The following is a 144,179-nucleotide window of genomic DNA, read 5'->3' as shown; positions in this document are numbered from 1 at the left end:
CACAGAGTTACATCTGTATTTCGTGGATCTCTTTGCTAGCCTTATTTCTGTGGAATCTGAGAACAGATATTTCGGATCCCTTTGAAGACTATAGGGCCAAAGGAAATATCCTCCGATAACAAACAGAAAGAAGCTTTCTGAGAAACTTCTTTGTGTTCTGTGAAATCATCTCACAGAGTTACAGCTTTCCCCTCAAGAAGCCTTTCGCTAAGACAGTTCTTTTGGAATTGGGAAAGTGATATTTGGAAGCCCATAGAGGGCTATGGTGAAAAAGGAAATATCCTCAGATGAAATCTGGAAAGAAGCTTTCTGAGAAACTGGTTAGTGTACTGTTAATTCATCTCACAGAGTTACATCTGTATTTCGTGCATCTCTTTGCTAGCCTTATTTCTGTGGAATCTGAGAACAGATATTTCGGATCCCTTTGAAGACTATAGGGCCAAAGGAAATATCCTCCGATAACAAAGAGAAAGAAGCTTTCTGAGAAACTTCTTTGTGTTCCGTGAAATCATCTCACAGAGTTACACCTTTCCACTAAAGAAGCCTTTCGCTAAGACAGTTCTTTTGGAATTGGCAAAGTGATATTTGGAAGCCCATAGAGGGCTATGGTGAAAAAGGAAATATCCTCAGATGAAATCTGGAAAGAAGCTTTCTGAGAAACTGCTTAGTGTTCTGTTAATTCATCTCACGGAGTAACATCTGTATTTCGTGGATCTCTTTGCTAGCCTTATTTCTGTGGAATCTGAGAACAGATATTTCGGATCCCTTTGTAGACTATAGGGCCAAAGGAAATATCCTCCGATAACAAACAGAAAGAAGCTTTCTGAGAAACTTCTTTGTGTTCTGTGAAATCATCTCACAGAGTTACAGCTTTCCCCTCAAGAAGCCTTTCGCTAAGACAGTTCTTGTGGAATTGGCAAAGTGATATTTGGAAGCCCATAGAGGGCTATGGTGAAAAAGGAAATATCCTCAGATGAAATCTGGAAAGAAGCCCTCTGAGAAACTGCTTAGTGTTCTGTTAATTCATCTCACAGAGTTACATCTGTATTTCGTGCATCTCTTTGCTAAATTTATTTCTGTGGAATCTGAGAACAGATATTTCGGAACCCTTTGAAGATTATAGGGCCAAAGGAAATATCCTCCTTTAACAATGAGAAAGAGGCTTTCTGAGAAACTTCTTTGTGACCTGTGAAATCATCTCACAGAGTTACAGCTTTCCCGTCAGGAAGCCTTTCGCTAAGGCAGTTCTTGTGGAATTGGCAAAGTGATATTTGGAAGCCCTTAGTGGGCTATGGTGAAAAAGGAAATATCCTCAGATGAAATCTGGAAAGAAGCTTTCTGAGAAACTGCTTCGTGTTCTCTTAATTCATCTCACAGAGTTACAAGTGTATTTCGTGCATCTCTTTGCTAGCCTTATTTCTGTGGAATCTGAGAACAGATATTTCGGATCCCTTTAAAGACTATAGGGCCAAAGGAAATATCCTCCGATAACAAAGAGAAAGAAGCTTACTGAGAAACTTCTTTGTGTTCTGTGAAATCATCTCACAGAGTTACAGCTTTCCCCTCAAGAAGACTTTCGTTAAGACAGTTCTTGTGGAATTGGCAAAGTGATATTTGGAAGCCCATAGAGGGCTATGGTGAAAAAGGAAATATCCTCAGATGAAATCTGGAAAGAAGCTTTCTGAGAAACTGCTCTGTGATGTGTGACTTCGACTCACAGAGTTACATCTGTATTTCGTGGATCTCTTTGCTAGCCTTATTTCTGTGGAATCTGAGAACAGATATTTCGGATCCTTTTGAAGACTATAGGGCCAAAGGAAATATCCTCCGATAACAAACAGAAAGAAGCTTTCTGAGAAACTTCTTTGTGTTCTGTGAAATCATCTCACAGAGTTACAGCTTTCCCCTCAAGAAGCCTTTCGCTGAGACAGTTCTTGTGGAATTGGCAAAGTGATATTTGGAAGCCCATAGAGGGGTATGGTGAAAAAGGAAATATCCTCAGATGAAATCTGGAAAGAATCTTTCTGAGAAACTACTTAGTGTTCTGTTAATTCATCTCACAGAGTTACATCTGTATTTCGTGGATCTCTTTGGTAGCCTTATTTCTGTGGAATCTGAGAACAGATATTTCGGATCCCTTTGAAGACTATAGGGCCAAAGGAAATATCCTCCGATAACAAAGAGAAAGAAGCTTTCTGAGAAACTTCTTTGTGATGTGTGAAATCATCTCACAGAGTTACAGCTTTCCCCTCAAGAAGTCTTTCGCTAAGACAGTTCTTGTGGAATTGGCAAAGTGATATTTGGAAGCCCATACAGGGCTATGGTGAAAAAGGAAATATCCTCAGATGAAATCTGGAAAGAAGCTTTCTGAGAAACTGCTCTGTGATGTGTGACTTCGACTCACAGAGTTACATCTGTATTTCGTGGATCTCTTTGCTAGCCTTATTTCTGTGGAATCTGAGAACAGATATTTCGGATCCCTTTGAAGACTATAGGGCCAAAGGAAATATCCTCCAATAACAAACAGAAAGAAGCTTTCTGAGAAACTTCTTTGTGTTCTGTGAAATCATCTCACAGAGTTACAGCTTTCACCTCAAGAAGCCTTTCGCTAAGACAGTTCTTGTGGAATTGGCAAAGTGATATTTGGAAGCCCATAGAGGGCTATGGTGTAAAAGGAAATATCCTCAGATGAAATCTGGAAAGAAGCTTTCTGAGAAACTGCTTAGTGTTCTGTTAATTCATCTCACAGAGTTACATCTGTATTTCGTGCATCTCTTTGCTAGCCTTATTTCCGTGGAATCTGAAAACAGATATTTCGGATCCCTTTGAAGACTATAGGGCCAAAGGAAATATCCTCCGATAACAAAGAGAAAGAAGCTTACTGAGAAACTTCTTTGTGTTCTGTGAAATCATCTCACAGAGTTACAGCTTTCCCCTCAAGAAGCCTTTCGCTAAGACAGTTCTTGTGGAATTGGCAAAGTGATATTTGGAAGCCCATAGAGGGCTATGGTGAAAAAGGAAATATCCTCAGATGAAATCTGGAAAGAAGCTTTCTGAGAAACTGCTTAGTGTTCTGTTAATTCATCTCACAGAGTTACATCTGCATTTCGTGCATCTCTTTGCTACTCTTATTTCCGTGGAATCTGAGAACAGATATTTCGGATCCCTTTGAAGACTATAGTTCCAAAGGAAATATCCTCCGATAACAAACAGAAAGAATCTTTCTGAGAAACTTCTTTGTGTTCTGTGAAATCATCTCACAGAGTTACAGCTTTCCCCTCAAGAAGCCTTTCGCTAAGACAGTTCTTGTGGAATTGGCAAAGTGATAATTGGAAGCCCTTAGAGGGCTATGGTGAAAAAGGAAATATCCTCAGATGAAATCTGGAAAGAAGCTTTCTGAGAAAGTGCTTAGTGTTCTGTTAATTCATCTCACAGAGTTACATCTGTATTTCGAGCATCTCTTTGCTAGCCTTATTTCTGTGGAATCTGAGAACAGATATTTCGGATCCCTTTGAAGACTATAGGGCCAAAGGAAATATCCTCCGATAACAATGAGAAAGAAGCTTTCTGAGAAACTTCTTTGTGTTCTGTGAAATCATCTCACAGAGTTACAGCTTTCCCCTCAAGAAGCCTTTCGCTAAGACAGTTCTTGTGGAAATGGCAAAGTGATATTTGGAAGCACATAGAGGGCTATGGCGAAAAAGGAAATATCCTCAGATGAAATGTGGAAAGAAGCTTTCTGAGAAACTGCTCTGTGATGTGTGACTTCGACTCACAGAGTTACATCTGTAATTCGTGGATCTCTTTGCTAGTCTTATTTCTGTGGAATCTGAGAACAGATATTTCGGATCCCTTTGAAGACTATAGGGCCAAAGGAAATATCCTCCGATAACAAACAGAAAGAAGCTTTCTGAGAAACTTCTTTGTGTTCCGTGAAATCAACTCACAGAGTTAACCTTTCCACTAAGGAAGCCTTTCGCTAAGACAGTTCTTGTGGAATTGGCAAAGTGATATTTGGAAGCCCATAGAGGGCTATGGTGAAAAAGGAAATATCCTCAGATGAAATCTGGAAAGAAGCTTTCTCAGAAACTGCTTAGTGTTCTGTTAATTCATCTCACGGAGTTACATCTGTATTTCGTGGATCTCTTTGCCGGCCTTATTTCTGTGGAATCTGAGAACAGATATTTCGGATCCCTTTGAAGACTATAGGGCCAAAGGAAATATCCTCCGATAACAAACAGAAAGAAGCTTTCTGAGAAACTTCTTTGTGATCTGTGAAATCATCTCACAGAGTTACAGCTTTCCCCTCAAGAAGCCTTTCGCTAAGACAGTTCTTGTGGAATTGGCAATGTGATATTTGAAAGCCCATAGAGGGCTATGGTGAAAAAGGAAATATCCTCAGATGAAATCTGGAAAGAAGCTTTCTGAGAAACTGCTTAGTGTTCTGTTAATTCATCTCACGGAGTTACATCTTTATTTCGTGGATCTCTTTGCTAGCCTTATTTCTGTGGAATGTGGGAACAGATATTTCGGATACCTTTGAAGACTATAGGGCCAAAGGAAATATCCTCCGATAACAAAGAGAAAGAATCTTTCTGAGAAACTTCTTTGTGATCTGTGAAATCATCTCACAGAGTTACAGCTTTCCCCTCAAGAAGCCTTTCGCTAAGACAGTTCTTGTGGAATTGGCAAAGTGATATTTGGAAGCCCATAGAGGGCTATGGTGAAAAAGGAAATATCCTCAGATGAAATCTGGAAAGAAGCTTTCTGAGAAACTGCTTAGTGTTCTGTTAATTCATCTCACAGAGTTACATCTGTATTTCGTGCATCTCTTTGCTAGCCTTATTTCTTTGGAATCTGAGAACAGATATTTCGGATCCCTTTGAATACTATAGGGCCAAAGGAAATATCCTCCGATTACAATGAGAAAGAAGCTTTCTGAGAAACTTCTTTGTGTTCTGTGAATTCATCTCAAAGAGTTACAGCTTTCTCCTCAAGAAGCCTTTCGCTAAGACAGTTCTTGTGGAATTGGCAAAGTGATATTTGGAAGCCCATAGAGGGCTATGGTAAAAAAGAAAATATCCTCAGATGAAATGTGGAAAGAAGCTTTCTGAGAAACTGCTCTGTGATGTGTGACTTCGACTCACAGAGTTACATCTCTATTTCGTGGATCTCTATGCTAGCCTTATTTCTGTGGAATCTGAGAACAGATATTTCGGATCCCTTTGAAGACTATAGGGCCAAAGGAAATATCCTCCAATAACAAACAGAAAGAAGCTTTCTGAGAAACTTCTTTGTGTTCTGTGAAATCATCTCACAGAGTTACAGCTTTCACCTCAAGAAGCCTTTCGCTAAGACAGTTCTTGTGGAATTGGCAAAGTGATATTTGGAAGCCCATAGAGGGCTATGGTGTAAAAGGAAATATCCTCAGATGAAATCTGGAAAGAAGCTTTCTGAGAAACTGCTTAGTGTTCTGTTAATTCATCTCACAGAGTTACATCTGTATTTCGTGCATCTCTTTGCTAGCCTTATTTCTGTGGAATCTGAGAACAGATATTTCGGATCCCTTTGTAGACTATAGGGCCAAAGGAAATATCCTCCGATAACAAACAGAAAGAAGCTTTCTGAGAAACTTCTATGTGTTCTGTGAAATCATCTCACAGAGTTACAGCTTTCCTCTCAAGAAGCCTTTTGCTAAGACAGTTCTTGTGGAATTGGCAAAGTGATATTTGGAAGCCCATATAGGGCTATGGTGAAAAAGGAAATATCCTCAGATGAAATCTGGAAAGAAGCTTTCTGAGAAACTGCTTAGTGTTCTGTTAATTCATCTCACGAAGTTACATCTGTCTTTCTTGGATCTCTTTGCTAGCCTTATTTCTTTGGAATCTGAGAACAGATATTTCGGATCCCTTTGAAGACTATAGGGCCAAAGGAAATATCCTCCGATAACAAAGAGAAAGAAGCTTTCTGAGAAGCTTCTTATGTTCTGTGAAATCATCTCACAGAGTTACAGCTTTCCCCTCAAGAAGCCTTTCGCTAAGACAGTTCTTGTGGAATTGGCAAAGTGATATTTGGAAGCCCATAGAGGGCTATGGTGAAAAAGGAAATATCCTCAGATGAAATCTGGAAAGAAGCTTTCTGAGATACTGCTTAGTGTTGTGTTAATTCATCTCACAGAGTTACATCTGTATTTCGTGCATCTCTTTGCTAGCCTTATTTCTGTGGAATCTGAGAACAGATATTTCGGATCCCTTTGAAGACTATAGGGCCAAAGGAAAAATCCTCCGATAACAAAGAGAAAGAAGCTTTCTGAGAAACTTCTTTGTGATCTGTGAAATCATCTCACAGAGTTACAGCTTTCCCCTCAAGAAGCCTTTCGCTAAGACAGTTCCTGTGGAATTGGCAAAGTGATATTTGGAAGCCCATAGAGGGCTATGGTGAAAAAGGAAATATCCTCAGGTGAAATCTGGAAAGAAGCTCTCTGAGAAACTGCTCTGTGATGTGTGACTTCCACTCAGAGAGTTACATCTGTATTTCGTGGATCTCTTTGCTAACGTTATTTCTGTGGAATCTGAGAACAGATATTTCGGATCCCTTTGAAGACTATAGGGCCAAAGGAAATATCCTCCGATAACAAAGAGAAACAAGCTTTCTGCGAAACTTCTTTGTGTTCTGTGAAATCATCTCACAGAGTTACAGCTTTCCCCTCAAGAAGCCTTTCGCTAAGACAGTTCTTGTGGAATTGGCAAAGTGATATTTGGAAGCCCATAGAGGGCTATGGTGAAAAAGGAAGTATCCTCAGATGAAATCTGCAAAGAAGCTTTCTGAGATACTGCTTAGTGTGCTGTTAATTCATCTCACAGAGTTACATCTGTATTTCGTGCATCTCTTTGCTAGCCTTATTTCTGTGGAATCTGAGAACAGATATTTCGGATCCCTTTGAAGACTATAGGGCCAAAGGAAATATCCTCCGATAACAAAGAGAAAGAAGCTTACTGAGAAACTTCTTTGTGTTCTGTGAAATCATCTCACAGAGTTACAGCTTTCCCCTCAAGAAGACTTTCACTAAAACCGTTCTTCTGGAATTCGCAAAGTGATATTTGGAAGCCCATAGAGGGCTATGGTGAAAAAGGAAATATCCTCAGATGAAATCTGGAAAGAAGCTTTCTGAGAAACTGCTTAGTGTTCTGTTAATTCATCTCACAGAGTTACATCTGTATTTCGTGCATCTCTTTGCTAGCCTTATTTCTTTGGAATCTGAGAACAGATATTTCCGATCCCTTTGAAAACTATAGGGCCAAAGGAAATATCCTCCGATAACAAAGAGAAAGAAGCTTTCTGAGAAACTTCTTTGTGGTCTGTGAAATCATCTCACAGTGTTACAGCTTTCCCCTCAAGAAGCCTTTCTCTAAGACAGTTCTTGTGGAATTGGCAAAGTGATATTTGGAAGCCCATAGAGGGCTATGGTGAAAAAGGAAATAGCCTCAGATGAAATCTGGAAAGAAGCTTTCTAGAAACTGCTCTGTGATGTGTGACTTCCACTCACAAGGTTACATCTGTATTTCGTGCATCTCTTTGCTAGCCTTATTTCTGTGGAATCTGAGAACAGATATTTCGGATCCCTTTGAAGACTATAGGGCCAAAGGAAATATCCTCCGATAACAAAGAGAAAGAAGCTTTCTGAGAAACTTCTTTGTGATCTGTGAAATCATCTCACAGAGTTACAGCTTTCCCCTCAAGAAGCCTTTCGCTAAGAAAGTTCTTGTGGAATTGGCAAAGTGATATTTGGAAGCCCATAGAGGGCTATGGTGAAAAAGGAAATATCCTCAGATGAAATCTGGAAAGAAGCTTTCTGAGATACTGCTTAGTGTTCTGTTAATTCATCACACAGAGTTACATCTGTATTTCGTGCAACTCTTTGCTAGCCTTATTTCTGTGGAATCTGAGAACAGATATTTCGGATCCCTTTGAAGACTATAGGGCCAAAGGAAATATCCTCCGATAACAAACAGAAAGAAGCTTTCTGAGAAACTTCTTTGTGATCTGTGAAATCATCTCACAGAGTTACAGCTTTCCTCTCAAGAAGCCTTTCGCTAAGACAGTTCCTGTGGAATTGACAAAGTGATATTTGGAAGCCCATAGAGGGCTATGGTGAAAAAGGAAATATCCTCAGATGAAATCTGGAAAGAAGCTTTCTGAGAAACTGCTCTGTGATGTGTGACTTCCACTCAGAGAGTTACATCTGTATTTCGTGGATCTCTTTGCTAACCTTATTTCTGTGGAATCTGAGAACAGATATTTCGGATCCCTTTGAAGACTATAGGGCCAAAGGAAATATCCTCCGATAAAAAAGAGAAAGAAGCTTTCTGCGAAACTCCTTTGTGTTCTGTGAAATCATCTCACAGAGTTACAGCTTTCCCCTCAAGAAGCCTTTCGCTAAGACAGTTCTTGTGGAATTGGCAAAGTGATATTTGGAAGCCCATAGAGTGCTATGGTGAAAAAGGAAATATCCTCAGATGAAATCTGGAAAGAAGCTTTCTGAGAAACTGCTCTGTGATGTGTGACTTCCACTCACAGAGTTACATCTGTATTTCTTGGATCTCTTTGCTAGCCTTATTTCTGTGGAATCTGAGAACAGATATTTCGGATCCCTTTGAAGACTATAGGGCCAAAGGAAATATCCTCCGATAACAAATAGAAAGAAGCTTACTGAGAAACTTCTTTGTGATCTGTGAAATCATCTCACAGAGTTACAGCTTTCCCCTCAAGAAGACTTTCACTAAAACCGTTCTACTGGAATTCGCAAAGTGATATTTGGAAGCCCATAGAGGGCTATGGTGAAAAAGGAAATATCCTCAGATGAAATCTGGAAAGAAGCTTTCTGAGAAACTGCTTAGTGTTCTGTTAATTCATCTCACGAAGTTACATCTGTATTTCGTGGATCTCTTTGCTAGCCTTATTTCTGTGGAATCTGAGAACAGATATTTCGGATCCTTTTGAAGACTACAGGGCCAAAGGAAATATCCTCCGATAACAAACAGAAAGAAGCTTTCTGAGAAACTTCTTTGTGTTCTGTGAAATCATCTCACAGAGTTACAGCTTTTCCCTCAAGAAGCCTTTCGCTAAGACAGTTCTTGTGGAATTGGCAAAATGATATTTGGAAGCCCATAGAGGGCTATGGTGAAAAAGGAAATATCCTCAGATGAAATCTGGAAAGAAGCTTTCTGAGAAACTGCTTAGTGTTCTGTTAATTCATCTCACAGAGTTACATCTGTATTTCGTGCATCTCTTTGCTAGCCTTATTTCTTTGGAATCTGAGAACAGATATTTCCGATCCCTTTGAAAACTATAGGGCCAAAGGAAATATCCTCCGATAACAAAGAGAAAGAAGCTTTCTGAGAAACTTCTTTGTGGTCTGTGAAATCATCTCACAGAGTTACAGCTTTCCCCTCAAGAAGCCTTTCTCTAAGACAGTTCTTGTGGAATTGGCAAAGTGATATTTGGAAGCCCATAGAGGGCTATGGTGAAAAAGGAAATATCCTCAGATGAAATCTGGAAAGAAGCTTTCTGAGAAACTGCTCTCTGATGTGTGACTTCCACTCACAGAGTTACATCTGTATTTCGTGGATCTCTCTGCTAGCCTTATTTCTGTGAAATCTGAGAAGAGATATTTCGGATCCCTTTGAAGAACATAGGGCCAAAGGAAATATCCTCCGATAAGAAACAGAAAGAAGCTTTCTGAGAAACTTCTTTGTGATCTGTGAAATCATCTCACAGAGTTACAGCTTTCCCCTCAAGAAGCCTTTCGCTAAGACAGTTCTTGTGGAATTGGCAAAGTGATATTTGGAAGCCCATAGAGGGCTATGGTGAAAAAGGAAATATCCTCAGATGAAATCTGGAAAGAAGCTTTCTGAGATACTGCTTAGTGTTCTGTTAATTCATCTCACAGAGTTACATCTGTATTTCGTGCATCTCTTTGCTAGCCTTATTTCTGTGGAATCTGAGAACAGATATTTCGGATCCCTTTGAAGACTATAGGGCCAAAGGAAATATCCTCCGATAACAAACAGAAAGAAGCTTTCTGAGAAACTTCTTTGTGATCTGTGAAATCATCTCACAGAGTTACAGCATTCCTCTCAAGAAGCCTTTCGCTAAGACAGTTCCTGTGGAATTGGCAAAGTGATATTTGGAAGCCCATAGAGGGCTATGGTGAAAAAGGAAATATCCTCAGATGAAATCTGGAAAGAAGCTTTCTGAGAAACTGCTCTGTGATGTGTGACTTCCACTCAGAGAGTTACATCTGTATTTCGTGGATCTCTTTGCTAACCTTATTTCTGTGGAATCTGAGAACAGATATTTCGGATCCCTTTGAAGACTATAGGGCCAAAGGAAATATCCTCCGATAAAAAAGAGAAAGAAGCTTTCTGCGAAACTCCTTTGTGTTCTGTGAAATCATCTCACAGAGTTACAGCTTTCCCCTCAAGAAGCCTTTCGCTAAGACAGTTCTTGTGGAATTGGCAAAGTGATATTTGGAAGCCCAAAGAGTGCTATGGTGAAAAAGGAAATATCCTCAGATGAAATCTGGAAAGAAGCTTTCTGAGAAACTGCTCTGTGATGTGTGACTTCCACTCACAGAGTTACATCTGTATTTCTTGGATCTCTTTGCTAGCCTTATTTCTGTGGAATCTGAGAACAGATATTTCGGATCCCTTTGAAGACTATAGGGCCAAAGGAAATATCCTCCGATAACAAATAGAAAGAAGCTTACTGAGAAACTTCTTTGTGTTCTGTGAAATCATCTCACAGAGTTACAGCTTTCCCCTCAAGAAGACTTTCACTAAAACCGTTCTTCTGGAATTCGCAAAGTGATATTTGGAAGCCCATAGAGGGCTATGGTGAAAAAGGAAATATCCTCAGATGAAATCTGGAAAGAAGCTTTCTGAGAAACTGCTTAGTGTTCTGTTAATTCATCTCACGAAGTTACATCTGTATTTCGTGGATCTCTTTGCTAGCCTTATTTCTGTGGAATCTGAGAACAGATATTTCGGATCCTTTTGAAAACTACAGGGCCAAAGGAAATATCCTCCGATAACAAACAGAAAGAAGCTTTCTGAGAAACTTCTTTGTGTTCTGTGAAATCATCTCACAGAGTTACAGCTTTTCCTTCAAGAAGCCTTTCGCTAAGACAGTTCTTGTGGAATTGGCAAAGTGATATTTGGAAGCCCATAGAGGGCTATGGTGAAAAAGGAAATATCCTCAGATGAAATCTGGAAAGAAGCTTTCTGAGAAACTGCTTAGTGTTCTGTTAATTCATCTCACAGAGTTACATCTGTATTTCGTGCATCTCTTTGCTAGCCTTATTTCTTTGGAATCTGAGAACAGATATTTCCGATCCCTTTGAAAACTATAGGGCCAAAGGAAATATCCTCCGATAACAAAGAGAAAGAAGCTTTCTGAGAAACTTCTTTGTGGTCTGTGAAATCATCTCACAGAGTTACAGCTTTCCCCTAAAGAAGCCTTTCTCTAAGACAGTTCTTGTGGAATTGGCAAAGTGATATTTGGAAGCCCATAGAGGGCTATGGTGAAAAAGGAAATATCCTCAGATGAAATCTGGAAAGAAGCTTTCTGAGAAACTGCTCTGTGATGTGTGACTTCCACTCACAGAGTTACATCTGTATTTCGTGGATCTCTCTGCTAGCCTTATTTCTGTGAAATCTGAGAAGAGATATTTCGGATCCCTTTGAAGAACATAGGGCCAAAGGAAATATCCTCCGATAACAAACAGAAAGAAGCTTTCTGAGAAACTTCTTTGTGATCTGTGAAATCATCTCACAGAGTTACAGCTTTCCCCTCAAGAAGCCTTTCGCTAACACAGTTCTTGTGGAATTGGCAAAGTGATATTTGGAAGCCCATAGAGGGCTATGGTGAAAAAGGAAATATCCTCAGATTAAATCTGGAAAGAAGCTTTCTGAGAAACTGCTTAGTGTTCTGTTAATTCATCTCACGAAGTTACATCTGTATTTCGTGGATCTCTTTGCTAGCCTTATTTCTTTGGAATCTGAGAACAGATATTTCGGATCCCTTTGAAGACTATAGGGCCAAAGGAAATATCCTCCGATAACAAAGAGAAAGAAGCTTTCTGAGAAACTTCTTTGTGGTCTGTGAAATCATCTCACAGAGTTACAGCTTTCCCCTCAAGAAGCCTTTCGCTAAGACAGTTCTTGTGGAATTGGCAAAGTGATATTTGGAAGCCCATAGAGGGCTATGGTGAAAAAGGAAATATCCTCAGATGAAATCTGGAAAGAAGCTTTCTGAGAAACTGCTCTGTGATGTGTGACTTCCACTCACAGAGTTACATCTGTATTTCGTGGATCTCTTTGCTAGCCTTATTTCTGTGGAATCTGAGAACAGATATTTCGGATCCCTTTGAAGACTATAGGGCCAAAGGAAATATCCTCCGATAACAAAGAGAAAGAAGCTTACTGAGAAACTTCTTTGTGTTCTGTGAAATCATCTCACAGAGTTACAGCTTTCCTCTCAAGAAGCCTTTCGCTAAAACCGTTCTTGTGGAATTGGCAAAGTGATATTTGTAAGCCCATAGAGGGCTATGGTGAAAAAGGAAATATCCTCAGATTAAATCTGGAAAGAAGCTTTCTGAAAAACTGCTTAGTGTTCTGTTAATTCATCTCACGAAGTTACATCTGTATTTCGTGGATCTCTTTGCTAGCCTTATTTCTTTGGAACCTGAGAACAGATATTTCGGATCCCTTTGAAGACTATAGGGCCAAAGGAAATATCCTCCGATGACAAAGAGAAAGAAGCTTTCTGAGAAACTTCTTTGTGTTCTGTGAAATCATCTCACAGAGTTACAACTTTCCCCTCAAGAAGCCTTTCGCTAAGACAGTTCTTGTGGAATTGGCAAAGTGATAATAGGAAGCCCATAGAGGGCTATGGTGAAAAAGGAAATATCCTCAGATGAAATCTGGAAAGAAGCTTTCTGAGAAACTGCTTAGTGTTCTGTTAATTCATCTCACAGAGTTACATCTGTATTTCGTGCATCTCTTTGCTAGCCTTATTTCTGTGGAATCTGAGAACAGATATTTCGGATCCCTTTGAAGACTATAGGGCCAAAGGAAATATCCTCCAATAACAAAGAGAAAGAAGCTTACTGAGAAACTTCTTTGTGTTCTGTGAAATCATCTCACAGAGTTACAGCTTTCCCCTCAAGAAGCCTTTCGCTAAGACAGTTCTTGTGGAATTGGCAAAGTGATATTAGGAAGCCCATAGAGGGCTATGGTGAAAAAGGAAATATCCTCAGATGAAATCTGGAAAGAAGCTTTCTGAGAAACTGCTTAGTGTTCTGTTAATTCATCTCACAGAGTTACATCTGTATTTCGTGCATCTCTTTGCTAGCCTTATTTCTGTGGAATCTGAGAACAGATATTTCGGATCCCTTTGAAGACTATAGGGCCAAAGGAAATATCCTCCGATAACAAAGAGAAAGAAGCTTTCAGAGAAACTTCTTTGTGTTCTGTGAAATCATCTCACAGAGTTACAGCTTTCCCCTCAAGAAGCCTTTCGCTAAGACAGTTCTTGTGGAATTGGCAAAGTGATATTTGGAAGCCCATAGAGGGCTAGGGTGAAAAAGGAAATATCCTCAGATGAAATCTGGAAAGAAGCTTTCTGAGAAACTGCTCTGTGATGTGTGACTTCCACTCACAGAGTTACATCTGTATTTCGTGGATCTCTCTGCTAGCCTTATTTCTGTGAAATCTGAGAAGAGATATTTCGGATCCCTTTGAAGAACATAGGGCCAAAGGAAATATCCTCCGATAACAAACAGAAAGAAGCTTTCTGAGAAACTTCTTTGTGTTCTGTGAAATCATCTCACAGAGTTACAGCTTTCCCCTCAAGAAGCCTTTCGCTAACACAGGTCTTGTGGAATTGGCAAAGTGATATTTGGAAGCCCATTGAGGGCTATGGTGAAAAAGGAAATATCCTCAGATGAAATCTGGAAAGAAGCTTTCTGAGAAACTGCTTAGTGTTCTGTGAATTCATCTCACAGAGTTACATCTGTATTTCGTGCATCTCTTTGCTAGCCTGATTTCTGTGGAATCTGAGAACAGATATTTCGGATCCCTTTGAAGACTATAGGGCCAAAGGAAATATCCTCCGATAACAAAGAGAATGAAGCTTTCAGAGAAACTTCTTTGTGTTCTGTGAAATCATCTCACAGAGTTACAGCTTTCCCCTCAAGAAGGCTTTCGCTAAGACAGTTCTTGTGGAATTGGCAAAGTGATATTTGGAAGCCCATAGAGGGCTATGGTGAAAAAGGAAATATCCTCAGATGAAATCTGGAAAGAAGCTTTCTGAGAAACTGCTCTGTGATGTGTGAATTCCACTCACAGATTACATCTGTATTTCGTGGATCTCTTTGCTAGCCTTATTTCTTTGGAATCTGAGAACAGATATTTCGGATCCCTTTGAAGACTATAGGGCCAAAGGAAATATCCTCCGATAACAAAGAGAAAGAAGCTTTCTGAGAAACTTCTTTGTGTTCTGTGAAATCATCTCACAGAGTTACAGCTTTCTCCTCAAGAAGCCTTTCGCTAAGACAGTTCTTGTGGAATTGGCAAAGTGTTATTTGGAAGCCCATAGAGGGCTATGGTGAAAAAGGAAATATCCTCAGATGAAATCTGGAAAGAAGCTTTCTGAGAAACTGCTTAGTGTTCTGTTAATTCATCTCACAGAGTTACATCTGTATTTCGTGCATCTCTTTGCTAGCCTTATTTCTGTGGAATCTGAGAACAGATATTTCGGATCCCTTTGAAGACTAAAGGGCCAATGGAAATATCCTCCGATAACAAAGAGAAAGAAGGTTACTGAGAAACTTCTTTGTGTTTTGTGAAATCATCTCACAGAGTTACAGCTTTCCCCTCAAGAAGCCTTTCGCTAAGACAGTTCTTGTGGAATTGGCAAAGTGATATTTGGAAGCCCATAGAGGGCTATGGTGAAAAAGGAAATATCCTCAGATGAAATCTGGTAAGAAGCTTTCTGAGAAACTGCTTAGTGTTCTGTTAATTCATCTCACAGAGTTACATCTGTATTTCGTGGATCTCTTTGCTAGCCTTATTTCTGTGGAATCTGAGAACAGATATTTCGGATCCCTTTGAAGTCTATAGGGCCAAAGGAAATATCCTCCGATAACAAAGAGAAAGAAGCTTTCTGAGAAACTTCTTTGTGTTCCGTGAAATCATCTCACAGAGTTACACCTTTCCACTAAAGAAGCCTTTCGCTAAGACAGTTCTTGTGGAATTGGCAAAGTGATATTTGCAAGCCCATAGAGGGCTATGGTGAAAAAGGAAATATCATCCGATGAAATCTGGAAAGAAGCTTTCTGAGAAACTGCTTAGTGTTCTGTTAATTCATCTCACGGAGTTACATCTGTATTTCGTGGATCTCTTTGCTAGCCTTATTTCTGTGGAATCTGAGAACAGATATTTCGGATCCCTTTGAAGACTATAGGGCCAAAGGAAATATCCTCCGATAACAAACAGAAAGAAGCTTTCTGAGAAACTTCTTTGTGTTCTGTGAAATCAACTCACAGAGTTACAGCTTTCCCCTCAAGAAGCCTTTCGCTAAGACAGTTCTTGTAGAATTGGCAAAGTGATATTTGGAAGCCCATAGAGGGCTATGGTGAAAAAGGAAATATCCTCAGATGAAATCTGGAAAGAAGCTTTCTGAGAAACTGCTCTGTGATGTGTGGCTTCCACTCACAGAGTTACATCTGTATTTCGTGGATCTCTTTGCTAGCCTTATTTCTTTGGAATCTGAGAACAGATATTTCGGATCCCTTTGAAGACTATAGGGCCAAAGGAAATATCCTCCGATAACAAAGAGAAAGAAGCTTTCTGAGAAACTTCTTTGTGTTCTGTGAAATCATCTCACAGAGTTACAGCTTTCCCCTCAAGAAGCCTTTCTCTAAGACAGTTCTTGTGGAATTGGCAAAGTGATATTTGGAAGCCCATAGAGGGCTATGGTGAAAAAGGAAATATCCTCAGATGAAATCTGGAAAGAAGCTTTCTGAGAAACTGCTTAGTGTTCTGTTAATTCATCTCACAGAGTTACATCTGTATTTCGTGCATCTCTTTGCTAGCCTTATTTCTGTGGAATCTGAGAACAGATATTTCGGATCCCTTTAAAGACTAAAGGGCCAAAGGAAATATCCTCCGATAACAAAGAGAAAGAAGCTTACTGAGAAACTACTTTGTGTTTTGTGAAATCATCTCACAGAGTTACAGCTTTCCCCTCAAGAAGCCTTTCACTAAGACAGTTCTTGTGGAATTGGAAAAGTGATATTTGGAAGCCCATAGAGGGCTATGGTGAAAAAGGAAATATCCTCAGATGAAATCTGGAAAGAAGCTTTCTGAGAAACTGCTTAGTGTTCTGTTAATTCATATCACAGAGTTACATCTGTATTTCGTGCATCTCTTTGCTAGCCTTATTTCTGTGGAATCTGAGAACAGATATTTCGGATCCCTTTGAAGACTATAGGGCCAAAGGAAATATCCTCCGATAACAAACAGAAAGAAGCTTTCTGAGAAACTTCTTTGTGTTCTGTGAAATCATCTCACAGAGTTACAGCTTTCCCCTCAAGAAGCCTTTCGCTAAGACAGTTCTTGTAGAATTGGCAAAGTGATATTTGGAAGCCCATAGAGGGCTATGGTGAAAAAGGAAATATCCTCAGATGAAATCTGGAAAGAAGCTTTCTGAGAAACTGCTCTGTGATGTGTGAATTCCACTCACAGAGTTACATCTGTATTTCGTGGATCTCTTTGCTAGCCTTATTTCTTTGGAATCTGAGAACAGATATTTCGGATCCCTTTGAAGACTATAGGGCCAAAGGAAATATCCTCCGATAACAAAAAGAAAGAAGCTTTCTGAGAAACTTCTTTGTGTTCTGTGAAATCATCTCACAGAGTTACAGCTTTCCCCTCAAGACGCCTTTCGCTAAGACAGTTCTTGTGGAATTGGCAAAGTGATATTTGGAAGCCCATAGAGGGCTATGGTGAAAAAGGAAATATCCTCAGATGAAATCTGGTAAGAAGCTTTCTGAGAAACTGCTTAGTGTTCTGTTAATTCATCTCACAGAGTTACATCTGTATTTCGTGGATCTCTTTGCTAGCCTTATTTCTGTGGAATCTGAGAACAGATATTTCGGATCCCTTTGAAGTCTATAGGGCCAAAGGAAATATCCTCCGATAACAAAGAGAAAGAAGCTTTCTGAGAAACTTCTTTGTGTTCCGTGAAATCATCTCACAGAGTTACACCTTTCCACTAAAGAAGCCTTTCGCTAAGACAGTTCTTGTGGAATTGGCAAAGTGATATTTGGAAGCCCATAGAGGGCTATGGTGAAAAAGGAAATATCATCCGATGAAATCTGGAAAGAAGCTTTCTGAGAAACTGCTTAGTGTTCTGTTAATTCATCTCACGGAGTTACATCTGTATTTCGTGGATCTCTTTGCTAGCCTTATTTCTGTGGAATCTGAGAACAGATATTTCGGATCCCTTTGAAGACTATAGGGCCAAAGGAAATATCCTCCGATAACAAACAGAAAGAAGCTTTCTGAGAAACTTCTTTGTGTTCTGTGAAATCAACTCACAGAGTTACAGCTTTCCCCTCAAGAAGCCTTTCGCTAAGACAGTTCTTGTAGAATTGGCAAAGTGATATTTGGAAGCCCATAGAGGGCTATGGTGAAAAAGGAAATATCCTCAGATGAAATCTGGAAAGAAGCTTACTGAGAAACTGCTCTGTGATGTGTGGCTTCCACTCACAGAGTTACATCTGTATTTCGTGGATCTCTTTGCTAGCCTTATTTCTTTGGAATCTGAGAACAGATATTTCGGATCCCTTTGAAGACTATAGGGCCAAAGGAAATATCCTCCGATAACAAAGAGAAAGAAGCTTTCTGAGAAACTGCTTAGTGTTCTGTTAATTCATCTCACAGAGTTACATCTGTATTTCTTGCATCTCTTTGCTAGCCTTATTTCTGTGGAATCTGAGAACAGATATTTCGGATCCCTTTGAAGACTAAAGGGCCAAAGGAAATATCCTCCGATAACAAAGAGAAAGAAGCTTAGTGAGAAACTTCTTTGTGTTTTGTGAAATCATCTCACAGAGTTACAGCTTTCCCCTCAAGAAGCCTTTCGCTAACACAGTTCTTGTGGAATAGGCAAAGTGATATTTGGAAGCCCATAGAGGGCTATGGTGAAAAAGGAAATATCCTCAGATGAAATCTGGAAAGAAGCTTTCTGAGAAACTGCTTAGTGTTCTGTTAATTCATCTCACAGAGTTACATCTGTATTTCGTGCATCTCTTTGCTAGCCTTATTTCTGTGGAATCTGAGAACAGATATTTCGGATCCCTTTGAAGACTATAGGGCCAAAGGAAATATCCTCCGATAAGAATGAGAAAGAAGCTTTCTGAGAAACTTCTTTGTGTTCTGTGAAATCATCTCACAGAGTTACAGCTTTCCCCTCAAGACGCCTTTCGCTAAGACAGTTCTTGTGGAATTGGCAAAGTGATATTTGGAAGCCCATAGAGGGCTATGGTGAAAAAGGAAATATCCTCAGATGAAATCTGGAAAGAAGCTTTCTGAGAAACTGCTCTGTGATGTGTGACTTCGACTCACAGAGTTACATCTGTATTTCGTGGATCTCTTTGCTAGCCTTATTTCTGTGGAATCTGAGAACAGATATTTCGGATCCCTTTGAAGACTATAGGGCCAAAGGAAATATCCTCCGATAACAAAGAGAAAGAAGCTTTCTGAGAAACTTCTTTGTGTTCCGTGAAATCATCTCACAGAGTTACACCTTTCCACTAAAGAAGCCTTTCGGTAAGACAGTTCTTGTGGAATTGGAAAAGTGATATTTGGAAGCCCATAGAGGGCTATGGTGAAAAAGGAAATATCCTCAGATGAAATCTGGAAAGAAGCTTTCTGAGAAACTGCTTAGTGTTCTGTTAATTCATCTCACGGATTTACATCTGTATTTCGTGGATCTCTTTGCTAGCCTTTTTTCTGTGGAATCTGAGAACAGATATTTCGGATCCCTTTGAAGACTTTAGGGCCAAAGGAAATATCCTCCGATAACAAACAGAAAGAAGCTTTCTGAGAAACTTCTTTCTGTTCTGTGAAATCATCTCACAGAGTTACAGCTTTCCCCTCAAGAAGCCTTTCGCTAAGACAGTTCTTGTGGAATTGGCAAAGTGATATTTGGAAGCCCATAGAGGGCTATGGTGAAAAAGGAAATATCCTCAGATGAAATCTGGAAAGAAGCTTTCTGAGAAACTGCTTAGTGTTCTGTTTATTCATCTCACAGAGTTACATCTGTATTTCGTGGATCTCTTTGCTAGCCTTATTTCTGTGGAATCTGAGAACAGATATTTCGGATCCCTTTGAAGACTATAGGGCCAAAGGAAATATCCTCCGATAACAAAGAGAAAGAAGCTTTCTGAGAAACTTCTTTGTGTTCTGTGAAATCATCTCAGAGTTACAGCTTTCCCGTCAAGAAGCCTTTCGCTAAGACAGTTCTTGTGGAATTGGCAAAGTGATATTTGGAAGCCCATAGAGGGCTATGGTGAAAAAGGAAATATCCTCAGATGAAATCTGGAAAGAAGCTTTCTGAGAAACTGCTCTGTGATGTGTGACTTCGACTCACAGAGTTACATCTGTATTTCGTGGATCTCTTTGCTAGCCTTATTTCTGTGGAATCTGAGAACAGATATTTCGGATCCCTTTGAAGACTATAGGGCCAAAGGAAATACCCTCCGATAACAAAGAGAAAGAAGCTTTCTGAGAAACTTCTTTGTGTTCCGTGAAATCATCTCACAGAGTTACACCTTTCCACTAAAGAAGCCTTTCGCTAAGACAGTTCTTGTGGAATTGGAAAAGTGATATTTGGAAGCCCATAGAGGGCTATGGTGAAAAAGGAAATATCCTCAGATGAAATCTGGAAAGAAGCTTTCTGAGAAACTGCTTAGTGTTCTGTTAATTCATCTCACGGATTTACATCTGTATTTCGTGGATCTCTTTGCTAGCCTTTTTTCTGTGGAATCTGAGAACAGATATTTCGGATCCCTTTGAAGACTTTAGGGCCAAAGGAAATATCCTCCGATAACAAACAGAAAGAAGCTTTCTGAGAAACTTCTTTCTGTTCTGTGAAATCATCTCACAGAGTTACAGCTTTCCCCTCAAGAAGCCTTTCGCTAAGACAGTTCTTGTGGAATTGGCAAAGTGATATTTGGAAGCCCATAGAGGGCTATGGTGAAAAAGGAAATATCCTCAGATGAAATCTGGAAAGAAGCTTTCTGAGAAACTGCTTAGTGTTCTGTTTATTCATCTCACAGAGTTACATCTGTATTTCGTGGATCTCTTTGCTAGCCTTATTTCTGTGGAATCTGAGAACAGATATTTCGGATCCCTTTGAAGACTATAGGGCCAAAGGAAATATCCTCCGATAACAAAGAGAAAGAAGCTTTCTGAGAAACTTCTTTGTGTTCTGTGAAATCATCTCAGAGTTACAGCTTTCCCGTCAAGAAGCCTTTCGCTAAGACAGTTCTTGTGGAATTGGCAAAGTGATATTTGGAAGCCCATAGAGGGCTATGGTGAAAAAGGAAATATCCTCAGATGAAATCTGGAAAGAAGCTTTCTGAGAAACTGCTTAGTGTTCTGTTAATTCATCTCACAGAGTTACATCTGTATTTCGTGCATCTCTTTGCTAGCCTTATTTCTGTGGAATCTGAGAACAGATATTTCGGAACCCTTTGAAGACTAAAGGGCCAAAGGAAATATCCTCCGATAACAAAGAGAAAGAAGCTTAGTGAGAAACTTCTTTGTGTTTTGTGAAATCATCTCACAGAGTTACAGCTTTCCCCTCAAGAAGCCTTTCGCTAACACAGTTCTTGTGGAATAGGCAAAGTGATATTTGGAAGCCCATAGAGGGCTATGGTGAAAAAGGAAATATCCTCAGATGAAATCTGGAAAGAAGCTTTCTGAGAAACTGCTTAGTGTTCTGTTAATTCATCTCACAGAGTTACATCTGTATTTCGTGCATCTCTTTGCTAGCCTTATTTCTGTGGAATCTGAGAACAGATATTTCGGATCCCTTTGAAGACTATAGGGCCAAAGGAAATATCCTCCGATAAGAATGAGAAAGAAGCTGTCTGAGAAACTTCTTTGTGTTCTGTGAAATCATCTCACAGAGTTACAGCTTTCCCCTCAAGACGCCTTTCGCTAAGACAGTTCTTGTGGAATTGGCAAAGTGATATTTGGAAGCCCATAGAGGGCTATGGTGAAAAAGGAAATATCCTCAGATGAAATCTGGAAAGAAGCTTTCTGAGAAACTGCTCTGTGATGTGTGACTTCGACTCACAGAGTTACATCTGTATTTCGTGGATCTCTTTGCTAGCCTTATTTCTGTGGAATCTGAGAACAGATATTTCGGATCCCTTTGAAGACTATAGGGCCAAAGGAAATATCCTCCGATAACAAAGAGAAAGAAGCTTTCTGAGAAACTTCTTTGTGTTCTGTGAAATCATCTCACAGAGTTACACCTTTCCACTAAAGAAGCCTTTCGCTAAGACAGTTCTTGTGGAATTGGCAATGTGATATTAGGAAGCCCATAGAGGGCTATGGTGAAAAAGGAAATATCCTCAGATGAAATCTGGAAAGAAGCTTTCTGAGAAACTGCTTAGTGTTCTGTTAATTCATCTCACGGAGTTACATCTGTATTTCGTGGATCTCTTTGCTAGCCTTTTTTCTGTGGAATCTGAGAACAGATATTTCGGATCCCTTTGAAGACTTTAGGGCCAAAGGAAATATCCTCCGATAACAAACAGAAAGAAGCTTTCTGAGAAACTTCTTTCTGTTCTGTGAAATCATCTCACAGAGTTACAGCTTTCCCCTCAAGAAGCCTTTCGCTAAGACAGTTCTTGTGGAATTGGCAAAGTGATATTTGGAAGCCCATAGAGGGCTATGGTGAAAAAGGAAATATCCTCAGATGAAATCTGGAAAGAAGCTTTCTGAGAAACTGCTTAGTGTTCTGTTAATTCATCTCACAGAGTTACATCTGTATTTCGTGGATCTCTTTGCTAGCCTTATTTCTGTGGAATCTGAGAACAGATATTTCGGATCCCTTTGAAGACTATAGGGCCAAAGGAAATATCCTCCGATAACAAAGAGAAAGAAGCTTTCTGAGAAACTTCTTTGTGTTCTGTGAAATCATCTCAGAGTTACAGCTTTCCCGTCAAGAAGCCTTTCGCTAAGACAGTTCTTGTGGAATTGGCAAAGTGATATTTGGAAGCCCATAGAGGGCTATGGTGAAAAAGGAAATATCCTCAGATGAAATCTGGAAAGAAGCTTTCTGAGAAACTGCTTAGTGTTCTGTTAATTCATCTCACAGAGTTACATCTGTATTTCGTGCATCTCTTTGCTAGCCTTATTTCTGTGGAATCTGAGAAGAGATATTTCGGATCCCTTTGAAGACTAAAGGGCCAAAGGAAATATCCTCCGATAACAAAGAGAAAGAAGCTTACTAAGCAAATTCTTTGTGTTTTGTGAAATCATCTCACTGAGTTACAGCTTTCCCCTCAAGAAGCCTTTCGCTAAGACAGTTCTTGTGGAATTGGCAAAGTGGTATTTGGAAGCCCATAGAGGGCTATGGTGAAAAAGGAAATATCCTCAGATGAAATCTGGAAAGAAGCTTTCTGAGAAACTGCTCTGTGATGTGTGACTTCCACTCACAGAGTTACATCTGTATTTCGTGGATCTCTTTGCTAGCCTTATTTCTTTGGAATCTGAGAACAGATATTTCGGATCCCTTTGAAGACTATTGGGCCAAAGGAAATATCCTCCGATAACAAAGAGAAAGAAGCTTTCTGAGAAACTTCTTTGTGTTCTGTGAAATCATCTCACAGAGTTACAGCTTTCCCCTCAAGAAGCCTTTCGCTAAGACAGTTCTTGTGGAATTGGCAAAGTGATATTTGGAAGCCCATAGAGGGCTATGGTGAAAAAGGAAATATCCTCAGATGAAATCTGGAAAGAAGCTTTCTGAGAAACTGCTTAGTGTTCTGTTAATTCATCTCACAGAGTTACATCTGTATTTCGTGCATCTCTTTGCTAGCCTTATTTCTGTGGAATCTGAGAACAGATATTTCGGTTCCCTTTGAAGACTAAAGGGCCAATGGAAATATCCTCCGATAACAAAGAGAAAGAAGCTTACTGAGAAACTTCTTTGTGTTTTGTGAAATCATCTCACAGAGTTACAGCTTTCCCCTCAAGAAGCCTTTCGCTAAGACAGTTCTTGTGGAATTGGCAAAGTGATATTTGGAAGCCCATAGAGGGCTATGGTGAAAAAGGAAATATCCTCAGATGAAATCTGGTAAGAAGCTTTCTGAGAAACTGCTTAGTGTTCTGTTAATTCATCTCACAGAGTTACATCTGTATTTCGTGGATCTCTTTGCTAGCCTTATTTCTGTGGAATCTGAGAACAGATATTTCGGATCCCTTTGAAGTCTATAGGGCCAAAGGAAATATCCTCCGATAACAAAGAGAAAGAAGCTTTCTGAGAAACTTCTTTGTGTTCCGTGAAATCATCTCACAGAGTTACACCTTTCCACTAAAGAAGCCTTTCGCTAAGACAGTTCTTGTGGTATTGGCAAAGTGATATTTGGAAGCCCATAGAGGGCTATGGTGAAAAAGGAAATATCATCCGATGAAATCTGGAAAGAAGCTTTCTGAGAAACTGCTTAGTGTTCTGTTAATTCATCTCACGGAGTTACATCTGTATTTCGTGGATCTCTTTGCTAGCCTTATTTCTGTGGAATCTGAGAACAGATATTTCGGATCCCTTTGAAGACTATAGGGCCAAAGGAAATATACTCCGATAACAAACAGAAAGAAGCTTTCTGAGAAACTTCTTTGTGTTCTGTGAAATCAACTCACAGAGTTACAGCTTTCCCCTCAAGAAGCCTTTCGCTAAGACAGTTCTTGTAGAATTGGCAAAGTGATATTTGGAAGCCCATAGAGGGCTATGGTGAAAAAGGAAATATCCTCAGATGAAATCTGGAAAGAAGCTTTCTGAGAAACTGCTCTGTGATGTGTGGCTTCCACTCACAGAGTTACGTCTGTATTTCGTGGATCTCTTTGCTAGCCTTATTTCTTTGGAATCTGAGAACAGATATTTCGGATCCCTTTGAAGACTATAGGGCCAAAGGAAATATCCTCCGATAACAAAGAGAAAGAAGCTTTCTGAGAAACTTCTTTGTGTTCTGTGAAATCATCTCACAGAGTTACAGCTTTCCCCTCAAGAAGCCTTTCGCTAAGACAGTTCTTGTGGAATTGGCAAAGTGATATTTGGAAGCCCATAGAGGGCTATGGTGAAAAAGGAAATATCATCCGATGAAATCTGGAAAGAAGCTTTCTGAGAAACTGCTTAGTGTTATGTTAATTCATCTCACGGAGTTACATCTGTATTTCGTGGATCTCTTTGCTAGCCTTATTTCTGTGGAATCTGAGAACAGATATTTCGGATCCCTTTGAAGACTATAGGGTCAAAGGAAATATACTCCGATAACAAACAGAAAGAAGCTTTCTGAGAAACTTCTTTGTGTTCTGTGAAATCAACTCACAGAGTTACAGCTTTCCCCTCAAGAAGCCTTTCGCTAAGACAGTTCTTGTGGAATTGGCAAAGTGATATTTGGAAGCCCATAGAGGGCTATGGTGAAAAAGGAAATATCCTCAGATGAAATCTGGAAAGAAGCTTTCTGAGAAACTGCTTAGTGTTCCGTTAATTCATCTCACAGAGTTACATCTGTATTTCGTGGATCTCTTTGCTAGCCTTATTTCTGTGGAATCTGAGAACAGATATTTCGGATCCCTTTGAAGACTGTAGAGCCAAAGGAAATATCCTCCGATAACAAACAAAAAGAAGCTTTCTGAGAAACTTCTTTGTGTTCTGTGAAATCATCTCACAGTGTTACAGCTTTCCCCTCAAGAAGCCTTTCGCTAAGACATTTCTTGTGGAATTGGCAAAGTGATATTTGGAAGCCCAAAGAGGGCTATGGTGAAAAAGGAAATATCCTCAGATGAAATCTGGAAAGAAGCTTTCTGAGAAACTGCTCTGTGATGTGTTACTTCAACTCACAGAGTTACGTCTGTATTTCGTGGATCTCTTTGCTAGCCTTATTTCTGTGGAATCTGAGAACAGATATTTCGGATCCCTTTGAAGACTGTAGAGCCAAAGGAAACATCCTCCGATAACAAACAGAAAGAAGCTTTCTGAGAAACTTCTTTGTGTTCTGTGAAATCATCTCACAGTGTTACAGCTTTCCCCTGAAGAAGCCTTTCGCTAAGACAGTTCTTGTGGAATTGGCAAAGTGATATTTGGAAGCCATAGAGGGCTATGGTTAAAAAGGAAATATCCTCAGATGAAATCTGGAAAGAAGCTTTCTGAGAAACTGCTTAGTGTTCTGTTAATTCATCTCACAGAGTTACATCTGTATTTCGTGCATCTCTTTGCTAGCCTTATTTCTTTGGAATCTGAGAACAGATATTTCGAATCCCTTTGAAGACTATAGGGCCAAAGGAAATATCCTCCGATAACAATGAGAAAGAAGCTTTCTGAGAAACTTCTTTGGGTTCTGTGAAATCATCTCACAGAGTTACAGCTTTCCCCTCAAGAAGACTTTCGCTAAGACAGTTCTTGTGGAATTTGCAAAGTGATATTTGGAAGCCCATAGAGGGCTATGGTGAAAAAGGAAATATCCTCAGATGAAATCTGGAAAGAAGCTTTCTTAGAAACTGCTCTGTGATGTGTGACTTCAACTCACAGAGTTACGTCTGTATTTCGTGGATCTCTTTGCTAGCCTTATTTCTTTGGAATCTGAGAACAGATATTTCGGATCCCTTTGAAGACTATAAGGCCAAAGGAAATATCCTCCGATAAGAATGAGAAAGAAGCTTTCTGAGAAACTTCTTTGTGTTCTGTGAAATCATCTCACAGAGTTACAGCTTTCCCCTCAAGAAGACTTTCGCTAAGACAGTTCTTTTGGAATTCGCAAAGTGATATTTGGAAGCCCATAGAGGGCTATGGTGAAAGAGGAAATATCCTCAGATGAAATCTGGAAAGAAGCTTTCTGAGAAACTGCTTAGTGTTCTGTTAATTCATCTCACAGAGTTACATCTGTATTTCGTGCATCTCTTTGCTAGCCTTATTTCTGTGGAATCTGAGAACAGATATTTCGGATCCCTTTGAAGACTATAGGGCCAAAGGAAATATCCTCCGATAACAAAGAGAAAGAAGGTCTCTGAGAAACTTCTTTGTGATCTGTGAAATCATCTCACAGAGTTACAGCTTTCCCCTGTATAAGCCTTTCGCTAAGACAGTTCTTGGGGAATTGACAAAGTGATATTTGGAAGCCCATAGAGGGCTATGGTGAAAAAGGAAATATCCTCAGATGAAATCTGGAAAGAAGCTTTCTGAGAAACTGCTCTGTGATGTGTGACTTCAACTCACAGAGTTACGTCTGTATTTCGTGGATCGCTTTGCTAGCCTTATTTCTGTGGAATCTGAGAACAGATATTTCGGATCCCTTTGAAGACTGTAGAGCCAAAGGAAACATCCTCCGATAACAAACAGAAAGAAGCTTTCTGAGAAACTTTTTTGTGTTCTGTGAAATCATCTCACAGTGTTACAGCTTTCCCCTCAAGAAGCCTTTCGCTAAGACAGTTCTTGTGGAATTGGCAAAGTGATATTTGGAAGCCATAGAGGGCTATGGTGAAAAAGGAAATATCCTCAGATGAAATCTGGAAAGAAGCTTTCTGAGAAACTGCTTAGTGTTCTGTTAATTCATCTCACAGAGTTACATCTGTATTTCGTGCATCTCTTTGCTAGCCTTATTTCTTTGGAATCTGAGAACAGATACTTCGGATCCCTTTGAAGACTATAGGGCCAAAGGAAATATCCTCCGATAACAATGAGAAAGAAGCTTTCTGAGAAACTTCTTTGGGTTCTGTGAAATCATCTCACAGAGTTACAGCTTTCCCCTCAAGAAGACTTTCGCTAAGACAGTTCTTGTGGAATTGGCAAAGTGATATTTGGAAGCCCATAGAGGGCTATGGTGAAAAAGGAAATATCCTCAGATGAAATCTGGAAAGAAGCTTTCTGAGAAACTGCTCTGTGATGTGTGACTTCAACTCACAGAGTTACGTCTGTATTTCGTGGATCTCTTTGCTAGCCTTATTTCTGTGGAATCTGAGAACAGATATTTCGGATCCCTTTGAAGACTAAAGGGCCAATGGAAATATCCTCCGATAACAAAGAGAAAGAAGCTTACTGAGAAACTTCTTTGTGTTTTGTGAAATCATCTCACAGAGTTACAGCTTTCCCCTCAAGAAGGCTTTCGCTAAGACAGTTCTTGTGGAATTGGCAAAGTGATATTTGGAAGCCCATAGAGGGCTATGGTGAAAAAGGAAATATCCTCAGATGAAATCTGGAAAGAAGCTTTCTGAGAAACTGCTTAGTGTTCTGTTAATTCATCTCACAGAGTTACATCTGTATTTCGTGGATCTCTTTGCTAGCCTTATTTCTGTGGAATCTGAGAACAGATATTTCGGATCCCTTTGAAGTCTATAGGGCCAAAGGAAATATCCTCCGATAACAAAGAGAAAGAAGCTTTCTGAGAAACTTCTTTGTGTTCCGTGAAATCATCTCACAGAGTTACACCTTTCCACTAAAGAAGCCTTTCGCTAAGACAGTTCTTGTGGAATTGGCAAAGTGATATTTGGAAGCCCATAGAGGGCTATGGTGAAAAAGGAAATATCATCCGATGAAATCTGGAAAGAAGCTTTCTGAGAAACTGCTTAGTGTTCTGTTAATTCATCTCACGGAGTTACATCTGTATTTCGTGGATCTCTTTGCTAGCCTTATTTCTGTGGAATCTGAGAACAGATATTTCGGATCCCTTTGAAGACTATAGGGCCAAAGGAAATATCCTCCGATAACAAACAGAAAGAAGCTTTCTGAGAAACTTCTTTGTGTTCTGTGAAATCAACTCACAGAGTTACAGCTTTCCCCTCAAGAAGCCTTTCGCTAAGACAGTTCTTGTAGAATTGGCAAAGTGATATTTGGAAGCCCATAGAGGGCTATGGTGAAAAAGGAAATATCCTCAGATGAAATCTGGAAAGACGCTTACTGAGAAACTGCTCTGTGATGTGTGGCTTCCACTCACAGAGTTACATCTGTATTTCGTGGATCTCTTTGCTAGCCTTATTTCTTTGGAATCTGAGAACAGATATTTCGGATCCCTTTGAAGACTATAGGGCCAAAGGAAATATCCTCCGATAACAAAGAGAAAGAAGCTTTCTGAGAAACTGCTTAGTGTTCTGTTAATTCATCTCACAGAGTTACATCTGTATTTCTTGCATCTCTTTGCTAGCCTTATTTCTGTGGAATCTGAGAACAGATATTTCGGAACCCTTTGAAGACTAAAGGGCCAAAGGAAATATCCTCCGATAACAAAGAGAAAGAAGCTTAGTGAGAAACTTCTTTGTGTTTTGTGAAATCATCTCACAGAGTTACAGCTTTCCCCTCAAGAAGCCTTTCGCTAACACAGTTCTTGTGGAATAGGCAAAGTGATATTTGGAAGCCCATAGAGGGCTATGGTGAAAAAGGAAATATCCTCAGATGAAATCTGGAAAGAAGCTTTCTGAGAAACTGCTTAGTGTTCTGTTAATTCATCTCACAGAGTTACATCTGTATTTCGTGCATCTCTTTGCTAGCCTTATTTCTGTGGAATCTGAGAACAGATATTTCGGATCCCTTTGAAGACTATAGGGCCAAAGGAAATATCCTCCGATAAGAATGAGAAAGAAGCTTTCTGAGAAACTTCTTTGTGTTCTGTGAAATCATCTCACAGAGTTACAGCTTTCCCCTCAAGACGCCTTTCGCTAAGACAGTTCTTGTGGAATTGGCAAAGTGATATTTGGAAGCCCATAGAGGGCTATGGTGAAAAAGGAAATATCCTCAGATGAAATCTGGAAAGAAGCTTTCTGAGAAACTGCTCTGTGATGTGTGACTTCGACTCACAGAGTTACATCTGTATTTCGTGGATCTCTTTGCTAGCCTTATTTCTGTGGAATCTGAGAACAGATATTTCGGATCCCTTTGAAGACTATAGGGCCAAAGGAAATATCCTCCGATAACAAAGAGAAAGAAGCTTTCTGAGAAACTTCTTTGTGTTCCGTGAAATCATCTCACAGAGTTACACCTTTCCACTAAAGAAGCCTTTCGCTAAGACAGTTCTTGTGGAATTGGCAAAGTGATATTAGGAAGCCCATAGAGGGCTATGGTGAAAAAGGAAATATCCTCAGATGAAATCTGGAAAGAAGCTTTCTGAGAAACTGCTTAGTGTTCTGTTAATTCATCTCACGGAGTTACATCTGTATTTCGTGGATGTCTTTGCTAGCCTTTTTTCTGTGGAATCTGAGAACAGATATTTCGGATCCCTTTGAAGACTTTAGGGCCAAAGGAAATATCCTCCGATAACAAACAGAAAGAAGCTTTCTGAGAAACTTCTTTCTGTTCTGTGAAATCATCTCACAGAGTTACAGCTTTCCCCTCAAGAAGCCTTTCGCTAAGACAGTTCTTGTGGAATTGGCAAAGTGATATTTGGAAGCCCATAGAGGGCTATGGTGAAAAAGGAAATATCCTCAGATGAAATCTGGAAAGAAGCTTTCTGAGAAACTGCTTAGTGTTCTGTTAATTCATCTCACAGAGTAACATCTGTATTTCGTGGATCTCTTTGCTAGCCTTATTTCTGTGGAATCTGAGAACAGATATTTCGGATCCCTTTGAAGACTATAGGGCCAAAGGAAATATCCTCCGATAACAAAGAGAAAGAAGCTTTCTGAGAAACTTCTTTGTGTTCTGTGAAATCATCTCAGAGTTACAGCTTTCCCGTCAAGAAGCCTTTCGCTAAGACAGTTCTTGTGGAATTGGCAAAGTGATATTTGGAAGCCCATAGAGGGCTATGGTGAAAAAGGAAATATCCTCAGATGAAATCTGGAAAGAAGCTTTCTGAGAAACTGCTTAGTGTTCTGTTAATTCATCTCACAGAGTTACATCTGTATTTCGTGCATCTCTTTGCTAGCCTTATTTCTGTGGAATCTGAGAAGAGATATTTCGGATCCCTTTGAAGACTAAAGGGCCAAAGGAAATATCCTCCGATAACAAAGAGAAAGAAGCTTACTGAGCAAATTCTTTGTGTTTTGTGAAATCATCTCACTGAGTTACAGCTTTCCCCTCAAGAAGCCTTTCGCTAAGACAGTTCTTGTGGAATTGGCAAAGTGGTATTTGGAAGCCCATAGAGGGCTATGGTGAAAAAGGAAATATCCTCAGATGAAATCTGGAAAGAAGCTTTCTGAGAAACTGCTCTGTGATGTGTGACTTCCACTCACAGAGTTACATCTGTATTTCGTGGATCTCTTTGCTAGCCTTATTTCTTTGGAATCTGAGAACAGATATTTCGGATCCCTTTGAAGACTATTGGGCCAAAGGAAATATCCTCCGATAACAAAGAGAAAGAAGCTTTCTGAGAAACTTCTTTGTGTTCTGTGAAATCATCTCACAGAGTTACAGCTTTCCCCTCAAGAAGCCTTTCGCTAAGACAGTTCTTGTGGAATTGGCAAAGTGATATTTGGAAGCCCATAGAGGGCTATGGTGAAAAAGGAAATATCCTCAGATGAAATCTGGAAAGAAGCTTTCTGAGAAACTGCTTAGTGTTCTGTTAATTCATCTCACAGAGTTACATCTGTATTTCGTGCATCTCTTTGCTAGCCTTATTTCTGTGGAATCTGAGAACAGATATTTCGGTTCCCTTTGAAGACTAAAGGGCCAATGGAAATATCCTCCGATAACAAAGAGAAAGAAGCTTACTGAGAAACTTCTTTGTGTTTTGTGAAATCATCTCACAGAGTTACAGCTTTCCCCTCAAGAAGCCTTTCGCTAAGACAGTTCTTGTGGAATTGGCAAAGTGATATTTGGAAGCCCATAGAGGGCTATGGTGAAAAAGGAAATATCCTCAGATGAAATCTGGTAAGAAGCTTTCTGAGAAACTGCTTAGTGTTCTGTTAATTCATCTCACAGAGTTACATCTGTATTTCGTGGATCTCTTTGCTAGCCTTATTTCTGTGGAATCTGAGAACAGATATTTCGGATCCCTTTGAAGTCTATAGGGCCAAAGGAAATATCCTCCGATAACAAAGAGAAAGAAGCTTTCTGAGAAACTTCTTTGTGTTCCGTGAAATCATCTCACAGAGTTACACCTTTCCACTAAAGAAGCCTTTCGCTAAGACAGTTCTTGTGGAATTGGCAAAGTGATATTTGGAAGCCCATAGAGGGCTATGGTGAAAAAGGAAATATCATCCGATGAAATCTGGAAAGAAGCTTTCTGAGAAACTGCTTAGTGTTCTGTTAATTCATCTCACGGAGTTACATCTGTATTTCGTGGATCTCTTTGCTAGCCTTATTTCTGTGGAATCTGAGAACAGATATTTCGGATCCCTTTGAAGACTATAGGGCCAAAGGAAATATACTCCGATAACAAACAGAAAGAAGCTTTCTGAGAAACTTCTTTGTGTTCTGTGAAATCAACTCACAGAGTTACAGCTTTCCCCTCAAGAAGCCTTTCGCTAAGACAGTTCTTGTAGAATTGGCAAAGTGATATTTGTAAGCCCATAGAGGGCTATGGTGAAAAAGGAAATATCCTCAGATGAAATCTGGAAAGAAGCTTTCTGAGAAACTGCTCTGTGATGTGTGGCTTCCACTCACAGAGTTACATCTGTATTTCGTGGATCTCTTTGCTAGCCTTATTTCTTTGGAATCTGAGAACAGATATTTCGGATCCCTTTGAAGACTATAGGGCCAAAGGAAATATCCTCCGATAACAAAGAGAAAGAAGCTTTCTGAGAAACTTCTTTGTGTTCTGTGAAATCATCTCACAGAGTTACAGCTTTCCCCTCAAGAAGCCTTTCGCTAAGACAGTTCTTGTGGAATTGGGAAAGTGATATTTGGAAGCCCATAGAGGGCTATGGTGAAAAAGGAAATATCATCCGATGAAATCTGGAAAGAAGCTTTCTGAGAAACTGCTTAGTGTTATGTTAATTCATCTCACGGAGTTACATCTGTATTTCGTGGATCTCTTTGCTAGCCTTATTTCTGTGGAATCTGAGAACAGATATTTCGGATCCCTTTGAAGACTATAGGGCCAAAGGAAATATACTCCGATAACAAACAGAAAGAAGCTTTCTGAGAAACTTCTTTGTGTTCTGTGAAATCAACTCACAGAGTTACAGCTTTCCCCTCAAGAAGCCTTTCGCTAAGACAGTTCTTGTAGAATTGGCAAAGTGATATTTGGAAGCCCATAGAGGGCTATGGTGAAAAAGGAAATATCCTCAGATGAAATCTGGAAAGAAGCTTTCTGAGAAACTGCTTAGTGTTCCGTTAATTCATCTCACAGAGTTACATCTGTATTTCGTGGATCTCTTTGCTAGCCTTATTTCTGTGGAATCTGAGAACAGATATTTCGGATCCCTTTGAAGACTGTAGAGCCAAAGGAAATATCCTCCGATAACAAACAAAAAGAAGCTTTCTGAGAAACTTCTTTGTGTTCTGTGAAATCATCTCACAGTGTTACAGCTTTCCCCTCAAGAAGCCTTTCGCTAAGACATTTCTTGTGGAATTGGCAAAGTGATATTTGGAAGCCCAAAGAGGGCTATGGTGAAAAAGGAAATATCCTCAGATGAAATCTGGAAAGAAGCTTTCTGAGAAACTGCTCTGTGATGTGTTACTTCAACTCACAGAGTTACGTCTGTATTTCGTGGATCTCTTTGCTAGCCTTATTTCTGTGGAATCTGAGAACAGATATTTCGGATCCCTTTGAAGACTGTAGAGCCAAAGGAAACATCCTCCGATAACAAACAGAAAGAAGCTTTCTGAGAAACTTCTTTGTGTTCTGTGAAATCATCTCACAGTGTTACAGCTTTCCCCTGAAGAAGCCTTTCGCTAAGACAGTTCTTGTGGAATTGGCAAAGTGATATTTGGAAGCCATAGAGGGCTATGGTTAAAAAGGAAATATCCTCAGATGAAATCTGGAAAGAAGCTTTCTGAGAAACTGCTTAGTGTTCTGTTAATTCATCTCACAGAGTTACATCTGTATTTCGTGCATCTCTTTGCTAGCCTTATTTCTTTGGAATCTGAGAACAGATATTTCGGATCCCTTTGAAGACTATAGGGCCAAAGGAAATATCCTCCGATAACAATGAGAAAGAAGCTTTCTGAGAAACTTCTTTGGGTTCTGTGAAATCATCTCACAGAGTTACAGCTTTCCCCTCAAGAAGACTTTCGCTAAGACAGTTCTTGTGGAAATGGCAAAGTGATATTTGGAAGCCCATAGAGGGCTATGGTGAAAAAGGAAATATCCTCAGATGAAATCTGGAAAGAAGCTTTCTGAGAAACTGCTCTGTGATGTGTGACTTCAACTCACAGAGTTACGTCTGTATTTCGTGGATCTCTTTGCTAGCCTTATTTCTTTGGAATCTGAGAACAGATATTTCGGATCCCTTTGAAGACTATAGGGCCAAAGGAAATATCCTCCGATAACAAACAGAAAGAAGCTTTCTGAGAAACTTCTTTGTGTTCTGTGAAATCATCTCACAGAGTTACAGCTTTCCCCTCAAGAAGACTTTCGCTAAGACAGTTCTTTTGGAATTCGCAAAGTGATATTTGGAAGCCCATAGAGGGCTATGGTGAAAGAGGAAATATCCTCAGATGAAATCTGGAAAGAAGCTTTCTGAGAAACTGCTTAGTGTTCTGTTAATTCATCTCACAGAGTTACATCTGTATTTCGTGGATCTCTTTGCTAGCCTTATTTCTGTGGAATCTGAGAACAGATATTTCGGATCCCTTTGAAGACTATAGGGCCAAAGGAAATATCCTCCGATAACAAAGAGAAAGAAGCTTACTGAGAAACTTCTTTGTGTTCTGTGAAATCAACTCACAGAGTTACAGCTTTCCCCTCAAGAAGACTTTCGCTAAGACAGTTCTTGTGGAATTGGCAAAGTGATATTTGGAAGCCCATAGAGGGCTATGGTGAAAAAGGAAATATCCTCAGATGAAATCTGGAAAGAAGGTTTCTGAGAAACTGCTCTGTGATGTGTGACTTCAACTCACAGAGTTACGTCTGTATTTCGTGGATCTCTCGGCTAGCCTTATTTCTTTGGAATCTGAGAACAGATATTTCGAATCCCTTTGAAGACTGTAGAGCCAAAGGAAATATGCTCCGATAACAAACAGAAAGAAGCTTTCTGAGAAACTTCTTTGTGTTCTGTGAAATCATCTCAAAGAGTTACAGCTTTCCCCTCAAGAAGCCTTTCGCTAAGACAGTTCTTGTGGAATTGGCAAAGTGATATTTGGAAGCCCATAAAGGGCTATGGTGAAAAAGGAAATATGCTCAGATGAAATCTGGAAAGAAGCTTTCTGAGAAGCTGCTTAGTGTTCTGCTAATTCATCTCACCGAGTTATATCTGTATTTCGTGCATCTCTTTGCTAGCCTTATTTCTTTGGAATCTGAGAACAGATATTTCGGATCCCTTTGAAGACTATAGGGCCAAAGGAAATATCCTCCGATAACAATGAGAAAGAAGCTTTCTGAGAAACTTCTTTGAGTTCTGTGAAATCATCTCACAGAGTTACAGCTTTCCCCTCAAGAAGCCTTTCGCTAAGACAGTTCTTGTGGAATTGGCAAAGTGATATTTGGAAGCCCATAGAGGGCTATGGTGAAAAAGGAAATATCCTCAGATGAAATCTGGAAAGAAGCTTTCTGAGATACTGCTTAGTGTTCTGTTAATTCATCTCACAGAGTTACATCTGTATTTCGTGCATCTCTTTGCTAGCCTTATTTCTTTGGAATCTGAGAACAGATATTTCGGATCCCTTTGAAGACTATAGGGCCAAAGGAAATATCCTCCGATAACAAAGAGAAAGTAGGTTTCTGAGAAACTTCTTAGTGTTCTGTGAAATCATCGCACAGAGTTACAGCTTTCCCCTCAAGAAGCCTTTCACTAAGACAGTTCTTTTGGAATTGGCAAAGTGATATTTGGAAGCCCACAGAGGGCTATGGTGAAAAAGGAAATATCCTCAGATGAAATCTGGAAAGAAGCTTTCTGAGAAACTGCTTAGTGTTCTGTTAATTCATCTCACAGAGTTACATCTGTATTTCGTGGATGTCTTTGCTAGCCTTATTTCTGTGGAATCTGAGAACAGATATTTCGGATCCCTTTGAAGACTATAGGGCCAAAGGAAATATCCTCCGATAACAAAGAGAAAGAAGGTCTCTGAGAAACTTCTTTGTGATCTGTGAAATCATCTCACAGAGTTACAGCTTTCCCCTGTATCAGCCTTTCGCTAACAGTTCTTGGGGAATTGACAAAGTGATATTTGGAAGCCCATAGAGGGCTATGGTGAAAAAGGAAATATCCTCAGATGAAATCTGGAAAGAAGCTTTCTGAGAAACTGCTCTGTGATGTGTGACTTCCACTCACAGAGTTACATCTGTATTTCTTGGATCTCTTTGCTAGCCTTATTTCTGTGGATTCTGAGAACAGATATTTCGGATCCCTTTGAAGACTATAGGGCCAAAGGAAATATCCTCCGATAACAAATAGAAAGAAGCTTTCTGAGAAACTTCTTTGTGATCTGTGAAATCATCTCACAGAGTTACAGCTTTCCCATCAAGAAGCCTTTCGCTAAAGCAGTTCTTGTGGAATTCGCAAAGTGATATTTGGAAGCCCATAGAGGGCTATGGTGAAAAAGGAAATATCCTCAGATGAAATCTGGAAAGAAGCTTTCTGAGAAACTGCTTAGTGTTCCGTTAATTCATCTCACAGAGTTACATCTGTATTTCGTGGATCTCTTTGCTAGCCTTATTTCTGTGGAATCTGAGAACAGATATTTCGGATCCCTTTGAAGACTGTAGAGCCAAAGGAAATATCCTCCGATAACAAACAAAAAGAAGCTTTCTGAGAAACTTCTTTGTGTTCTGTGAAATCATCTCACAGTGTTACAGCTTTCCCCTCAAGAAGCCTTTCGCTAAGACATTTCTTGTGGAATTGGCAAAGTGATATTTGGAAGCCCAAAGAGGGCTATGGTGAAAAAGGAAATATCCTCAGATGAAATCTGGAAAGAAGCTTTCTGAGAAACTGCTCTGTGATGTGTTACTTCAACTCACAGAGTTACGTCTGTATTTCGTGGATCTCTTTGCTAGCCTTATTTCTGTGGAATCTGAGAACAGATATTTCGGATCCCTTTGAAGACTGTAGAGCCAAAGGAAACATCCTCCGATAACAAACAGAAAGAAGCTTTCTGAGAAACTTCTTTGTGTTCTGTGAAATCATCTCACAGTGTTACAGCTTTCCCCTGAAGAAGCCTTTCGCTAAGACAGTTCTTGTGGAATTGGCAAAGTGATATTTGGAAGCCATAGAGGGCTATGGTTAAAAAGGAAATATCCTCAGATGAAATCTGGAAAGAAGCTTTCTGAGAAACTGCTTAGTGTTCTGTTAATTCATCTCACAGAGTTACATCTGTATTTCGTGCATCTCTTTGCTAGCCTTATTTCTTTGGAATCTGAGAACAGATATTTCGGATCCCTTTGAAGACTATAGGGCCAAAGGAAATATCCTCCGATAACAATGAGAAAGAAGCTTTCTGAGAAACTTCTTTGGGTTCTGTGAAATCATCTCACAGAGTTACAGCTTTCCCCTCAAGAAGACTTTCGCTAAGACAGTTCTTGTGGAATTGGCAAAGTGATATTTGGAAGCCCATAGAGGGCTATGGTGAAAAAGGAAATATCCTCAGATGAAATCTGGAAAGAAGCTTTCTGAGAAACTGCTCTGTGATGTGTGACTTCAACTCACAGAGTTACGTCTGTATTTCGTGGATCTCTTTGCTAGCCTTATTTCTTTGGAATCTGAGAACAGATATTTCGGATCCCTTTGAAGACTATAGGGCCAAAGGAAATATCCTCCGATAACAAACAGAAAGAAGCTTTCTGAGAAACTTCTTTGTGTTCTGTGAAATCATCTCACAGAGTTACAGCTTTCCCCTCAAGAAGACTTTCGCTAAGACAGTTCTTTTGGAATTCGCAAAGTGATATTTGGAAGCCCATAGAGGGCTATGGTGAAAGAGGAAATATCCTCAGATGAAATCTGGAAAGAAGCTTTCTGAGAAACTGCTTAGTGTTCTGTTAATTCATCTCACAGAGTTACATCTGTATTTCGTGCATCTCTTTGCTAGCCTTATTTCTGTGGAATCTGTGAACAGATATTTCGGATCCCTTTGAAGACTATAGGGCCAAAGGAAATATCCTCCGATAACAAAGAGAAAGAAGGTCTCTGAGAAACTTCTTTGTGATCTGTGAAATCATCTCACAGAGTTACAGCTTTCCCCTGTATAAGCCTTTCGCTAAGACAGTTCTTGGGGAATTGACAAAGTGATATTTGGAAGCCCATAGAGGGCTATGGTGAAAAAGGAAATATCCTCAGATGAAATCTGGAAAGAAGCTTTCTGAAAAACTGCTCTGTGATGTGTGACTTCCACTCACAGAGTTACATCTGTATTTCTTGGATCTCTTTGCTAGCCTTATTTCTGTGGATTCTGAGAACAGATATTTCGGATCCCTTTGAAGACTATAGGGCCAAAGGAAATATCCTCCGATAACAAATAGAAAGAAGCTTTCTGAGAAACTTCTTTGTGATCTGTGAAATCATCTCACAGAGTTACAGCTTTCCCATCAAGAAGCCTTTCGCTAAAGCAGTTCTTGTGGAATTCGCAAAGTGATATTTGGAAGCCCATAGAGGGCTATGGTGAAAAAGGAAATATCCTCAGATGAAATCTGGAAAGAAGCTTTCTGAGAAACTGCTTAGTGTTCCGTTAATTCATCTCACAGAGTTACATCTGTATTTCGTGGATCTCTTTGCTAGCCTTATTTCTGTGGAATCTGAGAACAGATATTTCGGATCCCTTTGAAGACTGTAGAGCCAAAGGAAATATCCTCCGATAACAAACAAAAAGAAGCTTTCTGAGAAACTTCTTTGTGTTCTGTGAAATCATCTCACAGTGTTACAGCTTTCCCCTCAAGAAGCCTTTCGCTAAGACAGTTCTTGTGGAATTGGCAAAGTGATATTTGGAAGCCCAAAGAGGGCTATGGTGAAAAAGGAAATATCCTCAGATGAAATCTGGAAAGAAGCTTTCTGAGAAACTGCTCTGTGATGTGTGACTTCAACTCACAGAGTTACGTCTGTATTTCGTGGATCGCTTTGCTAGCCTTATTTCTGTGGAATCTGAGAACAGATATTTCGGATCCCTTTGAAGACTGTAGAGCCAAAGGAAACATCCTCCGATAACAAACAGAAAGAAGCTTTCTGAGAAACTTCTTTGTGTTCTGTGAAATCATCTCACAGTGTTACAGCTTTCCCCTCAAGAAGCCTTTCGCTAAGACAGTTCTTGTGGAATTGGCAAAGTGATATTTGGAAGCCATAGAGGGCTATGGTGAAAAAGGAAATATCCTCAGATGAAATCTGGAAAGAAGCTTTCTGAGAAACTGCTTAGTGTTCTGTTAATTCATCTCACAGAGTTACATCTGTATTTCGTGCATCTCTTTGCTAGCCTTATTTCTTTGGAATCTGAGAACAGATACTTCGGATCCCTTTGAAGACTATAGGGCCAAAGGAAATATCCTCCGATAACAATGAGAAAGAAGCTTTCTGAGAAACTTCTTTGGGTTCTGTGAAATCATCTCACAGAGTTACAGCTTTCCCCTCAAGAAGACTTTCGCTAAGACAGTTCTTGTGGAATTGGCAAAGTGATATTTGGAAGCCCATAGAGGGCTATGGTGAAAAAGGAAATATCCTCAGATGAAATCTGGAAAGAAGCTTTCTGAGAAACTGCTCTGTGATGTGTGACTTCAACTCACAGAGTTACGTCTGTATTTCGTGGATCTCTTTGCTAGCCTTATTTCTTTGGAATCTGAGAACAGATATTTCGGATCCCTTTGAAGACTATAGGGCCAAAGGAAATATCCTCCGATAACAAAGAGAAAGAAGCTTACTGAGAAACTTCTTTGTGTTTTGTGAAATCATTTCACAGAGTTACAGCTTTCCCCTCAAGAAGCCTTTCGCTAAGACAGTTCTTGTGGAATTGGCAAAGTGATATTTGGAAGCCCATAGAGGGCTATGGTGAAAAAGGAAATATCCTCAGATGAAATCTGGAAAGAAGCTTTCTGAGAAACTGCTCTGTGATGTGTGACTTCCACTCACAGAGTTACATCTGTATTTCGTGGATCTCTTTGCTAGCCTTATTTCTGTGGAATCTGAGAACAGATATTTCGGAACCCTTTGAAGACTATAGAGCCAAAGTAAATATCCTCCGATAACAAACAGAAAGAAGCTTTCTGAGAAACATCTTTGTGTTCTGTGAAATCATCTCAGAAAGTTACAGCTTTCCCCTCAAGAAGCCTTTCGCTAAGACAGTTCTTGTGGAATTGGCAAAGTGATATTTGGAAGCCCATAGAGGGCTATGGTGAAAAAGGAAATATCCTCAGATGAAATCTGGAAAGAAGCTTTCTGAGAAACTGCTTAGTGTTCTGTTAATTCATCTCACAGAGTTACATCTGTATTTCGTGCATCTCTTTGCTAGCCTTATTTCTTTGGAATCTGAGAACAGATATTTCGGATCCCTTTGAAGACTATAGGGCCAAAGGAAATATCCTCCGATAACAATGAGAAAGAAGCTTACTGAGAAACTTCTTTGTGTTCTGTGAAATCATCTCACAGAGTTACAGCTTTCCCCTCAAGAAGCCTTTCGCTAAGACAGTTCTTGTGGAATTGGCAAAGTGATATTTGGAAGCCCGTAGAGGGCTATGGTGAAAAAGGAAATATCCTCAGATGAAATCTGGAAAGAAGCTTTCTGAGAAACTGCTCTGTGATGTGTGACTTCGACTCACAGAGTTACATCTGTATTTCGTGGATCTCTTTGCTAGCCTTATTTCTGTGGAATCTGAGAACAGATATTTCGGATCCCTTTGAGGACTATAGGGCCCAAGGAAATATCCTCCGATAACAAACAGAAAGAAACTTTCTGAGAAACTTCTTTGTGTTCTCTGAAATCATCTCACCGAGTTACAGCTTTCCCCTCAAGAAGCCTTTCGCTAAGACAGTTCTTGTGGAATTGGCAAAGTGATATTTGGAAGCCCATAGAGGGCTATGGTGAAAAAGGAAATATCCTCAGATGAACTCTGGAAAGCTTTCTGAGAAACTGCTCTGTGATGTGTGACTTCGACTCACAGAGTTACATCTGTATTTCGTGGATCTCTTTGCTAGCCTTATTTCTGTGGAATCTGAGAACAGATATTTCGGATCCCTTTGAAGACTATAGGGCCAAAGGAAATATCCTCCGATAACAAACAGAAAGAAGCTTTCTGAGAAACTTCTTTGTGTTCTGTGAAATCATCTCACAGAGTTACAGCTTTCCCCTCAAGAAGCCTTTCGCTAAGACAGTTCTTGTGGAATTAGCAAAGTGATATTTGGAAGCCCATAGAGGGCTATGGTGGAAAAGGAAATATCCTCAGATGAAATCTGGAAAGAAGCTTTCTGAGAAACTGCTTAGTGTTCTGTTAATTCATCTCACAGAGTTACATTTGTATTTCGTGGATCTCTTTGCTAGCCTTATTTCTTTGGAATCTGAGAATAGATATTTCGGATCCCTTTGAAGACTATAGGGCCAAAGGAAATATCCTCCGATAACAAATAGAAAGAAGCCTTCTGAGAAACTTCTTTGTGATCTGTGAAATCATCTCACAGAGTTACAGCTTTCCCCTCAAGAAGCCTTTCGCTAAGACAGTTCTTGTGGAATTGGCAAAGTGATATTTGGAAGCCCATAGAGGGCTATTGTGAAAAAGGAAATATCCTCAGATGAAATCTGGAAAGAAGTTTTCTGAGAAACTGCTCTGTGATGTGTGACTTCCACTCACAGAGTTACATCTGTATTTCGTGAATCTCTTTGCTAGCCTTATTTCTGTGGAATCTGAGAACAGATATTTCGGATCCCTTTGAAGACTATAGGGCCAAAGGAAATATCCTCCGATAACAAATAGAAAGAAGCTTTCTGAGAAACTTCTTTGTGATCTGTGAAAACATCTCACAGAGTTACAGCTTTCCCCTCAAGAAGCCTTTCTCTAAGACAGTTCTTGTGGAATTGGCAAAGTGATATTTGGAAGCCCATAGAGGGCTATGGTGAAAAAGGAAATATCCTCAGATGAAATCCGGAAAGAAGCTTTCTGAGAAACTGCTTAGTGTTCTGTTAATTCATCTCACAGAGTTACATCTGTATTTCGTGCATCTCTTTGCTAGCCTTATTTCTTTGGAATCTGAGAACAGATATTTCGGATCCCTTTGAAGACTATAGGGCCAAAGGAAATATCCTCCGATAACAATGAGAAAGAACCTTACTGAGAAACTTCTTTGTGTTCTGTGAAATCATCTCACAGAGTTACAGCTTTCCCCTCAAGAAGCCTTTCGCTAAGACAGTTCTTGTGGAATTGTCAAAGTGATATTTGGAAGCCCGTAGAGGGCTATGGTGAAAAAGGAAATATCCTCAGATGAAATCTGGAAAGAAGTTTTCTGAGAAACTGCTCTGTGATGTGTGACTTCGACTCACAGAGTTACATCTGTATTTCGTGGATCTCTTTGCTAGCCTTATTTCTGTGGAATCTGAGAACAGATATTTCGGATCCCTTTGAGGACTATAGGGCCAAAGGAAATATCCTCCGATAACAAACAGAAAGAAGCTTTCTGAGAAACTTCTTTGTGTTCTGTGAAATCATCTCACAGAGTTACAGCTTTCCCTTCAAGAAGCCTTTCGCTAAGACAGTTCTTGTGGAATTGGCAAAGTGATATTTGGAAGCCCATAGAGGGCTATGATGAAAAAGGAAATATCCTCAGATGAAATCTGGAAAGAAGCTTTCTGAGAAACTGCTTAGTGTTCTGTTAATTCATCTCACAGAGTTACATCTGTATTTCGTGGATCTCTTTGCTAGCCTTATTTCTGTGGAATCTGAGAACAGATATTTCGGATCGCTTTGAAGACTATAGGGCCAAAGGAAATATCCTCCGATAACAATGAGAAAGAAGCTTTCTGAGAAACTTCTTTGTGATCCGTGAAATCATCTCACAGAGTTACAACTTTCCCCTCAAGAATCCTTTCGCTAAAACAGTTCTTGTGGAATTCGCAAAGTGATATTTGGATGCCCATAGAGGGCTATGGTGAAAAAGGAAATATCCTCAGAAGAAATCTGTAAAGAAGCTTTCTGAGAAACTGCTTAGTGTTCTGTTAATTCATCTCACGGAGTTACATCTGTATTTCGTGGATCTCTTTGCTAGCCTTATTTCCGTGGAATCTGAGAACAGATATTTCAGATCCCTTTGAAGACTATAGGGCCAAAGGAAATATGCTCCGATAACAAACAAAAGAAGCTTTCTGAGAAACTTCTTTGTGTTCTGTGAAATCATCTCACAGAGTTACAGCTTTCCCCTCAAGAAGCCTTTCGCTAAGACAGTTCTTGTGGAATTGGCAAAGTGATATTTGGAAGCCCATAGAGGGCTATGGTGAAAAAGGAAATATCCTCAGATGAAATCCGGAAAGAAGCTTTCTGAGAAACTGCTTAGTGTTCTGTTAATTCATCTCACAGAGTTACATCTGTATTTCGTGCATCTCTTTGCTAGCCTTATTTCTTTGGAATCTGAGAACAGATATTTCGGATCCCTTTGAAGACTATAGGGCCAAAGGAAATATCCTCCGATAACAATGAGAAAGAACCTTACTGAGAAACTTCTTTGTGTTCTGTGAAATCATCTCACAGAGTTACAGCTTTCCCCTCAAGAAGCCTTTCGCTAAGACAGTTCTTGTGGAATTGTCAAAGTGATATTTGGAAGCCCGTAGAGGGCTATGGTGAAAAAGGAAATATCCTCAGATGAAATCTGGAAAGAAGCTTTCTGAGAAACTGCTCTGTGATGTGTGACTTCGACTCACAGAGTTACATCTGTATTTCGTGGATCTCTTTGCTAGCCTTATTTCTGTGGAATCTGAGAACAGATATTTCGGATCCCATTGAGGACTATAGGGCCAAAGGAAATATCCTCCTATAACAAACAGAAAGAAGCTTTCTGAGAAACTTCTTTGTGTTCTGTGAAATCATCTCACAGAGTTACAGCTTTCCCTTCAAGAAGCCTTTCGCTAAGACAGTTCTTGTGGAATTGGCAAAGTGATATTTGGAAGCCCATAGAGGGCTATGGTGAAAAAGGAAATATCCTCAGATGAAATCTGGAAAGAAGCTTTCTGAGAAACTGCTTAGTGTTCTGTTAATTCATCTCACAGAGTTACATCTGTATTTCGTGGATCTCTTTGCTAGCCTTATTTCTGTGGAATCTGAGAACAGATACTTCGGATCCCTTTGAAGACTATAGGGCCAAAGGAAATATCCTCCGATACCGAAGATAAAGAAGCTTTCTGAGAAACTTCTTTGTGTTCCGTGAAAACATCTCACAGAGTTACACCTTTCCACTAAAGAAGCCTTTCGCTAAGACAGTTCTTGTGGAATTCCAAAGTGATATTTGGAAGCCCCTAGAGGGCTATGGTGAAAAAGGAAATATACTCAGATGAAATCTGGAAAGAAGCTTTCTGAGAAACTGCTTAGTGTTCTGTTAATTCATCTCACGGAGTTACATCTGTATTTCGTGGATCTCTTTGCTAGCCTTATTTCTGTGGAATCTGAGAACAGATATTTCAGATCCCTTTGAAGACTATAGGGCCAAAGGAAATATGCTCCGATAACAAACAAAAGAAGCTTTCTGAGAAACTTCTTTGTGTTCTGTGAAGTCATCTCACAGAGTTACAGCTTTCCCCTCAAGAAGCCTTTCGCTAAGACAGTTCTTGTGGGATTGGCAAAGCGATATTTGGAAGCCCATAGAGGGCTATGGTGAAAAAGGAAATATCCTCAGATGAAATCTGGAAAGAAGCTTTCTGAGAAACTGCTCTGTGATGTGTGACTTCCACTCACAGAGTTACATCTGTATTTCGTGCATCTCTTTGCTAGCCTTATATCTGTGGAATCTGAGAACAGATATTTCGGAACCCTTTGAAGACTATAGAGCCAAAGGAAATATCCTCCGATAACAAACAAAAAGAAGCTTTCTGAGAAACATCTTTGTGTTCTGTGAAATCATCTCACAAAGTTACAGCTTTCCCCTCAAGAAGCCTTTCGCTAAGACAGTTCTTGTGGAATTGGCAAAGTGATATTTGGAAGCCCATAGAGGGCTATGGTGAAAAAGGAAATATCCTCAGATGAAATCTGGAAAGAAGCTTTCTGAGAAACTGCTTAGTGTTCTGTTAATTCATCTCACAGAGTTACATCTGTATTTCGTGCATCTCTTTGCTAGCCTTATTTCTTTGGAATCTGAGAACAGATATTTCGGATCCCTTTGAAGACTATAGGGCCAAAGGAAATATCCTCCGATAACAATGAGAAAGAAGCTTTCTGAGAAACTTCTTTGTGTTCTGTGAAATCATCTCACAGAGTTACAGCTTTCACCTCAAGAAGCCTTTCGCTAAGACAGTTCTTGTGGAATTGGCAAAGTGATATTTGGAAGCCCGTGCAGGGCTATGGTGAAAAAGGAAATATCCTCAGATGAAATCTGGAAAGAAGCTTTCTGAGAAACTGCTCTGTGATGTTTGACTTCAACTCACAGAGTTACATCTGTATTTCGTGGATCTCTTTGCTAGCCTTATTTCTGTGGAATCTGAGAACAGATATTTCGGATCCCTTTGAGGACTATAGGGCCAAAGGAAATATCCTCCGATAACAAACAGAAAGAAACTTTCTGAGAAACTTCTTTGTGTTCTCTGAAATCATCTCACAGAGTTACAGCTTTCCCCTCAAGAAGCCTTTCGCTAAGACAGTTCTTGTGGAATTGGCAAAGTGATATTTGGAAGCCCATAGAGGGCTATGGTGAAAAAGGAAATATCCTCAGATGAAATCTGGAAAGCTTTCTGAGAAACTGCTCTGTGATGTGTGCCTTCGACTCACAGAGTTACATCTGTATTTCGTGGATCTCTTTGCTAGCCTTATTTCTGTGGAATCTGAGAACAGATATTTCGGATCCCTTTGAAGACTATAGGGCCAAAGGAAATATCCTCCGATAACAAACAGAAAGAAGCTTTCTGAGAAACTTCTTTGTGTTCTGTGAAATCATCTCACAGAGTTACAGCTTTCCCCTCAAGAAGCCTTTCGCTAAGACAGTTCTTGTGGAATTGGCAAAGTGATATTTGGAAGCCCATAGAGGGCTATGGTGAAAAAGGAAATATCCTCAGATGAAATCTGGAAGGAAGCTTTCTGAGAAACTGCTTAGTGTTCTGTTAATTCATCTCACAGAGTTACATTTGTATTTCGTGGATCTCTTTGCTGGCCTTATTTCTTTGGAATCTGAGAATAGATATTTCGGATCCCTTTGAAGACTATAGGGCCAAAGGAAATATCCTCCGATAACAAATAGAAAGAAGCCTTCTGAGAAACTTCTTTGTGATCTGTGAAATCATCTCACAGAGTTACAGCTTTCCCCTCAAGAAGCCTTTCGCTAAGACAGTTCTTTTGGAATTGGCAAAGTGATATTTGGAAGCCCATAGAGGGCTACGGTGAAAAAGGAAATATCCTCAGATGAAATCTGGAAAGAAGTTTTCTGAGAAACTGCTCTGTGATGTGTGACTTCCACTCACAGAGTTACATCTGTATTTCGTGGATCTCTTTGCTAGCCTTATTTCTGTGGAATCTGAGAACAGATATTTCGGATCCCTTTGAAGACTATAGGGCCAAAGGAAATATCCTCCGATAACAAATAGAAAGAAGCTTTCTGAGAAACTTCTTTGTGATGTGAAATCATCTCACAGAGTTACAGCTTTCCCCTCAAGAAGCCTTTCGCTAAGACAGTTCTTGTGGAATTGGCAAAGTGATATTTGGAAGCCCATAGAGGGCTATGGTGAAAAAGGAAATATCCTCAGATGAAATCCGGAAAGAAGCTTTCTGAGAAACTGCTTAGTGTTCTGTTAATTCATCTCACAGAGTTACATCTGTATTTCGTGCATCTCTTTGCTAGCCTTATATCTTTGGAATCTGAGAACAGATATTTCGGATCCCTTTGAAGACTATAGGGCCAAAGGAAATATCCTCCGATAACAATGAGAAAGAACCTTACTGAGAAACTTCTTTGTGTTCTGTGAAATCATCTCACAGAGTTACAGCTTTCCCCTCAAGAAGCCTTTCGCTAAGACAGTTCTTGTGGAATTGTCAAAGTGATATTTGGAAGCCCGTAGAGGGCTATGGTGAAAAAGGAAATATCCTCAGATGAAATCTGGAAAGAAGCTTTCTGAGAAACTGCTCTGTGATGTGTGACTTCGACTCACAGAGTTACATCTGTATTTCGTGGATCTCTTTGCTAGCCTTATTTCTGTGGAATCTGAGAACAGATATTTCGGATCCCTTTGAGGACTATAGGGCCAAAGGAAATATCCTCCGATAACAAACAGAAAGAAGCTTTCTGAGAAACTTCTTTGTGTTCTGTGAAATCATCTCACAGAGTTACAGCTTTCCCTTCAAGAAGCCTTTCGCTAAGTCAGTTCTTGTGGAATTGGCAAAGTGATATTTGGAAGCCCATAGAGGGCTATGATGAAAAAGGAAATATCCTCAGATGAAATCTGGAAAGAAGCTTTCTGAGAAACTGCTTAGTGTTCTGTTAATTCATCTCACAGAGTTACATCTGTATTTCTTGGATCTCTTTGCTAGCCTTATTTCTGTGGAATCTGAGAACAGATACTTCGGATACCTTTGAAGACTATAGGGCCAAAGGAAATATCCTCCGATAACAAAGAGAAAGAAGCTTTCTGAGAAACTTGTTTGTATTCCGTGAAATCATCTCACAGAGTTACACCTTTCCACTAAAGAAGCCTTTCGCTAAGACAGTTCTTGTGGAATTCCAAAGTGATATTTGGAAGCCCCTAGAGGGCTATGGTGAAAAAGGAAATATACTCAGATGAAATCTGGAAAGAAGCTTTCTGAGAAACTGCTTAGTGTTCTGTTAATTCATCTCACGGAGTTACATCTGTATTTCGTGGATCTCTTTGCTAGCCTTATTTCTGTGGAATCTGAGAACAGATATTTCGGATCGCTTTGAAGACTATAGGGCCAAAGGAAATATCCTCCGATAACAATGAGAAAGAAGCTTTCTGAGAAACTTCTTTGTGATCTGTGAAATCATCTCACAGAGTTACAACTTTCCCCTCAAGAATCCTTTCGCTAAAACAGTTCTTGTGGAATTCGCAAAGTGATATTTGGATGCCCATAGAGGGCTATGGTGAAAAAGGAAATACCCTCAGAAGAAATCTGTAAAGAAGCTTTCTGAGAAACTGCTTAGTGTTCTGTTAATTCATCTCACGGAGTTACATCTGTATTTCGTGGATCTCTTTGCTAGCCTTATTTCTGTGGAATCTGAGAACAGATATTTCAGATCCCATTGAAGACTATAGGGCCAAAGGAAATATGCTCCGATAACAAACAAAAGAAGCTTTCTGAGAAACTTCTTTGTGTTCTGTGAAATCATCTCACAGAGTTACAGCTTTCCCCTCAAGAAGCCTTTCGCTAAGACAGTTCTTGTGGAATTGGCAAAGTGATATTTGGAAGCCCTTAGAGGGCTATGGTGAAAAAGGAAATATCCTCAGATGAAATCCGGAAAGAAGCTTTCTGAGAAACTGCTTAGTGTTCTGTTAATTCATCTCACAGAGTTACATCTGTATTTCGTGCATCTCTTTGCTAGCCTTATTTCTTTGGAATCTGAGAATAGATATTTCGGATCCCTTTGAAGACTATAGGGCCAAAGGAAATATCCTCCGATAACAATGAGAAAGAACCTTACTGAGAAACTTCTTTGTGTTCTGTGAAATCATCTCACAGAGTTACAGCTTTCCCCTCAAGAAGCCTTTCTTTAAGACAGTTCTTGTGGAATTGTCAAAGTGATATTTGGAAGCCCGTAGAGGGCTATGGTGAAAAAGGAAATATCCTCAGATGAAATCTGGAAAGAAGCTTTCTGAGAAACTGCTCTGTGATGTGTGACTTCGACTCACAGAGTTACATCTGTATTTCGTGGATCTCTTTGCTAGCCTTATTTCTGTGGAATCTGAGAACAGATATTTCGGATCCCTTTGAGGACTATAGGGCCAAAGGAAATATCCTCCGATAACAAACAGAAAGAAGCTTTCTGAGAAACTTCTTTGTGTTCTGTGAAATCATCTCACAGAGTTACAGCTTTCCCTTCAAGAAGCCTTTCACTAAGACAGTTCTTGTGGAATTGGCAAAGTGATATTTGGAAGCCCATAGAGGGCTATGGTGAAAAAGGAAATATCCTCAGATGAAATCTGGAAAGAAGCTTTCTGAGAAACTGCTTAGTGTTCTGTTAATTCATCTCACAGAGTTACATCTGTATTTCGTGGATCTCTTTGCTAGCCTTATTTCTGTGGAATCTGAGAACAGATACTTCGGATCCCTTTGAAGACTATAGGGCCAAAGGAAATATCCTCCGATAACAAAGAGAAAGAAGCTTTCTGAGAAACTTGTTTGTGTTCCGTGAAATCATCTCACAGAGTTACACCTTTCCACTAAAGAAGCCTTTCGCTAAGACAGTTCTTGTGGAATTCCAAAGTGATATTTTGAAGCCCCTAGAGGGCTATGGTGAAAAAGGAAATATACTCAGATGAAATCTGGAAAGAAGCTTTCTGAGAAACTGCTTAGTGTTCTGTTAATTCATCTCACGGAGTTACATCTGTATTTCGTGGATCTCTTTGCTAGCCTTATTTCTGTGGAATCTGAGAACAGATATTTCGGATCGCTTTGAAGACTATAGGGCCAAAGGAAATATCCTCCGATAACAATGAGAAAGAAGCTTTCTGAGAAACTTCTTTGTGATCTGTGAAATCATCTCACAGAGTTACAACTATCCCCTCAAGAATCCTTTCGCTAAAACAGTTCTTGTGGAATTCGCAAAGTGATATTTGGATGCCCATAGAGGGCTATGGTGAAAAAGGAAATATCCTCAGAAGAAATCTGTAAAGAAGCTTTCTGAGAAACTGCTTAGTGTTCTGTTAATTTATCTCACGGAGTTACATCTGTATTTCGTGGATCTCTTTGCTAGCCTTATTTCTGTGGAATCTGAGAACAGATATTTCAGATCCCTTTGAAGACTATAGGGCCAAAGGAAATATGCTCCGATAACAAACAAAAGAAGCTTTCTGAGAAACTTCTTTGTGTTCTGTGAAATCATCTCACAGAGTTACAGCTTTCCCCTCAAGAAGCCTTTCGCTAAGACAGTTCTTGTGGAATTGGCAAAGTGATATTTGGAAGCCCATAGAGGGCTATGGTGAAAAAGGAAATATCCTCAGATGAAATCTGGAAAGAAGTTTTCTGAGAAACTGCTCTGTGATGTGTGACTTCCACTCACAGAGTTACATCTGTATTTCGTGGATCTCTTTGCTAGCCTTATTTCTGTGGAATCTGAGAACAGATATTTCGGATCCCTTTGAAGACTATAGGGCCAAAGGAAATATCCTCCGATAACAAACAGAAAGAAGCTTTCTGAGAAACTTCTTTGTGTTCTGTGAAATCATCTCACAGAGTTACAGCTTTCCCCTCAAGAAGCCTTACGCTAAGACAGTTCTTGTGGAATTGGCAAAGTGATATTTGGAAGCCCATAGAGGGCTATGGTGAAAAAGGAAATATCCTCAGATGAAATCCGGAAAGAAGCTTTCTGAGAAACTGCTTAGTGTTCTGTTAATTCATCTCACAGAGTTACATGTGTATTTCGTGCATCTCTTTGCTAGCCTTATTTCTTTGGAATCTGAGAACAGATATTTCGGATCCCTTTGAAGACTATAGGGCCAAAGGAAATATCCTCCGATAACAATGAGAAAGAACCTTACTGAGAAACTTCTTTGTGTTCTGTGAAATCATCTCACAGAGTTACAGCTTTCCCCTCAAGAAGCCTTTCGCTAAGACAGTTCTTGTGGAATTGTCAAAGTGATATTTGGAAGCCCGTAGAGGGCTATGGTGAAAAAGGAAATATCCTCAGATGAAATCTGGAAAGAAGCTTTCTGAGAAACTGCTTAGTGTTCTGTTAATTCATCTCACGGAGTTACATCTGTATTTCGTGGATCTCTTTGCTAGCCTTATTTCTGTGGAATCTGAGAACAGATATTTCGGATCGCTTTGAAGACTATAGGGCCAAAGGAAATATCCTCCGATAACAATGAGAAAGAAGCTTTCTGAGAAACTTCTTTGTGATCTGTGAAATCATCTCACAGAGTTACAACTTTCCCCTCAAGAATCCTTTCGCTAAAACAGTTCTTGTGGAATTCGCAAAGTGATATTTGGATGCCCATAGAGGGCTATGGTGAAAAAGGAAATATCCTCAGAAGAAATCTGTAAAGAAGCTTTCTGAGAAACTGCTTAGTGTTCTGTTAATTCATCTCACGGAGTTACATCTGTATTTCGTGGATCTCTTTGCTAGCCTTATTTCTGTGGAATCTGAGAACAGATATTTCAGATCCCTTTGAAGACTATAGGGCCAAAGGAAATATGCTCCGATAACAAACAGAAAGAAGCTTTCTGAGAAACTTCTTTGTGTTCTGTGAAATCATCTCACAGAGTTACAGCTTTCCCCTCAAGAAGCCTTTCGCTAAGACAGTTCTTGTGGAATTGGCAAAGTGATATTTGGAAGCCCATAGAGGGCTATGGTGAAAGAGGAAATATCCTCAGATGAAATCTGGAAAGAAGCTTTCTGAGAAACTGCTTAGTGTTCTGTTAATTCATCTCACAGAGTTACATCTGTATTTCGTGCATCTCTTTGCTAGCCTTATTTCTTTAGAATCTGAGAACAGATATTTCGGATCCCTTTGAAGACTATAGGGCCAAAGGAAATATCCTCCGATAACAATGAGAAAGAAGCTTTCTGAGAAACTTCTTTGTGTTCTGTGAAATCATCTCACAGAGTTACAGCTTTCCCCTCAAGAAGCCTTTCGCTAAGACAGTTCTTGTGGAATTGGCAAAGTGATATTTGGAAGCCCATAGAGGGCTATGGTGAAAAAGGAAATCTCCTCAGATGAAGTCTGGAAAGAAGCTTTCTGAGAAACTGCTAAGTGTTCTGTTAATTCATCTCACGGAGTTACATTTGTATTTCATGGATCTCTTTGCTAGCCTTATTTCTTTGGAATCTGAGAACAGATATTTCGGATCCCTTTGAAGACTATAGGGCCAAAGGAAATATCCTCCGATAACAAAGAGAAAGAAGCTTTCTGAGAAACTTCTCTGTGTTCTGTGAAATCATCTCACAGAGTTACAGCTTTCCCCTCAAGAAGCCATTCGCTAAGACAGTTATTGTGGAATTGGCAAAGTGATATTTGGAAGCCCATAGAGGGCTATGGTGAAAAAGGAAATATCCTCAGATGAAATCTGGAAAGAAGCTTTCTGAGAAACTGCTTAGTGTTCTGTTAATTCATCTCACAGAGTTACATCTGTATTTCGTGCATCTCTTTGCTAGCCTTATTTCTGTGGAATCTGAGAACAGATATTTCGGATCCCTTTGAAGACTATAGGGCCAAAGGAAATATCCTCCGATAACAAAGAGAAAGAAGCTTACTTAGAAACTTCTTTGTGTTTTGTGAAATCATCTCACAGAGTTACAGCTTTCCCCTCAAGAAGCCTTTCGCTAAGACAGTTCTTGTGGAATTGGCAAAGTGATATTTGGAAGCCCATAGAGGGCTATGGTGAAAAAGGAAATATCCTCAGATGAAATCTGGAAAGAAGCTTTCTGAGAAACTGCTTAGTGTTCTGTTAATTCATCTCACAGAGTTATATCTGTATTTCGTGCATCTCCTTGCTAGCCTTATTTCTGTGGAATCTGAGAACAGATATTTCGGATCCCTTTGAAGACTATAGGGCCAAAGGAAATATCCTCCGATAACAAAGAGAAAGAAGCTTTCTGAGATACTTCTTTGTGTTCCGTGAAATCATCTCACAGAGTTACAGCTTTCAACTCAAGAAGCCTTTCACTTAGACAGTTCTTGTGGAATTGGCAAAGTGATATTTGGAAGCCCATAGAGGGCTATGGTGAAAAAGGAAATATCCTCAGATGAAATCTGGAAAGAATCTTTCTGAGAAACTGCTTAGTGTTCTGTTAATTCACCTCACAGAGTTACATCTGTATTTCATGCATCTCTTTGCTAGCCTTATTGCTGTGGAATCTGAGAACGGATATTTCGGATCCCTTTGAAGACTATAGGGCCAAAGGAAATATCCTTCGATAACAAAGAGAAAGAAGCTTTCTGAGAAACTTCTTTGTGATCTGTGAAATCATCTCACAGAGATACAGCTTTCCCCTCAAGAAGCCTTTCGCTAAGACAGTTCTTGTGGAATTGGCAAAGTGATATTTGGAAGCCCATAGAGGGCTATGGTGAAAAAGGAAATATCCTCAGATGAAATCTGGAAAGAAGCTTTCTGAGAAACTGCTTAGTGTTCTGTTAATTCATCTCACAGTGTTACATCTGTATTTCGTGCACCTCTTTGCTAGCCTCATTTCTGTGGAATCTGAGAACAGATATTTCGGATCCCTTTGAAGACTATAGGGCCAAAGGAAATATCCTCCGATAACAAATAGAAAGAAGCTTTCTGAGAAACTTCTTTGTGATCTGTGAAATCATCTCACAGAGTTACAGCTTTCCCCTCAAGAAGCCTTTCGCTAAGACAGTTCTTGTGGAATTGGCAAAGTGATATTTGGAAGCCCATAGAGGGCTATGGTGAAAAAGGAAATATCCTCAGATGAAATCTGGAAAGAAGCTTTCTGAGAAACTGCTCTGTGATGTGTGACTTCCACTCACAGAGTAACATCGGTATTTCGTGGATCTCTTTGCTAGCCTTATTTCTGTGGAATCTGAGAACAGATATTTCGGATCCCTTTGAAGACTATAGAGCCAAAGGAAATATCCTCCCATAACAAACAGAAAGAAGCTTTCTGAGAAACTTCTTTGTGTTCTGTGAAATCATCTCACAGAGTTAGAGCTTTCCCCTCAAGAAGCCTTTCGCTAAAACAGTTCTTGTGGAATTGGCAAAGTGATATTTGGAAGCCCATAGAGGGCTATGGTGAAAAAGGAAATATCCTCAGATGAAATCTGGAAAGAAGCTTTCTGAGAAACTGCTTAGTGTTCTGTTAATTCATCTCACAGAGTTACATCTGTATTTCGTGGATCTCTTTACTAGCCTTATTTCTTTGGAATCTGAGAACTGATATTTCGGATCCCTTTGAAGACTTTAGGGCCAAAGGAAATATCCTCCGATAACAAAGAGAAAGAAGCTTTCTGAGAAACTTCTTTGTGTTCTGTGAAATCATCTCACAGAGTTACAGCTTTCCCCTCAAGAAGCCTTTCGCTAAGTCAGTTCTTTTGGAATTGGCAAAGTGATATTTGGAAGCCCATAGAGGGCTATGGTGAAAAAGGAAATATCCTCAGATGAAATCTGGAAAGAAGCTTTCTGAGAAACTGCTTAGTGTTCTGTTAATTCATCTCACAGAGTTACATCTGTATTTCGTGCATCTCTTTGCTAGCCTTATTTCTGTGGAATCTGAGAACAGATATTTCGGATCCCTTTGAAGACTATAGGGCCAAAGGAAATATCCTCCGATAACAAAGAGAAAGAAGCTTACTTAGAAACTTCTTTGTGTTTTGTGAAATCATCTCACAGAGTTACAGCTTTCCCCTCAAGAAGCCTTTCGCTAAGACAGTTCTTGTGGAATTGGCAAAGTGATATTTGGAAGCCCATAGAGGGCTTTGGTGAAAAAGGAAATATCCTCAGATGAAATCTGGAAAGAAGCTTTCTGAGAAACTGCTTAGTGTTCTGTTAATTCATCTCACAGAGTTATATCTGTATTTCGTGCATCTCCTTGCTAGCCTTATTTCTGTGGAATCTGAGAACAGATATTTCGGATCCCTTTGAAGACTATAGGGCCAAAGGAAATATCCTCCGATAACAAAGAGAAAGAAGCTTTCTGAGATACTTCTTTGTGTTCCGTGAAATCATCTCACAGAGTTACAGCTTTCAACTCAAGAAGCCTTTCACTTAGACAGTTCTTGTGGAATTGGCAAAGTGATATTTGGAAGCCCATAGAGGGATATGGTAAAAAGGAAATATCCTCAGATGAAATCTGTAAAGAAGATTTCTGAGATACTGCTTAGTGTTCTGTTAATTCATCTCACAGAGTTACATCTGTATTTCGTGGATCTCTTTGCTAGCCTTATTTCTGTGGAATCTGAGAACAGATACTTCGGATCCCTTTGAAGACTATAGGGCCAAAGGAAATATCCTCCGATAACAAACAGAAAGAAGCTTTCTGAGAAACTTCTTTGTGTTCCGTGAAATCATCTCACAGAGTTACACCTTTCCACTAAAGAAGACTTTCGCTAAGACAGTTCTTGTGGAATTGGCAAAGTGATATTTGGAAGCCCATAGAGGGCTATGGTGAAAAAGGAAATATCCTCAGATGAAATCTGGAAAGAATCTTTCTGAGAAACTGCTTAGTGTTCTGTTAATTCACCTCACAGAGTTACATCTGTATTTCGTGCATCTCTTTGCTAGCCTTATTGCTGTGGAATCTGAGAACGGATATTTCGGATCCCTTTTAAGACTATAGGGCCAAAGGAAATATCCTTCGATAACAAAGAGAAAGAAGCTTTCTGAGAAACTTCTTTGTGATCTGTGAAATCATCTCACAGAGATACAGCTTTCCCCTCAAGAAGCCTTTCGCTAAGACAGTTCTTGTGGAATTGGCAAAGTGATATTTGGAAGCCCATAGAGGGCTATGGTGAAAAAGGAAATATCCTCAGATGAAATCTGGAAAGAAGCTTTCTGAGAAACTGCTTAGTGTTCTGTTAATTCATCTCACAGTGTTACATCTGTATTTCGTGCACCTCTTTGCTAGCCTCATTTCTGTGGAATCTGAGAACAGATATTTCGGATCCCTTTGAAGACTATAGGGCCAAAGGAAATATCCTCCGATAACAAATAGAAAGAAGCTTTCTGAGAAACTTCTTTGTGATCTGTGAAATCATCTCACAGAGTTACAGCTTTCCCCTCAAGAAGCCTTTCGCTAAGACAGTTCTTGTGGAATTGGCAAAGTGATATTTGGAAGCCCATAGAGGGCTATGGTGAAAAAGGAAATATCCTCAGATGAAATCTGGAAAGAAGCTTTCTGAGAAACTGCTCTGTGATGTGTGACTTCCACTCACAGAGTAACATCGGTATTTCGTGGATCTCTTTGCTAGCCTTATTTCTGTGGAATCTGAGAACAGATATTTCGGATCCCTTTGAAGACTATAGAGCCAAAGGAAATATCCTCCCATAACAAACAGAAAGAAGCTTTCTGAGAAACTTCTTTGTGTTCTGTGAAATCATCTCACAGAGTTAGAGCTTTCCCCTCAAGAAGCCTTTCGCTAAAACAGTTCTTGTGGAATTGGCAAAGTGATATTTGGAAGCCCATAGAGGGCTATGGTGAAAAAGGAAATATCCTCAGATGAAATCTGGAAAGAAGCTTTCTGAGAAACTGCTTAGTGTTCTGTTAATTCATCTCACAGAGTTACATCTGTATTTCGTGCATCTCTTTGCTAGCCTTATTTCTGTGGAATCTGAGAACAGATATTTCTGATCCCTTTGAAGACTATAGGGCCAAAGGAAATATCCTCCGATAACAACGAGAAAGAAGCTTTCTGAGAAACTTCTTTGTGTTTTGTGAAATCATCTCACAGAGTTACAGCTTTCCCCTCAAGAAGCCTTTCGCTAAGACAGTTCTTGTGGAATTGGCAAAGTGATATTTGGAAGCCCATAGAGGGCTATGGTGAAAAAGGAAATATCCTCGGATGAAATCTGGAAAGAAGCTTTCTGAGAAACTGCTTAGTGTTCTGTTAATCCATCTCACAGAGTTACATCTGTATTTCGTGGATCTCTTTGCTAGCCTTATTTCTGTGGAATCTGAGAACAGATATTTCGGATCCCTTTGAAGACAATAGGGCCAAAGGAAATATCCTCCGATAACAAAGAGAAAGAAGCTTTCTGAGAAACTTCTTTGTGATCTGTGAAATCATCTCACAGAGTTACAGCTTTCCCCTCAAGAAGCCTTGCTCTAAGACAGTTCTTGTGGAATTGGCAAAGTGATATTTGGAAGCCCATAGAGGGCTATGGTGAAAAAGGGAACATCCTCAGATGAAATCTGGAAGGAAGCTTTCTGAGAAACTGCTCTGTGATGTGTGACTTCCACTCACAGAGTTACATCTGTATTTCGTGGATCTCTTTGCTAGCCTTATTTCTGTGGAATCTGAGAACAGATATTTCGGATCTCTTTGAAGACTATAGGGCCAAAGGAAATATCCTCCAATAACAAATAGAAAGAAGCTTTCTGAGAAACTTCTTTGTGATCTGTGAAATCATCTCACAGAGTTACAGCTTTCCCCTCAAGAAGCCTTTCGCTAAAACAGTTCTTCTGGAACTCGCAAAGTGATATTTGGAAGCCCATAGAGGGCTATGGTGAAAAAGGAAATATCCTCAGATGAAATCTGGAAAGAAGCTTTCTGAGAAACTGCTTAGTGTTCTGTTAATTCATCTCACAGAGTTACATCTGTATTTCGTGCATCTCTTTGCTAGCCTTATTTCTGTGGAATCTGAGAACAGATATTTCGGATCCCTTTGAAGACTATAGGGCCAAAGGAAATATCCTCCGATAACAAAGAGAAAGAAGCTTTCTGAGATATTTCTTTGTGTTCCGTGAAATCATCTCACAGAGTTACAGCTTTCCACTAAAGAAGCCTTTCGCTAAGACAGTTCTTGTGGAATTGGCAAAGTGATATTTGGAAGCACATAGTGGGCTATGGTGAAAAAGGAAATATCCTCAGATGAAATCTGGAAAGAAGCTTTCTGAGAAACTGCTTAGTGTTCTGTTAATTCATCTCACAGAGTTACATCTGTATTTCGTGCATCTCTTTGCTAGCCTTATTTCTTTGGAATCTGGGAACAGATATTTCGGATCCCCTTGAAGACTATAGGGCCAAAGGAAATATCCTCCGATAACAATGAGAAAGAAGCTTTCTGAGAAACTTCTTTGTGTTCTGTGAAATCATCTCACAGAGTTACAGCTTTCCCCTCAAGAAGCCTTTCGCTAAGACAGTTCTTGTGGAATTGGCAAAGTGATATTTGGAAGCCCATAGAGGGCTATGGTGAAAAAGGAAATATCCTCAGATGAAATCTGGAAAGAAGCTTTCTGAGAAACCGCTCTGTGATGTGTGACTTCAACTCACAGAGTTACATCTGTATTTCGTGGATCTCTTTGCTAGCCTTATTTCTGTGGAATCTGAGAAGAGATATTTCGGATCCCATTGAAGACTATAGGGCCAAAGGAAATATCCTCCAATAACAAACAGAAAGAAGCTTTCTGAGAAACTTCTTTGTGTTCTGTGAAATCATCTCACAGAGTTACAGCTTTCCCCTCAAGAAGCCTTTCGCTAAGACAGTTCTTTTGGAATTGGCAAATTGATATTTGGAAGCCCATAGAGGGCTATGGTGAAAAAGGAAATATCCTCAGATGAAATCTGGAAAGAAGCTTTCTGAGAAACTGCTTAGTGTTCTGTAAATTCATCTCACAGAGTTACATCTGTAATTCGTGGATCTCTTTGCTAGCCTTATTTCTGTGGAATCTGAGAACAGATATTTCCGATCCCTTTGAAGACTATAGGGCCAAAGGAAATATCCTCCGATAACAAACAGAAAGAAGCTTTCTGAGAAACTTCTTTGTGTTCTGTGAAATCATCTCACAGAGTTACAGCTTACCCCTCAAGAAGCCTTTCGCTAAGACAGTTCTTTTGGAATTGGCAAAGTGATATTTGGAAGCCCATAGAGGGCTATGGTGAAAAAGGAAATACCCTCAGATGAAATCTGGAAAGAAGTTTTCTGAGAAACTGCTTAGTGTTCTGTTAATTCATCTCACAGAGTTACATCTGTATTTCGTCAATCTCTTTGCTAGCCTTATTTCTGTGGAATCTGAGAACAGATATTTCGGATCCCTTTGAAGACTATAGGGCCAAAGGAAATATCCTCCGATAACAAAGAGAAAGAAGCTTTCTGAGAAACTTCTTTGTGTTCTGTGAAATCATCTCACAGAGTTACAGCTTTCCCCTCAAGAAGCCTTTCGCTAAGACAGTTCTTGTGGAATTGGCAAAGTGATATTTGGAAGCCCATAGAGGGCTATGGTGAAAAAGGAAATATCCTCAGATGAAATCTGGAAAGAATCTTTCTGAGAAACTGCTTAGTGTTCTGTTAATTCACCTCACAGAGTTACATCTGTATTTCGTGCATCTCTTTGCTAGCCTTATTGCTGTGGAATCTGAGAACGGATATTTCGGATCCCTTTGAAGACTATAGGGCCAAAGGAAATATCCTTCGATAACAAAGAGAAAGAAGCTTTCTGAGAAACTTCTTTGTGATCTGTGAAATCATCTCACAGAGTTACAGCTTTCCCCTCAAGAAGCCTTTCGCTAAGACAGTTCTTGTGGAATTGGCAAAGTGATATTTGGAAGCCCATAGAGGGCTATGGTGAAAAAGGAAATATCCTCAGATGAAATCTGGAAAGAAGCTTTCTGAGAAACTGCTTAGTGTTCTGTTAATTCATCTCACAGTGTTACATCTGTATTTCGTGCACCTCTTTGCTAGCCTCATTTCTGTGGAATCTGAGAACAGATATTTCGGATCCCTTTGAAGACTATAGGGCCAAAGGAAATATCCTCCGATAACAAATAGAAAGAAGCTTTCTGAGAAACTTCTTTGTGATCTGTGAAATCATCTCACAGAGTTACAGCTTTCCCCTCAAGAAGCCTTTCGCTAAGACAGTTCTTGTGGAATTGGCAAAGTGATATTTGGAAGCCCATAGAGGGCTATGGTGAAAAAGGAAATATCCTCAGATGAAATCTGGAAAGAAGCTTTCTGAGAAACTGCTCTGTGATGTGTGACTTCCACTCACAGAGTAACATCGGTATTTCGTGGATCTCTTTGCTAGCCTTATTTCTGTGGAATCTGAGAACAGATATTTCGGATCCCTTTGAAGACTATAGAGCCAAAGGAAATATCCTCCCATAACAAACAGAAAGAAGCTTTCTGAGAAACTTCTTTGTGTTCTGTGAAATCATCTCACAGAGTTAGAGCTTTCCCCTCAAGAAGCCTTTCGCTAAAACAGTTCTTGTGGAATTGGCAAAGTGATATTTGGAAGCCCATAGAGGGCTATGGTGAAAAAGGAAATATCCTCAGATGAAATCTGGAAAGAAGCTTTCTGAGAAACTGCTTAGTGTTCTGTTAATTCATCTCACAGAGTTACATCTGTATTTCGTGGATCTCTTTACTAGCCTTATTTCTTTGGAATCTGAGAACTGATATTTCGGATCCCTTTGAAGACTTTAGGGCCAAAGGAAATATCCTCCGATAACAAAGAGAAAGAAGCTTTCTGAGAAACTTCTTTGTGTTCTGTGAAATCATCTCACAGAGTTACAGCTTTCCCCTCAAGAAGCCTTTCGCTAAGTCAGTTCTTTTGGAATTGGCAAAGTGATATTTGGAAGCCCATAGAGGGGTATGGTGAAAAAGGAAATATCCTCAGATGAAATCTGGAAAGAAGCTTTCTGAGAAACTGCTTAGTGTTCTGTTAATTCATCTCACAGAGTTACATCTGTATTTCGTGCATCTCTTTGCTAGCCTTATTTCTGTGGAATCTGAGAACAGATATTTCTGATCCCTTTGAAGACTATAGGGCCAAAGGAAATATCCTCCGATAACAACGAGAAAGAAGCTTTCTGAGAAACTTCTTTGTGTTTTGTGAAATCATCTCACAGAGTTACAGCTTTCCCCTCAAGAAGCCTTTCGCTAAGACAGTTCTTGTGGAATTGGCAAAGTGATATTTGGAAGCCCATAGAGGGCTATGGTGAAAAAGGAAATATCCTCGGATGAAATCTGGAAAGAAGCTTTCTGAGAAACTGCTTAGTGTTCTGTTAATCCATCTCACAGAGTTACATCTGTATTTCGTGGATCTCTTTGCTAGCCTTATTTCTGTGGAATCTGAGAACAGATATTTCGGATCCCTTTGAAGACAATAGGGCCAAAGGAAATATCCTCCGATAACAAAGAGAAAGAAGCTTTCTGAGAAACTTCTTTGTGATCTGTGAAATCATCTCACAGAGTTACAGCTTTCCCCTCAAGAAGCCTTGCTCTAAGACAGTTCTTGTGGAATTGGCAAAGTGATATTTGGAAGCCCATAGAGGGCTATGGTGAAAAAGGGAACATCCTCAGATGAAATCTGGAAGGAAGCTTTCTGAGAAACTGCTCTGTGATGTGTGACTTCCACTCACAGAGTTACATCTGTATTTCGTGGATCTCTTTGCTAGCCTTATTTCTGTGGAATCTGAGAACAGATATTTCGGATCTCTTTGAAGACTATAGGGCCAAAGGAAATATCCTCCAATAACAAATAGAAAGAAGCTTTCTGAGAAACTTCTTTGTGATCTGTGAAATCATCTCACAGAGTTACAGCTTTCCCCTCAAGAAGCCTTTCGCTAAAACAGTTCTTCTGGAACTCGCAAAGTGATATTTGGAAGCCCATAGAGGGCTATGGTGAAAAAGGAAATATCCTCAGATGAAATCTGGAAAGAAGCTTTCTGAGAAACTGCTTAGTGTTCTGTTAATTCATCTCACAGAGTTACATCTGTATTTCGTGCATCTCTTTGCTAGCCTTATTTCTGTGGAATCTGAGAACAGATATTTCGGATCCCTTTGAAGACTATAGGGCCAAAGGAAATATCCTCCGATAACAAAGAGAAAGAAGCTTTCTGAGATATTTCTTTGTGTTCCGTGAAATCATCTCACAGAGTTACAGCTTTCCACTAAAGAAGCCTTTCGCTAAGACAGTTCTTGTGGAATTGGCAAAGTGATATTTGAAAGCACATAGTGGGCTATGGTGAAAAAGGAAATATCCTCAGATGAAATCTGGAAAGAAGCTTTCTGAGAAACTGCTTAGTGTTCTGTTAATTCATCTCACAGAGTTACATCTGTATTTCGTGCATCTCTTTGCTAGCCTTATTTCTTTGGAATCTGGGAACAGATATTTCGGATCCCGTTGAAGACTATAGGGCCAAAGGAAATATCCTCCGATAACAATGAGAAAGAAGCTTTCTGAGAAACTTCTTTGTGTTCTGTGAAATCATCTCACAGAGTTACAGCTTTCCCCTCAAGAAGCCTTTCGCTAAGACAGTTCTTGTGGAATTGGCAAAGTGATATTTGGAAGCCCATAGAGGGCTATGGTGAAAAAGGAAATATCCTCAGATGAAATCTGGAAAGAAGCTTTCTGAGAAACCGCTCTGTGATGTGTGACTTCAACTCACAGAGTTACATCTGTATTTCGTGGATCTCTTTGCTAGCCTTATTTCTGTGGAATCTGAGAAGAGATATTTCGGATCCCATTGAAGACTATAGGGCCAAAGGAAATATCCTCCAATAACAAACAGAAAGAAGCTTTCTGAGAAACTTCTTTGTGTTCTGTGAAATCATCTCACAGAGTTACAGCTTTCCCCTCAAGAAGCCTTTCGCTAAGACAGTTCTTTTGGAATTGGCAAATTGATATTTGGAAGCCCATAGAGGGCTATGGTGAAAAAGGAAATATCCTCAGATGAAATCTGGAAAGAAGCTTTCTGAGAAACTGCTTAGTGTTCTGTAAATTCATCTCACAGAGTTACATCTGTAATTCGTGGATCTCTTTGCTAGCCTTATTTCTGTGGAATCTGAGAACAGATATTTCCGATCCCTTTGAAGACTATAGGGCCAAAGGAAATATCCTCCGATAACAAACAGAAAGAAGCTTTCTGAGAAACTTCTTTGTGTTCTGTGAAATCATCTCACAGAGTTACAGCTTACCCCTCAAGAAGCCTTTCGCTAAGACAGTTCTTTTGGAATTGGCAAAGTGATATTTGGAAGCCCATAGAGGGCTATGGTGAAAAAGGAAATACCCTCAGATGAAATCTGGAAAGAAGTTTTCTGAGAAACTGCTTAGTGTTCTGTTAATTCATCTCACAGAGTTACATCTGTATTTCGTCAATCTCTTTGCTAGCCTTATTTCTGTGGAATCTGAGAACAGATATTTCGGATCCCTTTGAAGACTATAGGGCCAAAGGAAATATCCTCCGATAACAAAGAGAAAGAAGCTTACTGAGAAACTTCTTTGTGTTTTGTGAAATCATCTCACAGAGTTACAGCTTTCCCCTCAAGAAGCCTTTCGCTAAGACAGTTCTTGTGGAATTGGCAAAGTGATATTTGGAAGCCCATATAGGGCTGTGGTGAAAAAGGAAATATCCTCAGATGAAATCTGGAAAGAAGCTTTCTGAGAAACTGCTTAGTGTTCTGTTAATTCATCTCACAGAGTTACATCTGTATTTCGTGGATCTCTTTGCTAGCCTTATTTCTGTGGAATCTGAGAACAGATATTTCGGATCCCTTTGAAGACTATAGGGCCAAAGGAAGTATCCTCCGATAACAAAGAGAAAGAAGGTTTCTGAAAAACTTCTTTGTGATCTGTGAAATCATCTCACAGAGTTACAGCTTTCCCCTGAAGAAGCCTTTCGCTAACACAGTTCTCGTGGAATTGGCAAAGTGATATTTGGAAGCCTATAGAGGGCTATGGTGAAAAAGGAAATATCCTCAGATGAAATCTGGAAAGAAGCTTTCTGAGAAACTGCTTAGTGTTCTGTTAATTCATCTCACAGAGTTACATCTGTATTTCGTGGATCTCTTTGCTAGCCTTATTTCTGTGGAATCTGAGAACAGATATTTCGGATCCCTTTGAAAACTATAGGGCCAAAGGAAATATCCTCCAATAACAAATAGAAAGAAGCTTTCTGAGAAACTTCTTTGTGATCTGTGAAATCATCTCACAGAGTTACAGCTTTCCCCTCAAGAAGCCTTTCGCTAAAACAGTTCTTGTGGAATTGGCAAAGTGATATTTGGAAGCCCATAGAGGGCTATGGTGAAAAAGGAAATATCCTCAGATGAAATCTGGAAAGAAGCTTTCTGAGAAACTGCTTAGTGTTCTGTTAATTCATCTCACAGAGTTACATCTGTATTTCGTGGATCTCTTTACTAGCCTTATTTCTTTGGAATCTGAGAACAGATATTTCGGATCCCTTTGAAGACTATAGGGCCAAAGGAAATATCCTCCGATAACAAAGAGAAAGAAGCTTTCTGAGAAACTTCTTTGAGTTCTGTGAAATCATCTCACAGAGTTACAGCTTTCCACTCAAGAAGCCTTTCGCTAAGACAGTTCTTGTGGAATTGGCAAAGTGATATTTGGAAGCCCATAGAGGGCTATGGTGAAAAAGGAAATATCCTCAGATGAAATCTGGAAAGAAGCTTTCTGAGAAACTGCTTAGTGTTCTGTTAATTCATCTCATAGAGTTACATCTGTATTTCGTACATCTCTTTGCTAGCCTTATTTCTGTGGAATCTGAGAACGGATATTTCGGATCCCTTTGAAGACTATAGGGCCAAAGGAAATATCCTCCTATAACAAAGAGAAAGAAGCTTTCTGAGAAACTTCTCTGTGATCTGTGAAATCATCTCACAGAGATACGGCTTTCCCCTCAAGAAGCCTTACGCTAAGACAGTTCTTGTGGAATTGGCAAAGTGATATTTGGAAGCCCATAGAGGGCTATGGTGAAAAAGGAAATATCCTCAGATGAAATCTGGAAAGAAGCTTTCTGAGAAACTGCTTAGTGTTCTGTTAATTCATCTCACAGAGTTACATCTGTATTTCGTGCATCTCTTTGCTAGCCTTATTTCTTTGGAATCTGAGAACAGATATTTCGGATCCCTTTGAAGACTATAGGGCCAAAGGAAATATCCTCCGATAACAATGAGAAAGAAGCTTTCTGAGAAACTTCTTTGTGTTCTGTGAAATCATCTCACAGAGTTACAGCTTTCCCCTCAAGAAGCCTTTCGCTAAGACAGTTCTTGTGGAATTGGCAAAGTGATATTTGGAAGCCCATAGAGGGCTATGGTGAAAAAGGAAACATCCTCAGATGAAATCTGGAAAGAAGCTTTCTGAGAAACTGCTCTGTGATGTGTGACTTCAACTCACAGAGTTACGTCTGTATTTCGTCGATGTCTTTGCTAGCCTTATTTCTGTGGAATCTGAGAACAGATATTTCGGATCCCTTTGAAGACTATAGGGCCAAAGGAAATATCCTCCGATAACAAAGAGAAAGAAGCTTTCTGAGAAACTTCTTTGTGTTCTGTGAAATCATCTCACAGAGTTACAGCTTTCCCCTCAAGAAGCCTTTCGCTAAGTCAGTTCTTTTGGAATTGGCAAAGTGATATTTGGAAGCCCATAGAGGGCTATGGTGAAAAAGGGAACATCCTCAGATGAAATCTGGAAAGAAGCTTTCTGAGAAACTGCTCTGTGATGTGTGACTTCCACTCACAGAGTTACATCTGTATTTCGTGGATCTCTTTGCTAGCCTTATTTCTGTGGAATCTGAGAACAGATATTTCGGATCTCTTTGAAGACTATAGGGCCAAAGGAAATATCCTCCAATAACAAATAGAAAGAAGCTTTCTGAGAAACTTCTTTGTGATCTGTGAAATCATCTCACAGAGTTACAGCTTTCCCCTCAAGAAGCCTTTCGCTAAAACAGTTCTTCTGGAACTCGCAAAGTGATATTTGGAAGCCCATAGAGGGCTATGGTGAAAAAGGAAATATCCTCAGATGAAATCTGGAAAGAAGCTTTCTGAGAAACTGCTTCGTGTTCTGTTAATTCATCTCACAGAGTTACATCTGTATTTCGTGCATCTCTTTGCTAGCCTTATTTCTGTGGAATCTGAGAACAGATATTTCGGATCCCTTTGAAGACTAAAGGGCCAAAGGAAATATCCTCCGATAACAAACAGAAAGAAGCTTTCTGAGAAACTTCTTTGTGTTCTGTGAAATCATCTCACAGAGTTACAGCTTACCCCTCAAGAAGCCTTTCGCTAAGACAGTTCTTTTGGAATTGGCAAAGTGATATTTGGAAGCCCATAGAGGGCTATGGTGAAAAAGGAAATATCCTCAGATGAAATCTGGAAAGAAGCTTTCTGAGAAACTGCTTAGTGTTCTGTTAATTCATCTCACAGAGTTACATCTGTATTTCGTCAATCTCTTTGCTAGCCTTATTTCTTTGGAATCTGAGAACAGATATTTCGGATTCCTTTGAAGACTATAGGGCCAAAGGAAATATCCTCCGATAAAAAACAGAAAGAAGCTTTCTGAGAAACTTCTTTGTGTTCTGTGAAATCATCTCACCGAGTTACAGCTTTCCCCTCAAGAAGCCTTTCGCTAAGACAGTTCTTGTGGAATTGGCAAAGTGATATTTGGAAGCCCATAGAGGGCTATGGTGAAAAAGGAAATATCCTCAGATGATATCTGGAAAGAAGCTTTCTGAGAAACTGCTCTGTGATGTGTGACTTCAACTCACGGAGTTAAATCTGTATTTCGTGGATCTCTTTGCTAGCCTTATTTCTGTGGAATCTGAGAACAGATATTTCGGATCCCTTTGAAGACTATAGGGCCAAAGGAAATATCCTCCGATAACAAAGAGAAAGAAGCTTTCTGAGAAACTTCTTTGTGTTCTGTGAAATCATCTCACAGAGTTACAGCTTTCCCCTCAAGAAGCCTTTCGCTAAGACAGTTCTTGTGGAATTGGCAAAGTGATATTTGGAAGCCCATAGAGGGCTATGGTGAAAAAGGAAATATCCTCAGATGAAATCTGGAAAGAAGCTTTCTGAGAAACTGCTTAGTGTTCTGTTAATTCATCTCACAGTGTTACGTCTGTATTTCGTGCATCTCTTTGCTAGCCTTATTTCTGTGGAATCTGAGAACAGATATTTCTGATCCCTTTGAAGACTATAGAGCCAAAGGAAATATCCTCCGATAACAAAGAGAAAGAAGCTTTCTGAGAAACTTCTTTGTATTTTGTGAAATCATCTCACATAGTTACAGCTTTCCCCTCAGGAAGCCTTTCGCTAAGACAGTTCTTGTGGAATTGGCAAAGTGATATTTGGAAGCCCGTAGAGTGCTATGGTGAAAAAGGAAATATCCTCAGATGAAATCTGGAAAGAAGCTTTCTGAGAAACTGCTTAGTGTTCTCTTAATTCATCTCACAGAGTTACATCTGTATTTCGTGGATCTCTTTGCTAGCCTTATTTCTGTGGAATCTGAGAACGGATATTTCGGATCCCTTTAAAGACTATAGGGCCAAAGGAAATATCCTCCAATAACAAATAGAAAGAAGCTTTCTGAGAAACTTCCTTGTGATCTGTGAAATCATCTCACAGAGTTACAGCTTTCCCCTCAAGAAGCCTTTCGCTAAGACAGTTCTTGTGGAATTGGCAAAGTGATATTTGGAAGCCCATAGAGGGCTATGGTGAAAAAGGAAATATCCTCAGATGAAATCTGGAAAGAAGCTTTCTGAGAAACTGCTCTGTGATGTGTGACTTCCATTCACAGAGTTACATCTGTATTTCGTGGATCTCTTTGCTAGCCTTATTTCTGTGGAATCTGAGAACAGATATTTCGGATCCCTTTGAAGACTATAGGGCCAAAAGAAATATACTCTGATAACAAATAGAAAGAAGATTTCTGAGAAACTTCTTTGTGATCTGTGAAATCATCTCACAGAGTTACAGCTTTCCCCTCAAGAAGCCTTTCGCTAAAACAGTTCTTGTGGAATTGGCAAAGTGATATTTGGAAGCCCATAGAGGGCTATGGTGAAAAAGGAAATATCCTCAGATGAAATCTGGAAAGAAGCTTTCTGAAAAACTGCTTAGTGTTCTGTCAATTCATCTCACAGAGTTATATCTGTATTTCGTGCATCTCTTTGCTAGCCTTATTTCTGTGGAATCTGAGAACAGATATTTCGGATCCCTTTGAAGACTATAGGGCCAAAGGAAATATCCTCCGATAACAAAGAGAAAGAAGCTTTCTGAGAAACTTCTTTGTGTTCCGTGAAATCACCTCACAGAGTTACAGCTTTCAACTCAAGAAGGTTTCGCTAAGACAGTTCTTGTGGAATTGGCAAAGTGATATTTGGAAGCCCATAGAGGGCTATGGTGAAAAAGGAAATATCCTCAGATGAAATCTGGAAAGAAGCTTTCTGAGAAACTACTTAGTGTTCCGTTAATTCATCTCACAGAGTTACATCTGTATTTCGTGGATGTCTTTGCTAGCCTTATTTCTGTGGAATCTGAGAACTGATACTTCGCATCCATTTGAAGACTATAGGGCCAAAGGAAATATCCTCCGATAACAAACAGAAAGAAGCTTTCTGAGAAACTTCTTTGTGTTCCGTGAAATCATCTCACAGAGTTACACCTTTCCACTAAAGAAGCCTTTCACTAAGACAGTTCTTGTGGAATTGGCAAAGTGATATTTGGAAGCCCATAGAGGGCTATGGTGAAAAAGGAAATATCCTCAGATGAAATCTGGAAAGAAGCTTTCTGAGAAACTGCTTAGTGTTCTGTTAATTCATCTCACAGAGTTACATCTGTATTTCGTGCATCTCTTTGCTAGCCTTATTTCTGTGGAATCTGAGAACAGATATTTCGGATCCCTTTGAAGACTATAGGGCCAAGGAAATACCCTCCGATAACAAAGAGAAAGAAGCTTTCTGAAATACTTCTTTGTGTTCCGTGAAATCATCTCACAGAGTTACAGCTTTCCACTCAAGAAGCCTTTCGCTAAGACAGTTCTTGTGGAACTGGCAAAGTGATATTTGGAAGCCCATAGAGGGCTATGGTGAAATAGGAAATATCCTCAGATGAAATCTGGAAAGAAGCTTTCTGAGAAACTGCTTAGTGTTCTGTTAATTCATCTCACAGAGTTACATCTGTATTTCGTGGATCTTTTTGCTAGCCTTATTTCTGTGGAATCTGAGAACAGATATTTCGGATCCCTTTGAAGACTGTAGAGCCAAAGGAAATATCCTCCGATAACAAACAGAAAGAAGCTTTCTGAGAAACTTCTTTGTGTTCTGTGAAATCATCTCACAGAGTTACAGCTTTCCCATCAAGAAGCCTTTCGCTAAGACAGTTCTTTTGTAATTGGCAAAGTGATATTTGGAAGCCCATAGAGGGCTATGGTGAAAAAGGAAATATCCTCAGATGAAATCTGGAAAGAAGCTTTCTGAGAAGCTGCTTAGTGTTCTGTTTATTCATCTCACAGAGTTACATCTGTATTTCGTGGATCTCTTTGCTAGCCTTATTTCTTTGGAATCTGAGAACAGATATTTCGGATCCCTTTGAAGACTATAGGGCCAAAGGAAATATCCTCCGATAAGAAACAGAAAGAAGCTTTCTGAGAAACTTCTTTGTGATCTGTGAAATCATCTCACAGAGTTACAGCTTTCACCTCAAGAAGCCTTTCGTAAAACAGTTCTTGTGGAATTCGCAAAGTGATATTTGGAAGCCCATAGAGGGCTATGGTGAAAAAGGAGATATCCTCAGATGAAATCTGGAAAGAAGCTTTCTGAGAAACTGCTTAGTGTCTGTTATTTCATCTCATAGAGTTACATCTGTATTTCGTGCATCTCTTTGCTAGCCTTATTTCTGTGGAATCTGAGAACAGATATTTCGGATCCCTTTGAAGACTATAGGGCCAAGGAAATACCCTCCGATAACAAAGAGAAAGAAGCTTTCTGAGATACTTCTTTGTGTTCCGTGAAATCATCTCACAGAGTTACAGCTTTCCACTCAAGAAGCCTTTCGCTAAGACAGTTCTTGTGGAATTGGCAAAGTGATATTTGGAAGCCCATAGAGGGCTATGGTGAAAAAGGAAATATCCTCAGATGAAATCTGGAAAGAAGCTTTCTGAGAAACTGCTCTGTGATGTGTGACTTCCACTCACAGAGTTACATCTGTATTTCGTGGATCTCTTTGCTAGCCTTATTTCTGTGGAATCTGAGAACAGATATTTCGGATCCCTTTGAAGACTATAGGGCCAAAGGAAATATACTCCGATAACAAATAGAGAGAAGATTTCTGAGAAACTTCTTTGTGATCTGAGAAATCATCTCACAGAGTTACAGCTTTCCCCTCAAGAAGCCTTTCGCTAAAACAGTTCTTGTGGAATTGGCAAAGTGATATTTGGAAGCCCATAGAGGGCTATGGTGAAAAAGGAAATATCCTCAGATGAAATCTGGAAAGAAGCTTTCTGAGAAACTGCTTAGTGTTCTGTTAATTCATCTCACAGAGTTATATCTGTATTTCGTGCATCTCTTTGCTAGCCTTATTTCTGTGGAATCTGAGAACAGATATTTCCGAACCCTTTGAAGACTATAGGGCCAAAGGAAATATCCTCCGATAACAAAGAGAAAGAAGCTTTCTGAGAAACTTCTTTGTGTTCTGTGAAATCATCTCACAGAGTTACAGCTTTCCCCTCAAGAAGCCTTTCGCTAAGACAGTTCTTGTGGAATTGGCAAAGTGATATTTGGAAGCCCATAGAGGGCTATGGTGAAAAAGGAAATATCCTCAGATGAAATCTGGAAAGAAGCTTTCTGAGAAACTGCTCTGTGATGTGTGACTTCCACTCACAGAGTTACATCTGTATTTCGTGGATCTCTTTGCTAGCCTTATTTCTGTGGAATCTGAGAACAGATATTTCGGATCCCTTTGAAGACTATAGGGCCAAAGGAAATATACTCCGATAACAAATAGAGAGAAGATTTCTGAGAAACTTCTTTGTGATCTGTGAAATCATCTCACAGAGTTACAGCTTTCCCCTCAAGAAGCCTTTCGCTAAAACAGTTCTTGTGGAATTGGCAAAGTGATATTTGGAAGCCCATAGAGGGCTATGGTGAAAAAGGAAATATCCTCAGATGAAATCTGGAAAGAAGCTTTCTGAGAAACTGCTTAGTGTTCCGTTAATTCATCGCACAGAGTTACATCTGTATTTCGTGGATGTCTTTGCTAGCCTTATTTCTGTGGAATCTGAGAACAGATACTTCGGATACATTTGAAGACTAGAGGGCCAAAGGAAATATCCTCCGATAACAAACAGAAAGAAGCTTTCTGAGAAACTTCTAGTCTGAGAAACTTCTTTGTGTTCCGTGAAATCATCTCACAGAGTTACACCTTTCCACTAAAGAAGCCTTTCACTAAGACAGTTCTTGTGGAATTGGCAAAGTGATATTTGGAAGCCCATAGAGGGCTATGGTGAAAAAGGAAATATCCTCAGATGAAACCTGGAAAGAAGCTTTCTGAGAAACTGCTTAGTGTTCTGTTAATTCATCTCACAGAGTTACATCTGTATTTCGTGGATCTCTTTGCTAGCCTTATTTCTTTGGAATCTGAGAACAGATATTTCGGATCCCTTTGAAGACTATAGGGCCAAAGGAAATATCCTCCGATAAGAAACAGAAAGAAGCTTTCTGAGAAACTTCTTTGTGATCTGTGAAATCATCTCACAGAGTTACAGCTTTCCCCTCAAGAAGCCTTTCGCTAAAACAGTTCTTGTGGAATTCGCAAAGTGATATTTGGAAGCCCATAGAGGGCTATGGTGAAAAAGGAAATATCCTCAGATGAAATCTGGAAAGAAGCTTTCTGAGAAACTGCTTAGTGTTCTGTTAATTCATCTCACAGAGTTACATCTGTATTTCGTGCATCTCTTTGCTAGCCTTATTTCTGTGGAATCTGAGAACAGATATTTCGGATCCCTTTGAAGAGTATAGGGCCAAGGAAATACCCTCCGATAACAAAGAGAAAGAAGCTTTCTGAGATACTTCTTTGTGTTCCGTGAAATCATCTCACAGAGTTTCAGCTTTCCACTCAAGAAGCCTTTCGCTAAGACAGTTCTTGTGGAATTAGCAAAGTGATATTTCGAAACCCATAGAGGGCTATGGTGAAAAAGGAAATATCCTCCGATGAAATCTGGAAAGAAGCTTTCTGAGAAACTGCTTAGTGTTCTGTTAACTCATCTCACGGAGTTACATCTGTATTTCGTGGATCTCATTGCTAGCCTTATTTCTGTGGAATCTGAGAACAGATATTTCGGTTCCCTTTGAAGACTATAGGGCCAAAGGAAATATCCTCCGATAACAAACAGAAAGAAGCTTTCTGAGAAACTTCTTTGTGTTCTGTGAAATCATCTCACCGAGTTACAGTTTTCCCCTCAAGAAGCCTTTCGCTAAGACAGTTCTTGTGGAATTGGCAAAGTGATATTTGGAAGCCCATAGAGGGCTATGGTGAAAGAGGAAATATCCTCAGATGAAATCTGGAAAGAAGCTTTCTGAGAAACTGCTTAGTGTTCTGTTAATTCATCTCGCAGAGTTACATCTGTATTTCGTGGATCTTTTTGCTAGCCTTATTTCTGTGGAATCTGAGAACAGATATTTCGGATCCCTTTGAAGACTGTAGAGCCAAAGGAAATATCCTCCGATAACAAACAGAAAGAAGCTTTCTGAGAAACTTCTTTGTGTTCTGTGAAATCATCTCACAGAGTTACAGCTTTCCCCTCAAGAAGCCTTTCGCTAAGACAGTTCTTGTGGAATTGGCAAAGTGATATTTGGAAGCCCATAGAGGGCTATGGTGAAAAAGGAAATATCCTCAGATGAAATCTGGAAAGAAGCTTTCTGAGAAACTACTTAGTGTTCTGTTAATTCATCTCACAGAGTTACATCTGTATTTCGTGGACCTCTTTGCTAGCCTTATTTCTTTGGAATCTGAGAACAGATATTTCGGATCCCTTTGAAGACTATAGGGCCAAAGGAAATATCCTCCGATAAGAAACAGAAAGAAGCTTTCTGAGAAACTTCTTTGTGATCTGTGAAATCATCTCACAGAGTTACAGCTTTCCCCTCAAGAAGCCTTTCGCTAAAACAGTTCTTGTGGAATTCGCAAAGTGATATTTGGAAGCCCATAGAGGGCTATGGTGAGAAAGGAAATATCCTCAGATGAAATCTGGAAAGAAGCTTTCTGAGAAACTGCTTAGTGTTCTGTTAATTCATCTCACAGAGTTACATCTGTATTTCGTGCATCTCTTTGCTAGCCTTATTTCTGTGGAATCTGAGAACAGATATTTCGGATCCCTTGGAAGACTATAGGGCCAAGGAAATACCCTCCGGTAACAAAGAGAAAGAAGCTTTCTGAGATACTTCTTTGTGTTCCGTGAAATCATCTCACAGAATTACAGCTTTCCACTCAAGAAGCCTTTCGCTAAGACAGTTCTTGTGGAATTGGCCAAGTGATATTTGGAAGCCCATAGAGGGCTATGGTGAAAAAGGAAATATCCTCCGATGAAATCTGGAAAGAAGCTTTCTGAGAAACTGCTTAGTGTTCTGTTAACTCATCTCACGGAGTTACATCTGTATTTCGTGGATCTCTTTGCTAGCCTTATTTCTGTGGAATCTGAGAACAGATATTTCGGATCCCTTTGAAGGCTATAAGGCCAAAGGAAATATCCTCCGATAACAAACAGAAAGAAGCTTTCTGAGAAACTTCTTTGTGTTCTTTGAAATCATCTCACCGAGTTACAGCTTTCCCCTCAAGAAGCCTTTCGCTAAGACAGTTCTTTTGGAATTGGCAAAGTGATATTTGGAAGCCCATAGAGGGCTAAGGTGAAAGAGGAAATATCCTCAGATGAAATCTGGAAAGAAGCTTTCTGAGAAACTGCTTAGTGTTCTGTTAATTCATCTCACAGAGTAACATCTGTATTTCGTGGATCTTTTTGCTAGCCTTATTTCTGTGGAATCTGAGAACAGATATTTCGGATCCCTTTGAAGACTGTAGAGCCAAAGGAAATATCCTCCGATAACAAACAGAAAGAAGCTTTCTGAGAAACTTCTTTGTGTTCTGTGAAATCATCTCACAGAGTTACAGCTTTCCCCTCAAGAAGCCTTTCGCTAAGACAGTTCTTGTGGAATTGGCAAAGTGATATTTGGAAGCCCATAGAGGGCTATGGTGAAAAAGGAAATATCCTCAGATGAAATCTGGAAAGAAGCTTTCTGAGAAACTGCTTAGTGTTCTGTTAATTCATCTCACAGAGTTACATCTGTATTTCGTGCATCTCTTTGCTAGCCTTATTTCTGTGGAATCTGAGAACAGATATTTCGGATCTCTTTGAAGACTATAGGGCCAAAGGAAATATCCTCCGATAACAAAGAGAAAGAAGCTTACTGAGAAACTTCTTTGTGTTTTGTGAAATCCTCTCACAGAGTTACAGCTTTCCCCTTAAGAAGCCTTTCGCTAAGACAGTTCTTGTGGAATTGGCAAAGTGATATTTGGAAGCCCATATAGGGCTGTGGTGAAAAAGGAAAAATCCTCAGATGAAATCTGCAAAGAAGCTAACTGAGAAACTGCTTAGTGTTCTGTTAATTCATCTCACAGAGTTACATCTGTATTTCGTGGATCTCTTTGCTAGTCTTATTTCTGTGGAATCTGAGAACAGATATTTCGGATCCCTTTGAAGACTATAGGGCCAAAGGAAATATCCTCCGATAACAAAGAGAAAGAAGGTTTCTGAGAAACTTCTTTGTGATCTGTGAAATCATCTCACAGAGTTACAGCTTTCCCCTGTATAAGCCTTTCGCTAAGACAATTCTTGGGGAATTGACAAAGTGATATTTGGAAGCCCATAGAGGGCTATGGTGAAAAAGGAAATATCCTCAGATGAAATCTGGAAAGAAGCTTTCTGAGAAACTGCTCTGTGATGTGTGACTTCCACTCACAGAGTTACATCTGTATTTCTTGGATCTCTTTGCTAGCCTTATTTCTGTGGAATCTGAGAACAGATATTTCGGATCCCTTTGAAGACTATAGGGACAAAGCAAATATCCTCCGATAAAAAACAGAAAGAAGCTTTCTGAGAAACTTCTTTGTGTTCTGTGAAATCATCTCACCGAGTTACTGCTTTCCCCTCAAGAAGCCTTTCGCTAAGACAGTTCTTGTGGAATTGGCAAAATGATATTTGGAAGCCCATAGTGGGCTATGGTGAAAGAGGAAATATCCTGAGATGAAATCTGGAAAGAAGCTTTCTGAGAAACTGCTTATTGTTCTGTTAATTCATCTCACAGAGTTACATCTGTATTTCGTGGATCTTTTTGCTAGTCTTATTTCTGTGGAATCTGAGAACAGATATTTCGGATCCCTTTGAAGACTGTAGAGCCAAAGGAAATATCCTCCGATAACAAACAGAAAGAAGCTTTCTGAGAAACTTCTTTGTGTTCTGTGAAATCATCTCACAGAGTTACAGCTTTCCCCTCAAGAAGACTTTCGCTAAGACAGTTCTTGTGGAATTGGCAAAGTGATATTTGGAAGCCCATAGAGGGCTATGGTGAAAAAGGAAATATCCTCAGATGAAATCTGGAAAGAAGCTTTCTGAGAAGCTGCTTAGTGTTCTGTTAATTCATCTCACAGAGTTACATCTGTATTTCGTGCATCTCTTTGCTAGCCTTATTTCTTTGGAATCTGAGAACTGATATTTCGGATCCCTTTGAAGACTATAGGGCCAAAGGAAATATCCTCCGATAACAAAGAGAAAGAAGCTTACTGAGAAACTTCTTTGTGTTTTGTGAAATCATCTCACAGAGTTACAGCTTTCCCCTTAAGAAGCCTTTCGCTAAGACAGTTCTTGTGGAATTGGCAAAGTGATATTTGGAAGCCCATATAGGGCTGTGGTGAAAAAGGAAATATCCTCAGATGAAATCTGGAAAGAAGCTTACTGAGAAACTGCTTAGTGTTCTGTTAATTCATCTCACAGAGTTACATCTGTATTTCGTGGATCTCTTTGCTAGCCTTGTTTCTGTGGAATCTGAGAACAGATATTTCGGATTCCTTTTAAGACTATAGGGCCAAAGGAAATATCCTCCGATAACAAAGAGAAAGAAGGTTTCTGAGAAACTTCTTTGTGATCTGTGAAATCATCTCACAGAGTTACAGCTTTCCCCTGTATAAGCCTTTCGCTAAGACAGTTCTTGTGGAATTGACAAAGTGATATTTGGAAGCCCATAGAGGGCTATGGCGAAAAAGGAAATATCCTCAGATGAAATCTGGAAAGAAGCTTTCTGAGAAACTGCTCTGTGATGTGTGACTTCCACTCACAGAGTTACATCTGTATTTCTTGGATCTCTTTGCTAGCCTTATTTCTGTGGAATCTGAGAACAGATATTTCGGATCCCTTTGAAGACTATAGGGCCAAAGGAAATATCCTCCGAAAACAAAGAGAAAGAAGGTTTCTGAGAAACTTCTTTGTGATCTGTGAAATCATCTCACAGAGTTACAGCTTTCCCCTGTATAAGCCTTTCGCTAAGACAGTTCTTGGGGAATTGACAAAGTGATATTTGGAAGCCCATAGAGGGCTATGGTGAAAAAGGAAATATCCTCAGATGAAATCTGGAAAGAAGCTTTCTGAGAAACTGCTTAGTGTTCTGTTAATTCAACTCACAGAGTACATCTGTATTTCGTGCATCTCTTTGCTAGCCTTATTTCTGTGGAATCTGAGAACAGATATTTCCGATCCCTTTGAAGACTATAGGGCCAAAGGAAATATCCTCCGATAACAAAGAGAAAGAAGCTTACTGAGAAACTTCTTTGTGTTTTTTGAAATCATCTCACAGAATTACAGCTTTCCCTTCAAGAAGCCTTTCGCTAAGACAGTTCTTGTGGAATTGGCAACGTGATATTTGGAAGCCCATAGAGGGCTATGGTGAAAAAGGAAATATCCTCAGATGAAATCTGGAAAGAAGCTTTCTGAGAAACTGCTTAGTGTTCTGTTAATTCATCTCACAGAGTTACATCTGTATTTCGTGCATATCTTTGCTAGCCTTATTTCTGTGGAATCTGAGAACAGATATTTCGCATCCCTTTGAAGACTGTAGAGCCAAAGGAAATATCCTCCGATAACAAACAGAAAGAAGCTTTCTGAGAAACTTCTTTGTGTTCTTTGAAATCATCTCACAGTGTTACAGCTTTCCCCTCAAGAAGCCTTTCGCTAAGACAGTTCTTGTGGAATTGGCAAAGTGATATTTGGAAGCCATAGAGGGCTATGGTGAAAAAGGAAATATCCTCAGATGAAATCTGGAAAGAAGCTTTCTGAGAAACTGCTTAGTGTTCTGTTAATTCATCTCACAGAGTTACATCTGTATTTCGTGCATCTCTTTGTTAGCCTTATTTCTTTGGAATCTGAGAACAGATATTTCGGATCCCTTTGAAGTCTATAGGGCCAAAGGAAATATCCTCCGATAACAATGAGAAAGAAGCTTTCTGAGAAACTTCTTTGGGTTCTGTGAAATCATCTCACAGAGTTACAGCTTTCCCCTCAAGAAGCCTTTCGCTAAGACAGTTCTTGTGGAATTGGCAAAGTGATATTTGGAAGCCCATAGAGGGCTATGGTGAAAAAGGAAATATCCTCAGATGAAATCTGGAAAGAAGCTTTCTGAGAAACTGCTTAGTGTTCTGTTAATTCATCTCACAGAGTTACATCTGTATTTCGTGCATCTCCTTGCTAGCCTTATTTCTGTGGAATCTGAGAACAGATATTTCGGATCCCTTTGAAGACTATAGGGCCAAAGGAAATATCCTCCGATAACAAAGAGAAAGAAGCTTTCTGAGATACTTCTTTGTGTTCCGTGAAATCATCTCACAGAGTTACAGCTTTCCACTCAAGAAGCCTTTCGCTAAGACAGTTCTTGTGGAATTGGCAAAGTGATATTTGGAAGCCCATAGGGCTATGGTGAAAAAGGAAATATCCTCAGATGAAATCTGGAAAGAAGCTTTCTGAGAAACTGCTTAGTGTTCTGTTAATTCATCTCACAAAGTTACATCTGTATTTCGTGGATCTCTTTGCTAGCCTTATTTCTGTGGAATCTGAGAACAGATATTTCGGATCCCTTTGAAGACTATAGGGCCAAAGGAAATATCCTCCGATAACAAAGTGAAAGAAGCTTACTGAGAAACTTCTTTGTGTTCTGTGAAATCATCTCACAGAGTTACAGCTTTCCCCTCAAGAAGACTTTCGCTAAGACAGTTCTTGTGGAATTGGCAAAGTGATATTTGGAAGCCCATAGAGGGCTATGGTGAAAAAGGAAATATCCTCAGATGAAATCTGGAAAGAAGGTTTCTGAGAAACTGCTCTGTGATGTGTGACTTCAACTCACAGAGTTACGTCTGTATTTCGTGGATCTCTTTGCTAGCCTTATTTCTGTGGAATCTGAGAACAGATATTTCGGATCCCTTTGAAGACTGTAGAGCAAAAGGAAACATCCTCCGATAACAAACAGAAAGAAGCTTTCTGAGAAACTTCTTTGTGTTCTGTGAAATCATCTCACAGTGTTACAGCTTTCCCCTGAAGAAGCCTTTCGCTAAGACAGTTCTTGTGGAATTGGCAAAGTGATATTTGGAAGCCATAGAGGGCTATGGTTAAAAAGGAAATATCCTCAGATGAAATCTGGAAAGAAGCTTTCTGAGAAACTGCTTAGTGTTCTGTTAATTCATCTCACAGAGTTACATCTGTATTTCGTGCATCTCTTTGCTAGCCTTATTTCTTTGGAATCTGAGAACAGATATTTCGGATCCCTTTGAAGACTATAGGGCCAAAGGAAATATCCTCCGATAACAATGAGAAAGAAGCTTTCTGAGAAACTTCTTTGGGTTCTGTGAAATCATCTCACAGAGTTACAGCTTTCCCCTCAAGAAGACTTTCGCTAAGACAGTTCTTGTGGAATTGGCAAAGTGATAATTGGAAGCCCATAGAGGGCTATGGTGAAAAAGGAAATATCCTCAGATGAAATCTGGAAAGAAGCTTTCTGAGAAACTGCTCTGTGATGTGTGACTTCAACTCACAGAGTTACGTCTGTATTTCGTGGATCTCTTTGCTAGCCTTATTTCTTTGGAATCTGAGAACAGATATTTCGGATCCCTTTGAAGACTATAGGGCCAAAGGAAATATCCTCCGATAACAAACAGAAAGAAGCTTTCTGAGAAACTTCTTTGTGTTCTGTGAAATCATCTCACAGAGTTACAGCTTTCCCCTCAAGAAGCCTTTCGCTAAGACAGTTCTTGTGGAATTCGCAAAGTGATATTTGGAAGCCCATAGAGGGCTATGGTGAAAGAGGAAATATCCTCAGATGAAATCTGGAAAGAAGCTTTCTGAGAAACTGCTTAGTGTTCTGTTAATTCATCTCACAGAGTTACATCAGTATTTCGTGGATCTCTTTGCTAGCCTTATTTCTGTGGAATCTGAGAACAGATATTTCGGATCCCTTTGAAGACTATAGGGCCAAAGGAAATATCCTCCGATAACAAAGAGAAAGAAGGTCTCTGAGAAACTTCTTTGTGATCTGTGAAATCATCTCACAGAGTTACAGCTTTCCCCTGTACAAGCCTTTCGCTAAGACAGTTCTTGGGGAATTGACAAAGTGATATTTGGAAGCCCATAGAGGGCTATGGTGAAAAAGGAAATATCCTCAGATGAAATCTGGAAAGAAGCTTTCTGAGAAACTGCTCTGTGATGTGTGACTTCCACTCACAGAGTTACATCTGTATTTCTTGGATCTCTTTGCTAGCCTTATTTCTGTGGATTCTGAGAACAGATATTTCGGATCCCTTTGAAGACTATAGGGCCAAAGGAAATATCCTCCGATAACAAATAGAAAGAAGCTTTCTGAGAAACTTCTTTGTGATCTGTGAAATCATCTCACAGAGTTACAGCTTTCCCATCAAGAAGCCTTTCGCTAAAGCAGTTCTTGTGGAATTCGCAAAGTGATATTTGGAAGCCCATAGAGGGCTATGGTGAAAAAGGAAATATCCTCAGATGAAATCTGGAAAGAAGCTTTCTGAGAAACTGCTTAGTGTTCCGTTAATTCATCTCACAGAGTTACATCTGTATTTCGTGGATCTCTTTGCTAGCCTTATTTCTGTGGAATCTGAGAACAGATATTTCGGATCCCTTTGAAGACTGTAGAGCCAAAGGAAATATCCTCCGATAACAAACAAAAAGAAGCTTTCTGAGAAACTTCTTTGTGTTCTGTGAAATCATCTCACAGTGTTACAGCTTTCCCCTCAAGAAGCCTTTCGCTAAGACAGTTCTTGTGGAATTGGCAAAGTGATATTTGGAAGCCCAAAGAGGGCTATGGTGAAAAAGGAAATATCCTCAGATGAAATCTGGAAAGAAGCTTTCTGAGAAACTGCTCTGTGATGTGTGACTTCAACTCACAGAGTTACGTCTGTATTTCGTGGATCGCTTTGCTAGCCTTATTTCTGTGGAATCTGAGAACAGATATTTCGGATCCCTTTGAAGACTGTAGAGCCAAAGGAAACATCCTCCGATAACAAACAGAAAGAAGCTTTCTGAGAAACTTCTTTGTGTTCTGTGAAATCATCTCACAGTGTTACAGCTTTCCCCTCAAGAAGCCTTTCGCTAAGACAGTTCTTGTGGAATTGGCAAAGTGATATTTGGAAGCCATAGAGGGCTATGGTGAAAAAGGAAATATCCTCAGATGAAATCTGGAAAGAAGCTTTCTGAGAAACTGCTTAGTGTTCTGTTAATTCATCTCACAGAGTTACATCTGTATTTCGTGCATCTCTTTGCTAGCCTTATTTCTTTGGAATCTGAGAACAGATACTTCGGATCCCTTTGAAGACTATAGGGCCAAAGGAAATATCCTCCGATAACAATGAGAAAGAAGCTTTCTGAGAAACTTCTTTGGGTTCTGTGAAATCATCTCACAGAGTTACAGCTTTCCCCTCAAGAAGACTTTCGCTAAGACAGTTTTTGTGGAATTGGCAAAGTGATATTTGGAAGCCCATAGAGGGCTATGGTGAAAAAGGAAATATCCTCAGATGAAATCTGGAAAGAAGCTTTCTGAGAAACTGCTCTGTGATGTGTGACTTCAACTCACAGAGTTACGTCTGTATTTCGTGGATCTCTTTGCTAGCCTTATTTCTTTGGAATCTGAGAACAGATATTTCGGATCCCTTTGAAGACTATAGGGCCAAAGGAAATATCCTCCGATAACAAACAGAAAGAAGCTTTCTGAGAAACTTCTTTGTGTTCTGTGAAATCATCTCACAGAGTTACAGCTTTCCCCTCAAGAAGACTTTCGCTAAGACAGTTCTTTGGGAATTCGCAAAGTGATATTTGGAAGCCCATAGAGGGCTATGGTGAAATAGGAAATATCCTCAGATGAAATCTGGAAAGAAGCTTTCTGAGAAACTGCTTAGTGTTCTGTTAATTCATCTCACAGAGTTACATCTGTATTTCGTGGATCTTTTTGCTAGCCTTATTTCTGTGGAATCTGAGAACAGATATTTCGGATCCCTTTGAAGACTGTAGAGCCAAAGGAAATATGCACCGATAACAAACAGAAAGAAGCTTTCTGAGAAACTTCTTTGTGTTCTGTGAAATCATCTCACAGAGTTACAGCTTTCCCCTCAAGAAGCCTTTCGCTAAGACAGTTCTTGTGGAATTGGCAAAGTGATATTTGGAAGCCCATAGAGGGCTATGGTGAAAAAGGAAATATGCTCAGATGAAATCTGGAAAGAAGCTTTCTGAGAAGCTGCTTAGTGTTCTGTTAATTCATCTCACCGAGTTACATCTGTATTTCATGCATCTCTTTGCTAGCCTTATTTCTTTGGAATCTGAGAACAGATATTTCGGATCCCTTTGAAGACTATAGGGCCAAAGGAAATATCCTCCGATAACAATGAGAAAGAAGCTTTCTGAGAAACTTCTTTGAGTTCTGTGAAATCATCTCACAGAGTTACAGCTTTCCCCTCAAGAAGCCTTTCGCTAAGACAGTTCTTGTGGAATTGGCAAAGTGATATTTGGAAGCCCATAGAGGGCTATGGTGAAAAAGGAAATATCCTCAGATGAAATCTGGAAAGAAGCTTTCTGAGAAACTGCTTAGTGTTCTGTTAATTCATGTCACAGAGTTACATCTGGATTTCGTGCATCTCTTTGCTAGCCTTATTTCTTTGGAATCTGAGAACAGATATTTCGGATCCCTTTGAAGACTATAGGGCCAAAGGAAATATCCTCCGATAACAAAGAGAAAGAAGGTTTCTGAGAAACTTCTTTGTGTTCTGTGAAATCATCGCACAGAGTTACAGCTTTCCCCTCAAGAAGCCTTTCGCTAAGACAGTTCTTTTGGAATTGGCAAAGTGATATTTGGAAGCCCATAGAGGGCTATGGTGAAAAAGGAAATATCCTCAGATGAAATCTGGAAAGAAGCTTTCTGAGAAACTGCTTAGTGTTCTGTTAATTCATCGCACAGAGTTACATCTGGATTTCGTGGATCTCTTTGCTAGCCTTATTTCTGTGGAATCTGAGAACAGATATTTCGGATCCCTTTGAAGACTATAGGGCCAAAGGAAATATCCTCCGATAACAAAGAGAAAGAAGGTCTCTGAGAAACTTCTTTGTGATCTGTGAAATCATCTCACAGAGTTACAGCTTTCCCCTGTATAAGCCTTTCGCTAAGACAGTTCTTGGGGAATTGACAAAGTGATATTTGGAAGCCCATAGAGGGCTATGGTGAAAAAGGAAATATCCTCAGATGAAATCTGGAAAGAAGCTTTCTGAGAAACTGCTCTGTGATGTGTGACTTCCACTCACAGAGTTACATCTGTATTTCTTGGATCTCTTTGCTAGCCTTATTTCTGTGGATTCTGAGAACAGATATTTCGGATCCCTTTGAAGACTATAGGGCCAAAGGAAATATCCTCCGATAACAAATAGAAAGAAGCTTTCTGAGAAACTTCTTTGTGATCTGTGAAATCATCTCACAGAGTTACAGCTTTCCCATCAAGAAGCCTTTCGCTAAAGCAGTTCTTGTGGAATTCGCAAAGTGATATTTTGAAGCCCATAGAGGGCTATGGTGAAAAAGGAAATATCCTCAGATGAAATCTGGAAAGAAGCTTTCTGAGAAACTGCTTAGTGTTCCGTTAATTCATCTCAGAGAGTAACATCTGTATTTCGTGCATCTCTTTGCTAGCCTTATTTCTGTGGAATCTGAGAACAGATATTTCGGATCCCTTTGAAGACTGTAGAGCCAAAGGAAATTTCCTCCGATAACAAACAGAAAGAAGCTTTCTGAGAAACTTCTTTGTGTTCTGTGAAATCATCTCACAGTGTTACAGCTTTCCCCTCAAGAAGCCTTTCGCTAAGACAGTTCTTGTGGAATTGGCAAAGTGATATTTGGAAGCCATAGAGGGCTATGGTGAAAAAGGAAATATCCTCAGATATAATCTGGAAAGAAGCTTTCTGAGAAACTGGTTAGTGTTCTGTTAATTCATCTCACAGAGTTACATCTGTATTTCGTGGATCTCTTTGCTAGCCTTATTTCTTTGGAATCTGAGAACAGATATTTCGGATCTCTTTGAAGACTATAGGGCCGAAGGAAATATCCTCCGATAACAATGAGAAGGAAGCTTTCTGAGAAACTTCTTTGGGTTCTGTGAAATCATCTCAGAGTTACAGCTTTCCCCTCAAGAAGCCTTTCGCTAAGACAGTTCTTGTGGAATTGGCAAAGTGATATTTGGAAGCCCATAGAGGGCTATGGTGTAAAAGGAAATATCCTCAGATGAAATCTGGAAAGAAGCTTTCTGAGAAACTGCTCTGTGATGTGTGACTTCAACTCACAGAGTTACGTCTGTATTTCGTGGATCTCTTTGCTAACCTTATTTCTGTGGAATCTGAGAACAGATATTTCGGATCCCTTTGAAGACTAAAGGGCCAAAGGAAATATCCTCCGATAACAAACAGAAAGAAGCTTTCTGAGAAACTTCTTTGTGTTCTGTGAAATCATCTCACAGAGTTACAGCTTTCCCCTCAAGAAGACTTTCGCTAAGACAGTTCTTTTGGAATTGGCAAAGTGATATTTGGAAGCCCATAGAGGGCTATGGTGAAAAAGGAAATATCCTCAGATGAAATCTGGAAAGAAGCTTTCTGAGAAACTGCTTAGTGTTCTGTTAATTCATCTCACAGAGTTACATCTGTATTTCGTGGATCTCTTTGCTAGCCTTATTTCTGTGGAATCTGAGAACAGATATTTCGGATCCCTTTGAAGACTATAGGGCCAAAGGAAATATCCTCCGATAACAAACAGAAAGAAGCTTTCTGAGAAACTTCTTTGTCATCTGTGAAGTCATCTCACAGAGTTACAGCTTTCCCCTCAAGAAGCCTTTCGCTAAGACAGTTCTTGTGGAATTGGCAAAGTGATATTTGGAAGCCCATAGAGGGCTATGGTGAAAAAGGAAATATCCTCAGATGAAATCTGGAAAGAAGCTTTCTGAGAAACTGCTCTGTGATGTGTGACTTCCACTCACAGAGTTACATCTGTATTTCGTGGATCTCTTTGCTAGCCTTATTTCTGTGGAATCTGAGAACAGATATTTCGGATCCATTTGAAGACTGTAGGGCCAAAGGAAATATCCTCCAATAACAAATAGAAAGAAGCTTTCTGAGAAACTTCTTTGTGATCTGTGAAATCATCTCACAGAGTTACAGCTTTCCCCTCAAGATGCCTTTCGCTAAGACAGTTCTTTTGGAATTGGCAAAGTGATATTTGGAAGCCCATAGAGGGATATGGTGAAAAAGGAAATATCCTCAGATGAAATCTGGAAAGAAGCTTTCTGAGAAACTGCTTAGTGTTCTGTTAATTCATCTCACAAAGTTACATCTGTATTTCGTGGATCTCTTTCCTAGCCTTATTTCTGTGGAATCTGAGAACAGATACTTCGGATCCCTTTGAAGACTATAGGGCCTAAGGAAATATCCTCCGATAACAAAGAGAAAGAAGCTTTCTGAGAAACTTCTTTGTGTTCCGTTAAATCATCTCACAGAGTTACACCTTTCCACTAAAGAAGCCTTTCGCTAAGACAGTTCTTGTGGAATTGGCAAAGTGATATTTGGAAGCCCATAGAGGGCTATGGTGAAAAAGGAAATATCCTCAGATGAAATCTGGAAAGAAGCTCTCTGAGAAACTGCTTAGTGTTCTGTTAATTCATCTCACGGAGTTACATCTGTTTTTAGTGGATCTCTTTGCTAGCCTTATTTCTGTGGAATCTGAGAACAGATATTTCGGATCCCTTTGAAGACTATAGGGCCAAAGGAAATATCCTCCGATAACAAAGTGAAAGAAGCTTACTGAGAAACTTCTTTGTGTTCTGTGAAATCATCTCACAGAGTTACAGCTTTCCCCTCAAGAAGACTTTCGCTAAGACAGTTCTTGTGGAATTGGCAAAGTGATATTTGGAAGCCCAGAGAGGGCTATGATGAAAAAGGAAATATCCTCATATGAAATCTGGAAAGAAGCTTTCTGAGAAACTGCTTAGTGTTCTGTTAATTCATCTCACAGAGTTACATCTGTATTTCGTGGATCTCTTTGCTAGCCTTATTTCTTTGGAATCTGAGAAGAGATATTTCGGATCCCTTTGAAGACTATAGGGCCAAAGGAAATATCCTCCGATAACAAAGAGAAAGAAGCTTTCTGAGAAACTTCTTTGTGTTCTGTGAAATCATCTCACAGAGTTACAGCTTTCCCCTCAAGAAGCCTTTCGCTAAGACAGTTCTTTTGGAATTGGCAAAGTGATATTTGGAAGCCCATAGAGGGCTATGGTGAAAAAGGAAATATCCTCAGATGAAATCTGGAAAGAAGCTTTCTGAGAAACTGCTTAGTGTTCTGTTAATTCATCTCACAGAGTTACATCTGTATTTCGTGCACCTCGTTGCTAGCCTTATTTCTGTGGAATCTGAGAACAGATACTTCGGATCCCTTTGAAGACTATAGGGCCAAAGGAAATATCCTCCGATAACAAGGAGAAAGAAGCTTACTGAGAAACTTCTTTGGGTTTTGTGAAATCATCTCACAGAGTTACAGCTTTCCCCTCAAGAAGCCTTTCGCTAAGACAGTTCTTGTGGAATTGGCAAAGTGATATTTGGAAGCCCGTAGAGGGCTATGGTGAAAAAGGAAATATCCTCAGATGAAATCTGGAAAGAAGCTTTCTGAGAAACTGCTTAGTGTTCTGTTAATTCATCTCACAGAGTTACATCTGGATTTCGTGGATCTCTTTGCTAGCCTTATTTCTGTGGAATCTGAGAACAGATATTTCGGATCCATTTGAAGACTATTGGGCCAAAGGAAATATCCTCCGATAACAAAGAGAAAGAAGCTTTCTGAGAAACTTCTTTGTGATCTGTGAAATCATCTCACAGAGTTACAGCTTTCCCCTCCAGAAGCCTTTCGCTAAGACAGTTCTTGTGGAATTGGCAAAGTGATATTTGGAAGCCCATAGAGGGCTATGGTGAAAAAGGAAATATCCTCAGATGAAATCTGGAAAGAAGCTTTCTGAGAAACTGCTCTGTGAGGTGTGACTTCCACACACAGAGTTACATCTGTATTTCGTGGATCTCTTTGCTAGCCTTATTTCTGTGGAATCTGAGAACAGATATTTCGGATCCCTTTGAAGACTATAGGGCCAAAAGAAATATCCTCCAATAACAAATAGAAAGAAGCTTTCTGAGAAACTTCTTGGTGATCTGTGTAATCATCTCACAGAGTTACAGCTTTCCCCTCAAGAAGCCTTTCGCTAAAACAGTTCTTGGGGAATTGGCAAAGTGATATTTGGAAGCCCATAGAGGGCTACGGTGAAAAAGGAAATATCCTCAGATGAAATCTGGAAAGAAGCTTTCTGAGAAACTGCTTAGTGTTCTGTTAATTCATCTCACGGAGTTACATCTGTATTTCGTGCATCTCTTTGCTGGCCTTATTTCTGTGGAATCTGAGAACAGATATTTCGGATCCCTTTGAAGACTATAGGGCCAAAGGAAATATCCTCCGATAACAAAGAGAAAGAAGCTTTCTGAGATACTTCTTTGTGTTCCGTGAAATCATCTCACAGAGTTACAGCTTTCCACTCAAGAAGCCTTTCGCTAAGACAGTTCTTGTGGAATTGGCAAAGTGATATTTGGAAGCCCATAGAGGGCTATGGTGAAAAAGGAAATATCCTCAGATGAAATCTGGAAAGAAGCTTTCTGAGAAACTGCTTAGTGTTCTGTTAATTCATCTCACAGTGTTACATCTGTATTTCGTGGATCTCTTTCCTAGCCTTATTTCTGTGGAATCTGAGAACAGATATTTCGGATCCCTTTGAAGCCTATAGGGCCAAAGGAAATATCCTCCGATAACAAAGAGAAAGAAGCTTACTGAGAAACTTCTTTGTGTTTTGTGAAATCATCTCACGGAGTTACAGCTTTCCCTTCAAGAAGCCTTTCGGTAAGACAGTTCTTGTGGAATTGGCAAAGTGATATTTGGAAGCCCATAGAGGGCTATGGTGAAAGAGGAAATATCCTCAGATGAAATCTGGAAAGAAGCTTTCTGAGAAACTGCTTAGTGTTCTGTTAATTCATCTCACAGAGTTACGTCTGTATTTCGTGGATCTCTTTGCTAGCCTTATTTCTTTGGAATCTGAGAACAGATATTTCGGATCCCTTTGAAGACTATAGGGCCAAAGGAATTATCCTCCGATAACAATGAGAAAGAAGCTTTCTGAGAAACTTCTTTGGGTTCTGTGAAATCATCTCACAGAGTTACAGCTTTCCCCTCAAGAAGCCTTTCGCTAAGACAGTTCTTGTGGAATTGGCAAAGTGATATTTGGAAGCCCATAGAGGGCTATGGTGAAAAAGGAAATATCCTCAGATGAAATCTGGAAAGAAGCTTTCTGAGAAACTGCTCTGTGATGTGTGACTTCAACTCACAGAGTTACGTCTGTATTTCGTGGATCTCTTTGCTAGCCTTATTTCTGTGGAATCTGAGAACAGATATTTCGGATCCCTTTGAAGACTATAGGGCCAAAGGAAATATCCTCCGATAACAAACAGAAAGAAGCTTTCTGAGAAACTTCTTTGTGTTCTGTGAAATCATCTCACAGAGTTACAGCTTTCCCCTCAAGAAGACTTTCGCTAAGACAGTTCTTTTGGAATTCGCAAAGTGATATTTGGAAGCCCATAGAGGGCTATGGTGAAAAAGGAAATATCCTCAGATGAAATCTGGAAAGAAGCTTTCTGAGAAACTGCTTAGTGTTCTGTTAATTCATCTCACAGAGCTACATCTGTATTTCGTGGATCTCTTTGCTAGCCTTATTTCTGTGGAATCTGAGAACAGATATTTCGGATCCCTTTGAAGACTATAGGGCCAAAGGAAATATCCTCCGATAACAAAGAGAAAGAAGCTTTCTGAGAAACTTCTTTGTCATCTGTGAAGTCATCTCACAGAGTTACAGCTTTCCCCTCAAGAAGCCTTTCGCTAAGACAGTTCTTGTGGAATTGGCAAAGTGATAATTGGAAGCCCATAGAGGGCTATGGTGAAAAAGGAAATATCCTCAGATGAAATCTGGAAAGAAGCTTTCTGAGAAACTGCTCTGTGATGTGTGACTTCCACTCACAGAGTTACATCTGTATTTCGTGGATCTCTTTGCTAGCCTTATTTCTGTGGAATCTGAGAACAGATATTTCGGATCCCTTTGAAGACTGTAGGGCCAAAGGAAATATCCTCCAATAACAAATACAAAGAAGCTTTCTGAGAAACTTCTTTGTGATCTGTGAAATCATCTCACAGAGTTACAGCTTTCCCCTCAAGATGCCTTTCGCTAAGACAGTTCTTTTGGAATTGGCAAAGTGATATTTGGAAGCCCATAGAGGGATATGGTGAAAAAGGAAATATCCTCCGATGAAATCTGGAAAGAAGCTTTCTGAGAAACTGCTTAGTGTTCTGTTAATTCATCTCACAGAGTTACATCTGTATTTCGTGCATCTCCTTGCTAGCCTTATTTCTGTGGAATCTGAGAACAGATATTTCGGATCCCTTTGAAGACTATAGGGCCAAAGGAAATATCCTCCGATAACAAAGAGAAAGAAGCTTTCTGAGGTACTTCTTTGTGTTCCGTGAAATCATCTCACAGAGTTACAGCTTTCCACTCAAGAAGCCTTTCGCTAAGGCAGTTCTTGTGGAATTGGCAAAGTGATATTTGGAAGCCCATAGGGCTATGGTGAAAAAGGAAATATCCTCAGATGAAATCAGGAAAGAAGCTTTCTGAGAAACTGCTTAGTGTTCTGTTAATTCATCTCACAAAGTTACATCTGTATTTCGTGGATCTCTTTCCTAGCCTTATTTCTGTGGAATCTGAGAACAGATACTTCGGATCCCTTTGAAGACTATAGGGCCAAAGGAAATATCCTCCGATAACAAAGAGAAAGAAGCTTTCTGAGAAACTTCTTTGTATTCCGTTAAATCATCTCACAGAGTTACACCTTTCCACTAAAGAAGCCTTTCGCTAAGACAGTTCTTGTGGAATTGGCAAAGTGATATTTGGAAGCCCATAGAGGGCTATGGTGAAAAAGGAAATATCCTCAGATGAAATCTGGAAAGAAGCTTTCTGAGAAACTGCTTAGTGTTCTGTTAATTCATCTCACGGAGTTACATCTGTATTTCGTGGATCTCTTTGCTAGCCTTATTTCTGTGGAATCTGAGAACAGATATTTCGGATCCCTTTGAAGACTATAGGGCCAAAGGAAATATCCTCCGATAACAAAGTGAAAGAAGCTTACTGAGAAACTTCTTTGTGTTCTGTGAAATCATCTCACAGAGTTACAGCTTTCCCCTCAAGAAGACTTTCGCTAAGACAGTTCTTGTGGAATTGGCAAAGTGATATTTGGAAGCCCAAAGAGGGCTATGGTGAAAAAGGAAATATCCTCATATGAAATCTGGAAAGAAGCTTTCTGAGAAACTGCTTAGTGTTCTGTTAATTCATCTCATAGAGTTACATCTGTATTTCGTGGATCTCTTTGCTAGCCTTATTTCTTTGGAATCTGAGAACAGATATTTCGGATCCCTTTGAAGACTATAGGGCCAAAGGAAATATCCTCCGAAAACAAAGAGAAAGAAGCTTTCTGAGAAACTTCTTTGTGTTCTGTGAAATCATCTCACAGAGTTACAGCTTTCCCCTCAAGAAGCCTTTCGCTAAGACAGTTCTTTTGGAATTGGCAAAGTGATATTTGGAAGCTCTTAGAGGGCTATGGTGAAAAAGGAAATATCCTCAGATGAAATCTGGAAAGAAGCTTTCTGAGAAACTGCTTAGTGTTCTGTTAATTCATCTCACAGAGTTACATCTGTATTTCGTGCATCTCGTTGCTAGCCTTATTTCTGTGGAATCTGAGAACAGATATTTCGGATCCCTTTGAAGACTATAGGGCCAAAGGAAATATCCTCCGATAACAAAGAGAAAGAAGCTTACTGAGAAACTTCTTTGTGTTTTGTGAAATCATCTCACAGAGTTACAGCTTTCCCCTCAAGAAGCCTTTCGCTAAGACAGTTCTTGTGGAATTGGCAAAGTGATATTTGGAAGCCCGTAGAGGGCTATGGTGAAAAAGGAAATATCCTCAGATGAAATCTGGAAAGAAGCTTTCTGAGAAACTGCTTAGTGTTCTGTTAATTCATCTCACAGAGTTACATCTGGATTTCGTGGATCTCTTTGCTAGCCTTATTTCTGTGGAATCTGAGAACAGATATTTCGGATCCATTTGAAGACTATTGGGCCAAAGGAAATATCCTCCGATAACAAAGAGAAAGAAGCTTTCTGAGAAACTTCTTTGTGATCTGTGAAATCATCTCACAGAGTTACAGCTTTCCCCTCCAGAAGCCTTTCGCTAAGACAGTTCTTGTGGAATTGGCAAAGTGATATTTGGAAGCCCATAGAGGGCTATGGTGAAAAAGGAAATATCCTCAGATGAAATCTGGAAAGAAGCTTTCTGAGAAACTGCTCTGTGAGGTGTGACTTCCACACACAGAGTTACATCTGTATTTCGTGGATCTCTTTGCTAGCCTTATTTCTGTGGAATCTGAGAACAGATATTTCGGATCCCTTTGAAGACTATAGGGCCAAAAGAAATATCCTCCAATAACAAATAGAAAGAAGCTTTCTGAGAAACTTCTTGGTGATCTGTGTAATCATCTCACAGAGTTACAGCTTTCCCCTCAAGAAGCCTTTCGCTAAAACAGTTCTTGGGGAATTGGCAAAGTGATATTTGGAAGCCCATAGAGGGCTACGGTGAAAAAGGAAATATCCTCAGATGAAATCTGGAAAGAAGCTTTCTGAGAAACTGCTTAGTGTTCTGTTAATTCATCTCACGGAGTTACATCTGTATTTCGTGCATCTCTTTGCTGGCCTTATTTCTGTGGAATCTGAGAACAGATATTTCGGATCCCTTTGAAGACTATAGGGCCAAAGGAAATATCCTCCGATAACAAAGAGAAAGAAGCTTTCTGAGATACTTCTTTGTGTTCCGTGAAATCATCTCACAGAGTTACAGCTTTCCACTCAAGAAGCCTTTCGCTAAGACAGTTCTTGTGGAATTGGCAAAGTGATATTTGGAAGCCCATAGAGGGCTATGGTGAAAAAGGAAATATCCTCAGATGAAATCTGGAAAGAAGCTTTCTGAGAAACTGCTTAGTGTTCTGTTAATTCATCTCACAGTGTTACATCTGTATTTCGTGGATCTCTTTCCTAGCCTTATTTCTGTGGAATCTGAGAACAGATATTTCGGATCCCTTTGAAGCCTATAGGGCCAAAGGAAATATCCTCCGATAACAAAGAGAAAGAAGCTTACTGAGAAACTTCTTTGTGTTTTGTGAAATCATCTCACGGAGTTACAGCTTTCCCTTCAAGAAGCCTTTCGGTAAGACAGTTCTTGTGGAATTGGCAAAGTGATATTTGGAAGCCCATAGAGGGCTATGGTGAAAGAGGAAATATCCTCAGATGAAATCTGGAAAGAAGCTTTCTGAGAAACTGCTTAGTGTTCTGTTAATTCATCTCACAGAGTTACGTCTGTATTTCGTGGATCTCTTTGCTAGCCTTATTTCTTTGGAATCTGAGAACAGATATTTCGGATCCCTTTGAAGACTATAGGGCCAAAGGAATTATCCTCCGATAACAATGAGAAAGAAGCTTTCTGAGAAACTTCTTTGGGTTCTGTGAAATCATCTCACAGAGTTACAGCTTTCCCCTCAAGAAGCCTTTCGCTAAGACAGTTCTTGTGGAATTGGCAAAGTGATATTTGGAAGCCCATAGAGGGCTATGGTGAAAAAGGAAATATCCTCAGATGAAATCTGGAAAGAAGCTTTCTGAGAAACTGCTCTGTGATGTGTGACTTCAACTCACAGAGTTACGTCTGTATTTCGTGGATCTCTTTGCTAGCCTTATTTCTGTGGAATCTGAGAACAGATATTTCGGATCCCTTTGAAGACTATAGGGCCAAAGGAAATATCCTCCGATAACAAACAGAAAGAAGCTTTCTGAGAAACTTCTTTGTGTTCTGTGAAATCATCTCACAGAGTTACAGCTTTCCCCTCAAGAAGACTTTCGCTAAGACAGTTCTTTTGGAATTCGCAAAGTGATATTTGGAAGCCCATAGAGGGCTATGGTGAAAAAGGAAATATCCTCAGATGAAATCTGGAAAGAAGCTTTCTGAGAAACTGCTTAGTGTTCTGTTAATTCATCTCACAGAGCTACATCTGTATTTCGTGGATCTCTTTGCTAGCCTTATTTCTGTGGAATCTGAGAACAGATATTTCGGATCCCTTTGAAGACTATAGGGCCAAAGGAAATATCCTCCGATAACAAAGAGAAAGAAGCTTTCTGAGAAACTTCTTTGTCATCTGTGAAGTCATCTCACAGAGTTACAGCTTTCCCCTCAAGAAGCCTTTCGCTAAGACAGTTCTTGTGGAATTGGCAAAGTGATAATTGGAAGCCCATAGAGGGCTATGGTGAAAAAGGAAATATCCTCAGATGAAATCTGGAAAGAAGCTTTCTGAGAAACTGCTCTGTGATGTGTGACTTCCACTCACAGAGTTACATCTGTATTTCGTGGATCTCTTTGCTAGCCTTATTTCTGTGGAATCTGAGAACAGATATTTCGGATCCCTTTGAAGACTGTAGGGCCAAAGGAAATATCCTCCAATAACAAATACAAAGAAGCTTTCTGAGAAACTTCTTTGTGATCTGTGAAATCATCTCACAGAGTTACAGCTTTCCCCTCAAGATGCCTTTCGCTAAGACAGTTCTTTTGGAATTGGCAAAGTGATATTTGGAAGCCCATAGAGGGATATGGTGAAAAAGGAAATATCCTCCGATGAAATCTGGAAAGAAGCTTTCTGAGAAACTGCTTAGTGTTCTGTTAATTCATCTCACAGAGTTACATCTGTATTTCGTGCATCTCCTTGCTAGCCTTATTTCTGTGGAATCTGAGAACAGATATTTCGGATCCCTTTGAAGACTATAGGGCCAAAGGAAATATCCTCCGATAACAAAGAGAAAGAAGCTTTCTGAGGTACTTCTTTGTGTTCCGTGAAATCATCTCACAGAGTTACAGCTTTCCACTCAAGAAGCCTTTCGCTAAGGCAGTTCTTGTGGAATTGGCAAAGTGATATTTGGAAGCCCATAGGGCTATGGTGAAAAAGGAAATATCCTCAGATGAAATCAGGAAAGAAGCTTTCTGAGAAACTGCTTAGTGTTCTGTTAATTCATCTCACAAAGTTACATCTGTATTTCGTGGATCTCTTTCCTAGCCTTATTTCTGTGGAATCTGAGAACAGATACTTCGGATCCCTTTGAAGACTATAGGGCCAAAGGAAATATCCTCCGATAACAAAGAGAAAGAAGCTTTCTGAGAAACTTCTTTGTATTCCGTTAAATCATCTCACAGAGTTACACCTTTCCACTAAAGAAGCCTTTCGCTAAGACAGTTCTTGTGGAATTGGCAAAGTGATATTTGGAAGCCCATAGAGGGCTATGGTGAAAAAGGAAATATCCTCAGATGAAATCTGGAAAGAAGCTTTCTGAGAAACTGCTTAGTGTTCTGTTAATTCATCTCACGGAGTTACATCTGTATTTCGTGGATCTCTTTGCTAGCCTTATTTCTGTGGAATCTGAGAACAGATATTTCGGATCCCTTTGAAGACTATAGGGCCAAAGGAAATATCCTCCGATAACAAAGTGAAAGAAGCTTACTGAGAAACTTCTTTGTGTTCTGTGAAATCATCTCACAGAGTTACAGCTTTCCCCTCAAGAAGACTTTCGCTAAGACAGTTCTTGTGGAATTGGCAAAGTGATATTTGGAAGCCCAAAGAGGGCTATGGTGAAAAAGGAAATATCCTCATATGAAATCTGGAAAGAAGCTTTCTGAGAAACTGCTTAGTGTTCTGTTAATTCATCTCATAGAGTTACATCTGTATTTCGTGGATCTCTTTGCTAGCCTTATTTCTTTGGAATCTGAGAACAGATATTTCGGATCCCTTTGAAGACTATAGGGCCAAAGGAAATATCCTCCGAAAACAAAGAGAAAGAAGCTTTCTGAGAAACTTCTTTGTGTTCTGTGAAATCATCTCACAGAGTTACAGCTTTCCCCTCAAGAAGCCTTTCGCTAAGACAGTTCTTTTGGAATTGGCAAAGTGATATTTGGAAGCTCTTAGAGGGCTATGGTGAAAAAGGAAATATCCTCAGATGAAATCTGGAAAGAAGCTTTCTGAGAAACTGCTTAGTGTTCTGTTAATTCATCTCACAGAGTTACATCTGTATTTCGTGCATCTCGTTGCTAGCCTTATTTCTGTGGAATCTGAGAACAGATATTTCGGATCCCTTTGAAGACTATAGGGCCAAAGGAAATATCCTCCGATAACAAAGAGAAAGAAGCTTACTGAGAAACTTCTTTGTGTTTTGTGAAATCATCTCACAGAGTTACAGCTTTCCCCTCAAGAAGCCTTTCGCTAAGACAGTTCTTGTGGAATTGGCAAAGTGATATTTGGAAGCCCGTAGAGGGCTATGGTGAAAAAGGAAATATCCTCAGATGAAATCTGGAAAGAAGCTTTCTGAGAAACTGCTTAGTGTTCTGTTAATTCATCTCACAGAGTTACATCTGGATTTCGTGGATCTCTTTGCTAGCCTTATTTCTGTGGAATCTGAGAACAGATATTTCGGATCCCTTTGAAGACTATAGGGCCAAAGGAAATATCCTCCGATAACAAAGAGAAAGAAGCTTTCTGAGAAACTTCTTTGTGATCTGTGAAATCATCTCACAGAGTTACAGCTTTCCCCTCAAGAAGCCTTTCGCTAAGACAGTTCTTGTGGAATTGGCAAAGTGATATTTGGAACCCCTAGAGGGCTATGGTGAAAAAGGAAATATCCTCAGATGAAATCTGGAAAGAAGCTTTCTGAGAAACTGCTCTGTGATGTGTGACTTCCACTCACAGAGTTACATCTGTATTTCGTGGATCTCTTTGCTAGCCTTATTTCTGTGGAATCTGAGAACAGATATTTCGGATCCCTTTGAAGACTATAGGGCCAAAAGAAATATCCTCCAATAACAAATAGAAAGAAGATTTCTGAGAAACTTCTTGGTGATCTGTGTAATCACCTCACAGAGTTACAGCTTTCCCCTCAAGAAGCCTTTCGCTAAAACAGTTCTTGTGGAATTGGCAAAGTGATATTTGGAAGCCCATAGAGAGCTATGGTGAAAGAGGAAATATCCTCAGATGAAATCTGGAAAGAAGCTTTCTGAGAAACTGCTTAGTGTTCTGTTAATTCATCTCACAGAGTTACATCTGTATTTCGTGGATCTCTTTGCTAGCCTTATTTCTGTGGAATCTGAGAACAGATATTTCGGATCCCTTTGAAGACTGTAGAGCCAAAGGAAATATCCTCCGATAACAAACAGAAAGAAGCTTTCTGAGAAACTTCATTGTGTTCTGTGAAATCATCTCACAGTGTTACAGCTTTCCCCTCAAGAAGCCTTTCGCTAAGACAGTTCTTGTGGAATTGGCAAAGTGATATTTGGAAGCCCATAGAGGGCTATGGTGAAAAAGGAAATATCCTCAGATGAAATCTGGAAAGAAGCTTTCTGAGAAACTGCTTAGTGTTCTCTTAATTCATCTCACAGAGTTACATCTGTATTTCGTGCATCTCTTTGCTAGCCATATTTCTTTGGAATCTGAGAACAGACATTTCGGATCCCTTTGAAGACTATAGGGCCAAAGGAAATATCCTCCGATAACAATGAGAAAGAAGCTTTCTGAGAAACTTCTTTGTGTTCTGTGAAATCATCTCACAGAGTTACAGCTTTCCCCTCAAGAAGCCTTTCGCTAAGACAGTTGTTGTGGAATTGGCAAAGTGATATTTGGAAGCCCTTAGAGGGCTATGGTGAAAAAGGAAATATCCTCAGATGAAATCTGGAAAGAAGCTTTCTGAGAAACTGCTCTGTGATGTGTGACTTCCACTCACAGAGTTACGTCTGTATTTCGTGGATCTCTTTGCTAGCCTTATTTCTGTGGAATCTGAGAACAGATATTTCGGATCCCTTTGAATACTATAGAGCCAAAGGAAATATCCTCCGATAACAAACAGAAAGAAGCTTTCTGAGAAACTTCTTTGTGTTCTGTGAAATCTTCTCACAGAGTTACAGCTTTCCCCTCAAGAAGCCTTTCGCTAAGACAGTTCTTTTGGAATTGGCAAAGTGATATTTGGAAGCCCATAGAGGGCTATGGTGAAAAAGGAAATATCCTCAGATGAAATCTGGAAAGAAGCTTTCTGAGAAACTGCTTAGTGTTCTCTTAATTCATCGCACAGAGTTAAATCTGTATTTCGTGCATCTCTTTGGTAGCCTTATTTCTGTGGAATCTGAGAACAGATATTTTAGATCCCTTTGAAGACTACAGGGCCAAAGGAAATTTCCTCCGATAACAAAGAGAAAGAAGCTTTCTGAGAAACTTCTTTGTGATCTGTGAAATCATCTCACAGAGTTACAGCTTTCCCCTCAAGCAGCCTTTCGCTAAGACAGTTCTTGTGGAATTGGCAAAGTGATATTTGGAAGCCCATAGAGGGCTATGGTGAAAAAGGAAATATCCTCAGATGAAATCTGGAAAGAAGCTTTCTGAGAAACTGCTTAGTGTTCTGTTAATTCATCTCACAGAGTTACATATGTATTTCGTGTATCTCTTTGCTAGCCTTATTTCTGTGGAATCTGAGAACAGATATTTCGGATCCCTTTGAAGACTATAGGGCCAAAGGAAATATCCTCCGATAACAAAGAGAAAGAAGCTTTCTGAGAAACTTCTTTGTGTTCTGTGAAATCATCTCACAGAGTTACAGCTTTCCCTTCAAGAAGCCTTTCGCTAAGACAGTTCTTGTGGAATTGGCAAAGTGATATTTGGAAGCCCCTAGAGGGCTATGGTGAAAAAGGAAATATCCTCAGATGAAATCTGGAAAGAAGCTTTCTGAGAAACTGCTTAGTGTTCTGTTAATTCATCTCACAGAGTTACATCTGTATGTCGTGGATCTCTTTGCTAGCCTTATTTCTGTGGAATCTGAGAACAGATATTTCGGATCCCTTTGAAGACTATAGGGCCAAAGGAAATATCCTCCGATAACAAAGAGAAAGAAGCTTACTGAGAAACTTCTTTGTGTTTTGTGAAATCATCTCACAGAGTTACAGCTTTCCCCTCAAGAAGCCTTTCGCTAAGACAGTTCTTGTGGAATTGGCAAAGTGATATTTGGAAGCCCATAGAGGGCTATGGTGAAAGAGGAAATATCCTCAGATGAAATCTGGAAAGAAGCTTTCTGAGAAACTGCTTAGTGTTCTGTTAATTCATCTCACAGAGTTACATCTGTATTTCGTGGATCTCTTTGCTAGCCTTATTTCTGTGAAATCTGTGAACAGATTTTTCGGATCCCTTTGAAGACTGTAGAGCCAAAGGAAATATCCTCCGATAACAAACAGAAAGAAGCTTTCTGAGAAACTTCTTTGTGTTCTGTGAAATCATCACACAGTGTTACAGCTTTCCCCTCAAGAAGCCTTTCGCTAAGACAGTTCTTCTGGAATTGGCAAAGTGATATTTGGAAGCCCATAGAGGGCTATGTTAAAAAAGGAAATATCCTTAGATGAAATCTGGAAAGAAGCTTTCTGAGAAACTGCTTAGTGTTCTGTTAATTCATCTCACAGAGTTACATCTGTATTTCGTGCATCTCTTTGCTAGCCCTATTTCTTTGGAATCTGAGAACAGATATTTCGGATCCCTTTGAAGACTATAGGGCCAAAGGAAATATCCTCCGATAACAATGAGAAAGAAGCTTTCTGAGAAACTTCTTTGTGTTCTGTGAAATCATCTCAAAGAGTTACAGCATTCCCCTCAAGAAGCCTTTCGCTAAGACAGTTCTTGTGGAATTGGCAAAGTGATATTTGGAAGCCCATAGAGGGCTATGGTGAAAAAGGAAATATCCTCAGATGAAATCTGGAAAGAAGCTTTCTGAGAAACTGCTCTGTGATGTGTGACTTCCACTCACAGAGTTACAGCTGTATTTCTAGGATCTCTTTGCTAGCCTTATTTCTGTGGAATCTGAGAACAGATATTTCGGATCCCTTTGAAGACTATAGGGCCAAAGGAAATATCCTCCGATAACAAAGAGAAAGAAGCTTTCTGAGAAACTTCTTTGTGTTCTGTGAAATCATCTCACAGAGTTACAGCTTTCCCCTCAAGAAGCCTTTTGCTAAGACAGTTTTTGTGGAATTGGCAAAGTGATATTTGGAAGCCCATAGAGGGCAATAGTGAAAAAGGAAATATCCTCAGATGAAATCTGGAAAAAAGCTTTCTGAGAAACTGCTTAGTGTTCTGTTAATTCATCTCACAGAGTTACATCTGTATTTCGTGCATCTCTTTGCTAGCCTTATTTCTGTGGAATCTGAGAACAGATACTTTGGATCCCTTTGAAGACTATAGGGGCAAAGGAAATATCCTCCGATAACAAAGAGAAAGAAGCTTTCTGAGAAACTTCTTTGTGTTTTGTGAAATCATCTCACAGAGTTACACCTTTCCACTAAAGAAGACTTTCGCTAAGACAGTTCTTGTGGAATTGGCAAAGTGATATTTGGAAGCCCATAGAGGGCTATGGTGAAAAAGGAAATATCCTCAGATGAAATCTGGAAAGAAGCTTTCTGAGAAACTGCTTAGTGTTCTGTTAATTCATCTCACAGAGTTACATCTGTATTTCGTGGATCTCTTTGCTAGCCTTATTTCTCTGGAATCTGAGAACAGATATTTCGGATCCCTTTGAAGACTATAGGGCCAAAGGAAATATCCTCCGATTACAAAGAGAAAGAAGCTTACTGAGAAACTTCTTTGTGTTTTGTGAAATCATCTCACAGAGTTACAGCTGTCCCCTCAAGAAGACTTTCGCTAAGACAGTTCTTGTGGAATTGGCAAAGTGATATTTGGAAGCCCAAAGAGGGCTATGGTGAAAAAGGAAATATCCTCAGATGAAATCTGGAAAGAAGCTTTCTGAGAAACTGCTTAGTGTTCTGTTAATTCATCTCACAGAGTTACATCTGGATTTCGTGGATCTCTTTGCTAGCCTTATTTCTGTGGAATCTGAGAACAGATATTTCGGATCCCTTTGAAGACTATAGGGCCAAAGGAAATATCCTCCGATAACAAAGAGAAAGAAGCTTTCTGAGAAACTTCTTTGTGTTCTGTGAAATCATCTCACAGAGTTACAGCTTTCCCCTCAAGAAGCCTTTCGCTAAGACAGTTCTTGTGGAATTGGCAAAGTGATATTTGGAACCCCTAGAGGGCTATGGTGAAAAAGGAAATATCCTCAGATGAAATCTGGAAAGAAGCTTTCTGAGAAACTGCTCTGTGATGTGTGACTTCCACTCACAGAGTTACATCTGTATTTCGTGGATCTCTTTGCTAGCCTTATTTCTGTGGAATCTGAGAACAGATATTTCGGATCCCTTTGAAGACTATAGGGCCAAAAGAAATATCCTCCAATAACAAATAGAAAGAAGCTTTCTGAGAAACTTCTTGGTGATCTGTGTAATCACCTCACAGAGTTACAGCTTTCCCCTCAAGAAGCCTTTCGCTAAAACAGTTCTTGTGGAATTGGCAAAGTGATATTTGGAAGCCCATAGAGGGCTATGGTGAAAAAGGAAATATCCTCAGATGAAATCTGGAAAGAAGCTTTCTGAGAAACTGCTTAGTGTTCTGTTAATTCATCTCACAGAGTTACATCTGTATTTCGTGCATCTCTTTGCTGGCCTTATTTCTGTGGAATCTGAGAACAGATATTTCTGATCCCTTTGAAGACTATAGGGCCAAAGGAAATATCCTCCGATAACAAAGAGAAAGAAGCTTTCTGAGAAACTTCTTTGTGTTTTGTGAAATCATCTCACAGAGTTACAGCGTTACCCTCAAGAAGCCTTTCGCTAAGACAGTTCTTGTGGAATTGGCAAAGTGATATTTGGAAGCCCATAGAGGGCTATGGTGAAAGAGGAAATATCCTCAGATGAAATCTGGAAAGAAGCTTTCTGAGAAACTGCTTAGTGTTCTGTTAATTCATCTCACAGAGTTACATCTGTATTTCGTGGATCTCTTTGCTAGCCTTATTTCTGTGGAATCTGAGAACAGATATTTCGGATCCCTTTGAAGACTGTAGAGCCAAAGGAAATATCCTCCGATAACAAACAGAAAGAAGCTTTCTGAGAAACTTCATTGTGTTCTGTGAAATCATCTCACAGTGTTACAGCTTTCCCCTCAAGAAGCCTTTCGCTAAGACAGTTCTTGTGGAATTGGCAAAGTGATATTTGGAAGCCCATAGAGGGCTATGGTGAAAAAGGAAATATCCTCAGATGAAATCTGGAAAGAAGCTTTCTGAGAAACTGCTTAGTGTTCTCTTAATTCATCTCACAGAGTTACATCTGTATTTCGTGCATCTCATTGCTAGCCATATTTCTTTGGAATCTGAAAACAGACATTTCGGATCCCTTTGAAGACTATAGGGCCAAAGGAAATATCCTCCGATAACAATGAGAAAGAAGCTTTCTGAGAAACTTCTTTGTGTTCTGTGAAATCATCTCACAGAGTTACAGCTTTCCCCTCAAGAAGCCTTTCGCTAAGACAGTTCTTGTGGAATTGGCAAAGTGATATTTGGAAGCCCTTAGAGGGCTATGGTGAAAAAGGAAATATCCTCAGATGAAATCCGGAAAGAAGCTCTCTGAGAAACTGCTCTGTGATGTGTGACTTCCACTCACAGAGTTACGTCTGTATTTCGTGGATCTCTTTGCTAGCCTTATTTCTGTGGAATCTGAGAACAGATATTTCGGATCCCTTTGAATACTATAGAGCCAAAGGAAATATCCTCCGATAACAAAGAGAAAGAAGCTTTCTGAGAAACTTCTTTGTGTTTTGTGAAATCATCTCACAGAGTTACAGCTTTACCCTCAAGAAGCCTTTCGCTAAGACAGTTCTTGTGGAATTGGCAAAGTGATATTTGGAAGCCCATAGAGGGCTATGGTGAAAGAGGAAATATCCTCAGATGAAATCTGGAAAGAAGCTTTCTGAGAAACTGCTTAGTGTTCTGTTAATTCATCTCACAGAGTTACATCTGTATTTCGTGGATCTCTTTGCTAGCCTTATTTCTGTGGAATCTGAGAACAGATATTTCGGATCCCTTTGAAGACTGTAGAGCCAAAGGAAATATCCTCCGATAACAAACAGAAAGAAGCTTTCTGAGAAACTTCATTGTGTTCTGTGAAATCATCTCACAGTGTTACAGCTTTCCCCTCAAGAAGCCTTTCGCTAAGACAGTTCTTGTGGAATTGGCAAAGTGATATTTGGAAGCCCATAGAGGGCTATGGTGAAAAAGGAAATATCCTCAGATGAAATCTGGAAAGAAGCTTTCTGAGAAACTGCTTAGTGTTCTGTTAATTCATCTCACAGAGTTACATCTGTATGTCGTGGATCTCTTTGCTAGCCTTATTTCTGTGGAATCTGAGAACAGATATTTCGGATCCCTTTGAAGACTATAGGGCCAAAGGAAATATCCTCCGATAACAAAGAGAAAGAAGCTTACTGAGAAACTTCTTTGTGTTTTGTGAAATCATCTCACAGAGTTACAGCTTTCCCCTCAAGAAGCCTTTCGCTAAGACAGTTCTTGTGGAATTGGCAAAGTGATATTTGGAAGCCCATAGAGGGCTATGGTGAAAGAGGAAATATCCTCAGATGAAATCTGGAAAGAAGCTTTCTGAGAAACTGCTTAGTGTTCTGTTAATTCATCTCACAGAGTTACATCTGTATTTCGTGGATCTCTTTGCTAGCCTTATTTCTGTGGAATCTGTGAACAGATTTTTCGGATCCCTTTGAAGACTGTAGAGCCAAAGGAAATATCCTCCGATAACAAACAGAAAGAAGCTTTCTGAGAAACTTCTTTGTGTTCTGTGAAATCATCACACAGTGTTACAGCTTTCCCCTCAAGAAGCCTTTCGCTAAGACAGTTCTTGTGGAATTGGCAAAGTGATATTTGGAAGCCCATAGAGGGCTATGTTAAAAAAGGAAATATCCTTAGATGAAATCTGGAAAGAAGCTTTCTGAGAAACTGCTTAGTGTTCCGTTAATTCATCTCACAGAGTTACATCTGTATTTCGTGCATCTCTTTGCTAGCCCTATTTCTTTGGAATCTGAGAACAGATATTTCGGATCCCTTTGAAGACTATAGGGCCAAAGGAAATATCCTCCGATAACAATGAGAAAGAAGCTTTCTGAGAAACTTCTTTGTGTTCTGTGAAATCATCTCAAAGAGTTACAGCATTCCCCTCAAGAAGCCTTTCGCTAAGACAGTTCTTCTGGAATTGGCAAAGTGATATTTGGAAGCCCATAGAGGGCTATGGTGAAAAAGGAAATATCCTCAGATGAAATCTGGAAAGAAGCTTTCTGAGAAAGTGCTCTGTGATGTGTGACTTCCACTCACAGAGTTACAGCTGTATTTCTAGGATCTCTTTGCTAGCCTTATTTCTGTGGAATCTGAGAACAGATATTTCGGATCCCTTTGAAGACTATAGGGCCAAAGGAAATATCCTCCGATAAAAAAGAGAAAGAAGCTTTCTGAGAAACTTCTTTGTGTTCTGTGAAATCACCTCACAGAGTTACAGCTTTCCCCTCAAGAAGCCTTTTGCTAAGACAGTTTTTGTGGAATTGGCAAAGTGATATTTGGAAGCCCATAGAGGGCAATAGTGAAAAAGGAAATATCCTCAGATGAAATCTGGAAAAAAGCTTTCTGAGAAACTGCTTAGTGTTCTGTTAATTCATCTCACAGAGTTACATCTGTATTTCGTGCATCTCTTTGCTAGCCTTATTTCTGTGGAATCTGAGAACAGATACTTTGGATCCCTTTGAAGACTATAGGGCCAAAGGAAATATCCTCCGATAACAAAGAGAAAGAAGCTTTCTGAGAAACTTCTTTGTGTTTTGTGAAATCATCTCACAGAGTTACACCTTTCCACTAAAGAAGACTTTCGCTAAGACAGTTCTTGTGGAATTGGCAAAGTGATATTTGGAAGCCCATAGAGGGCTATGGTGAAAAAGGAAATATCCTCAGAGGAAATCTGGAAAGAAGCTTTCTGAGAAACTGCTTAGTGTTCTGTTAATTCATCTCACAGAGTTACATCTGTATTTCGTGGATCTCTTTGCTAGCCTTATTTCTCTGGAATCTGAGAACAGATATTTCGGATCCCTTTGAAGACTATAGGGCCAAAGGAAATATCCTCCGATAACAAAGAGAAAGAAGCTTACTGAGAAACTTCTTTGTGTTTTGTGAAATCATCTCACAGAGTTACAGCTTTCCCCTCAAGAAGCCTTTCGCTAAGACAGTTCTTGTGGAATTGGCAAAGTGATATTTGGAAGCCCATAGAGGGCTATGGTGAAAAAGGAAATATCCTCAGATGAAATCTGGAAAGAAGCTTTCTGAGAAACTGCTTAGTGTTCTGTTAATTCATCTCACAGAGTTACATCTGTATTTCGTGCATCTCTTTGCTAGCCTTATTTCTGTGGAATCTGAGAACAGATATTTCAGATCCCTTTGAAGACTATAGGGCCAAAGGAAATATCCTCCGATAACAAAGAGAAAGAAGGTTTCTGAGAAACTTCTTTGTGATCTGTGAAATCATCTCACAGAGTTACAGCTTTCCCCTCAAGAAGCCTTTCGCTAAGACAGTTCTTGTGGAATTGGCAAAGTGATAATTGGAAGCCCATAGAGGGCTATGGTGAAAAAGGAAATATCCTCAGATGAAATCTGGAAAGAAGCTTTCTGAGAAACTGCTTAGTGTTCTGTTAATTCATCTCACAGAGTTACATCTGTATTTCGTGGATCTCTTTGCTAGCCTTATTTCTGTGGAATCTGAGAACAGATATTTCGGATCCCTTGGAAGACTATAGGGCCAAAGGAAATATCCTCCGATAACAAAGAGAAGGAAGCTTTCTGAGAAACTTCTTTGTGTTCTGTGAAATCATCTCACAGAGTTACAGCTTTCCCCTCAAGAAGCCTTTCGCTAAGACAGTTCTTGTGGAATTGGCAAAGTGATATTTGGAAGCCCATAGAGGGCTATGGTGAAAAAGGAAATATCCTCAGATGAAATCTGGAAAGAAGCTTTCTGAGAAACTGCTTAGTGTTCTGTTAATTCATCTCACAGAGTTACATCTGTATTTCGTGCATCTCTTTGCTAGCCTTATTTCTTTAGAATCTGAGAACAGATATTTCGGATCCCTTTGAAGACTATAGGGCCAAAGGAAATATCCTCCGATAACAATGAGAAAGAAGCTTTCTGAGAAACTTCTTTGTGTTCTGTGAAATCATCTCACAGAGTTACAGATTTCCCCTCAAGAAGCCTTTCGCTAAGACAGTTCTTGTGGAATTGGCAAAGTGATATTTGGAAGCCCATAGAGGGCTATGGTGAAAAAGGAAATATCCTCAGATGAAATCTGGAAAGAAGCTTTCTGAGAAACTGCTCTGTGATGTGTGACTTCCACTCACAGAGTTACGTCTGTATTTCGTGGATCTCTTTGCTAGCCTTATTTCTGTGGAATCTGAGAACAGATATTTCGGATCCCTTTGAAGACAATAGGGCCAAAGGAAATATCCTCCGATAACAAACAGAAAGAAGCTTTCTGAGAAACTTCCTTGTGTTCTGTGAAATCATCTCACAGAGTTACAGCTTTCCCCTCAAGAAGCCTTTCGCTAAGACAGTTCTTGTGGAATTGGCAAAGTGATATTTGGAAGCCCATAGAGGGCTATGGTGAAAAAGGAACTATCCTCAGATGAAATCTGGAAAGAAGCTTTCTGAGAAACTGCTTAGTGTTCTGTTAATTCATCTCACAGAGTTACATCTGTATTTCGTGCATCTCTTTGCTAGCCTTATTTCTGTGGAATCTGAGAACAGATATTTCTTATCCCTTTGAAGACTATAGGGACAAAGGAAATATCCTCCGATAACAAAGAGAAAGAAGCTTTCTGAGAAACTTCTTTGTGTTTTGTGAAATCATCTCACAGAGTTACAGCTTTCCCCTCAAGAAGCCTTTCGCTAAGACAGTTCTTGTGGAATTGGCAAAGTGATATTTGGAAGCCCATAGAGGGCTATGGTGAAAAAGGAAATATCCTCAGATGAAATCTGGAAAGAAGCTTTCTGAGAAACTGCTTAGTGTTCTGTTAATTCATCTCACAGAGTTACATCTGTATGTCGTGGATCTCTTTGCTAGCCTTATTTCTGTGGAATCTGAGAACAGATATTTCGGATCCCTTTGAAGACTATAGGGCCAAAGGAAATATCCTCCGATAACAAAGAGAAAGAAGCTTACTGAGAAACTTCTTTGTGTTTTGTGAAATCATCTCACAGAGTTACAGCTTTCCCCTCAAGAAGCCTTTCGCTAAGACAGTTCTTGTGGAATTGGCAAAGTGATATTTGGAAGCCCATAGAGGGCTATGGTGAAAGAGGAAATATCCTCAGATGAAATCTGGAAAGAAGCTTTCTGAGAAACTGCTTAGTGTTCTGTTAATTCATCTCACAGAGTTACATCTGTATTTCGTGGATCTCTTTGCTAGCCTTATTTCTGTGGAATCTGTGAACAGATTTTTCGGATCCCTTTGAAGACTGTAGAGCCAAAGGAAATATCCTCCGATAACAAACAGAAAGAAGCTTTCTGAGAAACTTCTTTGTGTTCTGTGAAATCATCACACAGTGTTACAGCTTTCCCCTCAAGAAGCCTTTCGCTAAGACAGTTCTTGTGGAATTGGCAAAGTGATATTTGGAAGCCCATAGAGGGCTATGTTAAAAAAGGAAATATCCTTAGATGAAATCTGGAAAGAAGCTTTCTGAGAAACTGCTTAGTGTTCCGTTAATTCATCTCACAGAGTTACATCTGTATTTCGTGCATCTCTTTGCTAGCCCTATTTCTTTGGAATCTGAGAACAGATATTTCGGATCCCTTTGAAGACTATAGGGCCAAAGGAAATATCCTCCGATAACAATGAGAAAGAAGCTTTCTGAGAAACTTCTTTGTGTTCTGTGAAATCATCTCAAAGAGTTACAGCATTCCCCTCAAGAAGCCTTTCGCTAAGACAGTTCTTCTGGAATTGGCAAAGTGATATTTGGAAGCCCATAGAGGGCTATGGTGAAAAAGGAAATATCCTCAGATGAAATCTGGAAAGAAGCTTTCTGAGAAAGTGCTCTGTGATGTGTGACTTCCACTCACAGAGTTACAGCTGTATTTCTAGGATCTCTTTGCTAGCCTTATTTCTGTGGAATCTGAGAACAGATATTTCGGATCCCTTTGAAGACTATAGGGCCAAAGGAAATATCCTCCGATAAAAAAGAGAAAGAAGCTTTCTGAGAAACTTCTTTGTGTTCTGTGAAATCACCTCACAGAGTTACAGCTTTCCCCTCAAGAAGCCTTTTGCTAAGACAGTTTTTGTGGAATTGGCAAAGTGATATTTGGAAGCCCATAGAGGGCAATAGTGAAAAAGGAAATATCCTCAGATGAAATCTGGAAAAAAGCTTTCTGAGAAACTGCTTAGTGTTCTGTTAATTCATCTCACAGAGTTACATCTGTATTTCGTGCATCTCTTTGCTAGCCTTATTTCTGTGGAATCTGAGAACAGATACTTTGGATCCCTTTGAAGACTATAGGGCCAAAGGAAATATCCTCCGATAACAAAGAGAAAGAAGCTTTCTGAGAAACTTCTTTGTGTTTTGTGAAATCATCTCACAGAGTTACACCTTTCCACTAAAGAAGACTTTCGCTAAGACAGTTCTTGTGGAATTGGCAAAGTGATATTTGGAAGCCCATAGAGGGCTATGGTGAAAAAGGAAATATCCTCAGAGGAAATCTGGAAAGAAGCTTTCTGAGAAACTGCTTAGTGTTCTGTTAATTCATCTCACAGAGTTACATCTGTATTTCGTGGATCTCTTTGCTAGCCTTATTTCTCTGGAATCTGAGAACAGATATTTCGGATCCCTTTGAAGACTATAGGGCCAAAGGAAATATCCTCCGATAACAAAGAGAAAGAAGCTTACTGAGAAACTTCTTTGTGTTTTGTGAAATCATCTCACAGAGTTACAGCTTTCCCCTCAAGAAGCCTTTCGCTAAGACAGTTCTTGTGGAATTGGCAAAGTGATATTTGGAAGCCCATAGAGGGCTATGGTGAAAAAGGAAATATCCTCAGATGAAATCTGGAAAGAAGCTTTCTGAGAAACTGCTTAGTGTTCTGTTAATTCATCTCACAGAGTTACATCTGTATTTCGTGCATCTCTTTGCTAGCCTTATTTCTGTGGAATCTGAGAACAGATATTTCAGATCCCTTTGAAGACTATAGGGCCAAAGGAAATATCCTCCGATAACAAAGAGAAAGAAGGTTTCTGAGAAACTTCTTTGTGATCTGTGAAATCATCTCACAGAGTTACAGCTTTCCCCTCAAGAAGCCTTTCGCTAAGACAGTTCTTGTGGAATTGGCAAAGTGATAATTGGAAGCCCATAGAGGGCTATGGTGAAAAAGGAAATATCCTCAGATGAAATCTGGAAAGAAGCTTTCTGAGAAACTGCTTAGTGTTCTGTTAATTCATCTCACAGAGTTACATCTGTATTTCGTGGATCTCTTTGCTAGCCTTATTTCTGTGGAATCTGAGAACAGATATTTCGGATCCCTTGGAAGACTATAGGGCCAAAGGAAATATCCTCCGATAACAAAGAGAAGGAAGCTTTCTGAGAAACTTCTTTGTGTTCTGTGAAATCATCTCACAGAGTTACAGCTTTCCCCTCAAGAAGCCTTTCGCTAAGACAGTTCTTGTGGAATTGGCAAAGTGATATTTGGAAGCCCATAGAGGGCTATGGTGAAAAAGGAAATATCCTCAGATGAAATCTGGAAAGAAGCTTTCTGAGAAACTGCTTAGTGTTCTGTTAATTCATCTCACAGAGTTACATCTGTATTTCGTGCATCTCTTTGCTAGCCTTATTTCTTTAGAATCTGAGAACAGATATTTCGGATCCCTTTGAAGACTATAGGGCCAAAGGAAATATCCTCCGATAACAATGAGAAAGAAGCTTTCTGAGAAACTTCTTTGTGTTCTGTGAAATCATCTCACAGAGTTACAGATTTCCCCTCAAGAAGCCTTTCGCTAAGACAGTTCTTGTGGAATTGGCAAAGTGATATTTGGAAGCCCATAGAGGGCTATGGTGAAAAAGGAAATATCCTCAGATGAAATCTGGAAAGAAGCTTTCTGAGAAACTGCTCTGTGATGTGTGACTTCCACTCACAGAGTTACGTCTGTATTTCGTGGATCTCTTTGCTAGCCTTATTTCTGTGGAATCTGAGAACAGATATTTCGGATCCCTTTGAAGACAATAGGGCCAAAGGAAATATCCTCCGATAACAAACAGAAAGAAGCTTTCTGAGAAACTTCCTTGTGTTCTGTGAAATCATCTCACAGAGTTACAGCTTTCCCCTCAAGAAGCCTTTCGCTAAGACAGTTCTTGTGGAATTGGCAAAGTGATATTTGGAAGCCCATAGAGGGCTATGGTGAAAAAGGAACTATCCTCAGATGAAATCTGGAAAGAAGCTTTCTGAGAAACTGCTTAGTGTTCTGTTAATTCATCTCACAGAGTTACATCTGTATTTCGTGCATCTCTTTGCTAGCCTTATTTCTGTGGAATCTGAGAACAGATATTTCTTATCCCTTTGAAGACTATAGGGACAAAGGAAATATCCTCCGATAACAAAGAGAAAGAAGCTTTCTGAGAAACTTCTTTGTGTTTTGTGAAATCATCTCACAGAGTTACAGCTTTCCCCTCAAGAAGCCTTTCGCTAAGACAGTTCTTCTGGAATTGGCAAAGTGATATTTGGAAACCCATAGAGGGCTATGGTGAAAAAGGAAATATCCTCAGATGAAATCTGGAAAGAAGCTTTCTGAGAAACTGCTCTGTGATGTGTGATTTCCACTCACAGAGTTACATCTGTATTTCGTGGATCTCTTTGCTAACCTTATTTCTGTGGAATCTGAGAACAGATATTTCGGATCCCTTTGAAGACTATAGGGCCAAAGGAAATATGCTCCAATAACAAATAGAACGAAGCTTTCTGAGAAACTTCTTTGTGATCTGTGAAATCATCTCACAGAGTTACAGCTTTCCCCTCAAGAATCCCTTCGCTAAAACAGTTCTTGTGGAATTCGCAAGTGATATTTGGAAGCCCATAGAGGGCTATGGTGAAAAAGGAAATATCCTCAGATGAAATCTGGAAAGAAGCTTTCTGAGAAACTGCTTAGTGTTCTGTTAATTCATCTCACAGAGTTACATCTGTATTTCGTGGATCTCTTTGCTAGCCTTATTACTGTGGAATCTGAGAACAGATATTTCGGATCCCTTTGAAGACTATAGGGCCAAAGCAAATATCCTCCGATAACAAAGAGAAAGAAGCTTTCTGAGATACTTCTTTGTGTTCCGTGAAATCATCTCACAGAGTTTCAGCTTTCCACTCAAGAAGCCTTTCGCTAAGACAGTTCTTTTGGAATTGGCAAAGTGATATTTGGAAGCCCATAGAGGGCTATGGTGAAAAAGGAAATATCCTCAGATGAAATCTGGAAAGAAGCTTTCTGAGAAACTGCTTAGTGTTCTGTTAATTCATCTAACAGAGTTACATCTGTATTTCGTGGATCTCTTTGCTAGCCTTATTTCTGTGGAATCTGAGAACAGATACTTCGGATCCCTTTGAAGACTATAGGGCCAAAGGAAATATCCTCCGATAACAAAGAGAAAGAAGCTTTCTGAGAAACTTCTTTGTGTTCCGTGAAATCTTCTCACAGAGTTACAGCTTTCCCCTCAAGAAGCCTTTCGCTAAGACAGTTCTTGTGGAATTGTCAAAGTGATATTTGGAAGCCCATAGAGGGCTATGGTGAAAAAGGAAATATCCTCAGATGAAATCTGGAAAGAAGCTTTCTGAGAAACTGCTTAGTGTTCTGTTAATTCAACTCACGGAGTAACATCTGTATTTCGTGGATCTCTTTGCTAGCCTTATTTCTGTGGAATCTGAGTACAGATATTTGGGATCCCTTTGAAGACTATAGGGCCAAAGGAAATATCCTCCGATAACAAAGAGAAAGAAGCTTACTGAGAAACTTCTTTGTGTTCTGTGAAATCATCTCACAGAGTTACAGCTTTCCCCTCAAGAAGCCTTTCGCTAAGACAGTTCTTGTGGAACTGGAAAAGTGATATTTGGAAGCCCAAAGAGGGCTATGGTGAAAAAGGAAATATCCTCAGATGAAATCTGGAAAGAAGCTTTCTGAGAAACTGCTCTGTGATGTGTGACTTCCCCTCACAGAGTTACATCTGTATTTAGTGTATCTCTTTGCTAGCCTTATTTCTGTGGAATCTGAGAACAGATATTTCGGATCCCTTTGAAAACTATAGGGCCAAAGGAAATATCCTCCGATAACAATGAGAAAGAATCTTTCTGGGAAACTTCTTTGTGATCTGTGAAATCATCTCACAGAGTTACAGCTTTCCCCTCAAGAAGCCTTTCGCTAAAACAGTTCTTGTGGAATTCGCAAAGTGATATTTGGAAGCCCATAGAGGGCTATGGTGAAAAAGGAAATATCCTCAGATGACCTCTGGAAAGAAACTTTCTGAGAAACTGCTTAGTGTTCTGTTAATTCATCTCACAGAGTGACATCAGTATTTCGTGGATCTCTTTGCTAGCCTTATTTCTTTGGAATCTGAGAACAGATATTTCGGATCCCTTTGAAGACTATAGGGCCAAAGGAAATATCCTCCGATAACAAAGAGGAAGAAGCTTTCTGAGAAACTTCTTTGTGTTCTGTGAAATCATCTCACAGAGTTACTGCTTTCCCCTCAATAAGCCTTTCGCTAAGACAGTTCTTGTGGAATTGGCAAAGTGATATTTGGAAGCCCATAGAGGACTATGGTGAAAAAGGAAATATCCTCAGATGAAATCTGGAAAGAAGCTTTCTGAGAATCTGCTTAGTGTTCTGTGAATTCATCTCACAGAGTTACATCTGTATTTCGTGCATCTCTTTGCTAGCCTTATTTCTGTGGAATCTGAGAACAGATACTTTGGATCCCTTTGAAGACTATAGGGCCAAAGGAAATATCCTCCGATAACAAAGAGAAAGAAGCTTTCTGAGAAACTTCTTTGTGTTTTGTGAAATCATCTCACAGAGTTACACCTTTCCACTAAAGAAGACTTTCGCTAAGACAGTTCTTGTGGAATTGGCAAAGTGATATTTGGAAGCCCATAGAGGGCTATGGTGAAAAAGGAAATATCCTCAGAGGAAATCTGGAAAGAAGCTTTCTGAGAAACTGCTTAGTGTTCTGTTAATTCATCTCACAGAGTTACATCTGTATTTCGTGGATCTCTTTGCTAGCCTTATTTCTCTGGAATCTGAGAACAGATATTTCGGATCCCTTTGAAGACTATAGGGCCAAAGGAAATATCCTCCGATAACAAAGAGAAAGAAGCTTACTGAGAAACTTCTTTGTGTTTTGTGAAATCATCTCACAGAGTTACAGCTTTCCCCTCAAGAAGCCTTTCGCTAAGACAGTTCTTGTGGAATTGGCAAAGTGATATTTGGAAGCCCATAGAGGGCTATGGTGAAAAAGGAAATATCCTCAGATGAAATCTGGAAAGAAGCTTTCTGAGAAACTGCTTAGTGTTCTGTTAATTCATCTCACAGAGTTACATCTGTATTTCGTGCATCTCTTTGCTAGCCTTATTTCTGTGGAATCTGAGAACAGATATTTCAGATCCCTTTGAAGACTATAGGGCCAAAGGAAATATCCTCCGATAACAAAGAGAAAGAAGGTTTCTGAGAAACTTCTTTGTGATCTGTGAAATCATCTCACAGAGTTACAGCTTTCCCCTCAAGAAGCCTTTCGCTAAGACAGTTCTTGTGGAATTGGCAAAGTGATAATTGGAAGCCCATAGAGGGCTATGGTGAAAAAGGAAATATCCTCAGATGAAATCTGGAAAGAAGCTTTCTGAGAAACTGCTTAGTGTTCTGTTAATTCATCTCACAGAGTTACATCTGTATTTCGTGGATCTCTTTGCTAGCCTTATTTCTGTGGAATCTGAGAACAGATATTTCGGATCCCTTGGAAGACTATAGGGCCAAAGGAAATATCCTCCGATAACAAAGAGAAGGAAGCTTTCTGAGAAACTTCTTTGTGTTCTGTGAAATCATCTCACAGAGTTACAGCTTTCCCCTCAAGAAGCCTTTCGCTAAGACAGTTCTTGTGGAATTGGCAAAGTGATATTTGGAAGCCCATAGAGGGCTATGGTGAAAAAGGAAATATCCTCAGATGAAATCTGGAAAGAAGCTTTCTGAGAAACTGCTTAGTGTTCTGTTAATTCATCTCACAGAGTTACATCTGTATTTCGTGCATCTCTTTGCTAGCCTTATTTCTTTAGAATCTGAGAACAGATATTTCGGATCCCTTTGAAGACTATAGGGCCAAAGGAAATATCCTCCGATAACAATGAGAAAGAAGCTTTCTGAGAAACTTCTTTGTGTTCTGTGAAATCATCTCACAGAGTTACAGATTTCCCCTCAAGAAGCCTTTCGCTAAGACAGTTCTTGTGGAATTGGCAAAGTGATATTTGGAAGCCCATAGAGGGCTATGGTGAAAAAGGAAATATCCTCAGATGAAATCTGGAAAGAAGCTTTCTGAGAAACTGCTCTGTGATGTGTGACTTCCACTCACAGAGTTACGTCTGTATTTCGTGGATCTCTTTGCTAGCCTTATATCTGTGGAATCTGAGAACAGATATTTCGGATCCCTTTGAAGACAATAGGGCCAAAGGAAATATCCTCCGATAACAAACAGAAAGAAGCTTTCTGAGAAACTTCCTTGTGTTCTGTGAAATCATCTCACAGAGTTACAGCTTTCCCCTCAAGAAGCCTTTCGCTAAGACAGTTCTTGTGGAATTGGCAAAGTGATATTTGGAAGCCCATAGAGGGCTATGGTGAAAAAGGAACTATCCTCAGATGAAATCTGGAAAGAAGCTTTCTGAGAAACTGCTTAGTGTTCTGTTAATTCATCTCACAGAGTTACATCTGTATTTCGTGCATCTCTTTGCTAGCCTTATTTCTGTGGAATCTGAGAACAGATATTTCTTATCCCTTTGAAGACTATAGGGCCAAAGGAAATATCCTCCGATAACAAAGAGAAAGAAGCTTTCTGAGAAACTTCTTTGTGTTTTGTGAAATCATCTCACAGAGTTACAGCTTTCCCCTCAAGAAGCCTTTCGCTAAGACAGTTCTTCTGGAATTGGCAAAGTGATATTTGGAAACCCATAGAGGGCTATGGTGAAAAAGGAAATATCCTCAGATGAAATCTGGAAAGAAGCTTTCTGAGAAACTGCTCTGTGATGTGTGATTTCCACTCACAGAGTTACATCTGTATTTCGTGGATCTCTTTGCTAACCTTATTTCTGTGGAATCTGAGAACAGATATTTCGGATCCCTTTGAAGACTATAGGGCCAAAGGAAATATGCTCCAATAACAAATAGAACGAAGCTTTCTGAGAAACTTCTTTGTGATCTGTGAAATCATCTCACAGAGTTACAGCTTTCCCCTCAAGAATCCCTTCGCTAAAACAGTTCTTGTGGAATTCGCAAGTGATATTTGGAAGCCCATAGAGGGCTATGGTGAAAAAGGAAATATCCTCAGATGAAATCTGGAAAGAAGCTTTCTGAGAAACTGCTTAGTGTTCTGTTAATTCATCTCACAGAGTTACATCTGTATTTCGTGGATCTCTTTGCTAGCCTTATTACTGTGGAATCTGAGAACAGATATTTCGGATCCCTTTGAAGACTATAGGGCCAAAGCAAATATCCTCCGATAACAAAGAGAAAGAAGCTTTCTGAGATACTTCTTTGTGTTCCGTGAAATCATCTCACAGAGTTTCAGCTTTCCACTCAAGAAGCCTTTCGCTAAGACAGTTCTTTTGGAATTGGCAAAGTGATATTTGGAAGCCCATAGAGGGCTATGGTGAAAAAGGAAATATCCTCAGATGAAATCTGGAAAGAAGCTTTCTGAGAAACTGCTTAGTGTTCTGTTAATTCATCTAACAGAGTTACATCTGTATTTCGTGGATCTCTTTGCTAGCCTTATTTCTGTGGAATCTGAGAACAGATACTTCGGATCCCTTTGAAGACTATAGGGCCAAAGGAAATATCCTCCGATAACAAAGAGAAAGAAGCTTTCTGAGAAACTTCTTTGTGTTCCGTGAAATCTTCTCACAGAGTTACAGCTTTCCCCTCAAGAAGCCTTTCGCTAAGACAGTTCTTGTGGAATTGTCAAAGTGATATTTGGAAGCCCATAGAGGGCTATGGTGAAAAAGGAAATATCCTCAGATGAAATCTGGAAAGAAGCTTTCTGAGAAACTGCTTAGTGTTCTGTTAATTCAACTCACGGAGTAACATCTGTATTTCGTGGATCTCTTTGCTAGCCTTATTTCTGTGGAATCTGAGTACAGATATTTCGGATCCCTTTGAAGACTATAGGGCCAAAGGAAATATCCTCCGATAACAAAGAGAAAGAAGCTTACTGAGAAACTTCTTTGTGTTCTGTGAAATCATCTCACAGAGTTACAGCTTTCCCCTCAAGAAGCCTTTCGCTAAGACAGTTCTTGTGGAACTGGAAAAGTGATATTTGGAAGCCCAAAGAGGGCTATGGTGAAAAAGGAAATATCCTCAGATGAAATCTGGAAAGAAGCTTTCTGAGAAACTGCTCTGTGATGTGTGACTTCCCCTCACAGAGTTACATCTGTATTTAGTGTATCTCTTTGCTAGCCTTATTTCTGTGGAATCTGAGAACAGATATTTCGGATCCCTTTGAAAACTATAGGGCCAAAGGAAATATCCTCCGAAAACAATGAGAAAGAATCTTTCTGGGAAACTTCTTTGTGATCTGTGAAATCATCTCACAGAGTTACAGCTTTCCCCTCAAGAAGCCTTTCGCTAAAACAGTTCTTGTGGAATTCGCAAAGTGATATTTGGAAGCCCATAGAGGGCTATGGTGAAAAAGGAAATATCCTCAGATGACCTCTGGAAAGAAACTTTCTGAGAAACTGCTTAGTGTTCTGTTAATTCATCTCACAGAGTGACATCAGTATTTCGTGGATCTCTTTGCTAGCCTTATTTCTTTGGAATCTGAGAACAGATATTTCGGATCCCTTTGAAGACTATAGGGCCAAAGGAAATATCCTCCGATAACAAAGAGGAAGAAGCTTTCTGAGAAACTTCTTTGTGTTCTGTGAAATCATCTCACAGAGTTACTGCTTTCCCCTCAAGAAGCCTTTCGCTAAGACAGTTCTTGTGGAATTGGCAAAGTGATATTTGGAAGCCCATAGAGGACTATGGTAAAAAAGGAAATATCCTCAGATGAAATCTGGAAAGAAGCTTTCTGAGAATCTGCTTAGTGTTCTGTGAATTCATCTCACAGAGTTACATCTGTATTTCGTGCATCTCTATGCTAGCCTTATTTCTGTGGAATCTGAGAACAGATATTTCGGATCCCTTTGAAGACTATAGGGCCAAAGGAAATATCCTCCGATAACAAAGAGAAAGAAGCTTACTGAGAAACTTCTTTGTGTTTTGTGAAATCATCTCACAGAGTTACAGCTTTCCGCTCAAGAAGCCTTTCGCTAAGACAGTTCTTGTGGAATTGGCAAAGTGATATTTGGAAGCCCATAGAGGGCTATGGTGAAAAAGGAAATATCCTCAGATGAAATCTGGAAAGAAGCTTTCTGAGAAACTGCTTAGTGTTCTGTTAATTAATCTCACAGAGTTACATCTGTATTTCGTGCATCTCTTTGCTAGCCTTATTTCTGTGGAATCTGAGAACGGATGTTTCGGATCCCTTTGAAGACTATAGGGCCAAAGGAAATATCCTCTGATAACAAAGAGAAAGAAGCTTTCTGAGAAACTTCTTTGTGTTTTGTGAAATCATCTCACAGAGTTACACCTTTCCACTAAAGAAGACTTTCGCTAAGACAGTTCTTGTGGAATTGGCAAAGTGATATTTGGAAGCCCATAGAGGGCTATGGTGAAAAAGGAAATATCCTCAGATGAAATCTGGAAAGAAGCTTTCTGAGAAACTGCTTAGTGTTCTGTTAATTCATCTCACAGAGTTACATCTGTATTTCGTGGATCTCTTTGCTAGCCTTATTTCTCTGGAATCTGAGAACAGATATTTCGGATCCCTTTGAAGACTATAGGGCCAAAGGAAATATCCTCCGATAACAAAGAGAAAGAAGCTTACTGAGAAACTTCTTTGTGTTTTGTGAAATCATCTCACAGAGTTACAGCTTTCCCCTCAAGAAGCCTTTCGCTAAGACAGTTCTTGTGGAATTGGCAAAGTGATATTTGGAAGCCCATAGACTGCTATGGTGAAAAAGGAAATATCCTCAGATGAAATCTGGAAAGAAGCTTTCTGAGAAACTGCTTAGTGTTCTGTTAATTCATCTCACAGAGTTACATCTGTATTTCGTGGATCTCTTTGCTAGCCTTATTTCTGTGGAATCTGAGAACAGATATTTCGGATCCCTTTGAAGACTGTAGAGCCAAAGGAAATATCCTCCGATAACAAACAGAAAGAAGCTTTCTGAGAAACTTCATTGTGTTCTGTGAAATCATCTCACAGTGTTACAGCTTTCCCCTCAAGAAGCCTTTCGCTAAGACAGTTCTTGTGGAATTGGCAAAGTGATATTTGGAAGCCCATAGAGGGCTATGGTGAAAAAGGAAATATACTCAGATGAAATCTGGAAAGAAGCTTTCTGAGAAACTGCTTAGTGTTCTCTTAATTCATCTCACAGAGTTACATCTGTATTTCGTGCATCTCATTGCTAGCCATATTTCTTTGGAATCTGAGAACAGACATTTCGGATCCCTTTGAAGACTATAGGGCCAAAGGAAATATCCTCCGATAACAATGAGAAAGAAGCTTTCTGAGAAACTTCTTTGTGTTCTGTGAAATCATCTCACAGAGTTACAGCTTTCCCCTCAAGAAGCCTTTCGCTAAGACAGTTCTTGTGGAATTGGCAAAGTGATATTTGGAAGCCCTTAGAGGGCTATGGTGAAAAAGGAAATATCCTCAGATGAAATCCGGAAAGAAGCTTTCTGAGAAACTGCTCTGTGATGTGTGACTTCCACTCACAGAGTTACGTCTGTATTTCGTGGATCTCTTTGCTAGCCTTATTTCTGTGGAATCTGAGAACAGATATTTCGGATCCCTTTGAAGACTGTAGAGCCACAGGAAATATCCTCCGATAACAAACAGAAAGAAGCTTTCTGAGAAACTTCATTGTGTTCTGTGAAATCATCTCACAGTGTTACAGCTTTCCCCTCAAGAAGCCTTTCGCTAAGACAGTTCTTGTGGAATTGGCAAAGTGATATTTGGAAGCCCATAGAGGGCTATGGTGAAAAAGGAAATATCCTCAGATGAAATCTGGAAAGAAGCTTTCTGAGAAACTGCTTAGTGTTCTCTTAATTCATCTCACAGAGTTACATCTGTATTTCGTGCATCTCTTTGCTAGCCATATTTCTTTGGAATCTGAGAACAGACATTTCGGATCCCTTTGAAGACTATAGGGCCAAAGGAAATATCCTCCGATAACAATGAGAAAGAAGCTTTCTGAGAAACTTCTTTGTGTTCTGTGAAATCATCTCACAGAGTTACAGCTTTCCCCTCAAGAAGCCTTTCGCTAAGACAGTTCTTGTGGAATTGGCAAAGTGATATTTGGAAGCCCTTAGAGGGCTATGGTGAAAAAGGAAATATCCTCAGATGAAATCTGGAAAGAAGCTTTCTGAGAAACTGCTCTGTGATGTGTGATTTCCACTCACAGAGTTACATCTGTATTTCGTGGATCTCTTTGCTAACCTTATTTCTGTGGAATCTGAGAACAGATATTTCGGATCCCTTTGAAGACTATAGGGCCAAAGGAAATATCCTCCAATAACAAATAGAACGAAGCTTTCTGAGAAACTTCTTTGTGATCTGTGAAATCATCTCACAGAGTTACAGCTTTCCCCTCAAGAAGCCTTTCGCTAAAACAGTTCTTGTGGAATTCGCAAGTGATATTTGGAAGCCCATAGAGGGCTATGGTGAAAAAGGAAATATCCTCAGATGAAATCTGGAAAGAAGCTTTCTGAGAAACTGCTTAGTGTTCTGTTAATTCATCTCACAGAGTTACATCTGTATTTCGTGGATCTCTTTGCTAGCCTTATTACTGTGGAATCTGAGAACAGATATTTCGGATCCCTTTGAAGACTATAGGGCCAAAGCAAATATCCTCCGATAACAAAGAGAAAGAAGCTTTCTGAGATACTTCTTTGTGTTCCGTGAAATCATCTCACAGAGTTTCAGCTTTCCACTCAAGAAGCCTTTCGCTAAGACAGTTCTTTTGGAATTGGCAAAGTGATATTTGGAAGCCCATAGAGGGCTATGGTGAAAAAGGAAATATCCTCAGATGAAATCTGGAAAGAAGCTTTCTGAGAAACTGCTTAGTGTTCTGTTAATTCATCTCACAGAGTTACATCTGTATTTCGTGGATCTCTTTGCTAGCCTTATTTCTGTGGAATCTGAGAACAGATACTTCGGATCCCTTTGAAGACTATAGGGCCAAAGGAAATATCCTCCGATAACAAAGAGAAAGAAGCTTTCTGAGAAACTTCTTTGTGTTCCGTGAAATCTTCTCACAGAGTTACAGCTTTCCCCTCAAGAAGCCTTTCGCTAAGACAGTTCTTGTGGAATTGTCAAAGTGATATTTGGAAGCCCATAGAGGGCTATGGTGAAAAAGGAAATATCCTCAGATGAAATCTGGAAAGAAGCTTTCTGAGAAACTGCTTAGTGTTCTGTTAATTCAACTCACGGAGTAACATCTGTATTTCGTGGATCTCTTTGCTAGCCTTATTTCTGTGGAATCTGAGTACAGATATTTCGGATCCCTTTGAAGACTATAGGGCCAAAGGAAATATCCTCCGATAACAAAGAGAAAGAAGCTTACTGAGAAACTTCTTTGTGTTCTGTGAAATCATCTCACAGAGTTACAGCTTTCCCCTCAAGAAGCCTTTCGCTAAGACAGTTCTTGTGGAACTGGAAAAGTGATATTTGGAAGCCCAAAGAGGGCTATGGTGAAAAAGGAAATATCCTCAGATGAAATCTGGAAAGAAGCTTTCTGAGAAACTGCTCTGTGATGTGTGACTTCCCCTCACAGAGTTACATCTGTATTTAGTGTATCTCTTTGCTAGCCTTATTTCTGTGGAATCTGAGAACAGATATTTCGGATCCCTTTGAAAACTATAGGGCCAAAGGAAATATCCTCCGATAACAGTGAGAAAGAATCTTTCTGGGAAACTTCTTTGTGATCTGTGAAATCATCTCACAGAGTTACAGCTTTCCCCTCAAGAAGCCTTTCGCTAAAACAGTTCTTGTGGAATTCGCAAAGTGATATTTGGAAGCCCATAGAGGGCTATGGTGAAAAAGGAAATATCCTCAGATGACATCTGGAAAGAAACTTTCTGAGAAACTGCTTAGTGTTCTGTTAATTCATCTCACAGAGTGACATCAGTATTTCGTGGATCTCTTTGCTAGCCTTATTTCTTTGGAATCTGAGAACAGATATTTCGGATCCCTTTGAAGACTATAGGGCCAAAGGAAATATCCTCCGATAACAAAGAGGAAGAAGCTTTCTGAGAAACTTCTTTGTGTTCTGTGAAATCATCTCACAGAGTTACTGCTTTCCCCTCAAGAAGCCTTTCGCTAAGACAGTTCTTCTGGAATTGGCAAAGTGATATTTGGAAGCCCATAGAGGACTATGGTGAAAAAGGAAATATCCTCAGATGAAATCTGGAAAGAAGCTTTCTGAGAATCTGCTTAGTGTTCTGTGAATTCATCTCACAGAGTTACATCTGTATTTCGTGCATCTCTTTGCTAGCCTTATTTCTGTGGAATCTGAGAACAGATATTTCGGATCCCTTTGAAGACTATAGGGCCAAAGGAAATATCCTCCGATAACAAAGAGAAAGAAGCTTACTGAGAAACTTCTTTGTGTTTTGTGAAATCATCTCACAGAGTTACAGCTTTCCGCTCAAGAAGCCTTTCGCTAAGACAGTTCTTGTGGAATTGGCAAAGTGATATTTGGAAGCCCATAGAGGGCTATGGTGAAAAAGGAAATATCCTCAGATGAAATCTGGAAAGAAGCTTTCTGAGAAACTGCTTAGTGTTCTGTTAATTAATCTCACAGAGTTACATCTGTATTTCGTGCATCTCTTTGCTAGCCTTATTTCTGTGGAATCTGAAAACGGATGTTTCGGATCCCTTTGAAGACTATAGGGCCAAAGGAAATATCCTCTGATAACAAAGAGAAAGAAGCTTTCTGAGAAACTTCTTTGTGTTTTGTGAAATCATCTCACAGAGTTACACCTTTCCACTAAAGAAGACTTTCGCTAAGACAGTTCTTGTGGAATTGGCAAAGTGATATTTGGAAGCCCATAGAGGGCTATGGTGAAAAAGGAAATATCCTCAGATGAAATCTGGAAAGAAGCTTTCTGAGAAACTGCTTAGTGTTCTGTTAATTCATCTCACAGAGTTACATCTGTATTTCGTGGATCTCTTTGCTAGCCTTATTTCTCTGGAATCTGAGAACAGATATTTCGGATCCCTTTGAAGACTATAGGGCCAAAGGAAATATCCTCCGATAACAAAGAGAAAGAAGCTTACTGAGAAACTTCTTTGTGTTTTGTGAAATCATCTCACAGAGTTACAGCTTTCCCCTCAAGAAGCCTTTCGCTAAGACAGTTCTTGTGGAATTGGCAAAGTGATATTTGGAAGCCCATAGACTGCTATGGTGAAAAAGGAAATATCCTCAGATGAAATCTGGAAAGAAGCTTTCTGAGAAACTGCTTAGTGTTCTGTTAATTCATCTCACAGAGTTACATCTGTATTTCGTGGATCTCTTTGCTAGCCTTATTTCTGTGGAATCTGAGAACAGATATTTCGGATCCCTTTGAAGACTGTAGAGCCAAAGGAAATATCCTCCGATAACAAACAGAAAGAAGCTTTCTGAGAAACTTCATTGTGTTCTGTGAAATCATCTCACAGTGTTACAGCTTTCCCCTCAAGAAGCCTTTCGCTAAGACAGTTCTTGTGGAATTGGCAAAGTGATATTTGGAAGCCCATAGAGGGCTATGGTGAAAAAGGAAATATCCTCAGATGAAATCTGGAAAGAAGCTTTCTGAGAAACTGCTTAGTGTTCTCTTAATTCATCTCACAGAGTTACATCTGTATTTCGTGCATCTCATTGCTAGCCATATTTCTTTGGAATCTGAGAACAGACATTTCGGATCCCTTTGAAGACTATAGGGCCAAAGGAAATATCCTCCGATAACAATGAGAAAGAAGCTTTCTGAGAAACTTCTTTGTGTTCTGTGAAATCATCTCACAGAGTTACAGCTTTCCCCTCAAGAAGCCTTTCGCTAAGACAGTTCTTGTGGAATTGGCAAAGTGATATTTGGAAGCCCTTAGAGGGCTATGGTGAAAAAGGAAATATCCTCAGATGAAATCCGGAAAGAAGCTTTCTGAGAAACTGCTCTGTGATGTGTGACTTCCACTCACAGAGTTACGTCTGTATTTCGTGGATCTCTTTGCTAGCCTTATTTCTGTGGAATCTGAGAACAGATATTTCGGATCCCTTTGAATACTATAGAGCCAAAGGAAATATCCTCCGATAACAAAGAGAAAGAAGCTTTCTGAGAAACTTCTTTGTGTTTTGTGAAATCATCTCACAGAGTTACAGCTTTACCCTCAAGAAGCCTTTCGCTAAGACAGTTCTTGTGGAATTGGCAAAGTGATATTTGGAAGCCCATAGAGGGCTATGGTGAAAGAGGAAATATCCTCAGATGAAATCTGGAAAGAAGCTTTCTGAGAAACTGCTTAGTGTTCTGTTAATTCATCTCACAGAGTTACATCTGTATTTCGTGGATCTCTTTGCTAGCCTTATTTCTGTGGAATCTGAGAACAGATATTTCGGATCCCTTTGAAGACTGTAGAGCCAAAGGAAATATCCTCCGATAACAAACAGAAAGAAGCTTTCTGAGAAACTTCATTGTGTTCTGTGAAATCATCTCACAGTGTTACAGCTTTCCCCTCAAGAAGCCTTTCGCTAAGACAGTTCTTGTGGAATTGGCAAAGTGATATTTGGAAGCCCATAGAGGGCTATGGTGAAAAAGGAAATATCCTCAGATGAAATCTGGAAAGAAGCTTTCTGAGAAACTGCTTAGTGTTCTCTTAATTCATCTCACAGAGTTACATCTGTATTTCGTGCATCTCTTTGCTAGCCATATTTCTTTGGAATCTGAGAACAGACATTTCGGATCCCTTTGAAGACTATAGGGCCAAAGGAAATATCCTCCGATAACAATGAGAAAGAAGCTTTCTGAGAAACTTCTTTGTGTTCTGTGAAATCATCTCACAGAGTTACAGCTTTCCCCTCAAGAAGCCTTTCGCTAAGACAGTTCTTGTGGAATTGGCAAAGTGATATTTGGAAGCCCTTAGAGGGCTATGGTGAAAAAGGAAATATCCTCAGATGAAATCTGGAAAGAAGCTTTCTGAGAAACTGCTCTGTGATGTGTGACTTCCACTCACAGAGTTACGTCTGTATTTCGTGGATCTCTTTGCTAGCCTTATTTCTGTGGAATCTGAGAACAGATATTTCGGATCCCTTTGAATACTATAGAGCCAAAGGAAATATCCTCCGATAACAAACAGAAAGAAGCTTTCTGAGAAACTTCTTTGTGTTCTGTGAAATCTTCTCACAGAGATACAGCTTTCCCCTCAAGAAGCCTTTCGCTAAGACAGTTCTTTTGGAATTGGCAAAGTGATATTTGGAAGCCCATAGAGGGCTATGGTGAAAAAGGAAATATCCTCAGATGAAATCTGGAAAGAAGCTTTCTGAGAAACTGCTTAGTGTTCTCTTAATTCATCGCACAGAGTTAAATCTGTATTTCGTGCATCTCTTTGGTAGCCTTATTTCTGTGGAATCTGAGAACAGATATTTTAGATCCCTTTGAAGACTACAGGGCCAAAGGAAATTTCCTCCGATAACAAAGAGAAAGAAGCTTTCTGAGAAACTTCTTTGTGATCTGTGAAATCATCTCACAGAGTTACAGCTTTCCCCTCAAGCAGCCTTTCGCTAAGACAGTTCTTGTGGAATTGGCAAAGTGATATTTGGAAGCCCATAGAGGGCTATGGTGAAGAAGGAAATATCCTCAGATGAAATCTGGAAAGAAGCTTTCTGAGAAACTGCTTAGTGTTCTGTTAATTCATCTCACAGAGTTACATATGTATTTCGTGGATCTCTTTGCTAGCCTTATTTCTGTGGAATCTGAGAACAGATATTTCGGATCCCTTTGAAGACTATAGGGCCAAAGGAAATATCCTCCGATAACAAAGAGAAAGAAGCTTTCTGAGAAACTTCTTTGTGTTCTGTGAAATCATCTCACAGAGTTACAGCTTTCCCTTCAAGAAGCCTTTCGCTAAGACAGTTCTTGTGTAATTGGCAAAGTGATATTTGGAAGCCCATAGAGGGCTATGGTGAAAAAGGAAATATCCTCAGATGAAATCTGGAAAGAAGCTTTCTGAGAAACTGCTTAGTGTTCTGTTAATTCATCTCACAGAGTTACATCTGTATGTCGTGGATCTCTTTGCTAGCCTTATTTCTGTGGAATCTGAGAACAGATATTTCGGATCCCTTTGAAGACTATAGGGCCAAAGGAAATATCCTCCGATAACAAAGAGAAAGAAGCTTACTGAGAAACTTCTTTGTGTTTTGTGAAATCATCTCACAGAGTTACAGCTTTCCCCTCAAGAAGCCTTTCGCTAAGACAGTTCTTGTGGAATTGGCAAAGTGATATTTGGAAGCCCATAGAGGGCTATGGTGAAAGAGGAAATATCCTCAGATGAAATCTGGAAAGAAGCTTTCTGAGAAACTGCTTAGTGTTCTGTTAATTCATCTCACAGAGTTACATCTGTATTTCGTGGATCTCTTTGCTAGCCTTATTTCTGTGGAATCTGTGAACAGATTTTTCGGATCCCTTTGAAGACTGTAGAGCCAAAGGAAATATCCTCCGATAACAAACAGAAAGAAGCTTTCTGAGAAACTTCTTTGTGTTCTGTGAAATCATCACACAGTGTTACAGCTTTCCCCTCAAGAAGCCTTTCGCTAAGACAGTTCTTGTGGAATTGGCAAAGTGATATTTGGAAGCCCATAGAGGGCTATGTTAAAAAAGGAAATATCCTTAGATGAAATCTGGAAAGAAGCTTTCTGAGAAACTGCTTAGTGTTCTGTTAATTCATCTCACAGAGTTACATCTGTATTTCGTGCATCTCTTTGCTAGCCCTATTTCTTTGGAATCTGAGAACAGATATTTCGGATCCCTTTGAAGACTATAGGGCCAAAGGAAATATCCTCCGATAACAATGAGAAAGAAGCTTTCTGAGAAACTTCTTTGTGTTCTGTGAAATCATCTCAAAGAGTTACAGCATTCCCCTCAAGAAGCCTTTCGCTAAGACAGTTCTTCTGGAATTGGCAAAGTGATATTTGGAAGCCCATAGAGGGCTATGGTGAAAAAGGAAATATCCTCAGATGAAATCTGGAAAGAAGCTTTCTGAGAAACTGCTCTGTGATGTGTGACTTCCACTCACAGAGTTACAGCTGTATTTCTAGGATCTCTTTGCTAGCCTTATTTCTGTGGAATCTGAGAACAGATATTTCGGATCCCTTTGAAGACTACAGGGCCAAAGGAAATATCCTCCGATAAAAAAGAGAAAGAAGCTTTCTGAGAAACTTCTTTGTGTTCTGTGAAATCATCTCAGAGAGTTACAGCTTTCCCCTCAAGAAGCCTTTTGCTAAGACAGTTTTTGTGGAATTGGCAAAGTGATATTTGGAAGCCCATAGAGGGCAATAGTGAAAAAGGAAATATCCTCAGATGAAATCTGGAAAAAAGCTTTCTGAGAAACTGCTTAGTGTTCTGTTAATTCATCTCTCAGAGTTACATCTGTATTTCGTGCATCTCTTTGCTAGCCTTATTTCTGTGGAATCTGAGAACAGATACTTTGGATCCCTTTGAAGACTATAGGGCCAAAGGAAATATCCTCCGATAACAAAGAGAAAGAAGCTTTCTGAGAAACTTCTTTGTGTTTTGTGAAATCATCTCACAGAGTTACACCTTTCCACTAAAGAAGACTTTCGCTAAGACAGTTCTTGTGGAATTGGCAAAGTGATATTTGGAAGCCCATAGAGGGCTATGGTGAAAAAGGAAATATCCTCAGATGAAATCTGGAAAGAAGCTTTCTGAGAAACTGCTTAGTGTTCTGTTACTTCATCTCACAGAGTTACATCTGTATTTCGTGGATCTCTTTGCTAGCCTTATTTCTCTGGAATCTGAGAACAGATATTTCGGATCCCTTTTAAGACTATAGGGCCAAAGGAAATATCCTCCGATAACAAAGAGAAAGAAGCTTACTGAGAAACTTCTTTGTGTTTTGTGAAATCATCTCACAGAGTTACAGCTTTCCCCTCAAGAAGCCTTTCGCTAAGACAGTTCTTGTGGAATTGGCAAAGTGATATTTGGAAGCCCATAGAGGGCTATGGTGAAAAAGGAAATATCCTCAGATGAAATCTGGAAAGAAGCTTTCTGAGAAACTGCTTAGTGTTCTGTTAATTCATCTCACAGAGTTACATCTGTATTTCGTGCATCTCTTTGCTAGCCTTATTTCTGTGGAATCTGAGAACAGATATTTCAGATCCCTTTGAAGACTATAGGGCCAAAGGAAATATCCTCCGATAACAAAGAGAAAGAAGGTTTCTGAGAAACTTCTTTGTGATCTGTGAAATCATCTCACAGAGTTACAGCTTTCCCCTCAAGAAGCCTTTCGCTAAGACAGTTCTTGTGGAATTGGCAAAGTGATAATTGGAAGCCCATAGAGGGCTATGGTGAAAAAGGAAATATCCTCAGATGAAATCTGGAAAGAAGCTTTCTGAGAAACTGCTTAGTGTTCTGTTAATTCATCTCACAGAGTTACATCTGTATTTCGTGGATCTCTTTGCTAGCCTTATTTCTGTGGAATCTGAGAACAGATATTTCGGATCCCTTGGAAGACTATAGGGCCAAAGGAAATATCCTCCGATAACAAAGAGAAGGAAGCTTTCTGAGAAACTTCTTTGTGTTCTGTGAAATCATCTCACAGAGTTACAGCTTTCCCCTCAAGAAGCCTTTCGCTAAGACAGTTCTTGTGGAATTGGCAAAGTGATATTTGGAAGCCCATAGAGGGCTATGGTGAAAAAGGAAATATCCTCAGATGAAATCTGGAAAGAAGCTTTCTGAGAAACTGCTTAGTGTTCTGTTAATTCATCTCACAGAGTTACATCTGTATTTCGTGCATCTCTTTGCTAGCCTTATTTCTTTAGAATCTGAGAACAGATATTTCGGATCCCTTTGAAGACTATAGGGCCAAAGGAAATATCCACCGATAACAATGAGAAAGAAGCTTTCTGAGAAACTTCTTTGTGTTCTGTGAAATCATCTCACAGAGTTACAGATTTCCCCTCAAGAAGCCTTTCGCTAAGACAGTTCTTGTGGAATTGGCAAAGTGATATTTGGAAGCCCATAGAGGGCTATGGTGAAAAAGGAAATATCCTCAGATGAAATCTGGAAAGAAGCTTTCTGAGAAACTGCTCTGTGATGTGTGACTTCCACTCACAGAGTTACGTCTGTATTTCGTGGATCTCTTTGCTAGCCTTATTTCTGTGGAATCTGAGAACAGATATTTCGGATCCCTTTGAAGACTATAGGGCCAAAGGAAATATCCTCCGATAACAAACAGAAAGAAGCTTTCTGAGAAACTTCCTTGTGTTCTGTGAAATCATCTCACAGAGTTACAGCTTTCCCCTCAAGAAGCCTTTCGCTAAGACAGTTCTTGTGGAATTGGCAAAGTGATATTTGGAAGCCCATAGAGGGCTATGGTGAAAAAGGAACTATCCTCAGATGAAATCTGGAAAGAAGCTTTCTGAGAAACTGCTTAGTGTTCTGTTAATTCATCTCACAGAGTTACATCTGTATTTCGTGCATCTCTTTGCTAGCCTTATTTCTGTGGAATCTGAGAACAGATATTTCTTATCCCTTTGAAGACTATAGGGCCAAAGGAAATATCCTCCGATAACAACGAGAAAGAAGCTTTCTGAGAAACTTCTTTGTGTTTTGTGAAATCATCTCACAGAGTTACAGCTTTCCCCTCAAGAAGCCTTTCGCTAAGACAGTTCTTCTGGAATTGGCAAAGTGATATTTGGAAACCCATAGAGGGCTATGGTGAAAAAGGAAATATCCTCAGATGAAATCTGGAAAGAAGCTTTCTGAGAAACTGCTCTGTGATGTGTGATTTCCACTCACAGAGTTACATCTGTATTTCGTGGATCTCTTTGCTAACCTTATTTCTGTGGAATCTGAGAACAGATATTTCGGATCCCTTTGAAGACTATAGGGCCAAAGGAAATATCCTCCAATAACAAATAGAACGAAGCTTTCTGAGAAACTTCTTTGTGATCTGTGAAATCATCTCACAGAGTTACAGCTTTCCCCTCAAGAAGCCTTTCGCTAAAACAGTTCTTGTGGAATTCGCAAGTGATATTTGGAAGCCCATAGAGGGCTATGGTGAAAAAGGAAATATCCTCAGATGAAATCTGGAAAGAAGCTTTCTGAGAAACTGCTTAGTGTTCTGTTAATTCATCTCACAGAGTTACATCTGTATTTCGTGCATCTCTTTGCTAGCCTTATTTCTTCGGAATCTGAGAACAGATATTTCGGATCCCTTTGAAGACTCTATGGCCAAAGGAAATATCCTCCGATAACAAAGAAAAAGACGCTTTCTGAGAAACTTCTTTGTGGTCTGTGAAATCATCTCACAGAGTTACAGCTTTCCCCTCAAGAAGCCTTTCGCTAAGACAGTTCTTGTGGAATTAGCAAAGTGATATTTGGAAGCCCATAGAGGGCTATGGTGAAAAAGGAAATATCCTCAGATGAAATCTGGAAAGAAGCTTTCTGAGAAATTGCTTAGTGTTCTGTTATTTCATCTAACAGAGTTACATCTATATTTCGTGGATCTCTTTGCTAGGCTTATTTCTGTGGAATCTGAGAACAGATATTTCGGATCCCTTTGAAGACTATAGGGCCAAAGGAAATATCCTCCGATAACAAAGAGAAAGAAGCGTTCTGAGAAACTTCTTTGTGTTCTGTGAAATCATCTCACAGAGTTACAGCTTTACCCTCCAGAAGCCTTTCGCTAAGACAGTTCTTGTGGAAGTGGCAAAGTGATATTTGGAAGCCCATAGAGGGCTATGGTGAAAAAGGAAATATCCTCAAATGAAATCTGTAAAGAAGGTTTCTGAGTAACTGCTTAGTGTTCTGTTAATTCATCCCTCAGAGTTACATCTGTATTTCGTGGATCTCTTTGCTAGCCTTATTTCTGTGGAATCTGAGAACAGATATTTCGGATCCCTTTGAAGGCTATAGGGCCAAAGGAAATATCCTCCGATATCAAAGAGAAAGAAGCTTTCTGAGAAACTTCTTTGTGGTCTGTGAAATCATCTCACAGAGTTACAGCTTTCCCCTCAAGAATCCTTTCGCTAAGACAGTTCTTGTGGAATTAGCAAAGTGATATTTGGAAGCCCATAGAGGGCTATGGTGAAAAAGGAAATATCCTCAGATGAAATCTGGAAAGAAGCTTTCTGAGAAACTGCTTAGTGTTCTGTTATTTCATCTAACAGTGTTACATCTGTATTTCGTGGATCTCTTTGCTAGGCTTATTTCTGTGGAATCTGAGAACAGATATTTCGGATACCTTTTTAGACTATAGGGCCATAGGAAATATCCTCCTATAACAAAGCGAAAGAAGCTTTCTGAGAAACCACTTTGTGTTCTGTGAAATCATCTCACAGAGTTACAGCTTTCCCCTCAAGAAGCCTTTCGCTAAGACAGTTCTTGTGGAAGTGGCAAAGTGACATTTGGAAGCCCATAGAGCGCTATGGTTAAAAAGGAAATATCCTCAAATGAAATCTGGAAAGAAGCTTTCTGAGTAACTGCTTAGTGTTCTGTTAATTCATACCTCAGAGTTACATCTGTATTTCGTGGATCTCTTTGCTAGCCTTATTTCTGTGGAATCTGAGAACAGATATTTCGGATCGCTTTGAAGACTATAGGGCTAAAGGAAATATCCTCCGACAACAAAGAGAAAGAAGCTTTCTGAGGAACTTCTTTGTGTTCTGTGAAATCATTTCACAGAGTTACAGCTTTCCCCTAGGGAAGCCTTTCGCTAAGACAGTTCTTTTGGAATTGGCAAAGTGATATTTGGAAGCCCATAGAGGGCTATGGTGAAAAAAGAAATATCCTCCGATGAAATCTAGAAAGAAGCTTTCTGAGAAACTGCTTAGTGTTCTGTTAATTCATCTCACAGAGTTACATCTATATTTCGTGGATCTCTTTGCTAGCCTTATTTCTGTGGAATCTGAGAACAGATATTTCTGATCCCTTTGAAGACTCTATGGCCAAAGGAAATATCCTCCGATAACAAAGAAAAAGAAGCTTTCTGAGAAACTTCTTTGTGTTCTGTGAAATCATCTCACAGAGTTACAGCTTTCCCCTCAAGAAGCCTTTCGCTAAGACAGTTCTTGTGGAATTGGCAAAGTGATATTTGGAAGCCCATAGAGGGCTATGGTGAAAAAGGAAATATCCTCAGATGAAATCTGGTAAGAAGCTTTCTGAGAAACTGCTCCATGATGTGTGACTTCCACTCACAGAGTTACCTCTGTATTTCGTGAATCTCTTTGCTAGCCTTATTTCTGTGGATTCTGAGAACAGATATTTCGGATCCCATTGAAGACTATAGGGCCAAAGGAAATATCCTCCGATAACAAAGAGAAAGAAGCTTTCTGAGAAACTTCTTTGTGTTCTGTGAAATCATCTCACAGAGTTACAGCTTTCCCCTAGGGAAGCCTTTCGCTAAGACAGTTCTTGTGGAATTGGCAAAGTGATATTTGGAAGCCCATAGAGGGCTATGGTGAAAAAGGAAATATCCTCCGATGAAATCTAGAAAGAAGCTTTCTGAGAAACTGCTTAGTGTTCTGTTAATTCATCCCTCAGAGTTACATCTGAATTTCGTGGATCTCTTTGCTAGCCTTATTTCTGTGGAATCTGAGAACAGATATTTCGGATCCCTTTGAAGACTATAGGGCCAAAGGAAATATCCTCCGATATCAAAGAGAAAGAAGCTTTCTGAGAAACTTCTTTGTGGTCTGTGAAATCACGTCACAGAGTTACAGCTTTCCCCTCAAGAAGCCTTTCGCTAAGACAGTTCTTGTGGAATTGGCAAAGTTATATTTGGAAGCCCATAGAGGGCTATGGTGAAAAAGGAAATATCCTCAGATGAAATCTGGAAAGAAGCTTTCTGAGAAACTGCTTAGTGTTCTGTTATTTCATTTAACAGAGTTACATCTGTATTTCGTGGATCTCTTTGCTAGGCTTATTTCTGTGGAATCTGAGAACAGATATTTCGGATCCGTTTGCAGACTATACGGCCAAAGGAAATATCCTCCTATAACAAAGAGAAAGAAGCTTTCTGAGAAACTTCTTTGTGTTCTGGGAAATTATCTCACAGAGTTACAGCTTTCCCGTCAAGAAGCCTTTCGCTAAGAGAGTTCTTGTGGAATTGGCAAAGTGATATTTTGAAGCCCATAGAGGGCTATGTTGAAAAAGGAAATATCCTCAAATGAAATCTTTAAAGAAGCTTTCTGAGTAACTGCTTAGTGTTCTGTTAATTCATCCCACAGAGTTACATCTGTATTTCCTGGATCTCTTTGCTAGCCTTATTTCTGTGGAATTTGAGAACAGATATTTCGGATCCCTTTGAAGACTATAGGGCTAAAGGAAATATCCTCCGATAACAAAGAGAAAGAAGCTTTCTGAGAAACTTCTTTGTGTTCTGTGAAATCATCTCACAGAGTTACAGCTTTCCCCTAGGGAAGCCTTTCGCTAAGACAGTACTTGTGGAATTTGCAAAGTGATATTTGGAAGCCCATAGAAGGCTATGGTGAAAGAGGAAATATCCTCAGATGAAATCTGGAAAGAAGCTTTCTGAGAAACTGCTTAGTGTTCTGTTAATTCATCTCACAGAGTTACATTTGTATTTCGTGGATCTCTTTGCTAGCCTTATTTCTGTGGAATCTGAGAACAGATATTTCGGATCCCTTTGAAGACTGTAGAGCCAAAGGAAATATCCTCCGATAACAAACAGAAAGAAGCTTTCTGAGAAACTTCTTTGTGTTCTGTGAAATCATCTCACAGTGTTACAGCTTTCCCCTCAAGAAGCCTTTCGCTAAGACATTTCTTGTGGAATCGGCAAAGTGATATTTGGAAGCCCATAGAGGGCTATGGTGAAAAAGGAAATATCCTCAGATGAAATCTGGAAAGAAGCTTTCTGAGAACCTGCTCTCTGATGTGTGACTTCCACTCACAGAGTTACATCTGTATTTCGTGGATCTCTTTGCTAACCTTATTTCTGTGGAATCTGAGAACAGATATTTCGGATCCCTTTGAAGACTATAGGGCCAAAGCAAATATCCTCCGATAACAAACAGAAAGAAGCTTTCTGAGATACTTCTTTGTGTTCCGTGAAATGATCTCACAGAGTTACAGCTTTCCACTCAAGAAGCCTTTCGCTAAGACAGTTCTTGTGGAATTGGCAAAGTGATATTTGGAAGCCCATAGAGGGCTATGGTGAAAAAGGAAATATCCTCAGATGAAATCTGGAAAGAAGCTTTCTGAGAAACTGCTTAGTGTTCTGTTAATTCATCTCACGGAGTTACATCTGTATTTCGTGGATCTCTTTGCTAGCCTTATTTCTGTGGAATCTGAGAACAGATATTTCGGATCCCTTTGAAGGCTATAGGGCCAAAGGAAATATCCTCCGATATCAAAGAGAAAGAAGCTTTCTGAGAAACTTCTTTGTGGTCTGTGAAATCATCTCACAGAGTTACAGCTTTCCCCTCGAGAATCCTTTCGCTAAGACAGTTCTTGTGGAATTAGCAAAGTGATATTTGGAAGCCCATAGAGGGCTATGGTGAAAAAGGAAATATCCTCAGATGAAATCTGGAAAGAAGCTTTCTGAGAAACTGCTTAGTGTTCTGTTATTTCATCTAACAGTGTTACATCTGTATTTCGTGGATCTCTTTGCTAGGCTTATTTCTGTGGAATCTGAGAACAGATATTTCGGATACCTTTTTAGACTATAGGGTCATAGGAAATATCCTCCTATAACAAAGCGAAAGAAGCTTTCTGAGAAACCACTTTGTGTTCTGTGAAATCATCTCACAGAGTTACAGCTTTCCCCTCAAGAAGCCTTTCGCTAAGACAGTTCTTGTGGAAGTGGCAAAGTGACATTTGGAAGCCCATAGAGCGCTATGGTTAAAAAGGAAATATCCTCAAATGAAATCTGGAAAGAAGCTTTCTGAGTAACTGCTTAGTGTTCTGTTAATTCATACCTCAGAGTTACATCTGTATTTCGTGGATCTCTTTGCTAGCCTTATTTCTGTGGAATCTGAGAACAGATATTTCGGATCGCGTTGAAGACTATAGGGCTAAAGGAAATATCCTCCGACAACAAAGAGAAAGAAGCTTTCTGAGGAACTTCTTTGTGTTCTGTGAAATCATTTCACAGAGTTACAGCTTTCCCCTAGGGAAGCCTTTCGCTAAGACAGTTCTTTTGGAATTGGCAAAGTGATATTTGGAAGCCCATAGAGGGCTATGGTGAAAAAAGAAATATCCTCCGATGAAATCTAGAAAGAAGCTTTCTGAGAAACTGCTTAGTGTTCTGTTAATTCATCTCACAGAGTTACATCTATATTTCGTGGATCTCTTTGCTAGCCTTATTTCTGTGGAATCTGAGAACAGATATTTCTGATCCCTTTGAAGACTCTATGGCCAAAGGAAATATCCTCCGATAACAAAGAAAAAGAAGCTTTCTGAGAAACTTCTTTGTGTTCTGTGAAATCATCTCACAGAGTTACAGCTTTCCCCTCAAGAAGCCTTTCGCTAAGACAGTTCTTGTGGAATTGGCAAAGTGATATTTGGAAGCCCATAGAGGGCTATGGTGAAAAAGGAAATATCCTCAGATGAAATCTGGTAAGAAGCTTTCTGAGAAACTGCTCCATGATGTGTGACTTCCACTCACAGAGTTACCTCTGTATTTCGTGAATCTCTTTGCTAGCCTTATTTCTGTGGATTCTGAGAACAGATATTTCGGATCCCATTGAAGACTATAGGGCCAAAGGAAATATCCTCCGATAACAAAGAGAAAGAAGCTTTCTGAGAAACTTCTTTGTGTTCTGTGAAATCATCTCACAGAGTTACAGCTTTCCCCTAGGGAAGCCTTTCGCTAAGACAGTTCTTGTGGAATTGGCAAAGTGATATTTGGAAGCCCATAGAGGGCTATGGTGAAAAAGGAAATATCCTCCGATGAAATCTAGAAAGAAGCTTTCTGAGAAACTGCTTAGTGTTCTGTTAATTCATCCCTCAGAGTTACATCTGAATTTCGTGGATCTCTTTGCTAGCCTTATTTCTGTGGAATCTGAGAACAGATATTTCGGATCCCTTTGAAGACTATAGGGCCAAAGGAAATATCCTCCGATATCAAAGAGAAAGAAGCTTTCTGAGAAACTTCTTTGTGGTCTGTGAAATCACGTCACAGAGTTACAGCTTTCCCCTCAAGAAGCCTTTCGCTAAGACAGTTCTTGTGGAATTGGCAAAGTTATATTTGGAAGCCCATAGAGGGCTATGGTGAAAAAGGAAATATCCTCAGATGAAATCTGGAAAGAAGCTTTCTGAGAAACTGCTTAGTGTTCTGTTATTTCATTTAACAGAGTTACATCTGTATTTCGTGGATCTCTTTGCTAGGCTTATTTCTGTGGAATCTGAGAACAGATATTTCGGATCCGTTTGCAGACTATACGGCCAAAGGAAATATCCTCCTATAACAAAGAGAAAGAAGCTTTCTGAGAAACTTCTTTGTGTTCTGGGAAATTATCTCACAGAGTTACAGCTTTCCCGTCAAGAAGCCTTTCGCTAAGAGAGTTCTTGTGGAATTGGCAAAGTGATATTTTGAAGCCCATAGAGGGCTATGTTGAAAAAGGAAATATCCTCAAATGAAATCTTTAAAGAAGCTTTCTGAGTAACTGCTTAGTGTTCTGTTAATTCATCCCACAGAGTTACATCTGTATTTCCTGGATCTCTTTGCTAGCCTTATTTCTGTGGAATTTGAGAACAGATATTTCGGATCCCTTTGAAGACTATAGGGCTAAAGGAAATATCCTCCGATAACAAAGAGAAAGAAGCTTTCTGAGAAACTTCTTTGTGTTCTGTGAAATCATCTCACAGAGTTACAGCTTTCCCCTAGGGAAGCCTTTCGCTAAGACAGTTCTTGTGGAATTTGCAAAGTGATATTTGGAAGCCCATAGAAGGCTATGGTGAAAGAGGAAATATCCTCAGATGAAATCTGGAAAGAAGCTTTCTGAGAAACTGCTTAGTGTTCTGTTAATTCATCTCACAGAGTTACATTTGTATTTCGTGGATCTCTTTGCTAGCCTTATTTCTGTGGAATCTGAGAACAGATATTTCGGATCCCTTTGAAGACTGTAGAGCCAAAGGAAATATCCTCCGATAACAAACAGAAAGAAGCTTTCTGAGAAACTTCTTTGTGTTCTGTGAAATCATCTCACAGTGTTACAGCTTTCCCCTCAAGAAGCCTTTCGCTAAGACATTTCTTGTGGAATCGGCAAAGTGATATTTGGAAGCCCATAGAGGGCTATGGTGAAAAAGGAAATATCCTCAGATGAAATCTGGAAAGAAGCTTTCTGAGAACCTGCTCTCTGATGTGTGACTTCCACTCACAGAGTTACATCTGTATTTCGTGGATCTCTTTGCTAACCTTATTTCTGTGGAATCTGAGAACAGATATTTCGGATCCCTTTGAAGACTATAGGGCCAAAGCAAATATCCTCCGATAACAAACAGAAAGAAGCTTTCTGAGATACTTCTTTGTGTTCCGTGAAATGATCTCACAGAGTTACAGCTTTCCACTCAAGAAGCCTTTCGCTAAGACAGTTCTTGTGGAATTGGCAAAGTGATATTTGGAAGCCCATAGAGGGCTATGGTGAAAAAGGAAATATCCTCAGATGAAATCTGGAAAGAAGCTTTCTGAGAAACTGCTTAGTGTTCTGTTAATTCATCTCACGGAGTTACATCTGTATTTCGTGGATCTCTTTGCTAGCCTTATTTCTGTGGAAACTGAGAACAGATATTTCGGATCCCTTTGAAGACTATAGGGCCAAAGGAAATATCCTCCGATAACAAAGAGAAAGAAGCTTACTGAGAAACTTCTTTGTGTTCTGTGAAATCATCTCACAGAGTTACAGCTTTCCCCTCAAGAAGCCTTTCGCTAAGACAGTTCTTGTGGAATTGGCAAAGTGATATTTGGAAGCCCATAGAGGGCTATTGTGAAAAACGAAATATCCTCAGATGAAATCTGGAAAGAAGATTGCTGAGAAACTGCTCTGTGATGTGTGACTTCCACTCCCAGAGTTACATCTGTATTTCGTGGATCTCTTTGCTAGCCTTATTTCTTTGGAATCTGAGAACAGATATTTCTGATCCCTTTGAAGAATATAGGGCCAAAGGAAGTATCCTCCGATAACAAAGGGAAAGAAACTTTCAGAGAAACTTCATTGTGATCTGTGAAATCATTTCACAGAGTTACAGCTTTCCCCTAGGGAAGCCATTCGCTAAGACAGTTCTTGTGGAATTGGCAAAGTGATATTTGGAAGCCCATAGAGGGCTATGGTGAAAAAGGTAATATCCTCCGATGAAATCTAGAAAGAAGCTTTCTGAGAAACTGCTTAGTGTTCTGTTAATTCATCTCACAGAGTTCCATCTGTATTTCGTGGATCTCTTTGCTAGCCTTATTTCTGTGGAATCTGAGAACAGATATTTCGGATCCCTTTGAAGACTCTATGGCCAAAGAAAATATCCTCCGATAACAAAGAAAAAGACGCTTTCTGAGAAACTACTTTGTGTTCTGTGAAATCATCTCACAGAGTTACAGCTTTCCCCTCAAGAAGCCTTTCGCTAAGACAGTTCTTGTGGAATTGGCAAAGTGATATTTGGAAGCCCATAGAGGGCTATGGTGAAAAAGGAAATATCCTCAGATGAAACCTGGAAAGAAGCTTTCTGAGAAACTGCTTAGTGTTCTGTTAATTCATCTCACAGAGTTACATCTGTATTTCGTGGATGTCTTTGCTAGCCTTATTTCTGTGGAATCTGAGAACAGATATTTCGGATCCCTTTGAAGACTCTATGGCCAAAGGAAATATCCTCCGATAACAAAGAAAAAGACGCTTTCTGAGAAACTTCTTTGTGGTCTGTGAAATCATCTCACAGAGTTACAGCTTTCCCCTCAAGAAGCCTTTCGCTAAGACAGTTCTTGTGGAATTGGCAAAGTGATATTTGGAAGCCCATAGAGGGCTATGGTGAAAAAGGAAATATCCTCAGATGAAATCTGGTAAGAAGCTTTCTGAGAAACTGCTCCATGATGTGTGACTTCCACTCACAGAGTTACCTCTGTATTTCGTGAATCTCTTTGCTAGCCTTATTTCTGATGAATCTGAGAACAGATATTTCGGATCCCTTTGAAGACTGTAGAGCCAAAGGAAATATCCTCCGATAACAAACAGAAAGAAGCTTTCTGAGAAACTTCTTTGTGTTCTGTGAAATCATCTCACAGTGTTACAGCTTTCCCCTCAAGACGCCTTTCGGTAAGACATTTCTTGTGGAATTGGCAAAGTGATATTTGGAAGCCCATAGAGGGCTATGGTGAAAAAGGAAATATCCTCAGATGAAATCTGGAAAGAAGCTTTCTGAGAACCTGCTCTCTGATGTGTGACTTCCACTCACAGAGTTACATCTGTATTTCGTGGATCTCTTTGCTCACCTTATTTCTGTGGAATCTGAGAACAGATATTTCGGATCCCTTTGAAGACTATAGGGCCAAAGCAAATATCCTCCGATAACAAACAGAAAGAAGCTTTCTGAGATACTTCTTTGTGTTCCGTGAAATGATCTCACAGAGTTACAGCTTTCCACTCAAGAAGCCTTTCGCTAAGACAGTTCTTGTGGAATTGGCAAAGTGATATTTGGAAGCCCATAGAGGGCTATGGTGAAAAAGGAAATATCCTCAGATGAAATCTGGAAAGAAGCTTTCTGAGAAACTGCTTAGTGTTCTGTTAATTCATCTCACGGAGTTACATCTGTATTTCGTGGATCTCTTTGCTAGCCTTATTTCTGTGGAAACTGAGAACAGATATTTCGGATCCCTTTGAAGACTATAGGGCCAAAGGAAATATCCTCCGATAACAAAGAGAAAGAAGCTTACTGAGAAACTTCTTTGTGTTCTGTGAAATCATCTCACAGAGTTACAGCTTTCCCCTCAAGAAGCCTTTCGCTAAGACAGTTCTTGTGGAATTGGCAAAGTGATATTTGGAAGCCCATAGAGGGCTATGGTGAAAAACGAAATATCCTCAGATGAAATCTGGAAAGAAGATTGCTGAGAAACTGCTCTGTGATGTGTGACTTCCACTCCCAGAGTTACATCTGTATTTCGTGGATCTCTTTGCTAGCCTTATTTCTTTGGAATCTGAGAACAGATATTTCTGATCCCTTTGAAGACTATAGGGCCAAAGGAAGTATCCTCCGATAACAAAGGGAAAGAAGCTTTCAGAGAAACTTCATTCTGATCTGTGAAATCATTTCACAGAGTTACAGCTTTCCCCTAGGGAAGCCATTCGCTAAGACAGTTCTTGTGGAATTGGCAAAGTGATATTTGGAAGCCCATAGAGGGCTATGGTGAAAAAGGAAATATCCTCCGATGAAATCTAGAAAGAAGCTTTCTGAGAAACTGCTTAGTGTTCTGTTAATTCATCTCACAGAGTTACATCTGTATTTCGTGGATCTCTTTGCTAGCCTTATTTCTGTGGAATCTGAGAACAGATATTTCGGATCCCTTTGAAGACTCTATGGCCAAAGAAAATATCCTCCGATAACAAAGAAAAAGACGCTTTCTGAGAAACTACTTTGTGTTCTGTGAAATCATCTCACAGAGTTACAGCTTTCCCCTCAAGAAGCCTTTCGCTAAGACAGTTCTTGTGGAATTAGCAAAGTGATATTTGGAAGCCCATAGAGGGCTATGGTGAAAAAGGAAATATCCTCAGATGAAATCTGGAAAGAAGCTTTCTGAGAAACTGCTTAGTGTTCTGTTATTTCATCTAACAGAGTTACATCTGTATTTCGTGGATCTCTTTGCTAGGCTTATTTCTGTGGAATCTGAGAACAGATATTTCGGATCCCTTTGAAGACTATAGGGCCAAAGGAAATATCCTCCGATAACAAAGAGAAAGAAGCGTTCTGAGAAACTTCTTTGTGTTCTGTGAAATCATCTCACAGAGTTACAGCTTTACCCTCCAGAAGCCTTTCGCTAAGACAGTTCTTGTGCAAGTGGAAAAGTGATATTTGGAAGCCCATAGAGGGCTATGGTGAAAAAGGAAATATCCTCAAATGAAATCTGGAAAGAAGCTTTCTGAGAAACTGCTTAGTGTTCTGTTAATTCATCCCTCAGAGTTACATCTGTATTTCGTGGATCTCTTTGCTAGCCTTATTTCTGTGGAATCTGAGAACAGATATTTCGGACCCCTTTGAAGGCTATAGGGCCAAAGGAAATATCCTCCGATATCAAAGAGAAAGAAGCTTTCTGAGAAACTTCTTTGTGGTCTGTGAAATCATCTCACAGAGTTACAGCTTTCCCCTCAAGAAGCCTTTCGCTAAGACAGTTCTTGTGGAATTAGCAAAGTGATATTTGGAAGCCCATAGAGGGCTATGGTGAAAAAGGAAATATCCTCAGATGAAATCTGGAAAGAAGCTTTCTGAGAAACTGCTTAGTGTTCTGTTATTTCATCTAACAGAGTTACATATGTATTTCGTGGATCTCTTTGCTAGGCTTATTTCTGTGGAATCTGAGAACAGATATTTCGGATACCTTTGTAGACTATAGGGCCATAGGAAATATCCTCCTATAACAAAGCGAAAGAAGCTTTCTGAGAAACCACTTTGTGTTCTGTGAAATCATCTCACAGAGTTACAGCTTTCCCCTCAAGAAGCCTTTCGCTAAGACAGTTCTTGTGGAAGTGGCAAAGTGATATTTGGAAGCCCATAGAGCGCTATGGTTAAAAAGGAAATATCCTCAAATGAAATCTGGAAAGAAGCTTCTGAGTAACTGCTTAGTGTTCTGTTTATTCATACCTCAGAGTTACATCTGTATTTCGTGGATCTCTTTGCTAGCCTTATTTCTGTGGAATCTGAGAACAGATATTTCTGATCCCTTTGAAGACTCTATGGCCAAAGGAAATATCCTCCGATAACAAGGAAAAAGAAGCTTTCTGAGAAACTTCTTTGTGTTCTGTGAAATCATCTCACAGAGTTACAGCTTTCCCCTCAAGAAGCCTTTCGCTAAGACAGTTCTTGTGGAATTGGCAAAGTGATATTTGGAAGCCCATAGAGGGCTATGGTGAAAAAGGAAATATCCTCCGATGAAATCTATAAAGAAGGTTTCTGAGAAACTGCTTAGTGTTCTGTTAATTCATCCCTCAGAGTTACATCTGAATTTCGTGGATCTCTTTGCTAGCCATATTTCTGTGGAATCTGAGAACAGATATTTCGGATCCCTTTGAAGACTATAGGGCCAAAGGAAATATCCTCCGATATCAAAGAGAAAGAAGCTTTCTGAGAAACTTCTTTGTGTTCTGTGAAATCATCTCACAGAGTTACAGCTTTCCCCTCCAGAAGCCTATCGCCAAGACAGTTCTTGTGGAATTGGCAAAGTGATATTTGGAAGCCCATAGAGCGCTATGGTTAAAAAGGAAATATCCTCAAATGATATCTGGAAAGAAGATTTCTGAGTAACGGCTTAGTGTTCTGTTAATTCATACCTCAGAGTTACATCTGTATTTCGTGGATTTCTTTGCTAGCCTTATTTCTGTGGAATCTGAGAACAGATACTTCGGATCCCTTTGAAGACTATAGGGCCAAAGGAAATATCCTCCGATAACAAAGAGAAAGAAGCTTTCTGAGAAACTTCTTTGTGTTCCGTGAAATCTTCTCACAGAGTTACACCTTTCCCCTCAAGAAGCCTTTCGCTAAGACAGTTCTTGTGGAATTGTCAAAGTGATATTTGGAAGCCCATAGAGGGCTATGGTGAAAAAGGAAATATCCTCAGATGAAATCTGGAAAGAAGCTTTCTGAGAAACTGCTTAGTGTTCTGTTAATTCAACTCACGGAGTAACATCTGTATTTCGTGGATCTCTTTGCTAGCCTTATTTCTGTGGAATCTGAGTACAGATATTTCGGATCCCTTTGAAGACTATAGGGCCAAAGGAAATATCCTCCGATAACAAAGAGAAAGAAGCTTACTGAGAAACTTCTTTGTGTTCTGTGAAATCATCTCACAGAGTTACAGCTTTCCCCTCAAGAAGCCTTTCGCTAAGACAGTTCTTGTGGAACTGGAAAAGTGATATTTGGAAGCCCAAAGAGGGCTATGGTGAAAAAGGAAATATCCTCAGATGAAATCTGGAAAGAAGCTTTCTGAGAAACTGCTCTGTGATGTGTGACTTCCCCTCACAGAGTTACATCTGTATTTAGTGTATCTCTTTGCTAGCCTTATTTCTGTGGAATCTGAGAACAGATATTTCGGATCCCTTTGAAAACTATAGGGCCAAAGGAAATATCCTCTGATAACAATGAGAAAGAATCTTTCTGGGAAACTTCTTTGTGATCTGTGAAATCATCTCACAGAGTTACAGCTTTCCCCTCAAGAAGCCTTTCGCTAAAACAGTTCTTGTGGAATTCGCAAAGTGATATTTGGAAGCCCATAGAGGGCTATGGTGAAAAAGGAAATATCCTCAGATGACATCTGGAAAGAAACTTTCTGAGAAACTGCTTAGTGTTCTGTTAATTCATCTCACAGAGTGACATCAGTATTTCGTGGATCTCTTTGCTAGCCTTATTTCTTTGGAATCTGAGAACAGATATTTCGGATCCCTTTGAAGACTATAGGGCCAAAGGAAATATCCTCCGATAACAAAGAGGAAGAAGCTTTCTGAGAAACTTCTTTGTGTTCTGTGAAATCATCTCACAGAGTTACTGCTTTCCCCTCAAGAAGCCTTTCGCTAAGACAGTTCTTGTGGAATTGGCAAAGTGATATTTGGAAGCCCATAGAGGACTATGGTGAAAAAGGAAATATCCTCAGATGAAATCTGGAAAGAAGCTTTCTGAGAATCTGCTTAGTGTTCTGTGAATTCATCTCACAGAGTTACATCTGTATTTCGTGAATCTCTTTGCTAGCCTTATTTCTGTGGAATCTGAGAACAGATATTTCGGATCCCTTTGAAGACTATAGGGCCAAAGGAAATATCCTCCGATAACAAAGAGAAAGAAGCTTACTGAGAAACTTCTTTGTGTTTTGTGAAATCATCTCACAGAGTTACAGCTTTCCGCTCAAGAAGCCTTTCGCTAAGACAGTTCTTGTGGAATTGGCAAAGTGGTATTTGGAAGCCCATAGAGGGCTATGGTGAAAAAGGAAATATCCTCAGATGAAATCTGGAAAGAAGCTTTCTGAGAAACTGCTTAGTGTTCTGTTAATTAATCTCACAGAGTTACATCTGTATTTCGTGCATCTCTTTGCTAGCCTTATTTCTGTGGAATCTGAGAACGGATGTTTCGGATCCCTTTGAAGACTATAGGGCCAAAGGAAATATCCTCTGATAACAAAGAGAAAGAAGCTTTCTGAGAAACTTCTTTGTGTTTTGTGAAATCATCTCACAGAGTTACACCTTTCCACTAAAGAAGACTTTCGCTAAGACAGTTCTTGTGGAATTGGCAAAGTGATATTTGGAAGCCCATAGAGGGCTATGGTGAAAAAGGAAATATCCTCAGATGAAATCTGGAAAGAAGCTTTCTGAGAAACTGCTTAGTGTTCTGTTAATTCATCTCACAGAGTTACATCTGTATTTCGTGGATCTCTTTGCTAGCCTTATTTCTCTGGAATCTGAGAACAGATATTTCGGATCCCTTTGAAGACTATAGGGCCAAAGGAAATATCCTCCGATAACAAAGAGAAAGAAGCTTACTGAGAAACTTCTTTGTGTTTTGTGAAATCATCTCACAGAGTTACAGCTTTCCCCTCAAGAAGCCTTTCGCTAAGACAGTTCTTGTGGAATTGGCAAAGTGATATTTGGAAGCCCATAGACTGCTATGGTGAAAAAGGAAATATCCTCAGATGAAATCTGGAAAGAAGCTTTCTGAGAAACTGCTTAGTGTTCTGTTAATTCATCTCACAGAGTTACATCTGTATTTCGTGGATCTCTTTGCTAGCCTTATTTCTGTGGAATCTGAGAACAGATATTTCGGATCCCTTTGAAGACTGTAGAGCCAAAGGAAATATCCTCCGATAACAAACAGAAAGAAGCTTTCTGAGAAACTTCATTGTGTTCTGTGAAATCATCTCACAGTGTTACAGCTTTCCCCTCAAGAAGCCTTTCGCTAAGACAGTTCTTGTGGAATTGGCAAAGTGATATTTGGAAGCCCATAGAGGGCTATGGTGAAAAAGGAAATATCCTCAGATGAAATCTGGAAAGAAGCTTTCTGAGAAACTGCTTAGTGTTCTCTTAATTCATCTCACAGAGTTACATCTGTATTTCGTGCATCTCATTGCTAGCCATATTTCTTTGGAATCTGAGAACAGACATTTCGGATCCCTTTGAAGACTATAGGGCCAAAGGAAATATCCTCCGATAACAATGAGAAAGAAGCTTTCTGAGAAACTTCTTTGTGTTCTGTGAAATCATCTCACAGAGTTACAGCTTTCCCCTCAAGAAGCCTTTCGCTAAGACAGTTCTTGTGGAATTGGCAAAGTGATATTTGGAAGCCCTTAGAGGGCTATGGTGAAAAAGGAAATATCCTCAGATGAAATCCGGAAAGAAGCTTTCTGAGAAACTGCTCTGTGATGTGTGACTTCCACTCACAGAGTTACGTCTGTATTTCGAGGATCTCTTTGCTAGCCTTATTTCTGTGGAATCTGAGAACAGATATTTCGGATCCCTTTGAAGACTGTAGAGCCAAAGGAAATATCCTCCGATAACAAACAGAAAGAAGCTTTCTGAGAAACTTCATTGTGTTCTGTGAAATCATCTCACAGTGTTACAGCTTTCCCCTCAAGAAGCCTTTCGCTAAGACAGTTCTTGTGGAATTGGCAAAGTGATATTTGGAAGCCCATAGAGGGCTATGGTGAAAAAGGAAATATCCTCAGATGAAATCTGGAAAGAAGCTTTCTGAGAAACTGCTTAGTGTTCTCTTAATTCATCTCACAGAGTTACATCTGTATTTCGTGCATCTCTTTGCTAGCCATATTTCTTTGGAATCTGAGAACAGACATTTCGGATCCCTTTGAAGACTATAGGGCCAAAGGAAATATCCTCCGATAACAATGAGAAAGAAGCTTTCTGAGAAACTTCTTTGTGTTCTGTGAAATCACCTCACAGAGTTACAGCTTTCCCCTCAAGAAGCCTTTCGCTAAGACAGTTCTTGTGGAATTGGCAAAGTGATATTTGGAAGCCCTTAGAGGGCTATGGTGAAAAAGGAAATATCCTCAGATGAAATCTGGAAAGAAGCTTTCTGAGAAACTGCTCTGTGATGTGTGATTTCCACTCACAGAGTTACATCTGTATTTCGTGGATCTCTTTGCTAACCTTATTTCTGTGGAATCTGAGAACAGATATTTCGGATCCCTTTGAAGACTATAGGGCCAAAGGAAATATCCTCCAATAACAAATAGAACGAAGCTTTCTGAGAAACTTCTTTGTGATCTGTGAAATCATCTCACAGAGTTACAGCTTTCCCCTCAAGAAGCCTTTCGCTAAAACAGTTCTTGTGGAATTCGCAAGTGATATTTGGAAGCCCATAGAGGGCTATGGTGAAAAAGGAAATATCCTCAGATGAAATCTGGAAAGAAGCTTTCTGAGAAACTGCTTAGTGTTCTGTTAATTCATCTCACAGAGTTACATCTGTATTTCGTGGATCTCTTTGCTAGCCTTATTACTGTGGAATCTGAGAACAGATATTTCGGATCCCTTTGAAGACTATAGGGCCAAAGCAAATATCCTCCGATAACAAAGAGAAAGAAGCTTTCTGAGATACTTCTTTGTGTTCCGTGAAATC

The sequence above is a fragment of the Macaca nemestrina genome, chromosome X (assembly GCF_043159975.1).
Source record: "Macaca nemestrina isolate mMacNem1 chromosome X, mMacNem.hap1, whole genome shotgun sequence".
Lineage (NCBI taxonomy): Eukaryota > Metazoa > Chordata > Mammalia > Primates > Cercopithecidae > Macaca > Macaca nemestrina.
This window is presented reverse-complemented; position numbering follows the sequence as displayed.